At 36.9% G+C, this 144,179-nt stretch overlaps 6 protein-coding genes across 9 annotated transcripts; 3 read left to right on the plus strand and 3 right to left on the minus strand.

Moving 5' to 3' along the window:
* Positions 1 to 7,839: 7,839 nt before the first annotated feature.
* Positions 7,840 to 75,735, minus strand: LOC133311395 (uncharacterized). Of its 4 annotated transcripts, XM_061512438.1 has the most exons (27): positions 75,400 to 75,735; positions 75,075 to 75,256; positions 71,866 to 72,136; positions 71,704 to 71,771; positions 71,522 to 71,591; positions 71,071 to 71,436; positions 54,436 to 54,515; positions 54,267 to 54,318; positions 46,373 to 46,526; positions 46,138 to 46,225; positions 43,117 to 43,219; positions 42,946 to 43,036; positions 36,943 to 37,040; positions 36,230 to 36,409; positions 35,586 to 35,837; positions 20,160 to 20,255; positions 19,970 to 20,064; positions 19,803 to 19,866; positions 19,632 to 19,716; positions 19,434 to 19,507; positions 19,028 to 19,264; positions 18,852 to 18,925; positions 18,619 to 18,725; positions 11,677 to 11,795; positions 10,733 to 10,810; positions 8,376 to 8,578; positions 7,840 to 8,293 (listed from the first exon to the last, which is right to left on the minus strand). In XM_061512438.1, the coding sequence occupies exons 1-26, from the start codon at positions 75,658 to 75,660 to the stop codon at positions 8,378 to 8,380; spliced, it is 3,546 nt and encodes a 1,181-aa protein (XP_061368422.1). In that variant the 5' UTR covers positions 75,661 to 75,735; the 3' UTR covers positions 7,840 to 8,293; positions 8,376 to 8,377. The 4 variants fall into 4 exon arrangements, with proteins under 4 accessions (XP_061368422.1, XP_061368423.1, XP_061368421.1 ...); XM_061512439.1 differs by having other exon boundaries at positions 7,840 to 8,578; positions 43,110 to 43,219; positions 46,193 to 46,225; XM_061512437.1 differs by having other exon boundaries at positions 7,840 to 8,578.
* A 6,216-nt stretch (positions 75,736 to 81,951) lies between these two features.
* LOC133311391 (pentatricopeptide repeat-containing protein At5g56310) lies at positions 81,952 to 84,219 on the minus strand. The gene is made up of 2 exons (XM_061512434.1): positions 82,430 to 84,219; positions 81,952 to 82,259 (listed from the first exon to the last, which is right to left on the minus strand). The coding sequence occupies exon 1, from the start codon at positions 84,217 to 84,219 to the stop codon at positions 82,540 to 82,542; it is 1,680 nt and encodes a 559-aa protein (XP_061368418.1). The 3' UTR covers positions 81,952 to 82,259; positions 82,430 to 82,539.
* A 15,144-nt stretch (positions 84,220 to 99,363) lies between these two features.
* LOC133311392 (uncharacterized) lies at positions 99,364 to 99,910 on the plus strand. The gene is made up of 2 exons (XM_061512435.1): positions 99,364 to 99,612; positions 99,716 to 99,910. Exons 1-2 carry the CDS (start codon positions 99,364 to 99,366, stop codon positions 99,908 to 99,910), a joined length of 444 nt encoding a protein of 147 aa, XP_061368419.1.
* Positions 99,911 to 117,305: 17,395 nt separating this feature from the next.
* Positions 117,306 to 119,469, plus strand: LOC133311405 (uncharacterized). The gene is made up of 2 exons (XM_061512454.1): positions 117,306 to 117,596; positions 118,207 to 119,469. The coding sequence occupies exon 2, from the start codon at positions 118,268 to 118,270 to the stop codon at positions 119,276 to 119,278; it is 1,011 nt and encodes a 336-aa protein (XP_061368438.1). The 5' UTR covers positions 117,306 to 117,596; positions 118,207 to 118,267; the 3' UTR covers positions 119,279 to 119,469.
* Positions 119,470 to 121,891: 2,422 nt separating this feature from the next.
* Positions 121,892 to 130,219, plus strand: LOC133311407 (transcription elongation factor SPT4 homolog 1). Its single transcript, XM_061512456.1, has 6 exons — positions 121,892 to 122,099; positions 123,882 to 123,986; positions 124,075 to 124,166; positions 124,263 to 124,318; positions 125,371 to 125,432; positions 129,975 to 130,219. Exons 2-6 carry the CDS (start codon positions 123,897 to 123,899, stop codon positions 130,023 to 130,025), a joined length of 351 nt encoding a protein of 116 aa, XP_061368440.1. The 5' UTR covers positions 121,892 to 122,099; positions 123,882 to 123,896; the 3' UTR covers positions 130,026 to 130,219.
* Positions 130,220 to 139,800: 9,581 nt separating this feature from the next.
* LOC133311403 (small ribosomal subunit protein mS80 (rPPR6)) lies at positions 139,801 to 142,048 on the minus strand. Its single transcript, XM_061512452.1, has 2 exons — positions 140,296 to 142,048; positions 139,801 to 140,051 (listed from the first exon to the last, which is right to left on the minus strand). The coding sequence occupies exon 1, from the start codon at positions 142,032 to 142,034 to the stop codon at positions 140,349 to 140,351; it is 1,686 nt and encodes a 561-aa protein (XP_061368436.1). The 5' UTR covers positions 142,035 to 142,048; the 3' UTR covers positions 139,801 to 140,051; positions 140,296 to 140,348.
* Positions 142,049 to 144,179: the final 2,131 nt, after the last annotated feature.

Here is a 144,179-nt window from a genome sequence, read left to right on the forward strand (position 1 = left end):
CTGATTCACACCGGGTCACACTGGTTTATTTGCATGTCTAATCTATTACTCTACCCGAACCGGTCACATGATCAGTTTACCGATTTCTGGTTCGACCCAGCCGGTCTGGTCGGTTTATATAACATTGGTTGAACGCTAATGGTTTAAATTGTTAAACATCTTAGGTTTTGTGATAACAAAGCACAAGCATACTCAACAACCAAGCACAATCATAAGAACAACGCTAAAAGTTCCAAATGGTGTAAGAAGACTATATCAACATGCAAAAAGTAAGAAAGAAGTTAATGCTTCAAAGTCAACTCAAAAATCAAAGATTCATCAAAGAAGATATAAGGAGATCAAAACTTGAAGCACGAGGAATTGAAGATAAATCAGAAGCTCAATAAGCTAGAAATGTTGAATTAGGTATGGAAACATAGGGAATGAAGGTTATTCAACTCTCTCATCAAGTTATGCATACATAGTTCACTTAAACATGAATTTAAGGAACCTAAGTAGTGCAGCCATGTAAACTTGATTACACATACATTTCACTATGCTATACAAAAGCTAGACACATTCATTCATGTGTGAGAAATCGTTAGAAACCATAAAGAGTTAAGTTGGATTGAAAATTGAATTAATAGGCACTTCTGTTTTACATTTTGCTTGAGTAATAAATTACATTATCTAAGTAAATGATTTACCCGAGTAACCATATGTGACTTACCCGAGTAATTGTTGATGAACAATTTACTAGAGTAAACCTTCGAGATTTACCCGAGTAAATATGTAACAGAAAACTAAAATTTAACGGCCTGTTTGATTTCTGTTTTACGGAACAATTTTTAATTTTTTTTTTTAAAAAAAAGTTGTTTGGAATTGATTTTTTTGTGAAAATATACCTAAGAACAACATCAATTCTTTAGTTTTTAAAACAAAATTTAGAGAACATCTATTAGGTGCTTTTGTTTTGATTTTAATTTTATTCTGGAAACAACAAAAAGCATGGAGAACTACTTGTTTTCATGAATGACATGTTTATAATTATAAGTCAATCCCATAATACTAGAGTTTGACGATTGGAACATAAAAATACTTTTCCAACCCTTTGCTTTCCTGACCACCCATATTCCACTCTCATTAGTTGCAACGTGGCTAGCTGAACTACTTGTTTTTATTAATAGCATGTTTGCAATTATAAATCAATTCCTTAATACTAGAGTTTGACGATATGGAACATAAAAATACTTTTCTAACCCTTGGCTTTCTTGACCCCCCAGTCCGACTCAACGCGCCGAAGGAGAACTAAAGTCCGCTCATCATCATCCACAACCACCAGCCCAAAAGACAGATTACCCAAAATCCTTATCGCTTCAACCATGTGTGATTTGGCCCAGTACACTTTGGCCAGCCCATATTGTATTTGGTCTGATCATTGGCGCCATCTGTGGTATGAAGAGAATCCTACCAATTCCTGCACCAACTTCCACTTAGATACAATCAATGAAGAAAAAGGAAGGTAAAGCCTTAGCTGGTTAAAACTTCCTTCAAGCGCGATGAAGAAAAAGAAGGGTAAAGCATTAACTGGTTAAAACTTCCTTCAAGCATGATGAAGAAATATGAAGGTAAAGCCTTAACTGGTTAAAACTTCCTTCAAGCGCGATAAAGAAAATGGAAGGTACAGCCTTAACTGGTTAAAACTTCCTCAAGAAAAAGGAAGGTAAAATCTTAACTGGTTAAAACTTTCTCAAGAAAAAGGAGGGTAAAATCTTAACTGGTTAAAACTTCCTTCAAACACGATGAAGAAAAGGAAGGTAAAGCCGTAACTGGTTAAAACTTCCTTCAAGAAAAAGGAAGGTACAACCTTAGCTGGTTAAAACTTCCTCCAAAATAAAGGAAGGTAAAGCATTAACTGGTTCAAACTTCCTCCAAAATAAAAGAAGGTAAAGCCTTAACTTGTTAAAACTTCCTCTAAGGTAAACTGCGATGAAGAAATAAGGAAGCACGATGAAGATCAAGGAAGGTAAAACCTTAACTGGTTAAAACTTCTTCCAAAGAACGATGAAGATTCAAAGTGATAAAAACGGATCTAGAAAAAAAGAAGAGAAGAAGGACGAGGAGGGTAACAACCCTTAAAGGTTATAACTTTCTAGCGTTGCCAATGCAACAACCTCCTTTGATTATGGCGAAACGTCATACGACGATAAGGTACGACGAATTTACATTGTTTTAATTTGGTACTCCTTTAAGGATATTAAAGTTATTTTTGAAGATAAGTGCCTTGGTATACACCAAGATAGATCAACAATCATCCTACTTAAAGGTATATGCGTAGTGTGCAATCATAAAGAATCTTTTAGAAGAAAAATAAATCATATGTTCAGATCGTGACATAACAGCTCGCGGCATAGTGATAAAAATCTTAGAAAAGATAGCCATTGTTTAAAGATAAAAAAATGAAACATTCATGGGATAACCCATGTACAGACCAGATTCTGCAATAGTCAAAACAATGATTTTAGATTGTTTGGATGGAGATATCCTGAGGATCCTCATTTACAACCGCGAGGTCCCCACCTTCAATGGTTGGCCCTCGAGTCGATGGCTCTTGAGTGGTTGGCGCGGTTGTTTGGGGCGGAGTCTCTGTATCCATCGCGTTCACTCGATCCACTAGTACCTCTTCATCATTATCATTCAACGTCATTAGTTGGCCATCCTTCATGAAATGAAGATAATGGACGTTATCCAACTTCACCATGGGATTGAAGAGACACACTTGCTTCAGGATATTCAAGTAGGTCCCTTCGGCCTCCTTCTCAAATAAATCCTGAAACTTCTTTACCTCATTATTCAAATGAGTCTTCTCTTCCTCCCAAAAATCAGCACCGGCCTCGAGATCCATGACGCGCTTGGTTAGATTGGTCTTTTCCGTCTTCAATTCTTTATTATTTACTTTCAACTCCTTTAACTCCTTCGCCAACTTTTCCATATCATGTTCAGCCTTTTTCATCTTTTCTTCAAACTCAGCGCGCAAGATGGCCTTTTCACCCTTCAGGTCCACGATGCGTTCCTTCGGATAAGAAATCGCCCCTGCCACATAGAAAATGTTACGTCAAAAGGTCAAAACCAAGTTTTATACACACAAAATACATATGGTGATACTTACCAGGCACAAACATGATATACTGGTTGGCAACGCTATGCTTCCCAGATGTAGTCAGCCATTTGTCCATCGGAAACTCTTCAATTCGGGTGCATATCTCCCTTCCTTTCGCGTACAAATCCGCATCAAACCCCCAACCATCCACATAATAGATTAACTCAGGAAAACCCTCATCATTCCCTGCAGATTTTCTCTTCTGCCCCCGTGGTGATTTTACCACTTCTTTCTTTTTGGGGGAGGAGACGTGGGTAGCTGCTGATGGTCCAGGCGACTCAAAACGTGCATCATCACCCTAACTTGATTCGACACCAGCTAGAGAAGCAGTGATTGGTGGCACATTAGGATCAGAGGGGGTGGCATCTTCAGCAGCTCGCCTCGCCGCTATTGCTTGCAGTCTGGATAATGTGGCAGACATCGAACTATCTAAAAACCAAAGGACAAAAAGTGCGTGTTAGAAATGAATAGTTATATATAAAAGACTCTGATAGATAAAATTAAAACAATAGAAACAAACTTACCCAAACAAGCCCTGATATCATCATCAGTATATTCATTTAAAATAGTGTAAGTACTTAGGTAACCGGTATCAGAAGCCTCACGCGCGATATTGCATAAGATGGTCACAGTATGTTGCTCATAATCACTCAAATCATCAAAATTGTAGCTCAACTTTTGACTCTCTAATGGATGTTGTGTCCAATATAAAGGAATAACGGGGGAATTATCTTCTTTTTTCAAGAAAAATGCTTAGGAATCTTTTGCGGGTAGAATTTTGATGTAGTCTGGGGACCATTTGTGAACCTTCCTTTGATAGGAAGCACATAACTTAAATTTATCCTTTCCTCTGAAAGAGACCCAGCTAGAACGCGACCCCATAACACTAAACAGACATAAAAAAGACTATAGGGATTGAAATAGATTATAGGCATTACAAACCATCTCGTATACTTGTATGAACCCCAAGCGTTTGGAGATAATTGTGAGGGCGCCACATTAATATGCGCCAGCAACCTACAGACAATGGCTGAAAAAGGTAGACGAACTCCTAACGTAAAGAAGAAGTGGGCATACATCATCATGAAATGTCTGGAATATCCTTCAGCGCGCGCAAAACATACGCGTTCATTTAAAGGAACGACATCTACCTCCCACTTGTCGTCATGAGATTTCCCAGGGGTAACATGGATGGTTGCCTTCAATTGCGCCAATTCTTTTGAAGAGCTATATATTGAGGCAGTATCCAAAACGATGTCAGATACCCAGTTTAGAGATTCTTCATCCCGAATATTACGCTTGACCGGTCCTGTTGCTTCGGGATCAAGCTGTTATTTTTTCTCTGTGTCCGGGTTAAGCTTTTGCTTTTTCTTTGCATCACTAGCACCTCGTCATAATTTCTTTATTTTTAGGCGAGATAAAATCTGGTTTAGGAAAGGAGGAATTAGTAGAGGAAGAAGAGTCAGAAGAAGAAGAGACAGCAAATGCAGATTTAAAATTGTCAAAATTCCTTTTCTTATATGGGTACCCAGCTGGGTAAATAACATTTAAAGGCAAGGGGCTTGGAATCCTTTGGTAGGTCAATTCTGCACGATAGAAGGGGAAGTATCGCGCGATGAAATTGAAAGGGAAGAGTTAGAGTGTAAGGTATTAAAAGACTTACGATTACAATCAGATTTTGAGGTAGAATCGCTCGATATAAAAATAGGACTGGTCATTTTAAAAGGAACTTTTGGGAAAAGGGACGAACTTTGTTGCGACAAAGTTCTGGTTATCCCACACTTAGGTTCACGAGAGGAAGTACCTATTTCAAACCGTCGAATAGAAGACGTACAGTTATCGTTCAAAATCACTTTCTTCCAAGGGGTAGCATACTTACAAATAAGCCACGATTCCCAGGTTCTTAAAGACCTCGACCTAGGTAAGGACCTGGGTGGAGGACTGGAAGAGCCAGACCGTTCGGCTATCTGATAAAATTCACAAATTTACGATTATCAGACATACCCAAAGCTCGAATGCCAGAAAACACAAACAAACAAAGCAGAACACAAAGGATAAAAATCGAAGAAAGAACATACCTGAGATATATACTTCGAATGAACAAAGGGGGAATAGGACGTGTCGGCACCATAAGGGAAGATCATAAATTGAATTTAGAGGAAGAGAGGTTATCACAGCTACGGTGAGTGCTTCGAGTGATTTCCCTCCAAGTTAAGTAGCTCAGTACAAATATGAAAAGATACTGCAAGCAACCCAAAAGGTTAAAATGTGTTGAGTTAAACGGATAAAAAGGAGGAAACATGGAAGGAAGGTAAAATGTTTAAATCTTAAAACAGCCCACAATTGTCATTAAGCACCCACGTAATTACGGTGGCATTAAATGCATCTGACAGTTAAACATCTAATCAACCGTTTTTAAGCGGCTAAGTAATGATGATTTTCCGGCATGATTATTACGACATCGAGTGAACGCGCCAAAGAAACACATCGCGCATAAAAAATATCTATATCTCTCAGCTTTGCCACATACCAAAACTGCGAGCTAGGGGGCAACTGATCTGGATAAAATATGATAGGCCCATCAGAGGCTCAAATACATAGAACAAGGCCTAAACCCACAAGGCCCAAAGTGGGGCGGGATGGCTTACATCGCGCATAACAGGGCACGATGCCACCATCGCGCTTGTAACCGCCCTTTAACATAATTTCAGAGTTAAGGAAGCAAGCTCAGGAACTAATAAAGGTCCACCGCGCCTTTGAACAAGTAAAAGAAGACAACACCAGCTTGCCACCACTCTATTAAGGTAGCCTGACATCAAGAGATAAGGCTATTAAAGCACTATCAGAACCTGCAGCCTTTGAACAGCTCATCAGAGGCCATACCGCCTTCCTAAGGCGGCATCAGAACCACTATATAAACAGAGGGTACATGCTCAAGTATTATCATCTAATTCAGTAAGAATACACATACACATGCCATTGATATTGACTTGAGCGTCGGAGTGTCATTGCAGGTACCCCCAGCCTGAGTCAACGCGCTGAAGGAGAACTAGAGTCCGCTTATCATCATCCACAACCACCAGCCCAAAAGACAGATTACCCAAAAGCCTTCTCGCTTCAACCGTGTGTGATTTGGCTCAGTACACTTTGGCCAGCCCATATTGTATTTGGTTTGATCAATATTGATTTTCTATTTCTATTGGATTGAAAAGATGTTGTTCTTGATTTGTTTTGATTTGGATTTGTACTAGAAGTTATTTTTGGTGAAAGGAGAGATCCTATAGGTGTATTGTGTATAGGTTGAGAGAGTGACCAAGATTGGTCAATATTTTTGTAAAACTCCATTGTAGTACAGTTTCTCAATCACTGGTTGGAAGATCTCAATTTATTGAACGTGCGACAACTGTCTTGATGTAGCCCTTGTGTGGTTTGAGAGTGAACAAAGCTAAATCATAATGTTTGATCTTCTAATCCTTGAACTCTTTAATTTCAACATTTGATTTAGTCTTTGTTGCGTTTTAGACTTCGATTCTGTTTTGTTTTAAGGGTAGATAAGGTTTAAAATTCATTCTTGATAAATTCCGTTGATTTTATTTATTTCAAGTTAAGGGGTAAATGTTTATTGCAAAATAAGTTACCACAATTTACTCTCCTCTAGTGAGTTTAAGCAATTTATTATTAACATTGTCAACCCTAAATAATCATATTGAAGGAAAAGTTTGAGAAAAGATTTATTTTAAGAAAAAAACTCAACCCATGTTCTTATGTAATAGCACACATTTGGAGGTGTGAAAGAATAATGATTGCGATTATGTGTAAAATTCCATTTTATATTATAGTATGTAGAATTAAATTTCATTTATATATATATCAGAAAAACATTTGTGCAGTTACTGCAGATAAGTTATATGTATTTACTTCCAAAACGACGTCGTTTTGAGATTGAAAAATGAAAAAATTATAATTATAAAGACTATAATAACCCTGAAATAAATTAAAATTACAAAAACACCATGATTTCCACCCCAAAACGACGTCATATTGGACTTACTGCAAATGACTTATCTGCGGTGACTGCAAAAAAACAAACCCTATATATATAAGCCACATTCTTTTATGTCAGGTTCAATATCTAATCAGTAATTATTTATTCGGGTAACCAACATATTTATTTTGGGCTAAGGATTAAGCTTGTCCTCAGCTTATTAGTATGTCCAATATGTAACCAATGTCTATCCCAATTTTAGGTGATTTATTTTCTTGGATGTTCTAATATGAGGTATACAAGCTAATATTTGCTCACTATTTCGCAAAACATCTCACTATATTTAAAGCAAGGGAACAACATTAAAAATGCAAAAAGCAAGTGATATGTGACGGTAATTATAAATTCTAGCATTTTTTAGATATCTGCTTTAATGTATCTTATTTTCTTATTGTTTAGGAATGCTTATATATATATATATATATATATATATATATATATATATATATATATATATATACACACACACATGTATTAATGGATCTGACTCATTTAAAGTGAGAAATTTCACTTGATGGAAAAAAATAAAAAATAAAAAAACACTCTAACGAAAGCATAATTTGTTATGCATTAATTATTCAATAATGGTATCACCGTTTCATGTTCTCATAATTTAGTGAGGTTACTTTTTCCTCCAAAGTTAGAATTCACTTAGTAATGTTGCATTCACAAATAAAATTCCTCAAATTTTACACAACCTCATTCAACTATTCATTTCCCAACTTTTCTCTCAATTTTTTTTTTCTCAACATCCTAAAACTTTCATATCCCATGTGAAATTTCTATTTCCAGATTGCTCTAGCATTTCTGTAGGTTAACAGTATTGATTTTCATCATTACAGAAACTGAATGAGGTATAACAATAATAAATTTTCGAAAATCCGTTACTCTTCCACAAACCAGAAATATTAAGTCACAGTCCGATCCTCTTGTTTATAGTAAACCAATCTCTTCTACCATTGGTATAGTCAATCCACCCATAAATTGCTTTTTTAAATAAATATCTCCAGACTCGACACGATCTTTTGCGCATGGCTCCCGTGGCCTACATATATGAACCACTGTAATTTTACAACTCCACCTTCATAGACTTATCTTGATTGGTGGGCCTGTAAACAAATTGTATGGTAAAATATTGATTGGTAGGCCTGTAAACAAATTATATTAACCACTGTCATTTTACAACTCCACCTTCATAGATTGTTCATCAATTCCTCAAACTTCTGAGCGATTGCTTCCAGTTGATTTTCTTTGTACACTTCTATCAACGATTGCATTGCGCTGGATATCACCACTTTCTTTTGGTCTGCAATGGACTTATCTTGAACATCAAGCATGCCATCATCACAAGATGAGCATAGTCCCTTGAACCAATCTTCAAGGATCGATGCTTTCTTTACATAAATCAAATAGAAGGAAAATTCAGTCACGGGAAATTTCCATCAAAATGTAAAGATTATTTGAACAGACAAAATCCTATGATCTGCATGCAATTAGGCCAATCAAAATACAAACTGACATTGCAAATGCATGGCAGCACAGTAAAAACACAGCAAGGACAGGTGACAAAAAGCAGTTATCACTTTTTGTCCAGAATGCCACATGTACAAGACAAGACAAACTTTGGGATATACTACTTAACAAATTCTTTAATCTAGTTATTAAAACTGTTTGCGTGAATATTTAGATGAATAATACTGTACACAATTATCATTGATTACAAGGCAAAGAGACGTGTGTATAAACTGTTGTACAAAGTGTAGTATGAGAGTACATATTACAGCTGTAATATGCTAAGATCTATAGTACGCTGTATACAATAAAACTAAATAAAACACACGCACACACAACTACTATATCTACACCATCTCTTAGACCATAAAAATTAATAACCTACAAAGGGAAAATGATGGAAAACGAAAGAAAGAACAGAGATCTATTCTCTGAATATTCTGATTGATGCAACTGAAAAATATTTTAATTGTTAAAACTCAGATATTTATAGTAGTATCCGAAAGGCTATGACTAACTCTTCAAGACTATAACTAACTCTTTGACTTAGCAAGACTGTAACTAACTCTGCAAGAGTCTGACTGAGCATGAGTCCTAACTACCAACAGAAACTAGTAGAGAATAGCAAGGTTACTGTAAAGAACCAATTCAACCCAAAAGCTTAAGTTGTTGGATGAGGTTACATTAATAGTTTTATATATCTCAACACGCCCTCTCACACGAGAGCCTACTGGGCTTGAAGGGTGGACGATACACAGGCCCACCTACCTGTGCGAAGAAAGAAATTTCACTAGAAAGAAAGTGGGAGACGGTGAGGATCGAACTCGGTACACCGAAGCTCTGATACCATATAAAGAACCAATTCAACCCAAAAGTTTAAGCTGTTGGGTGAGGTTACATTAATAGTTTTATACATCTCAACAGTTACTAACAGAAATTATTAAGTACCAGCCTACAAATAGTGCACAATAATATTATATACATAATATTCTAATATTCCCCACTCAAATTCAAGGTCAAGACTTTGAGTTTGTCACATAAGCCACAAAATTTAAAGGCACAAAATCAAGAGGTAGAGAAGGCCTCGTTAAACATATGACCAACTGATCTTGAGCAGAGATGTGATGAACAATCAGACTCTTAGCTAGAACCTTTTCCTGAACAAAAAACAGCTCCAACTCCATATGTTTTGTTCAAGAGTGCAATTTAGGGTTATGTGAGAGAGAAACGGTGCTGTGGAGAACTGCAGTTGACAATAATATCATCAACATAAACAAGAACATTTAGGCAGTAAGAGGGAGTATTGCAACCTGCAAACCAGTGTCTTATCATTTTCCTCAAACCTAGGAGGCTGAATCATGTATACTTCCTCATCTAGCTAGAACCCCATTAAGAAATGCATTACTGGCATCCAACTGTTTAGAGACCATTTGTTAGAAATGGCAAGCAAGAGCACAATTCTGATTGTGATCAGCTTAACCATCGGGGAAGGGGTTTAGCAGTAGTTGGCTCCATCTGGGTTAGAAGGACAGAAGGAATGGTGGTTTTGGACCTGGTTTGCATAGGATGTGGTTTAGTAGTGGGACTCAAAGGAAGATGGTGGTAATGAAGGAGAGGATGGTGACTGTGGAGGTCTGGAGGAAGAAGTGGAAACTAAAGAAATGGAATAACTAGGATGTGATGAGTTGTTGGTGGCAAGGGAAGTGGAAGTAGATTGAAACCGCGAGGAATTAGAAAAACGAAATTGGTTGAATAGGACATCCTTTGATATAAAAGTCTACCATTAGGACAGAGCCATTTGTAACCTTCGTGACTAGAAGAGTACCCCAGAAACAAACAGCTGAGATCTGTATTCTACATTGGCTATATATTGTACACATCAAGAGATGGAATTATATTCTCCATTTCTCCATACTTTGATTATTAAGTATAACTGATTATCACTTTATTGTTGGTGGACGATAGCCATTGTGATAAAAAAAAATTCACTTTCCCGGATCATTGCCAATCTTTTTCATGCACAATAAAATACTTACCTTCGCTATAAAATCTTTCAAAAGTTGATCATTTGAGCTTGAGGTAAAGCGTAGAACATGTAACAATGTCAATGTAAGCTGCAAGAAGAAAATGAGGAATTCAGTTAGGCAACAACATTCAAAAGCAGACCAACAAAATAATGTCATAATTCCATCATTTAGTACCACAAAAAATTAGATAAAAATAAAGATAAGAATACCATGTAAGTTTGTTCAAAATTTAAACTTTGAATATAGTACCTTCAAGTTTTCAAAACAAAAGATAAGTCAAATATAGTAATATTTCATTTATCTGTTTCTTATGAAATTATAAGAGCTTAAATTATAAAACAAATCTTGATACGTTGAATATAAATAGTATGTATCCGCTATTACAAGTCATCACATTCCAAAATTTGTAGCAGAAGCCTCCTAAGAGCATATTTGGATCCTTTCTTTTTTAAGCTAGAAGCTATTTATAAGCTAAAGCTAAAAAAAAAACCTTAAAAAAAAGAGCTAAAAGTTGTTTGGTAATACATAAAAATTTTAGCTTAAAAATTACTTAAAAGCACATATTTCAAGAAAATTATCTCTCTCTATCTTTATAACTCTTCAATTAAAAAAAAATGCACACAATTCAAGAAAAGTAGATAAGAGCTTAAAAAAAATCTCCTCCTAGGAGCTTTTAGCTTTTTTCTTCATTATAAAAAAAAGAGTTTTTCATTGTAAGAGTTTTTCTCAAAACCTGTTTGACCTAACTTATGCTTATAAATAGCTTCTAGCTTAAAAAAAAAGATCCAAACAGGTACTAAATGTTGCCAGAAAACAAGATAATGTGAAAACAATATACCTAGATCTATAATGCTATATAGTTTAAATCACAGCACCCAGAATCTTATGTGTATTTCATTTAACCACTTCAAAATGATCAACTCCACTTGGCATTGATGAATATGAAGTATGACCTGTTTTTGTAATGAAACCCTATATTTGAAATTTGACGGCCCTGAGATTTGGTCCTGATCTATATTCTCCATTACATGCACAACACATTGCACAATGTCTGAGAAGGATCTACCATAACCTGTGAAAACATTAGAGAACATGTTATATTCAGATGAAGGCTTTAAATTAAAATTTTGTTTGAATGAAGGAAAAGTAATCAGAAGCCAATACAGTTTGAGCATAAGTAAAAGAAGTATGTAAAAATTAGGGTTTATGTATACTAGATTATATTTTATAAGGGCCCATTCAGTACACATTATAGGTAAGGCTAGATAGTATGTGATCTTATAGTAAAACGCCTTATTATATAATGCATGATGAATTTTTAATACTATGCAGTGTTTTTGTTAGGCACCAAGGACTATGCGTAGTATCAAATAGCATTTTATTAGTGTTGTTTAATAAAATGATTAGATTAATATCAATTTTTCCTAATTGATATCAATCACCAATACTATACTGTGTGTTATTCAAATCCATGTTATAAAAGGCCCAACGGGTGAATAAACAAAAAGAAAATTGCTTCCTTCCAAAAATTCTCTGATTTTCTTCTCTCTCAATCAATCTGCAATTCTGCCATCTACAAAATTACACTTTGTTTTGTGAGACATCGTATAAGATATTTTATTGTATAAGATAATATTATCCTAACTTTATTGATGCACTATATAACACTAGATATGACAAAAATTGACAATTTTTTTACAAAAATACCCTTTATTCGAAAATATACAATATTCATTTAAATTTGTTATATTATACTGATTTTTGGAGAAATGAGGGCAAGTCTTGGAGCAGCCGTGATCTGATGGTCACAGATTCGAGTATGAGAAACAGTCTCTTCGAAAAAATCCAAAGGCATGGCTGCGTACAATCAACCCTCATCCTTATCCTTGCAAGTTGGGGAGTCATGTGCTTCGAGGTTTGCCTTTTATATACTAATTTTTGGAGAAATAAATTATTCCTAAGGCTTGGGAAAAAAATTTACGACCACTAAGTAAATTAAGAAATAATTAAAAAAATTCAATTTATAGGAAATCCTTGTATTATTTAGGATAAATATCACATCCCTAATTCATAGGAATAAATTAGAATCAGCTTCAATATTTCCTTAGTTAGAATTGATTTTTTTTGATATTATTGATTTCCCATTTCACTTATAGGGCTATCTATATATATTGTAACCCCTTCTCATTAAGAAATATATCTCAATACACAATTTTTACATGGTATCAAGAGCTCATGCAATCCCGTAACTGTCCAAACAAAGTCACGTCAATATTGAAAATTAGGCAGAACACCATCATAGAAAGCATGTCCAGCCACTCTCAAGGCTGAAAGTCACCTCTGCGGAGCCCCAACCACCAAGGTGAGGCCACAAGTCATTGCAAAATCCATCGTATGGCCATCCCATCGGGTGCCGCCATCAAAATCATAGCCATGCACTGCCACATGCGCACTCCTCTTTGGGCGCATGAAGTCCATGTGGCCTCCTTCCGATGCTCCAATCAATGCGCCGCCAATTCATTTTTCTTGTCAGCTCCTCCTAGTCCTAATTCAGATATCAAAACTGAAAAAGCAGGTGCTTTATTTTCTTGGTCAAAAGGTCATATCTTCCTTCTCTTACAACTTCCTTTGATAGTTTTTCTACAACCAGTACCCAACCCAGCATGGCAACCAACAATGTGGCCCAAAAAGGTACTACCTTTCATGTTAATAGTAATAATCGTTGGATACTTGACTCTGGTGCCTTTCATCACAACCTTTGTTTCTATTATTTTCTTTGTCTCCATTTCTACGGCCACAAGTGAAACATTATCACATCCAACATGATGCCAAACTATGATTGATGAGATGTTTGCCTTACACTTTAATGGCACATGAGATCTTGTTCTTGCGCCTCCAGAAAAATTCATTGTTGGTTTCTGCTGGGTATTCTCAATTAAAGTTGGTCTTAATGGCACAATTGACTGATTGAAGGTTAGTTTGGTCGCCAAAGGTTACACTCATCTTAGGAAGTGATTTCAATGACACCTACTCTCCGATTGCTGTAATGGCCAATGTTCAGTTGTTTCTTGCCCTGGTTGTTGTTCGTCACTAGCCACTCCATCAATTAGACATCAAAAATACCTTTATACATGGTGATTTACAGGAGGAGATTTACATAGAGCAACTACCTCGCTTGGCTACTTAGGGGGAATTTGAGTTGGTATGCAAGCTCTACAAATCACTGTATGGCCTAAAATAGTCACCTCGGGCTTTTCAGCTCCTTTAGTTCAATTGTTCAAGGGGTAAGTCATTCTATTTTTTATTGGCATAATTCTCCTGACCATTGCATATATCTCCTTGTTTGTGTGGATGACATTGTCATTGTTGGCAGTGATCGAGTTGGTATTAAACAACTTAAACAACACTTATTCAAACTATTTCAAACTAAGGATCTTAGTAAGATCTTATATTTCTTAGGTATCCAAGTGGCACAATCTAGACATGGCATCTCTATTTCTCAGAGAGATTATGCCTTAGATATCTTGAAAGAAACTAGCATGTCAGTATAAAAGCCCAGTAATACACCAATGAACCCTAATGTCAAACTTCTACAAGGATAGGGAGAGGCATTAACAAACCCCGGTTGTTATTGGAAGCTGGTTGGGAACCTAAATTATCTCATAGTAACAAGACGAGATATTTCATTTGTCGCGAGCATAGTAAGCCAATTTCTTGACTCCTCATATGACTCTAAAAGGTATGATGTTAGGATATTTTGATATATTGAAGGAATATTATATAGAGGCTTATTATATAAGATAAGGGGATAGAGGTTTGTAGTTATACAGATGTTGATTGGACAGGCTCTCCCTAATATCTACTCTACTTCAAGCTACTATGTTCTTTTTAGGGGGGAAATAATTTCATGAAAAAGTAAGAAGCAAACTAAAGTGTCCAGATCAAAACTGCAGAAGCTGATTATCACAAAATGGGAATTGCAACTTCTGATAAAAGAATTTGTTAGAAAAATATAATATAAAACCATTAATGTGGCCTTCACCTAACAACTTACGCATTTGTAATAAAATAGTTCTTTATATGGTATCAAAGTCTCTGTCACCAAATGATCACGAGTTCAATACTCACCGCCCTCATTCTATTAATATATAATTAAATATTGTGGAGTTCGTGCATGGGCCTTTGTATTGCCCACCTTTCCCCAATGGGTTCTTGTGAGAGATAGCGTTTTACAGAAATATGATATATGTTAGAAAAATATAAAACCATTAACATAGCCTCACCCCACAGCTTAAGCTTTAGGTTGAATTGGTCCTTTACATGGTATCAGAGCCTCATGTCACAGGTCCGATCCTCACTCCCCTCTATTTAATTAATAATGAATTCAGTCTTGTGGAATTTCTTAGCACAAGTAGGTGAGCCTGTGCATTGTCCATCCTTCAAGCCCAGTGAGCTCTCGTGTGAGGGGGTGTGTCAGAGAAGTATAAAACCATTAAGGTAGCCTCACCCAACATCTTAAGCTTTTGGATTGAATTGGTTCTTTACAATATAAACCAGTAATGTGGCCTTCACTTAACAAGTTAAACTTTTCGGTTGAAATAGTTCTTTATAGAATTGAACATTTGTAAACCATGGTAAATGAGACTAATATGTGACAATATGTGATAATCAAGCCGCATTACCCACATCCTCAAACTCTCCACATATATAGCACTTCACTCTGGCCTTCGCGTCCGCCATTACCCCTGCCACCACAACCTCCTCTACCTCCACTGCATTCTCCTCTACCTGCATATTAGACTACTTGAGTAGAGCAATCACAAATGTCATTTATTTAGGTTCCTCAAGGATTACATAACTTGGGAAAAACAACAATCAAATTATACACCGGCTTGCTCAATAGAATTTGGGACCTAACTACCTCATATTCGTGATCAAGTCTGAAAAGCCAACTGAAGGCTATAAGTTTCTTCAGCTGGGTCAGCATCTCTTATACAGAACTACAGGCTAAGGGAGAGCTCAGCTCCTCAATATATTTCTTACACTTCACAAAGTAGTCCAACTTCCTCTTGTTTTGCTTTCATGGAAATATTTCCTGTATCAAAATATCAGACATCCCACGAATAAACTTCAGAAATATCTCATAAACCCTTCACTGTTTTGAAGTATGTGACAACCAATTGTGTGGGACTGATCAAGTCTGAAAAGCCAACTAAAGGCTATAAGTTTCTTCTGCTGGGTCAGCATCTCTTCTACAGAACTACAGGCCAAGGGAGAGGTCAGCTCCTCAATATATTTCTTACACTTTGCAAACTAGTCCAACTTCCTCTTGTTTTTCTTTCATCGAAATATTTCCAGTATAAAAAATTAGACTTCCCACGAATAAATTTCAGAAAAATCTCATAAATCCTTCACTGTTTTGAAGTGTGTGACCACCAGTTGTGTTCATTTATCAACAAAATTCACAAGGCCAGAATACATTATCCTCCACATTCCATGAGGCGGCTAACTTTGGTTCCTTTGGGCAAGTCTCTGTATCCTTTTCCTATCTGCCCAAACTAACTTCAACCAAATATTTCCACTTGAGATAGTTTTCACCATCCCCGTCAAGCTTAATATCAATCAATAAGCTTGCAGGAAGTGTAGTTGGAAAATTGAAGTTAACCACCAAAAACAGCACCAAAACAATTAGGCTTACCATAAACAGCATAAGCACAAACAGATTCACTAAAAAAACACCACCCAGTTACCAAGAGCAGACACAAAAATGACTGGCCTTTCCAAATTCCAGCAAGACACCCCTCTCTATCTCTGAAAAGAGAGCAATTTACTATGACACAGAACCCATGCCATATTGCCTCTACACCTACGGTTTCGTGATCTGGTCAAAATCCATATGGGTTTTCTAACCTAACCCTCTAATAGCCCTGGCCTTCCCTGAGGCAGCTGCTAAGGTCTCTCTCTCTTTTTCTTTTTTTACGGAAAATAGATTTCCTAGATGGTTGCCTACTGAAGTATGCTCATGATACCACGTAGAGAGAGGAGAGAAGAAAGAGAACAATTAATGGCATGATTTTTATAGCACAGCCTCCCCATGTATATATACTACTAAATTAAGAGTGTATTACAGTTGTAATAACCCAAGAAAAATAATATTAATAACATTAACAATAATAATAATAATAACAATAGTGTGTACCCTTATGTGTATAATTATATCATGCCAGACATGTTGGGTTTAGCATAAAGTGGTGTTATAAACATTGATATATTTGGTTGACACTGAATGTTAGTGATATTGGTTATCATTTAATTGGTAATATGAATAGTTATTTTCATTTAAATGTGACCGTTACAATATATTAATGATAATTAACGTAATTATAATGACCATTGATATTACCTACAGTTTCAAATTTCAATAATTGAAATAAGTATGATGATTTTATATTAAATTTGTTAAATGTAATCTTAATCCTTCGGGAATTTTAGGATGTTTTCATATATTATATGTAACCCTTACGGTATTTAAATTAAATTATTTTAACCTTTAGAAATTAATTGGATTAATTATTTGGACTTTGGCTTTACTCTAATAGATGTGAATATTTGAATTATGATTTGGAAAATTATGATATGATGATTGGATTTGGGTTTTACTCTGGTAGATATTGAAGATGAAAATTATGATATTCTTGGATAACGGATTTGAAAAATGCTATTCTTGAAAAATTGAATTTGAAAATTATACTCCTGATTAAATTCCTGATTAAATTGATGTGGAAATTATGAACACTATTCGAGGAAATTTTCCAATTATAAGAATTGTGACAAAATTGAATTTTATTGATTGTGTGTGATTGTAATAAATAATAGTGGGAAGATAGCTTTTGGGATGGTACTCCCGAAAGTGATGAACTCAACCTTTGGGCTTTATGCCTTCGATATTACATGATGTGACAATGATGTTTTCCGTTCTTCCCAAAGTGGTATCTGGCAACAGAGTTTCCCGGGGTACTAGTAGCAACTTTAGGAAAAGGTGTGCACACTAGGATTTGATATTTTAATATGGCCAATTTTGATTATACGTGGCTGGCAACAAGGTTTCCCGGGTCACTGGGTAGACAGGCAATAGGGTTTCCCGGGAATACCATAGTTCTCTTCCCACTAAATGAACTAAATAAATATTAATATAATTAATAATGAGTTGATACTTGATTTGAATTTTTGAGTTATATTACTTGATTTGATTATTATGAGTTATATTTTTTTTTTTTGTATATTGGATTGGGATTACCAATTTTGCTGACTGTTTGTGTTTGTATTTGTTTGGCTGCAATGATCCCTCTGGTGAAACAGTTTGCAAAGGATGGGGCTAGCTGTGGGCAGTGAGGATAACGACTTAGATATTTCTAGCTAAACTAGTCTTTGGTTTTATTTTAATGTAATAAATTTAGCCTTGCACTTGTCCATAGTACAAGTGCGGCGGTAACATTTCCCAAATTTGGTTAATTTAAATTTCAGTTATTTACGATTTTAGAAATTTTATATTATTAAAAACTATTAAGAATTTGGGGGTGTTACAACAGTGCAGTACAAAATACATCTGGACCCAGCGCACATTCCATCAGTAACTCCTAACAATAACTCTTGACAATTTTGTAAATCTACAAATCTGAAATTTTATTTCTCAGCAGAAACTTTAACTCTCGCCCCAACTTAAGTTCATTATAGATTCGTAACAGGTCAAATACCTTCCTCTTTTTTGTGAGAACTAATCAAATGCATTTCCCAAAAAGGTAACTTTGCAACTGAGAAGCATATTCACTTCTAAGGTGAAAGCAGAAAAAATATAATAAATGACTGATGGAAATTCATGATAAGAAAAATGTTACCTTGCACTGACACTGGCACAGACAATGCAGCTGCAGCTTGTATCCTGATCTTATAATTTGATGAATCACGCAACAGTTGCAGAAGAATACCAAACACAACTGGAGCCCTGCAAACAAACAATAAAGCATTCATAATAATCAGTAATTAATTATTCTAATTTATTCAACTTAAATTAGTTGACTATACATTCTAACAGATGTATTCTAACAAATGTTAATATTTTAACATGTACCAGTCCATGTCCTGCAGACTTAATGTCTCATTAAGGAATAGGTTGCCTACCGCATGACAAGCATTCCACTGGACCTATTAAACAGAGACTAAAGGTTTAAAAGAGATCAAGTGGATTAATAACAAGAAATCATACTTACTCTGAACAATCAAATTAAAACAATGTAAATATGCTACCTTAACATTCCCAGTAGTAATGCAAGAAATGAATGCCTGAACTATTCTCTCCAGCCTGTGAAAATCTTCCAGAGAATCTAATTGCCAATGCTGTTGAGACACCATTAGATTCTCACTAGAGATATAGGCCTCAGTCGTGCGGTCCAGGTAGTCTACTGACATGTCTTGAAATCTTGATGCTGAACATTTAAAGATTCTTGAAATATACCCAAGAGCCCTTACAGCATTAGATTTAACCTAGTAATGAGAAAAAGAAAGAATTGATAAAACAAGAATAAAAGGAAACTTCATTAAAAGGAATCAAATAATCAGTATGAGATTTACCTAATAATCCCATGTGAACAACAGGTGAAATGATAATTCATCAACACAGAAGATATGAATTATGAACATAAATCAAACCTACCTTGTCTCCGTCCTCAGTAAGACGCAAAGCACATTCACTCAATGATACAATCAACTGAGGGTTGGAGTTTGAACCTGCAACAAAAATTAAAATAAAAGAAAGGAAGAATATAAAGAGATTACCAAGAGGAGAAATTTGAAATATAGAATTGACACCAAATGGTTTACTATTCAGTCACGGTCTTCAAATTAAACTCACCCATATGCCTGAAGGGAAGAATGCTAACACAGTGACGAATAGCATCACATATATTTGCCAATGCCCATGAAGCTGTTATCCTCACCTGAAGTAAGAAAAACTCTGAATTCCTGCTTTAGTAGCAAAAAAATGTATGACGATGTATGGGGTTTAAACTCAAACTGATCTTACTGAGATTAGGGCATCACGAGTGTTAATCTCAACAGCATGGATGAACATGTCAAGTACCTCTGCACTACAGAGATTATAGAACTTTTTAGTTTTACCCTGATGAATCCGATACAAAAGATTTATATAAGATATCATAACATTCACACTACTACAAGTTCCAGTATAACCTTTGACACACTTGTGGAAAACAAGAAATGATACCAATTGCTCTACAAGCAGCAGACCTCACCGCAGGCCCGTCATCATGTTCAGCAGCATGGACCTACAAAATGTTTGCAAGAAAGAAAGCATATCCGTTAATTCAGCACAACACAGGAATTAGACATAGCATTGAGCATGCACTATATCAAAACTTACTAAAGACGACAAAATGAAGCCCTGCTTCTCCTTGGTGAAAGAGACGAACACAGAAGAAGTCATACCAGCAAAACATGTAACTGACGCAGCTCTCACCTTCCAGTAAAAACCGAAAAAGGTACACATGCATTAAAGACACATTAGTTATAAAATATTAAAATCATATATGATAATATTCTTCAAAAAGTTAGGAAAATAATAAATTGAAAAAAGGAAATGTGAGATATACAATATGGAGAATGCTAGAGAATATGAAAGAATATGCTATTGGGCAATGAGCTGGGCTTAATTTTGTGCATGCTTATAATACTTGCTTTACCTATAAACATAAATTTAATCACTTAGATTTGTGTCTAAAACTTGATGCACATTGTCCTGCCCACTTTCACCTCAATTTACATGTTATCAAGAGCTACATTCAAACGCAAGTCACCAGCAGCCAATGCTTTTGAAATCAAATCAGACATTGAATCGGTCAAGCCTCTAGGTCATGGTTCTATTGTTCTGTTAGAATATCTAGAAGATTTCGTATAATATTATGATTATAATTTAAAATAGTTTATCTATTGTATTATATTTCGTGATTTGTTGGGAATTATAATCAAATAGTTTATCTTAGATTATCTCTTGGGAATTGTTTCCCTATATTGAAAAGAAGTTTCTGTATATTGATTTTGAATAATTTACATGAGTGAGTATTTATACAAGAAAGAATCGCTAAGAATGACAAAGCGATGACTAAGCGATGACTAATCAATCCTAATCACAATCAATTCTAATCAATCACAATCAATCCTAATCAATCATAATCAATCCTAATTAATAGGAAATAAAAACGGAAACATGTTTGGATTCTGATTTTCTACACTCCCCCTCAAGTTGGGAGGTAAATATTGATCATTCCCAACTTGCCAATCAAGTCTTCGAATGCTGGACGGTGTAGGCCCTTGGTAAGGATATCTGCCGTTTGCTCTTTGGTTGGAACATATATCAAACGCACACTTCCATCATCTAATTTTTCTTTGATGAAGTGACGATCAACTTCCACGTGCTTTGTTCGATCATGATGCACAGGATTTTGAGCAATGCTAACAGCTGCCTTGTTGTCACAATATAGTTTTATTGGTAGGGAATATGAAATCTTCAACTCTTGAAGAAGTCTTCTCAACCAGATTCCTTCACAAACTCCATGAGATAAAGCTCGAAATTCTGCTTCAGCGCTACTTCTAGCAACCACTGTTTGCTTTTTGCTTCTCCAAGTAACAAGATTTCCCCACACATAGGTGCAATAGCCTGATGTAGATCTCCTGTCTACTGATGAGCCTGCCCAATCTGCATCAGTGTAGATTTCAATTGTCCTTTTATACCCCTTTTTAAAGAATAATCCTCTTCCTGGAGTATTCTTGAGGTATCTAAGCACCCTATAGACTGCACTAAGATGCTTCTCCTTGGGTGAGTGCATGAATTGACTAATCATACTCACCGCAAAGGCAATGTCAGGACGCGTATGAGATAAGTAGATTAGTTTACCAACCAATCGCTGATATTGTTCTTTATCCACCTCATTCCCATCTTCAATACCTAACTTGGTATTAGGTTCCACAGGTGTCTCAGCAGGTTTACACCCTAACATTCCTGTTTCCAACAAAAGATCTAGAACATATTTTTTTTGTGTTAGAGTGATGCCTGTTTTGCTCCTAGCAACTTCCATACCAAGGAAATATTTGAGAGTGCCAAGGTCTTTGAGTTCAAATTGAGCTGCTAGAAATTTCTTCAAGGTGTTCAATTCCTCAATATCATCACCTGTAAGAATTATATCATCTACGTATACAATAAGAATAGCAATTTTACCATCCTTAGAGTGTTTGTGGAAGAGAGTATGATCAGTCTGTGCTTGAATGAAGCCTCTTCTTTTGACTGCTTGTGTGAATTTGTCGAACCATTCTCTGGGAGACTGTTTCAATCCATATAGAGACTTTTTTAGTTTACACACTGATCCATTTCCCTTTTCAAAACCAGGTGGAGGATCCATATAGACTTCTTCATGTAAGTCACCATTTAGGAATGCATTCTTCACATCTAACTGTTGCAGAGGCCAATCTAGATTGGCAGCAAGAGATAAGAGAACTCGGATGGTATTGACTTTAGCAACCGGAGCAAAAGTCTCATGATAATCTATCCCATGAGTCTGAGTGAAACCCTTTGCAACCAATCTTGCCTTGTATCTGTTGATGCTATTATCTGCATTGAATTTTATTGTAAACACCCATTTGCATCCTACTGCCTGTTTTCCTTTGGGTAGGGTCACTATCTCCCAAGTTCCATTTCTTTTTAAAGCATTCATTTCTTCAAAGACAGCATCCCTCCATTTTTGATCATTGAGAGCCTCATGTGTATTTCTCGGTATCTTTGTACTATCCAACATAGTATTGAAAGCACGAAACCCTGGGGACAACTTTCCATATGAAATATGATTAGAAATAGGATGAGTAGTACAAGATCGAGTACCTTTTCTGAGAGCAATGGGCAAGTGTAGATCATTTTCACCATGACACTCAAGTATTGGGGTGTTGGAACTAGAACATGGTTCAGAATTCTGGCAGTGTAGAGGCTCTGGGTTATTCACACTTTGAGGAGGCTTTCGCCTGCTATAAACTTGTCCCCATTTTGAGGAGGCTCCTGATGGTGAGGATTCTGTAGCTCCCCCTGTTTCCAAAATTAGAGGTAATACCGTGGCACCAGTAGGTTCCCATGACTGATCTTCATCTACTCCTATCTCCCCCTGAAGAGAAGTCGAGGGGAAGAAATGGTCATTTTCAGAAAAAGTGACATCCATAGAGACAAAGACCTTACGAAGAGAGGGTGAATAACATTTATAGCCACGTTGAGTAGGAGAATAACCAATAAAGACACACTGGAGAGACTTAGGATCAAGCTTAGACCGTTGATGGGAGGGAATATGGACAAATGCAACGCAACCAAATAACTTGAGAGGTAAAGAGGAGACACCTCGGAAGGAAGGGAAGATACGAACAAGACTAGAAAGAGGAGACTGAAATTTCAGAATGCGAGATGGCATTCGATTTATCAGATACGAGGCAGTGAGAACTGCCTCTCCCCAAAGATATTTAGGAACACTCGTGGTAAACATAAGAGCCCGAGCAACTTCAAGGAGATGTCGGTTTTTTCTTTCCGCAACTCCGTTTTGTTGGGGTGTGTCAGGACACGAGCTTTGGTGAAGGATGCCATGTTGGGAAAGATATTCTCCAAGAATAAAGTTAAAATACTCTTTGCCATTATCTGTACGAAGAATTTGTATAGCAACTTGGAATTGGGTTTGAACCATGGCATGAAATTTTTTAAACACGGATGCAGCATCGGACTTATCCTTTAGAAGATACACCCAACAGACTCGAGAATGGTCATCAATGAAGGTAATGAACCATCGAGTACCTGAAATATTTTTAACACGGGCTGGACCCCATATGTCACTATGAATTAAGGAAAATGGGGAAGAGTCATGGTGAACTTTAGAAGGATAATGAGCACGAGTATGCTTGGCAAGTTGACAAATATCACAAGAAAACAAACTTGGACTTTTATGAATAAATAAGTTTGGCAACAACTTCTGAAGATAAATAAAATTTGGATGGCCTAGCCTACGATGCCACATCATAACATCATTACATGAATCAAAAGGAAACATAGAGTTTTTTTCTACGAAAACAGCTTCATGAGTCACATCCTCCTCAAAGTAGTAAAGTCCACCATCCTCTCTAGCACTGCCAATCATCCTCTCCGAGTCCTGTTCCTGAAAAACACAACCATGTGGAAAGAATTTAGCAAAGCAATGCAACTCAGAGGTGAGCTTGCTAATAGAAATGAGATTACAAGTCAGAGAAGGAACATAAAGAACTGATGTCAAAGTAATCAGCTCAGAAAGTTTAATGGTTCCGTGTCTTGCAATCTGGGAAAAACTGCCATCGGCGATCTTGACCCGAGAAGGTTCAGAATATGGAGTGTATGAACAAAACAAGCCAAGATTACCTGTCATATGATCAGAGGCTCCAGAATCAAGGATCCAATGATTTTGACTATCAACATGGAAAGTTGTACCTTGCTGGACCACATGACTAGTGGCCTTAGGAGGTTGAGTCAAAAGTCTCTGAAGTTGTTCAAACTTAGTCTTGCTAAGAAAGACACCATCAGAGTAAGAGGAAGAGTGTTTTGAGGAAGCCATGAATAGAAAGAGAAGGGTTGACCGTTGATGAAAAATCAAGTTTTGTAAATTTTTGATCTGACCTCTGGAACAGGAAGAGGAGAAGCCGGCGAGAAGATCTGTGCAAGTCGCGGCGGAAAAAGACGTTGGGAAGGCGGCGCGTGGAGCTCACGCGCCGGAAACTGGCCGCGCGTGTGACGGCGCGTGGCGGCGCGTGCGGCGGTTGACGGCGATGGGTCCAGCGGCGGTCGACTCGTCGAATCCTTCTGAGTCGAATGGTCACCTCACTTTCTTGATCGGAGGTCAGTAGACTAGGTTTCTGTGTTGGACAGATTCAAGGAGGTGTTTAGGAGGTGTTTGACGGTGATGGAAGTGTTTGGATGGTTATTTCAGATTTGAATTAGGGTAGGAACGAACCCGCTCTGATACCATATTGAAAAGAAGTTTCTGTATATTGATTTTGAATAATTTACATGAGTGAGTATTTATACAAGAAAGAATCACTAAGAATGACAAAGCGATGACTAAGCGATGACTAATCAATCCTAATCACAATCAATTCTAATCAATCACAATCAATCCTAATCAATCCTAATTAATAGGAAATAAAAACGGAAACATGTTTGGATTCTGATTTTCTACACCCTATTTTATTATATTTCATGATTTGTTTCCATATTTTAGGAGTCCCCGATTTAGTAAAAATAGGGATTACTATTTTGTCTTTCAAATCACTTCATATCATCTCATTATAGAATATTATTAAGTCTTTATTATTTTTTTCCCTTTGTACCTAACTCCCTATAATTTCGACATGCTATCAGAATAGTACCATCCTCGGTGACATGTCCCGTCAATATTCCAATGCCGAGTTCCCTAATATCTAGAGCTCTACTATCATTATCTGTCAACTTTTTTGGTGTTGTATGTCAGAGGTCTTCTATGTCGTGTCAGTGCCGGGACCTCGATTACATTTCATCTGTACAAGCTTTGAGCATCTAATTTGTATGCTCTAACTTGAGGGATGATACCAAATGATGCGAATCTTGCTAAGAACAACAAGACCCCTCAATGAATTAAGGAACCACTTGAATATAAAATAATATGTTGTGTATTGATCTAATTCAGAGAGTTACAATATATAGAGACTCTAATGGGCTTATATGAAAGGCTCAGACCTAATACAATCAGAATAATTACAGACTAATCATATCTAATCAATTCTAACACTCCCCCTGAAGCTGGTGCATATATATTGTGAGCACCAAGCTTGTTACAAATGTATTGAACCCGAGGACCTCTAAGAGCTTTAGTGAAGACATCTGCTAGTTGATCAGAGGAGTTGACGAAAGCAGTCTTGATTTCTCCTGATTGAATCTTTTCTCGAATGAAGTGACAATCAATCTCTATATGTTTGGTCCTCTCGTGAAAGACAGGATTAGAGGATATATGTAGCGCAGTTTGATTATCACAGATGAGTGTCATGGGTTGATTCTGTTCACAAAGATGAAGCTCCTGAATCAACTGTTTTAACCAGATTAACTCACAGGTAGTATTTGCCATTGCACGATACTCAGCTTCTGTACTAAACCGAGCAACTACAGGTTGTTTCTTGCTCTTCCACGAAATTAAGTTTCCTCCAAAGAAGACACAATAGCCGGAAGTAGAGCGCCTGTCCGAGGGTGATCCTGCCCAATCAGCATCTGAATAGCCACAAATTTCTGTATTTCCCTGATCTGAATACAACAAACCTTTTCCTGGTGCTCCTTTGATGTATCGGAGGTCCTCACCGCAACATCCCAATTTGAATCACAAGGGGAATCAAGGAACTGACTAGTCGTACTAACAGCGAAAGAAATATCTAGCCTAGTCACAGTAAGATAATTGAGCTTCCTAATTAGCCTTCGATTACGTCCAGGATCAGATAACGGCTCCCCCTGTCCGGGCAATAACTTGACATTAGGATCCATGGGTGTATCAACTGGTTTACTCCCCAACATATCAGTTTCTTCGAGGATATCCAAGACATACTTCCTTTGACAAATAGAAATGCCCTGTCTAGATTGCGCCACCTCAATTCCCAAGAAGTAACGCAGCTTCCCAAGGTCCTTTGTTTGAAATGCACTGAATAAATGCTGTTTTAACTGACGAATTCCGTCTTGATCATTTCCGGTGAGAATGATGTCGTCAACATAGATTAACAAATAGATGCACTTGTCAGGAGATGTAATCCTATAAAATACAGAATGATCAACTTTACTGCAGATTAAGCCAAACGCCTGAACGGCAGAACTGAAGCGACTGAACCATGCTCGAGGAGACTGTTTGAGACCATATAAGGATTTTCGAAGACGACACACTTTTCCAGACTCCCCCTGAGCAACAAAACCAGGTGGTTGCTCCATGTAAACTTCTTGCAAATCACCATGAAGAAAGGCATTTTTGATATCAAGTTGAAGGAGTGGCCAGTGACGAACAGCAGCAAGGGCAAGAAATAGGCAGACTGACGCCATCTTAGCGATCGGAGAGAATGTATCACCATAATCAAGGTCAAATATTTGAGTAAAACCCTTCGCAACTAGGCGTGCCTTGAGTCGATCAACATGACCATCAGGTCCAACTTTTACAGTAAACACCCAACGACAACCAACTATAGGCTTCTCTGGAGGAGCAAAAACAAGGTCCCAAGTGCCATTGGAATGAAGTGCAGTCATCTCATCAAGCATCGCTTGGCGCCACCCTGGATGGGAAAGTGCTTCACCTGTGGTCTTAGGAATAGAAATAGAAGAAAGACTAGAAACAAAGGTGAAATGAGGTGAAGAAAGACGGTCATAACTCAAAAAGGTATAAACAGGATAAGGGTTACGAGTAATACGTGTACCTTTTCTTTGAGCAATAGGAAGAGCCTCTGGTAAAGGATTCGGAGGGGAAGAATCAACTGCAGGGGGAAATGAGTCAGCAGGGGTCGAGTCGATAGGAGGCACAGTTTTACGACGCTGATAAGTGAGAAGTGGACGGTCCATAGGTATTGAAGCAAGAGGTTGCTTATCTGGAATAGAAGTACCTGCAGCTGACAAAGACAAGTCAAGAAAAGGGACAGGAAGAACATGATCAACCTGTGACAACTGAGATGGGATAGAATGAAAGGGTTGTTGATCAAGAAAAGTGACATCAGCGGAAACTAAGTAACGCTTAAGATCGGGAGTATAACAACGATAACCCTTTTGAAGACGAGAATAACCAAAAAAAATACATTTAAAAGCTTTGGATGTTAACTTGTCCTTACCAGGGGTGAGATCATGAACAAAACAGGTACAACCAAAGACATGTGGGGATAGAGGAAAGAGAGGAACATCTGGAAGCAAAAAGTGATAAGGAATGTCATTATCAAGCACAGAGGAAGGCATACGGTTGATGAGAAAAGAAGAGGCAAGGACTGCATCGGCCCAAAAGTGAAGAGGAACATGCATGTGAATAAGAAGAGTCCGTGCAGTCTCAACGAGGTGTCTATTCTTACGTTCAGCTACTCCATTTTGTTGTGGAGTGTGAGGACAAGTAGTTTGGTGTAAAGTACCTTGTTTGGCTAAGAAATTAGAAAAGTCCACAGAAACATATTCCTTAGCATTACCACTACGTAAAATACGAATAAAGGCACCAAATTGAGTATGAATTTCAGCAGAAAATTTTTGATAAATAGAAAACAACTCATAACGGTTTTTCATTAAATAGATCCAAGTACAACGAGAAAAATCATCAATAAAGGTAACAAAATACCGAAAACCTAAAACAGACACATTACGACTAGGACCCCAAATATCTGAATGAATAATTGAAAAAGGAGCATCAGCTCGTTTATTGACTCGATTAGCGAAGGAGGAGCGTATGTGTTTTCCTTGCTGACATGACTGACAATCTAAAGTATGAAGATCGGACAAAAGAGGAACCATCTTCTGTAACTTGGAAAGACTCGGATGCCCGAGGCGACTATGGATGAGTTGTGGAGATTCTGTGAGAGAACAAGCAACGAAAGGACTCGACACAACCAGGTAGAACAGACCTCGTGACTCACGACCCACTCCAATCGTCTTCCCCGTACCCGGGTCTTGCACAGAAACAGAATGATTTGAGAAAGTGACAATACAGTTAAGAGAGTTGATCAATTTACTAACAGATATTAAATTGTAAGGGATGTTAGAAATGTAATAGACAGATGTCAAGGTCAACGAGGAGGTTGGACAGATTTGTCCAATTCTATAAACAGGAGCCTTAGTGCCATCAGCAAGGGTAAAAGAAGGTAAGTTATCAGAATATGTAAGGGATGAAAAGAGTTCCGTATTACCACAAAGGTGATCAGTAGCACCTGAGTCAAATATCCAAGGGCCAAGTGATGCAGAATGAGAAACACAAGCAACGAGATTACCAGTTTCTGAAGCAGAGGCCTGAGACTGAGGAGAGACCTTTCTGAGAAGAGTCTGGAATGCTGCATAGTCTTCAGAGGAGAGAGAGACTGTACCATTTGAAGCAGAATCCGAGGTGAGGATACTTTGTGTAGCAACGTTCCTCATAATGACCAAGTTGCTGACAGTAATGACAACGAGGTCGTTGACCACGTCTGACTGGGCCTCCTGGGCCACGTCCTCCTGGGGCTCCTGGACCACGTCCTCCCGGGCCTCTACCACGACCACGTCCACCTCCAATGTTCCGGCGAAAGTCAGTACGGGAAACTAGAGCAGTAGAATCAACAGCAGAAGATGATGCAGGAGCAGATTTCTTATTCAGATTCAGAAGACGCTGATACGTCATTGAAAGATTAGGCTCCCCACTAGTCAAGATAGTATCTCGGACATTATCATATTCTTCGGGGAGGCCAGACAGTGTGGCAACCATAAAGAGACGTTCCACCTGTTTCCGATATGCAGTAGCATCAGTAGGGTAAGGCAACATATCCAAATATGCCTGCATCAAAGATCGACTCTTGCCAACATACGTTTCCATCTGAATGTCGGATGATTTGCTCAGTTCCATAAACTGAGAGATGATGAAATAAAGCTGCTGAACATCATTAGTGTAGAGGTTTTTTGCTTCTTGCCTCACTTCAGTGCAAGTTTGAAACGAATAGAAGATGTCCAAGACAACTGGATTAATAGATTGCCAGAGGATACTCAGAAGCTGGATGTCGATCTTTGCCCAATCAGACTTTTCCTCCTTAGGGACATCAGTAGACTTAGTCGTGAGGTGGCTCCCATGTCCTTGTCCAAAGAACCAAACTCGAACAGAGGTGGCCCAGTTCTTATAATTAACAGAACCCTTCAATTTTGAAGAGGTAATGGACCCAACATTGGTAGAGATGATATTGGGAGAATTTTTGACAGGAGGAGGTAGAGAATTGACCTCTGAATGATCAGAAGGATTTGCTGCCATAATATGAAATCAGAAAGATATTGTTAGAATATTAGATATGATATGATTAGATTTGATTAGATATGATTGGATTCTGTCTTATCCGTAAATAGTCTGACTGTATTAAGATTAGGTTTGGATTAGGTTTGGGCCTTACACTTAAGCCCATTAGGATCTCTATATATTGTAACTCCCTGACACAGATCAATACACAACGTATTCTTTTACATTTAACTTGGTATCAGAGCTTTTTCGCTCTGGGGATCCGCTTCCGCTAAAACCCTAAGCCCACTGCTTAGGTGTTCTCTTCTACTTTACCGTGCATTCTTCCGGCGAGTTTCTCTCTAAGCCGTGTGTCTCTCCGGCTTGTTTCTTCAACTGTCAGAACCACTTCCCGCCGCCAACAACCGCCGCTCGTCACTGTTCAGGCCACCGGAACCACTTCCGGCCGCCAACAACCGCCGCTCGTCACTGTTCCGGCCACCAGAGCACTGTTCCGGCGAGTTTCAGCCCAGACTACCTGCAATCAGGACCGTCTCATCCCGGCGACCAGTTCTGTGGTGGTCCGACCACCGTCGCGTCATCAACGCGCCTCCACGCGCCGTTCTTCTCCTCTGCGCGTGGTGCTCACGCGCCACCTTCAACCGGCGCGTGTGCACTGTTCCGGTGGATTTTTCCGGCCGTTCTTGGACAGAACTTCTCGCCTTCTTCTCCTCTTTCTGGATCTGTGCTTGGTTCTTTGTGGGTCTCACTTTAGACGCGTGGTTCTCCTTGATTGGATATCGTTTGCCTTCGTTTACGGCTTTTATATTCTGTTTTTAAATGGCAGCAGCGTCCACTGATCTCTCGGAGGATTCTACCTCTCTTGCTGCGAATATAGCTCAGTCAGACAATGCATCATTTGGTTCAGTTTCTCTCTCACTTGCGGACTATGCTGCACTCCAAACTCTTCTCAAGAAAGCTTCTCCTCAGTCTCAACCATATACTGGTAATCCCGTTGCTTGTGTTTCTCATTCTACATCACTTGGCACTTGGATATTTGACTCAGGTGCTACTGATCATCTCTGTGGTAATAAGGAACTTTTTACATCTCTTACTTATTCTGATCATTTACCTTCTTTTACCCTTGCGGATGGAACCAAAGCCCCAGTTCGTGGGATTGGACAAGCTCGTCCGACCTCTACCTTGGCCTTGACATCTGTTTATTACATTCCTGGCATCCCTTATAACTTAATTTCTATTAGTAAGTTGATCCATTCCCTCACTTGCACCATTACTTTCTCTAACCATTCTGTTTCTGTGCAGGATCCGGGTACGGGGGAAATGATTGGAGTGGGTCGTGAGTCACGGGGGCTTTACTATCTGGATGTGCCTCGTCCTTCAGTGGCACTCTCTCTCACAGAATCTCCACAACTTATCCACAGTCGCCTCGGTCATCCAAGTCTTTCGAAGTTGCAGAAAATGGTTCCTCTTTTATCCGGTCTTCAGTCTTTAGATTGTGTGTCATGTCAACAAGGGAAGCATACACGTTCCTCTTTTGCCAATCGAGTCAATAAACGAGCTGATGCCCCTTTTTCTCTTGTTCATTCAGATATCTGGGGTCCAAGTCGTACCTTGTCTGTTTTAGGTTTTCGGTATTTCGTTACCTTTGTTGATGATTTTTCCCGTTGCACTTGGGTCTATTTAATGAAAAATCGTTCTGAGTTATTTTCCATTTATAAAAAGTTTTATACTGAGATTCATACTCAATTTGGTGTTTCTATTCGTATTCTACGTAGTGATAATGCTAAGGAATATGTTTCTATTGATTTTTCTAATTTCTTGGCCACACAAGGTACTTTACATCAAACTACTTGTCCTCACACTCCACAACAAAATGGGGTGGCTGAACGTAAAAACAGACATCTCATTGAAACTGCACGTACCCTTCTTCTTCATATGCAGGTTCCCCTTCACTTCTGGGCAGATGCTGTACTCATCTCTTGTTTTCTCATCAATCGCATGCCCTCATCTGTGCTCAACAATGACATTCCTCATAACCTATTGCTTCCAGATGTTCCTCTTTATCCTCTAACTCCACATGTCTTTGGTTGTACTTGTTTTGTTCATAATCTCACTCCTGGTAAGGATAAGTTAACATCCAAAGCCTTTCAGTGTATCTTTCTTGGTTATTCTCGTCTTCAAAAGGGTTATCGTTGTTATTCTCCCGATCTTAAGCGTTACTTAGTTTCCGCTGATGTCACTTTTCTTGATCAACAACCCTTTAATTCTATTCCATCTCAGTTGTCACAGGTTGATCATGTTCTTCCTGTCCCTTTTCTTGACTTGTCTTTGCCAGCTGCAGGTGCTTCTATTCCAAATGAGCAACCTATTGCTTCTATACCTGAGGACCGTCCACTTCTCACCTATCAACGTCGCAAAACTATGCCTCCTGTCGACTCGACTCTTGCTGACTCATCGCCCACTGCTGTTGCTTCTTCCTCTCCGGATCCTTCACCAGAGGCTCTTCCCATTGCTCAAAGAAAAGGTACTCGTACTACTCGTAATCCTTATCCTCTTTATACTTTTTTGAGCTATGACCGTCTTTCTTCACCTCATTTCACCTTTGTTTCTAGTCTTTCTTCTATTTCTATTCCTAAGACCACAGGTGAAGCACTTTCCCATCCAGGGTGGCGCCAAGCGATGCTTGATGAGATGACTGCACTTCATTCCAATGGCACTTGGGACCTTGTTTCTGCTCCTCCACAGAAGTCTACAGTTGGTTGTCGCTGGGTGTTTACTGTGAAAGTTGGACCTGATGGCCATGTTGATCGACTCAAGGCCCGCCTAGTTGCAAAGGGTTTTACTCAAATATTCGGCCTTGATTATAGCGATACATTCTCTCCGGTCGCTAAGATGGCGTCCGTCCGCCTATTTCTTGCCCTTGCTGCTGTTCGTCACTGGCCACTCCTTCAACTTGACATAAAAAATGCCTTTCTTCATGGTGATTTACAAGAAGAAGTTTACATGGAGCAACCACCTGGTTTTGTTGCTCAGGGGGAGCCTGGGAAGGTGTGTCGTCTTCGAAAATCCTTATATGGTCTCAAGCAGTCTCCTCGAGCATGGTTCAGTCGCTTCAGTTCTGCTGTTCAGGAGTTTGGCCTAATTCGCAGTAAAGTTGACCACTCTGTGTTCTATAGGATCACATCTCCTGATAAGTGCATCTATTTGTTAGTCTATGTTGATGACATCATTCTCACCGGGAGTGATCAAGACGGAATCCATCAGTTAAAACAACATTTATTCAGTGCATTTCAAACAAAGGACCTTGGGAAGCTGCGTTACTTCTTGGGAATTGAGGTAGCACAATCTAGACAGGGCATTTCTATCTGTCAAAGGAAGTATGCCTTGGATATCCTAGAAGAGACTGGTATGTTGGCGTGTAAGCCAGTTGATACACCAATGGATCCTAATGTTAAGTTATTGCCCAGACAGGGGGAGCCGTTATCTGATCCTGGACGTTATCGAAGGCTGATTGGGAAGCTCAATTATCTTACTGTGACTAGGCCAGATATTTCTTTCGCTGTCAGTACGGCCAGTCAGTTCCTTGATTCCCCTTGTGATTCACATTGGGATGCTGCTGTGAGGATCCTCCGATACATCAAAGGAGCACCAGGAAAAGGTTTGTTGTATTCGGATCAGGGAAATACAGAAATTTGTGGTTACTCAGATGCCGATTGGGCAGGATCACCCTCGGACAGACGCTCTACTTCTGGTTATTGTGTCTTCTTCGGAGGAAACTTAATCTCATGGAAAAGCAAGAAACAACCTGTTGTTTCCCGATCTAGTGCAGAAGCTGAGTATCGTGCAATGGCAAATACTACCTGTGAGTTGATCTGGTTAAAGCAGTTGATTCAGGAGCTTCATCTTTGTGAACAGAAACAACCCATGACACTCATCTGTGATAATCAAGCTGCGCTACATATATCCTCTAATCCTGTTTTTCATGAGAGAACCAAACATATAGAGATTGATTGTCACTTCATTCGGGAAAAGATTCAGTCAGGAGAAATCAAGACAGCTTTTGTCAACTCATCTAATCAGCTAGCAGATGTTTTCACTAAAGCTCTTAGAGGTCCTCGGGTTGAATACATTTGTAACAAGCTTGGTGCTCATAATATATACGCACCAGCTTGAGGGGGAGTGTTAGAATATTAGATATGATATGATTAGATTTGATTAGATATGATTGGATTCTGTCTTATCCGTAAATAGTCTGACTGTATTCTGACTGTATTAAGATTAGGTTTGGATTAGGTTTGGGCCTTACACTTAAGCCCATTAGGATCTCTATATATTGTAACTCCCTGACACAGATCAATACACAACGTATTCTTTTACATTTAACTGATATAAACCGAATAAATAGAAACGAACCTGGTCACCGATCAAGAATAGGTGCGCGCAAAAAGTCAGACCCTCACCAAAACAATCACAGATCCAAAAAGGAGAGGAGAAGCCGAGCTTTTCTGTCCACGGAATAGTGCTCACGCGCCGGCATAGTGCTCACGCGCCTGCAGAAGATGGCGCGTGAAGCCCACGCGCAGAGGAGAGGGACGGCGAGTGAGGGGTGCGTTGGTGACCGGACCTCCACAGACTTGGTCGCCGGGAGGAGACGGTCCTGATCGCGTGAAGTTTGGTCGGAAAAGTCGCTGGAAAAAGTCTCTGGTGGCCTGAACAGTGATTCTGGTGGCGGGCGGTGGTTCCGGTGGTCGTCGGAGGTGCTGACGCGTTTGGAAAAATTACTCAAAGGCTGTTTACAACCCTAGATGGCTTGCCGGAAGGACGCACGACAAGAAAGAGGACTCCTAAGCAGTGGGCTTAGGTTTTAAAGCAATAACAAGGTTTCTAAGCGGAAGAGAGGGTCCCCAGAATGAAAGAGCTCTGGTACCAACTTGAATATAAAATAATATGTTGTGTATTGATCTAATTCAGAGAGTTACAATATATAGAGACTCTAATGGGCTTATATGAAAGGCCCAGACCTAATACAATCAGAATAATTACAGACTAATCATATCTAATCAATTCTAACAGAACCCAATATCATTCTACAATCATATTTGGAAAGGGGAACTGCAACCTGTTATTGATCTTGAGGTAAGAATCTTGGTGTTGACGAAGACACCGCAGATGGTGGTGGAAATCTGTTTGATAACTCCTCAAGTGCGTAGGAGGGAAAGAGTTTGACCAAGGAAAATTTCATCATTTCTAGGTAGAAACATTCATAGAGCATATCTTGAATTGGAGAAGAAGATTGAGCTCGTATTTCCATTAGTGTTTGTGGTGTCATCGACAATACAAAGATTCTTACCATCTCAAGTCAACCCCTCCTGTAATGTATGTTGTTACTAATCTCCCGGTCTGTCCAAACTTCAACAAATAATTCCATGTCTCGCCAGATTAAAGTATTTCCACTATGAATTGTGTCCAAGGTAGTCAAACTCGAGATCTAAACTAAGATCGAAGGGGATTGAAAGATCGTAAATCGGGAAATTCATACAGATCATAAGATCATATTTAAAATATAAATATATATATATATATATATATATATATATATATATATATATATATAAATCAACATAAAAAGGTTAACATTTAAGTCATTATTTCAAGTTAGTGAAGATGTCAAAAACAAAAACAAAAAATCAATAGATGTACAATATCTAAACCAGATCACTAATGACTGCAAGTTAGCAAATATGACTCGATTCTTAGAATTGAACATAATAAAACAATATTATTAGAGGAAAAAAAATTCTTACCATTGCAGAAGAGTGACATAAGATAAGAGGCATATGCTTCTCGATAGCCTCACACCATTGCTGAATTCCAGATTCACATGCTTCAGAGTTTACTTCATCATCATCTTTGCTCTCTAGCTCGTAAGATGGTGCAGATGACACTCTCTTCATCCTAATGCAATCAGATGCAAATGGAATATCCACAAATTTATCATCCGAAAGATCTTCCGTTCCTTGAAATCCGGACACTGCCCGAAGACACTCATCTAGAACCTTAGAATTTTTAAATAATTGCATCACTAACCAAAAAAGGCAGAAGTAATCATTGCATTGAAATGACATCACATATATTCGCAAACGTCTGAGTAAAAAGGCTATTTATAACAAGAAGAAAAAAGTCCGAATAAGGAATTTAATGCTTCTTTATGCTCATGATATGAAGAACATGGAAACACCAGTCTAAGTGACATGAGACATCATGTCACATGAACAATGAAATGGTGTATGAATAAAAAGTTTTAAACTAAATAAAAGTACAAGAAAAAAAATGGCCTATGCAAGCACAATGGAAGCAAGTTCGTTCTCGCACCAATGAATGAAAGATTTAGGGAAGATTTAGCATTTAAGAAGAATAAATGTAAAAAGAGGAACAGTAAAGTTGTTACCTTAATAGCAGAAATAAGAACTTTTTCGCTAATAAATGCAGGACTACCAACATGTTCACTTGACTGCCGTGAAGGAACTTCAGAGCATACAATACTAAGGAAGCCATACACAGTTCCAGAAACTTGTTCCCAACATGCAGTCACTATGATAGGGTAATTGTGGGATACAGCTTTAAGTGCCTGCAGAAGAGTAATCTGAAAAAATCAATAAACTACCATGACGCATCAACTTATTATTGAAAAATTAATAGATAAAACTTATCAATCAATAACTGTTATTTCGAAGTTTGAATGCAGCTATTAGAGTTAACTTACCATGACAAAATAACTAAGGCAAGTGACCAATTTAGCTTTCAGAATCAAGCATACTACAGTTGACATTTACCCTAACATTAATCTTCAATTTTGCAGTAAGCCATCAATTTACATTAACCTTTACCAGAAAAAACCATCGACTTATATAAAAATGATAACGGTTACAATATTTTAATACAATATTTTAATACAATATATCATCTTACAATTATAACACTTAACTTTGTCATATAGACAGATATCTGCCCAAAGTAAAGTCAAATAATGGAAAAGAAAATGACAGGCTCACAGCACAGACAATTCCATACACCACAGACACCATCCCCAGTTATAGTTGCTAACAAATAAATAACTCAGCAATCCATGCCAAAAATTTTAAAAATTTCAAACAAGATTACCTGAAGAGCCTCAAGGCAAATGGTTGGGCAACTCCATTGCACTGAATATTTAAATAACATAGAAAGAACACCTGACTTCTTTTCAGTCTCAGTATAACCTGAAGGAAAGCCAACAATGGCAGACGTGAAGCCAAATCAACGGATAGGAATAACCTTACTACAGAATATTAGAAGCCAAACCAGTAATATTTTTAGGCTAAACAAGAGAACCACACAAATCAGTCATCCTGATCAGTTAATGCACATTATCATTGACTGATCAATATCAAAAAGCAAATCAGAATTCTACAGGCAAAGCATAGGTTTAGATTCTTGTCATCAAAGCATGTACTATATAGAGTAGAGAAGACAGGCATAAGAATATAAATGCTATCTGGTTTGCAATATTTCTAATTACTGAATGAGGAGGAAACCACAGGAGATTGGATGAATTCTGTTAGAATATTAGATATGATATGATTAGATTTGATTAGATATGATTGGATTCTGTCTTATCCGTAAATAGTCTGACTGTATTCTGACTGTATTAGGATTAGGTTTGGATTAGGTTTGGGCCTTACACTTAAGCCCATTAGGATCTCTATATATTGTAACTCCCTGACACAGATCAATACACAACGTATTCTTTTACATTTAACTTGGTATCAGAGCTTTTTCGCTCTGGGGATCCGCTTCCGCTAAAACCCTAAGCCCACTGCTTAGGTGTTCTCTTCTACTTTACCGTGCATTCTTCCGGCGAGTTTCTCTCTAAGCCGTGTGTCTCTCCGGCTTGTTTCTTCAACTGTCAGAACCACTTCCCGCCGCCAACAACCGCCGCTCGTCACTGTTCAGGCCACCGGAACCACTTCCGGCCGCCAACAACCGCCGCTCGTCACTGTTCCGGCCACCAGAGCACTGTTCCGGCGAGTTTTCAGCCCAGACTACCTGCAATCAGGACCGTCTCATCCCGGCGACCAGTTCTGTGGTGGTCCGACCACCGTCGCGTCATCAACGCGCCTCCACGCGCCGTTCTTCTCCTCTGCGCGTGGTGCTCACACGCCACCTTCAACCGGCGCGTGTGCACTGTTCCGGTGGATTTTTCCGGCCGTTCTTGGACAGAACTTCTCGCCTTCTTCTCCTCTTTCTGGATCTGTGCTTGGTTCTTTGTGGGTCTCACTTTAGACGCGTGGTTCTCCTTGATTGGATATCGTTTGCCTTCGTTTACGGCTTTTATATTCTGTTTTTAAATGGCAGCAGCGTCCACTGATCTCTCGGAGGATTCTACCTCTCTTGCTGCGAATATAGCTCAGTCAAACAATGCATCATTTGGTTTAGTTTCTCTCTCACTTGCGGACTATGCTGCACTCCAAACTCTTCTCAAGAAAGCTTCTCCTCAGTCTCAACCATATACTGGTAATCCCGTTGCTTGTGTTTCTCATTCTACATCACTTGGCACTTGGATATTTGACTCAGGTGCTACCGATCATCTCTGTGGTAATAAGGAACTTTTTACATCTCTTACTTATTCTCATCATTTACCTTCTTTTACCCTTGCGGATGGAACCAAAGCCCCAGTTCGTGGGATTGGACAAGCTCGTCCGACCTCTACCTTGGCCTTGACATCTGTTTATTACATTCCTGGCATCCCTTATAACTTAATTTCTATTAGTAAGTTGATCCATTCCCTCACTTGCACCATTACTTTCTCTAACCATTCTGTTTCTGTGCAGGATCCGGGTACGGGGGAAATGATTGGAGTGGGTCGTGAGTCACGGGGGCTTTACTAATCTCACTCCTGGTAAGGATAAGTTAACATCCAAAGCCTTTCAGTGTATCTTTCTTGGTTATTCTCGTCTTCAAAAGGGTTATCGTTGTTATTCTCCCGATCTTAAGCGTTACTTAGTTTCCGCTGATGTCACTTTTCTTGATCAACAACCCTTTAATTCTATTCCATCTCAGTTGTCACAGGTTGATCATGTTCTTCCTGTCCCTTTTCTTGACTTGTTTTTGCCAGCTGCAGGTGCTTCTATTCCAAATGAGCAACCTATTGCTTCTATACCTGAGGACCGTCCACTTCTCACCTATCAACGTCGCAAAACTATGCCTCCTGTCGACTCGACTCTTGCTGACTCATCGCCCACTGCTGTTGCTTCTTCCTCTCCGGATCCTTCACCAGAGGCTCTTCCCATTGCTCAAAGAAAAGGTACTCGTACTACTCGTAATCCTTATCCTCTTTATACTTTTTTGAGCTATGACCGTCTTTCTTCACCTCATTTCACCTTTGTTTCTAGTCTTTCTTCTATTTCTATTCCTAAGACCACAGGTGAAGCACTTTCCCATCCAGGGTGGCGCCAAGCGATGCTTGATGAGATGACTGCACTTCATTCCAATGGCACTTGGGACCTTGTTTCTGCTCCTCCACAGAAGTCTACAGTTGGTTGTCGCTGGGTGTTTACTGTGAAAGTTGGACCTGATGGCCATGTTGATCGACTCAAGGCCCGCCTAGTTGCAAAGGGTTTTACTCAAATATTCGGCCTTGATTATAGCGATACATTCTCTCCGGTCGCTAAGATGGCGTCCGTCCGCCTATTTCTTGCCCTTGCTGCTGTTCGTCACTGGCCACTCCTTCAACTTGACATAAAAAATGCCTTTCTTCATGGTGATTTACAAGAAGAAGTTTACATGGAGCAACCACCTAGTTTTGTTGCTCAGGGGGAGCCTGGGAAGGTGTGTCGTCTTCGAAAATCCTTATATGGTCTCAAGCAGTCTCCTCGAGCATGGTTCAGTCGCTTCAGTTCTGCTGTTCAGGAGTTTGGCCTAATTCGCAGTAAAGTTGACCACTCTGTGTTCTATAGGATCACATCTCCTGATAAGTGCATCTATTTGTTAGTCTATGTTGATGACATCATTCTCACCGGGAGTGATCAAGACGGAATCCATCAGTTAAAACAACATTTATTCAGTGCATTTCAAACAAAGGACCTTGGGAAGCTGCGTTACTTCTTGGGAATTGAGGTAGCACAATCTAGACAGGGCATTTCTATCTGTCAAAGGAAGTATGCCTTGGATATCCTAGAAGAGACTGGTATGTTGGCGTGTAAGCCAGTTGATACACCAATGGATCCTAATGTTAAGTTATTGCCCAGACAGGGGGAGCCGTTATCTGATCCTGGACGTTATCGAAGGCTGATTGGGAAGCTCAATTATCTTACTGTGACTAGGCCAGATATTTCTTTCGCTGTCAGTACGGCCAGTCAGTTCCTTGATTCCCCTTGTGATTCACATTGGGATGCTGCTGTGAGGATCCTCCGATACATCAAAGGAGCACCAGGAAAAGGTTTGTTGTATTCGGATCAGGGAAATACAGAAATTTGTGGTTACTCAGATGCCGATTGGGCAGGATCACCCTCGGACAGACGCTCTACTTCTGGTTATTGTGTCTTCTTCGGAGGAAACTTAATCTCATGGAAAAGCAAGAAACAACCTGTTGTTTCCCGATCTAGTGCAGAAGCTGAGTATCGTGCAATGGCAAATACTACCTGTGAGTTGATCTGGTTAAAGCAGTTGATTCAGGAGCTTCATCTTTGTGAACAGAAACAACCCATGACACTCATCTGTGATAATCAAGCTGCGCTACATATATCCTCTAATCCTGTTTTTCATGAGAGGACCAAACATATAGAGATTGATTGTCACTTCATTCGGGAAAAGATTCAGTCAGGAGAAATCAAGACAGCTTTTGTCAACTCATCTAATCAGCTAGCAGATGTTTTCACTAAAGCTCTTAGAGGTCCTCGGGTTGAATACATTTGTAACAAGCTTGGTGCTCATAATATATACGCACCAGCTTGAGGGGGAGTGTTAGAATATTAGATATGATATGATTAGATTTGATTAGATATGATTGGATTCTGTCTTATCCGTAAATAGTCTGACTGTATTCTGACTGTATTAGGATTAGGTTTGGGCCTTACACTTAAGCCCATTAGGATCTCTATATATTGTAACTCCCTGACACAGATCAATACACAACGTATTCTTTTACATTTAACTAATTCCTAGTGTGTCAACTACACAATGGAGGGTTGATTTTTTAACCAAAAAGGGAGCAATATACAATAAACCTAGACAAGTATATACAATGATTGAAACCAGAAAATGAATTGGTCTATATCCTGAAAATGAACCTAGACAAGTATATCCATGGTAATGATCAAAATACTTATGTAAGGGCCTATACGTGACTAGGTTTCAGAATTTCACTGCAACTCCATTCAGAAGGAAGAGTTGTGATTTCATCAGCTCGAGTTTGAATCATTCACTGTGTTTTTTGTCAACATCTAACTCCATCACATTTTTCCTAATTCTTTCCAGTAGCCACCCAATACAAGATACTAGAGTTAGCATCACTTTGCAACCTCACCCAACTTATTCTAGATTTTTTCTTCCAACTATAATTGTTGAGATATATAAAACCATTAAAAAGCCTTCACCCACTAGCTTAAGCTTTAAGGTTGAATTGATTCTTTACATGGTATCAGAGCCTCATGTCCCGAGTTCGATTTTCGCCGCCCCCCACTTTCTTTCTAGTGGAATTTCTTTCTTTGCACAGATAGGTGGGCCTGTGCATTGTCCACTCTTCAAGCCCAGTGGGCTCTCTTATGAGGGGGCGTGTTGAGATATATAAAACCATTAATATAACCTCACCCATCAGCTTAAGCTTTTGGGTTGAATTGGTTCTTTACATGGTATCAGAGCCTCGGTGTACCGAGTTCGATCCTCATTGCCCCTCACTTTCTTTCTAGTGGAATTTCTTTCTTCACAGAGGTAGGTAGGACTGTGCATTGTCCACACTTCAAGCCCAATGGGCTCTCTTGTGAGGGGGCGTGTTGAGATATATAAAACTATTAAAAAGCCTTCACCCACCAGCTTAAGCTTTTGAGTTGAATTGGTTCTTTACAATAATCAGCTAGAAGAATTGTGTCAAAATCATTCTAAAGAGTAGGACTCTACAAAATATTCATGTGTGGACCCTTAATCCTCCTGACCTTAATATTCCAAATCTTCAACTTTCCCCTAACAGACAATTTTTGCATCAATTTAGGATGAAACATAGAATTGAGAGAAAACATGTCTATTGCTTAGAGAGTCCATCGAATTTCTACTATGATACTCATGGAACACATGGAGGATATAAGGGATAAGTTTAGAATCCTTGGGCAGGACGGATACATTAAGTACAACAAACTAATACACTAATACAATAGTTGACTAATACATTAACAGCTATTAAGTATTAACTAGAGTCATAACAATAGTTGACTAATACACTAACATCTGCTGCTATATATGCATAACCAATCTAGATCACTGGAGTGGAGTGGCTGGTTTGTATTAGGTTCTCTATACTGAGCACATGTCTCAGCTTTCAGTTTAACTGACAGCTACCAATATAGGTACAGTTAGAGGTAAAGTTATATTTAGCTAATAGTTATAATTTGGTCAAATACTAGCACCATTGGTACAAGCCCAAGCTTAGTAAGACTAATAACCGTAATGTTGGAACAACCTCCAAATAAAAGTTATAAAAACCCTTTACTACCTTCTTATGAGATTCCCTCACAATCCCTTAAACAACCCCCCCTTTCCCTCTTTCCCCTTCCTTCTCTTTTACTTCAAACTGACTTTCTAATCACCTTCCTTCTTTATCAATAAGGCACCAATCCAAGTAAACAATGCAGAAACAAATATCAGATCATATGCACTATAAGTCAGGTATGGAATTATGTATCTCTCTCCATCAAAATAAATAAAACACTCAAATGAAAATAAAAAATATACATAAAATCAAATATAAGACTTACGCAAAAAATAAAATAAGAATGAATGAATCTTCATAAAAAATAATTAACATTTAGAGGCATGAATTATGAAACAGTTGAGCTCAGATTTTAGACTATTTCTTTAATTTTAAGTGATAATTTAGTCAATCATTTTCGATATCAAGAGTGCTATAAAAGTTACCTGAAGAAACCTCCTCATGGAGCATCTTCCTTACTTGAGCAGAGGATGGTGAGGTACACAAAGCTAATGTCAAGCAACCAAGAGCAGCAGCCTGATAACACAGGTCAATGTCATACACACATATTACTGCCACAGAGGGACAACAGAACTTAGGACGATCATACAACTAACCAGCAGACTATTCTGGTCACTTCTGAACCAAAACCCTTCTTCAATCCTTGTCCTAAGAGATGTAACAACAGTAGGCAACAAATTTGGTGGCATTCTTGAATATCTGTCAAAACAGTAATTTAATGCACATCCTAAAATACTGAATACTGTTATCAAAAAAAAAAAAAAATACTGAATATTGAAAAACCTGTGTCAACAGCCAGGAAAGCCTCTTAACAAGAGCACATTCAAAATACAAAAGGAAATACATGAATAAATAAATTTGGAAATACTAAATATTATTTTTCTGAATGATATTATACATGGTGGAGGGTTAGACCCGTTGATAATCCTATGTTCCAGATGGTCTCTTTTTAGTCCTTTTCCTCTTTATCTCCCCCCTCTTCTTCCTTACCCCCTTCTTTTCCTTTATCTCTTTTCCCCTTTCCCATCTTCCCCATCTTCTTCTTCCTCTTCTTTTCTTATTTTATTTATTCATTTTATTTTTACACCGCTTTTATTTTTACTTATATATATATATTATTTTATTTATTATTATTTTTATCCCTTCATACCTTTCATTTGGGTTCATCTATCACCAACCCCAAATAATTTGGGATAAAGGTAGTGTTGATGTTGATATTATACATAAGTTCGGTCTATATTATTATATAGACCTGACTAAATAATTATGTGCCTAAAATAATGACTAAACTATGGAAACAAAATATTTACGATAATTACAATGATATACAGTGAATATTATGAAGTATAGAATAGTAAAAGATGTGGGACTATGTTAGGACACCACCTATCATCAAATTGTATACCAGGAAAAGTGCAGGAGATTTGAGTCATAGGAAGAGCAAGGAATGGGCGTGACTAGACTTTAGGTGGGAAAACTAGTTTTAAGAGAACGGGGATCCAAAAACAAGAAAAGGGATGAAGGGAGTTAAGAGTTGTAGGAAAGAATTAAGTAAAGAGAGAGTTGGGAAATAAAATCAATTGTAATGGTAAAGAACCATTTCAATCTAAAAGCATAAACTATTAAGGTACATTTATGGTTTAACATTTTATATTATATTTCTCTCACACGTCCCCACATACAATATCTCATTGGGCTTGAAAGATGGACAACGTAAGGGCCTACCTATTTATGCTACGAAACTCCATAATAATTAATTATTTACTAATAGAATGAAGGCCGTGAGAACCAAACTCGTGATCACTTGATCACAAAAGCTCTGATAGTTTGATACCAGTAGTTCAAATCTGAAGAAGTTGGACCCCCTACCATTTTTGGGTGTTTTAGTCAATGAACTATTAGATGAAATTAGGCACCTAGTCAAGGCTGCTCGTGATGATGTAGCACACAGGACTATCATGACTCTATGGAAGGCTAGGTTTCCAATTCATACAAGATTCTTCACATAGCCATATGATGGAGTTGCAAAAGAATAGCAAGATTCTAGTGGAAGTTACTATGCTTCTGGCATATACGGGTCACAACGTTTCAAGCAATGAGACCCCAGAGGAGGGAGTTCACGACCAAATCCTTACCTTGAAGAAAAAATGGAAGCTTTGGGAGGAGTATTGTTAGGCCTAAGGAGTACACTAGGAGGAAAGCTGGGGATAAGAGTCATGGGCAAGGCAACGAATGTGTTTAACTGGACTTTAGGCAGGAATACTAGTTGTAACATAATTGGAACCGGAAAACATAGGAAGGGATGAAGAGAGTTTAGGTAAGAAAGAATTAAATAGGAACAGAGAGAGAAGGAGAATTCAGACCTCTAGAACACTTATGTCCGATTTAGGTTATTCCCATTGTATTTTTTGGTTTACATGCCTTTGATATAGCTTAGATATCATATATATTAACATTTTCTTCTACAATTTTTTTTAAGTTCATATCGGTTTCTTACATATACATACTACTATAATATTCTCCCTCATGCGGTCAAATAAATACTATCATTTTCGTCTTGTTAGTGAAATCCTAAAACCTTTATGTAGGAAATGCTTTAGTTAACATATCTCCTAGTTATAGCTACAAAGGAACATATGTTGTGGTGATTAGGCCACTGTCAAGTTTCTCCTTTACGAAAACTCAACCTACCTCAATATGCTTAGTTACTAGAATATGAGCAAAGTTAATGTCAGCCTCCTCCTCCGCGTGTGGGCTTGTTGACCAAGCCTATTTACAAGGATTTATCCCCCCTATTCCTCTATCATTGCTTGCACTCGCTTTCGAGTGCTCTATTGTGACCGCCACAAAAAATGAGCTAGGTGCAAGGGCATTACCCGTTCTTTGGACAATGTTTCCTCCTCCAAGAAAACAACTTCCACCGCTAGGGTCCCAATATTGTAACCCATCATAACCACATGGTGTTCTCAACTCTTCCTATACGTCACATGCAAGATCCACGACTCAAAAGACATCCTTTCGGTCACATCATTGTACGCTATATTTTATTTTTGATTGTAGGCCAAGAAGTAATCCAGTAATTGTTCCTCGCTGACATTAACAGCTTGGGCTACTAAGGCCTCAAAATCTTTAATATCCTCCTCCATCATACCTTCCTATCAAAGCATCATACCAGTTGCTAAGTTGGCAAAACTATTGATGACTTGAGTTCTCAGTCCCACTAATACCTTCGATGTCAGTTATACTATCATATTCAACCTCATAAGGAATTTCAAATGAAACCGAATATTATTGGCTCCAAACATAATAGCATAGGAGTACCATGAAAAGCAATAACCTAGATAGTAAGACTCTCCTATTAATTTATAAGAGCACAAAAGAAAGAAAAAAGAAAAACTTTCCAATGCAATTAAAACTTATTAGAAACATTTTAAATAGGTTGTTAAGAAGTCCCACATCATTAAATTAGTCTTATGAAATTGTTATGTTCAGTCTATAAAATAGAATCTCTGTTGTGCTATTGGAACACACAGATTTAACTATTTGCCTCTTGTTTCCTTGTTATTAAACACAACCAAAACGACAGAAAAGATAGCACTGGAAGCAAAGAAACATACGGCGTAGATAATATCACAAGCCTGAAAATCTTGAACAACAATGCCAGCAATTTACCGTGAGCTTCATGTTGTATTAAGTAAAGAATACCTACATCAGAGAAAATGGACAAAAGTGTAAAATTTGAGCAAAATATAAATAATGAAGAGTCAATAATTAAAAAAAAATAGAAGCACAATAAGAGATGTTTCTAAACAACGACCTAATGCAATAAGATACTACAAATGTTTTAGATACCTCTATGAAGTTCCAACAAAATCTGCCCAAGGGAGCTTGAGAGTGCAGTAAAAGATCCAAATTTGCTAGATTCCTTATATTCTGCTACTTGTAAGAAAATGGAAGAAGGACCATCCAACATTGCCACTAGCGTCGATGCAGAAGCCATACGTACCTAGATAACATAAACAACCTTATTAAGTAACATAACAATGCCAACAATTTACTATGAGCTTCATGTTGTATTAAGTAAAGATAGTAGGGGGCTAAATGGAGATGCAAGAAAGGAATTAGAGAAAATGCCAAAGAGTTTATTAGAAGGGATCGTGGTAGGACATGTATGTTTTATTACAAAGGAAAAGCGACAAACCCTGATTAAAAATATCAAAATCACTCACAAAACAAGAAAATTAAAGATAGAACATTGCAAAACTTTGAGGGCATGCAAACCTACTTGACCAAAGGCCCCAAAGCTCACTTAATGATAGGATGTCTTCTCCCCTACCTTTCCCTCCCTTTTATCTTTGCTACCATTTGTTTCCACTTCCTTCCCAACTTGCCATGTAGGCAAGGTCGTTATAACCACAAATCCTTCTTTTGCCAGTTACTCATAATTCCCACATGGTCAAGCATTGGAGTGTCTAACAATACTCCCCCAAAAAAGATTCACGTTGTCGTCAAAGTGAAAGTTTGGAAAAATACAGCCACCAAAAAACCACCTGGGGTCCCACTGCCTGAAATATAAAGACCAACTTATGCATGAAGTGTAATAATTTCCATTGCAATCCCATTGGTCTTCATCGACTCCCACAACATAACTGGGAGAATATTTTGCTATAATTATCAGCAAATGTTAAAAGGATAAGAACAACGGAAAAACCATTCCAAATAAACATGCAAAGGAGTCACAAGTGTCCCAGACCTCGTGACCTAGAAGTTGCTCAAACCCTAAAACTTTTGGCTCATAATGAGAGGCTTCTAACATATGTAGTCCGATTATAAGCAACATTTTGGAGTTATTATCACGCAATTCCACAAGTTGTCAAATAACATAATGTTTCGGCAACAAACAAAATATCTTCACTGAAGACAAAAATTTAGTTGACCCTTTTAAGGACTTGCTTTGCTCCAATTCTAATGAAAAGTACATAACAAAAGTTTGATCATGACCATCTGAATATTTTAAGGATAGAGAAGGTATTCTCTAAATTCTGTGGATTGTAATCCCTTTTTTCCAATGTTCAATACGGCCTATCAACCTCATAGCAAGCCCAAAACTACTCAGAAGGCAAATGAGTATCTCTGCATTAGCTAATCCTTGCAGATATTGTAAGTTTGTAGCCACATTAATTTCAGGAATGATGCTGGATGGAATAATTAAATTTAAAACTAGATATCGTCCACTAGACAAAAACATTGGAGCTTTGGAGGATGATTGAAACAGTATGTAGTCCAAGTCCAAGGACATTATGTAAGCAAACTCATCCTCAAAGAGTGATATTAAATCTTGAGACCAATGAATCCATTCTAAGTAAGCTCTCCAAATTTACATGCATGTAAAGTCTAAGGTTGACAGCAATCACCTTACGCAAATCCTACCCATAAGCCTTAATCAAGTTCCATATTTCCAAAGTGCACCTCTACACAATCTCAACTGCTTGCTTCCAGCCTCCATGACCATAAAAAACACCCATAAAGGTGTTGAAGGATTAATACTTATCAAGCACTGGCCTTTAAGAATTTAATTTGTTGGATCCACTGCCACCACAAAATCGCATGAGTTAAACCTTCGACGACATAAAACGAAATCAAGCCATCATTATGTTTTCTTTGACTAGCCATGTATTTGAAACTCAAATACAGACATAGTTTATAGAAGTAAGTAAGAATAGAAGATTTTGGAACCATTAATGATCCCTATAATTCCAAAAAATGACTAGTTGGAGGACTAGATGTTATAGTTATAATTAGTTTAGACATAATCATGGCCTCACAAGCTCAATCTTTACACAAGAGATAGAGAGAGAAAAAAAACCAATGTCACTCAGTATTTTGGGTCTCACTAATTAGGTTAAAAAATTGATCCAAATTTTGTAATTCCACCCCATCATAACTCCCATCTCTTCCTGAGTATTAGCTATAGGGGTCCCGTCAGCCGTAGTACAAGTATCCGTGTTCAGTAAACTCATTAAACTCAACATCACTCATTAAACTCATGAGCTCTTCTCCTTTCGCATCACTCATTGTGAGCTCCTCTTTCTTCTAAACTCCTTCATTGCAAGAAACAGTGGAAGATTTCCATCTCCCATCACAATTTCCTTTTGGGTTTTCTTTCCCTTCTTGGTTTCAATCTCCTCTTCATCAGGCACTTATGTTTTCTCTCTTATCTCTAAAAGTTCTCCAATCATCTGCACTCCCCCTAGCGAACTCCTTAGTTTCCTCCTCTCCTTTTATGAACTCCAACTTCCCCAACACAAAATTACTCTACATCTTTATTTCTAAATTTAAAGGTTCTGGTTCTGCTTCCTCATCCCAAACACATAATTGTAGATTTGAAACATACTCATGTTAAAAACACTTGAGTTTTTAACATGAGTATGATAAAAACTATCCTAAGTTTCCTTAGGATTGCAAATCTCCCACCACTAGTACTAATTGTAGGCACATCCTTCTAGAGCTTTCACATCCAGCTGCAGCTTACCTTTATTCATTCCTTTCATGTCAAAGTGTGACTCGAGGCAAAATAGCCACCCATATGCATTATCTCCTCCAAACACTAGAATCTCTGTTTGTTTCTCCTAGTATTCCTTTCTTAAACTCTCAAGCATCTTCCACAGTTGTTCAAGAATTTGCTTCTCCATTCTTGATCCAAATACAAATAGCTCCTAGGATCATGTAAATAACCAATTCAACCCAAAAGCTCAAACTTGTAAGTGAAGGCTCAATCAATGGTTTTTTTATTATATTTCTTCTCTAACACACCCCCTCATACAAGAGCCCTATGGGCTTGAAGTGTAAATATTACAAAGACCCATTTTTTGGTTCTATCTTGTGCTTACCTAATTCCACTAGAAAGCGGGGGGCAGTGAGGATCGAACTCGGATCACGAGAGCTCTAATAAACTAATACCAATTGATAGGAACTAGGTGTTGTATTACGCAAGTATAAGGATAAACCCTAATTAAAAAAATCCAAATCACTCAAAACAAAGAAAAAAAAAGATAGAACACTAGAACTTTAAAGGTCCACAAATATTCCTTCCCAAAACTCACTCAATGACAGGATGTCCTCTCCCCTAATCTTTCGCTCCCTTTTATTTTTGCGTCTAACTGTTTCCCCTTCCTTTGCGCCCTTCTTGCATGCTACATAGGCAAGATTGCTACAACCCTAGTCCCTCTTGCAACCCTTACTCATAATTGCCACGTGGTCTAGCATAATAGTACCTAATAGATTGGAATGGCTGTAACAACATGAAGACTCGTCACATGTTGAGTGAAGAAGAAAATTCCAATACCATACTGTTGAATATCATAGATACAAGAGGAAATGATAGTAATCCTTGTTGTATTAAACTACACAACATTGGTGCTATTATATAGCAAACCAATTGAAGAATACAAAGAGACACACTCAATGTGGGACTTCTACACTATTAACACTCCCCCTCAAGCTGTAGCATATAGATCATATGCTACAAGCTTGATACATAAATAATACTCCCATTAGGAACCAAAAACAACAATGTTACATCAACGAAATGAAATGACTAAGTACAACAAATCAACTGGAAAGACCATCAGTCTGAAGAGCTGATAAAGAGACAGTGCTGGAATGGACATCAGAGCATAGATGGTGCCGAAATTATCATCAGCAAAGACAACTGAGCTGACCAGGACATCAGCATCAAGATCCCTCTCAGACATTTCATTTAACAGTTGGTGAGCAGCCGTGGTTTCCCCTTGACTATGCTACAAGCTTATTACAAGAAAGACCAAGTAACATAACATCAAAATAAATCTCCTAAATGAGAAACCAAAAATCAACAATGTGCTAAAAATGGCGTCGAAATGAACATCAACATGGAAGATGCCGGCATCAGCAACATGGACAGTGCTCCCCCTTAAGAGGAACTTCTAAACAGTGCCGGAATTATCATCGGCAAAGACAATTGTGCTGGAATGACCATCAGCAACATGGACAGTGCTCCCCCTTAAGAGGAACTTCTAAACAGTACCGGAATTATCATCGGCAAAGACAATTGTGCTGGAATGACCATCAGCAACATGGACACTGCTCCCCCTTAAGAGGAACTTCTAAACAGTGCCGGAATTATCATCGGCAAAGACAATTGTGCTGAAATGACCATCGGCAACATGGACGGTGTGGACAGTGCTCCCCCTCAAGATGGCCATCTTGGGAAGAAAGAAGATTAAAGAAAAACAAAGCTTCGCGGAATCGGAAAAGTCGCCGGAGAAGGCGGTGGGTCGTCAGAAAAGTCGTCGGAGACGGTGGTGGATCGCCGAAAAAGTCGCCGGAAAGTCATCGGAAAAGTCGCCGGAGACGGCTGTCAACGGTGGACGACGCGGTCAACGGTGGTCGGTCAACGACAACGGTGGTCAACCCAACAACTTCCCAAGGATCATTCTTTTCTGATGTGACAGATCAGTCTAAGCTGCAGTCACAGAGCATACTAAGAAAAACCCGAAAAAAAATAGCAACGGGAAACCCTCAAGGAGGGTGATATCTCTCTATAACCATATTGAAATTATGGAAAAATAGAACTAAGTTAAACGGATTAAGATTCCTCTTGTTAGGCTCTAGATACCATGTTAAGAACCTTGAGGTCACCACCCCAAAAGCTAGCTCAAGGGGTGGGAGTGCCCAAGGCCTTATAAAGGTCATATTAGTTGCCCATCCAATCAATGTGGGACTATATATCTCAACACGCCCCCTTACGCAAGAGCCCTTTAGGCTAGAAGCGTGGAAATTGCACAGGCCCATTTTTGGTTTACCTTTTGTGCTTTTTATTTTTATTTTTAATTCCACTTTTTTAAAGCGGGGGACGGTGAGGCTCAAAAGCTTGGGATACGGGTGAAAAAAAAATAAAAACAAAAAACAAAAAAATCCCAATGTAAAGAACCAATTCAACCCAAAAGCTTAAGCTGGTGGGTGAAGCTATATTAATGGTTTTATATATCTCAACACGCCCCCTCACACGAAAGCCCACTGAGCTTGAAGGGTGGACAATGCACAGGCTCACCTACCTGTGCGAAGAAAGAAATTCCACTTGAAAGAAAGTGGGGGGCGGTGATGATCGAACCCGGGACACGAGGCTCTGATACCATGTAAAGAACCAATTCAACCCAAAAGCTTAAGCTGGTGGGTGAAGCTACATTAATGGTTTTATATATCTCAACAAAAACCTTTTTCAATATGGTATCAGAGCTTGAATGACTAAAAGGTCACAAGTTCGATTCTCACGGCCCCCCACTTTAAAGTGGAATTAAGAATAAAAAAAAGCACAAAAGATAAACCAAAAATTGGGCCTGTGCAATATCCATGTTTCTAGCCCAAAAGGCTCTCGTGAGAGGGGGCGTGTTGAGATATATAGTCCCACATTGGTTGTATGAGCAACTAATGTGGAGTTTATAAGGCCTTGGGCACTCCCACTCTTTGAGCTAGCTTTTGGGGTGGTGTATCCCAAGATTCTTTACATGGTATCAAAAAGGTATATAGAGATATCACAATGCAACTTAGTGGATTCTCTTAAAGTGATTGGTCAAATGATTCTGACCCGAGTATGATTTGGATCAACCAATTTGGGTACAAGGTTAGGAGCTAAAACCTCGGGTTATAGAAAATGGAAATAATGACAAAGGTACAAATATTAATAACCAGAACCATTGTGATGGTATTCTAAATCTATGATCCAAGATGTTATTCTTTCCTTATCAGCATCCAAACCATGTAGAAAATATAGTATAATATCCTAATTATATTTTAAAATTGTTTAGAGTATCCTAGATGATCTCTTAGGAATAGTTTCCTTATTTCCTTATATTTTATTATTTGTTTTTTATTTTAGGAATTCCCTATTCAGTACAGATAGGGTTTATTAATTTCTCTTTTATATCACACCATAACACATAATATTCAATCTTTATTCTCTTTATCCTTTGTCCCTCTATCCCTAAATCCCTATAATTTCAACATAAAGGATTACATTTTTGTGCTATAGACGTACCAATACTTGGTCAAGCATTTTGCATCATTTGTTGAAGTAGTTTATGCAGTAGTTCCATCTGCCCCTTTCTAAAGGGTTCTGCTTTAGGATTAGCACTTATCTTGTCTGTTTCAAGTATATCTCGAGGTTGTATTGCCACAATGCCCCCTTCCACGAGACAATTTTGTATTTTCTGGTTTCCCATCAATGAACTAGCACGTAACCTATAGCCAATCTTCAAGCAGTGCTCACTCCAAGGTATATTTTTCTTCTGTTGGAAGTGAGGCTAATTGGACTGATTCTGTTTGGCTTCTTCGGCTAAGCTTTCTGAGCTTCCTGACATGATTATACTCCTCCTTTTTCCCTTCTTACCTTGAAAAATACAACTTGAACCTTAGGCGGTAGTTTGGTTCCAATATCCTCCCACGGACTTCATCAAGGTTCTTATATTCCAACTAAGAACTTGTAGATCATGTCTATTTCCACAAAGTTTTTGTATTGCTTCTTGTTTTCAAGGCACTTCCATTTGTTCTCTTTGTAAATTTCAAGTTGCTGCCAATATTGAGTACGGGTGTTGAAATATTCAATGACAGTGGAGTCAGCTTGCTGTAGGTCATGAAGCAGGCTCTTGATTCCAAAGATGGTAGAGGTGTTATCCACATTTGAATAAGTCCCCTTTGGTGCACCGCGGATCTCTTTGGCAGTGTTGTAATGCATGATGTTCTCTTCGATCTCGTTGGTCATTGTGTTCAGCATCCATGACATCAAAAGGCAATTCTCTATGTACAAAAAAAAAATAGAAAAAAAAAAAAGAGAGGCAATTCTCAAGGCTTCGTTTGTTTGGCATCACCAGTGATGTACTCTTCCTTTCCCTTTTTTGGAGAAATATCCAAACGAATCTGCCCCATTGGATGAAGTTTTGGTCATCTGTTTATGGCCAGTGATAGGGAGGACATGGCCTTTGATCATTTGCCATGGATGAAGCGACTATGATCGATGGTCCGATGCCATCAAGAAAATATTGTATTTTCCTTATATTGTTGATGACAAGATGGCGGTATGTATAGAATTAGGGTAAAAACTGTACCCCAATCTAGGCCTAAAAAATAGGACAAGTAGCTACACCTAGTTGTACATAAAAAAATTGTCTGCCATTGCTCTACGAAATCAGGAACAGATTTTGTTAAGAAATCAGGAACAAATTCTGCCACTGTTTCTGAAATCCAAGCTCAAAATAAGGAACTTGTCTATTGCTAAAAAACAGGGTAGAAAAGAAATCAGGAACTGATCACCAACAGAATGAATAACTCTCTTAATTGTTTACAGCATGAGTACATCCTTTTATATACATGTAACTGTCTCTAACAGTTACTTAACTAACAGACAATCAAACCTGACAACTGTTATAACAGCCTCAGAGCTGACTCTGCACAGATACACAAGTTAGAGATGCACAGTACACAATGGTATTATACAGTTGTATACTCTAATAATTCCTATTAGATAACTATAACAAGCCCCAATAACAACATAGAACATGTCTCAAACCTGTAAAATATCAAAAATAAAATAAAATTGTGACCCTTGAATTTAAAAGTAGAAAATTATGTTGGGCAAACACTGACACATAAGGTGAAATGCACAACAAAAAGTGAGGCAGCTATACATAAATATCAACAACAGAGTCATTACCTTCATGCAAGGATCAAATAGCAAGCATGTCATTAAAGTTGCATCACGCATCCTACAAATATGCAAAATAAACAATTATAATTAGAAGACAACAAAACAAAGCAAATGGAAAGAAAAATTACAGTCAAAGTTTGAATTCATAAACGCAGGAAGAATGCTCTGACCATACCTTGGTTGTAGCACATCACTAGTCGGTAAAAGCAGGGACCATTGCATAGAGAAAGATTTAGAATCAGCTTGACAAAGATCCTTCCCACCCCAACATATAACAAAAAACAAAAAACAAAAAACAAAAAACAAAAAAGTCAGAATCAACCACTTACAAGTTTGTCATAGATAATGATCATTAAGAAAAAAAAAAATGATGAGAATCTATCTCATCTTTTTGAAATCTTGGGGCAAGAAGGGTAACAAAAAAACGAAAGTTTGGAATCAGTTTTTTTTTCCCCATTGAAAATGTTTGGATACTAAACAACTATCTTGTATGCCCAAAAAAGCAAGACTTAGTATCGGCTTACAAATATCCTTCCCACCCTAACATATAAAAAAATTAAAAACTAAAAAAACAACTCAGAATCAATCACTACCACTGCCAAGTTGCCAATAAAGCTTTTTGTTTCAAGGGAAAAATAACATGATGAAAATCTATCCCATCTTTATGAATTCTTGGGGCAGTAAAGGGTAACAAACAATGCATGTTTGTGTTAGAGAATGTATGAGTAGCTAGTTAGTAGATTGTAACAAATATAAGAACTTTGACATGACTAACTCTGACATACTGTCAGTTAGTAACTGCTGCTGAATTCAGTAGAAACAGTTTTCTCCATCTGTTCAACCGAATGTAGGAGCCATTAAAATACTTGAAACTGTGAAGCAGTTTATATATCAGAAATATAAATCTCAGTTTTCAGAGCCAAGCTCTAAATTTCTCTCTGCTAGTTTTCATTCATTTTCGTATTGTTTCCTACATTTTCTTGTCTACGTTATCAAGAGCTTGATTCAGTCCAGTTATGACTTCCTCACCAAATCCCTTCCAAATTGGTGCTGTTACAAATTTGGTGCTGTCACACCTTGATTAACACGTGGTTTTTGTTCAACTGAATTAGAAAATTTTCTTGAATGGAAGCAGCACATGGAGGCTATGATTAAAGGTTATAGACTCCACAGATATTGGTCAATCCATAGATTCCTCAGCATTTTTTCACCGATGAAGATTGAGATCGTGACTGTGTCAATGATGAGTACCTTTGGTGGGAGCAGCAAGAACAGTTGCTCTTTTCGTGGCTTCTTGTGACTCTCTCTAAGACTCAATCTTTCCCCAGGTTGTTGGTTGTGTGCATTCCTGGCAGTTGTGGGATGAGATTCACATCTTCTTCAACTCTCAGACCCAGCGAATGAGCAGTAGTTTTGACCCAAGTTGCGCAATACCAAGAAAGGCTCTCAATCCATCTCGGTGTACCTTCTACACATCAAAGCCATTATTGTCTCCCTGATCTCAATTGACTATCTGCTATTTCCTCAAAAACATTTGGATGACATTTTGGAGGGACTCCCTGACGAGTACAATGCATTAGTCACCATCATCAACAGTAGGCTTGATTCGTACACAATGACTGAGATCAAATCACTGCTCCTAGCTCATGAAGCTAAAGTCAAGAGTCAAAAGCATATTCCTATCTTAGACGCACTCTATGTTAATTTGACACGCAAGCAGTCTAATGTTATCCTTAGGCACACAGCACTTCTGCATCTCAATCACCATCGGTGCAAGCCTAAGCACCCTTTCCCCCTAGTTCTGGTTCTGGAGGTTCATTTTCTATGTCTTATATCCACAACAATTTCAATGTGGTAATCCTTTCCTTTCATATGGGTTTCGATCTCGTCATGGTGCCATGTTGACAATGGAGACCATTCTGGCTGAGACAGATGTGGCGGCTACAGGAATTTCATTGAGTGTCAGCTTTGTCACAAATATGGACATGATGTCATGATTTGCTACCACCGGATCGATCTGGCTTTTACCTCTTTTCAGACTTCAGTCCCTATTCCTCACTATCAACCTCCACTGCCATATTCAGCCTACTCACCTCTACCGCAACTGCATCTCCATACCCTGCCTCACTTTGGCAGCATCTGCCTCAGGTGCGCCCGTGCCACTTCAGTGCCACTCAGGACCTACTGCCTTTGGTCAGTCAACACAGCTAGCCTACTCAGCTCCAGCAACACAACATTCACCTATGGCTTACCTCACACAACTCATGAGCCTTCCATTGATCAGAACTACAATGCTGAATCTGGAGTCACTAATCATGCCACAGCCAATCCGCAGCATTTGCTTCAGCACATTGATCTGGAGGCAATGATCAGATCCTTATGGGTAATGGCTAAGGTTTACCTGTTATTTCCATAGGTTCCTCGTCACTTTCCTCACCCACACTCTCACCTGTCCTTCTCACTCACCAATCTTCCGCTTGTTCTCCCCATCACTAAAAACCTAGTTAAGTGTTAGTGGGTTAGCTTGTGACAATTTTGTCTATTATTATGAGTTCAACTGTACTGACTGTTTTGTTAAATCCCCAGCAACTTAGGAAGTACTCTTGGAAGAAATACTTGTGATTGTTGGAATCGTTTCCCAAACCTCATGGTGTCTCCTAAGTCTGTGATGCAGTCAACCATAGGTGCTCACTCTCCAATCTGTTTGTCTGTCCTAGCTGCATCTAATATTCCTAATTCTTGTATTGTACCCACTGTAAACTCACATTGCACTGTAGTTGCATGTAGACCATTCACCTACACATTATGGCGCTTAGATTAGGTCACCACACCTCCACAGGCTTGTTGATGACTTGTGAATTCAATTGAGACATATGTCTCTGTTGAATATTATAGATACAAGAGGAAATAATAGTAATCCTTGTTGTATTAAACTACACAACATTGGTGCTATTATATAGCAAACCAATTGAAGAATACAAGAGACACACTCAATGTGGGACTTCTGCACTATTAACACCACTTGAATATAAAATAATAGAAGAATAATATGTTTTGTATTGATTTGTGTCAGAGAGTTACAATATATAGAGACCCTAATGGGCTTAAGTGAAAGGCCCAAACCTAATCCTAATACAGTCAGAATATTTACGGATAAGACGGAATCCAATCATATCTAATCATATCATATCTAATATTCTAACACTCCCCCTCAAGCTGGTGCTTATATATTATGAGCACCAAGCTTGTTACAAATGTATTCAACCCGAGGACCTCTAAGAGCTTTAGTGAAAACATCCGCTAGTTGATCAGAGGAGTTGACGAAAGCAGTCTTGATTTCTCCTGACTGAATCTTTTCTTGAATGAAGTGACAATCAATCTCTATATGTTTGGTCCTCTCATGAAAGACAAGATTAGAGGATATATGTAGCGCAGCTTGATTATCACAGATGAGTGTCATGGGTTGTTTCTGTTCACAAAGATGAAGCTCCTGAATCAACTGCTTTAACCAGACTAACTCACAGGTAGCATTTGCCATTGCACGATACTCAGCTTTTGCACTAGATCGAGCAACAACAGGTTGTTTCTTGCTCTTCCACGAAATTAAGTTTCCTCTAAAGAAGACACAATAGCCAGAAGTAGAGCGCCTGTCCGAGGGTGATCCTGCCCAATCAGCATCTGAATAACCAAAAATTTCTGTATTTCCCTGATCTGAATACAACAAACTTTTTCCTGGTGCTCCTTTGATGTATCGGAGGATCCTCACAGCAGCATCCCAATGTGAATCACAAGGGGAATCAAGAAACTGACTAGCCGTACTAACAGCGAAATAAATATCTGGCCTAGTCACAGTAAGATAGTTGAGCTTCCCAATTAGCCTCCGATAACGTCCAGGATCAGATAACGGCTCCCCCTGTCCGGGCAATAACTTGACATTAGGATCCATAGGTGTATCAACTGGTTTACTCCCCAACATACCAGTTTCTTCTAGGATATCCAGGGCATACTTCCTTTGACAAATAGAAATGCCCTGTCTAGATTGCGCCACCTCAATTCCCAAGAAGTAACGCAGCTTCCCAAGGTCCTTTGTTTGAAATGCACTAAACAAATGCTGTTTTAACTGACGAATTCCGTCTTGATCACTTCCGGTGAGAATGATGTCGTCAACATAGACTAACAAATAGATACACTTATCAGGAGATGTAATCCTATAAAACACAGAATGGTCAACTTTACTGCGGATTAAGCCAAACGCCTGAACAGCAAAACTGAAGCGACTGAACCATGCTCGAGGAGACTGCTTGAGACCATTTAAGGATTTCCGAAGATGACACCTTTCCAGACTCCCCCTGAGCAACAAAACCAGGTGGTTGCTCCATGTAAACTTCTTCTTGTAAATCACCATAAAGAAAGGCATTTTTGATGTCAAGTTGAAGGAGTGGCCAGTGACGAACAGCAGCAAGGGCAAGAAAGAGGCGGACTGACGCCATCTTAGCGACCGGAGAAAATGTATCGCTATAATCAAGGCCAAAGATTTGAGTAAAACCCTTGGCAACTAAACGTGCCTTGAGATGATCAATATGGCCATCAGGTCCAACTTTCACAGTAAAAAACCAGCGACAACCAACTATAGACTTCTCTGGAGGAGCAGAAATAAGGTCCCAAGTGCCATTGGAATGAAGTGCAGTCATCTCATCAAGCATTGCTTGGCGCCACCCTGGATGGGAAAGTGCTTCACATGTGGTCTTAGGAATAGAAATAGAAGAAAGACTAGAAACAAAGGTGAAATGAGGTGAAGAAAGACGGTCATAACTCAAAAAGGTATAAAGAGGATAAGGGTTACGAGTAGTACGTGTACATTTTCTTTGAGCAATGGGAAGAGTCTCTGATGAAGGATCCGGAGGGGAAGAAGCAACAGCATTGGGCGATGAGTCAGCAAGAGTCGAGTCGACAGGAGGCACAGTTTTGCGACGCTGATAGGTGAGAAGTGGACGGTCCTCAGGTATAGAAGCAATAGGTTGCTCATCTGGAATAGAAGCACCTGCAGCTGGCAAAGACAAGTCAAGAAAAGGGACAGGAAGTACATGATCAACCTGTGACATCTGAGATGGGATAGAATTAAAGGGTTGTTGATCAAGAAAAGTGACATCAGCGGAAACTAAGTAACGCTTAAGGTCGGGAGAATAACAACGATAACCCTTTTGAAGACGAGAATAACCAAGAAAGATACACTGAAAGGCTTTGGATGTTAACTTATCCTTACCAGGAGTGAGATCATGAACAAAACAAGTACAACCAAAGACATGTGGAGTTAGAGGATAAAGAGGAACATCTGGAAGCAATAGATTATGAGGAATGTCATTGTGGAGCACAGATGAAGGCATGCGATTGATGAGAAAACAAGAGATGAGTACAGCATCTGCCCAGAAGTGAAGGGGAACCTGCATATGAATAAGAAGGGTACGGGCAGTTTCAATGAGATGTCTGTTTTTACGTTCAGCCACCCCATTTTGTTGTGGAGTGTGAGGACAAGTAGTTTGATGTAAAGTACCTTGTGTGGCCAAGAAATTAGAAAAATCAATAGAAACATATTCCTTAGCATTATCACTACGTAGAATACGAATAGAAACACCAAATTGAGTATGGATCTCAGTAGAAAACTTTTTATAAATGGAAAATAGCTCGGAACGATTTTTCATTAAATAGGTCCAAGTGCAACGGGAAAAACCATCAATAAAGGTAACGAAATACCGAAAACCTAAGACAGACAAGGTACGACTTGGACCCCAGATATCTGAATGAACAAGAGAGAAAGGGGCATCAGCTCGTTTATTGACTCGACTGGCAAAAGAGGAGCGTGTATGCTTCCCTTGTTGACATGACACACAATCTAAAGACTGAAGACCGGACAAAAGAGGAACCATTTTCTGCAACTTTGAAAGACTTGGATGACCAAGGCGACTGTGGATAAGTTGTGGAGATTCTGTGAGAGAGCATGCTACTGAAGGACGAGGCACATCCAGATAATAAAGCCCTCGTGACTCACGACCCACTCCAATCATTTTCCCCGTACCCGGATCCTGCACAGAAACAGAATGGTTAGAGAAAGTAATGGTGCAAGTGAGGGAGTGGATCAACTTACTAATAGAAATTAAGTTATAAGGGATGCCAGGAATGTAATAGACAGATGTCAGGGCCAAGTTAGAGGTCGGACGAGCTTGTCCAATCCCACGAACTGGGGCTTTGGTTCCATCAGCAAGGGTAAAAGACGGTAAATGATCAGAATAAGTAAGAGATGTAAAGAGTTCCTTATTACCACATAGATGATCGGTAGCACCGGAGTCAAATATCCAAGTGCCAAGTGATGTAGAATGAGAAACACAAGCAACAGGATTACCAGTATAAGGCTGAGACTGAGGAGAAGCCTTCCTGAGAGGGGTTTGGAGTGCAGCATAGTCCGAACCTGAACCAAATGATGCATTGTCTGACTGAGCTATATTTGCAACAATAGAAGGAGAGTTAACCTCCGAGAGATCAGGAGATGCTGCTGCCATTTAAAGATAAAATATAAAAGCCGTAAACGAAGGCAAACGATATCCAATCAAGAAGAACCACGCCTCTAAGGTCAGACCCACAGAGAAACAATCACAGATCCAGAAAGGGGAGGAGAAGGCGAGCTTCTCTGTCCAAGACCGGCCGGAAAAAGTCGCCGGAATAGTGCTCACGCGCCGGCAGAAGGTGGCGCGTGAAGCCCACGCGCAGAGAAGACAGGCAGCAAGTGACGGCGCGTGGGAGATGCGTTGTTGACCGGACCACCACAGACCTGGTCGCCGGGAAGAGAGGGTCCTGATCGCGTGAAGTTTGGTCGGAAAAGTCGGCGGAAAAAGTCTCTGGTTGCCTGAACAGTGATTCTGACGGCGGGCGGCGGTTCCGGTGGCCGTCCGAGGTGCTGACGCGTTTGGAAAAATCACTCAGAGGCTGTTTACAGCCCTAGAAGGCTTGCCGGAAGGACGCACGGCAAGAAAGAGGACTCCTAAGCAGTGGGCTTAGGTTTTAAAGCAAAAAACAAGGTTTCTAAGCGGAAGCGAGGGTTCCCAGAACGAAAGAGCTCTGATACCAACTTGAATATAAAATAATAGAGGAATAATATGTTTTGTATTGATCTGTGTCAGAGAGTTACAATATATAGAGACCCTAATGGGCTTAAGTGAAAGGCCCAAACCTAATCCTAATACAGTCAGAGTACAGTCAGAATTTTTACGGATAAGACGGAATCCAATCATATCTAATCATATCTAATCATATCATATCTAATATTCTAACAACACTAAAACTCTTAACACTCCCCTCAAGCTGTAGCATATAGATCATATGCTACAAGCTTGATACATAAATAATACTCTCATTAGAAACCAAAAACAACAATGCTACATCAACGAAATGAAATGACTAAGTACAACAAATCAATTGGAATGACCATCAGTCTGAAGAGCTGATAAAGAGACAGTGCTGGAATGGACATCAGAGCATAGATGGTGCCAGAATTATCATCAGCAAAGACAACTGAGCTGACCAGGACATCAGCATCAAGATCCCTCTCAGACATTTTATTTAACAGTTGGTGAGCAGCCGTGGTTTCCCCTTGACTATGCTACAAGCTTATTACAAGAAAGACCAAGTAACATTACATCAAAATAAATCTCCTAAATGAGAAACCAAAAAACAACAATGTGCTAAAAATGGCGTCGAAATGAACATCAACATGTAAGATGCCGGAATGATCATCGGCAAAGACAATTGTGCTGGAATGACCATCAGCAACATGGACGGTGCTCCCCCTTATAAGGAACTTCTAAACAGTGCCGGAATTATCATCGACAAAGACAATTGTGCTGGAATGACCATCAGCAACATGGACAGTGCTCCCCCTTAAGAGGAACTTCTAAGCAGTACCGGAATTATCATCGGCAAAGACAATTGTGCTGGAATGACCATCAGCAACATGGACAGTGCTCCCCCTTAAGAGGAACTTCTAAACAGTGCCGGAATTATCATCGGCAAAGACAATTGTGCTGAAATGACCATCAGCAACATGGACGGTGTGGACAGTGCTCCCCCTCAAGATGGCCATCTTGGGAAGAAAGAAGATTAAAGAAAAAAAAAGCTTCGCGGAATCGGAAAAGTCGCCGGAGAAGGCGGTGGGTCGTCAGAAAAGTCGTCGGAGACGGTGGTGGATCGCCGAAAAAGTCGCCGGAAAGTCATCGAAAAAGTCATAGGAAAAGTCGCCGGAGACGGCTGTCAACGGTGGACGACGCGGTCAACGGTGGTCGGTCAACGACAACGGTGGTCAACCCAACAACTTCCAAAGGATCATTCTTTTCTGATGTGACAGATCAGTCTAAGCTGCAGTCACAGAGCATACTAAGAAAAACCCGAAAAAAAATAGCAACGGGAAACCCTCAAGGAGGGTGATATCTCTCTATAACCATATTGAAATTATGGAAAATAGAACTAAGTTAAACGGATTAAGATTCCTCTTGTTAGGCTCTAGATACCATGTTGAATATCATAGATACAAGAGGAAATGATAGTAATCCTTGTTGTATTAAACTACACAACATTGGTGCTATTATATAGCAAACCAATTGAAGAATACAAAGAGACACACTCAATGTGGGACTTCTACACTATTAACACTAACACTCTTAACAGTCTCCAATTGTTCAACCGACCTGCTAGTTTTCTTTCAGTTACCTACTGTTTCCTTCATTTTCTTGCCTATGTTGATATTTAGCATTTTGAAATCAGTTTCCTTAATGAAAATATTTGGAAACTTAAAGGGAAACAATTACCTAGTGCGCCCAAAAAATGATTCTAGCTGCTTTTATTGTTTTCTTCAATTTTAAAACTGATTGTTTTCTGACATCTTATGGAGTTTTGTTCCATTTATATAGAAGCAAGCTTTTACCATCTCTTGATTTACAATGAGTAATTTTGACATATATTAACATGGTTTGACAATATTGCCACTGAAATTTTCAACTTCACAAAGTAATACCCCCACAATATGGATTTGTATCTTGTAAGTTCAAAAAAAAAAACACAGATCTTTGCTTTTATCATGCTAACTGAAATGTTAGAATTTTGTGTTAACTTGTACTTGAACTGGATAAGATAATTAGTATATTAACTCAGTGTTTCATCACATCACAACCATCACAATTGTTCAGTGGCTCATTATTTAAGTGACATAACATGCTCCCATTCGCATATCACATACTATAAGTGTAGAACGTACTGCTTTATTGGTAACTATCACATGGAGAGGTATTCTAATGCGGATTGGAAAGGATGTCCCATACATCAAGCTATTGTAACTTTCCTTCGTGGAATTTTAAAGTAAGAAGCAAAATGCAATGGCAAGATCAATTAAGTAATTAAAATAACAAATTGTGGCACAAGTTACTTGTGAGCTATTATTTGATATTCTTTACTTGATGAGATAGGCTTCAAAGGCCCTCCACATATGAAGCTCTAGCAAGAGAATCAAGTTTCAATTCATATCACTCAAAATCCAGTATTTCATGAGAGGACAAACACATAGAAGCTAATTGTCGCTTTATTTGCGAAATATGCAACCAGGTCTTATTGCCACATTAGAACTAAAGAACAACTAGATAGTATTTTTAATAAGGTGGTTAATGGGGATACAAATTGATTGAGGGGGAGTCTTAAGAATTAAGAGGGTATTGTAGTCTTTAGTTATTTGTACTTATTAGAGTAGCTCTGTTTATAGTTAATAGTTAATTTCATTCTTCGTTTAGTGTGAATAAAGTCTGTCAATTTTTATCCCAGCCACTTGAGGAACATTGGAAAATTGTTAAACACATTTTGAGGTATCTCAATGGCACTTTATCCTATGGTCTGGTATTTCATCCACCTTCATCAAAGCACCCTCTCTCACTTGTGGCCTTTTGTGATGCTGATTGGGGTTCAGATACGAATGATAGAAGATCAACCTCTGGAGCTTGTGTGTTCTTAGGCTCCAATCTCATCTCCCGGTGGGCTAAGAAGCAGTCCCTAGTGGCACGTTCAAGTGCTGAAGCTGAGTATCGAAGCTTAGCCCATGCTGCAGCTGAAATTTTGTGGGTGCAATCTCTTTTGCAAGAGCTCCAAGTTCCAGTTAAAGTCCTTGTCATCTACTGTGATAATCAGAGCACAGTTGCTCTTGCTCATAATCCAGTTTTGCACTCTCGAACAAAATATATGGAGCTAGATGTCTTCTTTGTCAGGGGAAAAGTTCTGGCTAAGTCCCTCATTGTGCAGCATGTTCCATCTTCCCAACAGGTTGTTGACACCTTCACTAAGCCTCTTTCTGCTTCCAGATTTGCAGATCTCAGAGACAAGCTCAAGGTCTTGGATCATGCAATGCTGACCAAACCCCCTTCAGCTTGAAAGGGGGAATATTAGAGTAGCTCAGTTTATATCCTGTAAAATCAGTTACAACAAAGTAACTTACTTGTAACTAATTGTAACTGACTTAGTTTTCTGTTAGATTCGAACTCAGTGAGTTAACATTGTATAATTAATTAACTCTCTGAAGTTAGCTTAGTTCAGTAGGTCTATGATACATTTCCTCTACAGGTTTATAAAAGGAGCAAGACTAGAAAGGTTTGGGCTCCCAACAACCAATCCAGCCCAATGATAAACGACCAGGAAGGTAATTTCGTAACCAAAGAAGGCAAGCTTGTCCAAGTTCCCAATGCTGCCAATATTGCCCTTCAACAGATTACCCACGTGGACCAGGATGTGAGTGGGAGTTCGTTAGAAAAGGGCGTGAGAAATGGAAGATAAAATGGGGAGCAAGAGGTGAGGATGGACAGCTTGGAGAATGATGTTTATTGGGTCCCTTGTGGGAATTTGGGAGAGAATTTGGGAGAGAGTGGAGCCTCTCTATGTGCTCCACACTATCTGTTATTGATTTGTTATTTGGTTAGGATTAAACAGTAGCATTTTGTTTCCATTGTTTTGGATTACTGTATTGAGAGTATGAGAACTCTGATGAATGAAATTGCTCATTTGGTTTATTAAATACAAATCCAGTATTATTTTCTTCCTTCGTGCGTTAATTGGGTTCGGGAATCTATCGGAGCTCTGTGGAATGGTCTGGACGAGACAAATGGATCATCTCTTAGATTCGATTGAGGAAGGGCTGCGTAGGGGTTGTGCTAGGCATGAGGAATTATGCCTGAGATTCGATGCTAACGAAACGAGACATCAGGAGGTTTTGCTTCGTATGGAGGCCAGCGAAAGAGGAGTAGAAGAAATTCTCAGACGACTGGACGAGATGTCCAGGGATCGGAGGAGTCGTTCTAGAGACGGTGGTAGTAATTGCGAAGAACATGAAACCGTTCCTAATGGGGAAGGACATCGGAGAAGAGGGGAAACAAACCATCCGATTATTAGACGGTTGGAGGTCCCTTTATTTGCTGGTGATGATGCTTTTGGGTGGGTGAACAAAGTGGAGCGATATTTTACGGTGAATGGTGTGACGGAAGCAGAGAAGGTGCAGGCTGTGATGGTCGTTTTGGAAAGGGAAGCTCTTAACTGGTTTCACTGGTGGGAAGGGATGAACCCAAATGCACCGTGGCCACGTTTTAAGCGAGAGCTGCTCAGTCGCTTCCAGCCAGAAGTTTTAGACAACCCATACCAGGCTCTGTATAACCTGAAACAATAGGGAAGCATGACGGATTTTAGAACGGAGTTTGAGAAGGTAGTTGGAGTGCTGCGTTTTCAAGATGAAGACCTACTTAAGGGAGCTTGGCTTAACGATGTGCGTAGCAGTATCAGGGAGGAATTGCTGATGATTCCAATGTTGAGTTTGGCTGACATGGTGAAATACTCCATGAAAATTGAGAAGAGAAACTTAGCGTGGGAGGACGAAGGGGCAGGACCCTTGGGAAGAGGCTGGACTTTGAATGCTGGGCGTTCCCAAATGGGCCTGAGGGGCAGTACTGGCCCAAATGACCTTCGAAAAGGGGGCCCAAATTCGTTTGCCCAAACAGGTTCCAGTAAGAGTGCTCAGTTTGGCCCCAACGCCTCTTCTAATGCGAATAGCCCTAATTCCCCTTCTACGATGATGGAGAACACCAAAGCAGGTACACCGTCAAGGGGTTCCAGCTCAAACTCGGTGAACCACGCGTCATCTAGCCACTTCAGCCAAGGTCGACGGCTGTCTCAAGCAGAATGGCGTGATCGACACCAAAAGGGACTTTGTTTCAAATGTGAGGAACGATGGAAGCCAGGTCACAGGTGCTCAGTCCCTCAGCTTCATCTTCTTCTGGTTGACGATGATGATGAAGACGTTGTCTACGATGACAAACCGCAAGAAAAACCGGAGGATAGTGTAGCGGTGGAGAGGAAGGATGAAGGGACAGGGGAAAAGGAACTCCAACTTTCCCTGAATTGCCTCTTAGGGCTCACTTCAAACCAAAGTTTGAAAGCATGGGGGGAGATTTCAGGAAGGAAGGTGATTGTCATGGTGGATTGCGGGGCTTCAAGCAATTTTGTGAGCAAGGATCTGGTGGATCAGCTCAAGTTACCCGTGACTGTGACTTCTGTTTATAATGTTATGGTTGGGGATGGGCACAAGGTCAGTTGTCAGGCGGTGTGCAAGGCTGTCGAGCTTAAGGTGCAATCAGCCCAAATTAAACAGGATCTCTACCTGTTCGAATTAGGAGGGGCAGACGTGGTGCTTGGTTTGGATTGGTTGATGCAACTGGGAGAAATAAGGGCCAATTTCAAGGAATTAACATTTCGGTTCGCACAAGGCAATTCGGAAGTTACCATTAAGGGGGATAGTTCTTTGTCACGATCAGAGGCCTCATTTAAATCCATGGTCAAAGCTTTGCATGATCATGGGGAAGGGTATTTCATTAGCTCTGAAGTCAGTGTTCGGCCAGAAGTGGGGTACGGTTGGGAAGGCTTGGAGAAGCTAATCAGGGAGTTTCAAGACTTGTTTCAAGCTACAGGTTCATTGCCTCCAAAAAGGGTGTGTGACCATGCTATCCATTTGCAGCCACGGAGTCCAGTGCCCAATCTCAGACCCTTCAGGTACCCTCATTACCAGAAAGGAGAAATTGAAGATTTAGTTGCTGAATTGTTGTCTTTTGGTTGGATACGTCACAGTACTAGCCCGTATTCGAGTCCTGTTATTTTAGTGAGGAAGAAGGATGGAAGTTAGCGGGTGTGTGTAGACTACAGGGCCTTGAATAAATTCACTGTACCAGATAAATTTCCCATACCAGTAGTAGAAGAGTTACTGGACGAATTGGGTGGGTCACAGGTGTTCTCTAAGCTGGACCTGAAATCTGGTTACCACCAGATACGAATGAGGGAGGAGGACATACCAAAAACAGCATTTCGCACACACGAGGGGCACTGAATATTTAGTCATGCCGTTTGGTTTGACTAATGCCCCTTCAACCTTCCAAGCCCTCATGAATGAGATCCTGAGGGGGTTCTTGCGAAAATTTGTCCTGGTCTTTCTGGATGACATATTGGTCTACAGCAAAACCCGAGATGAGCATGAGGAGCACCTTCGGGCAGTATTTCAGGTTCTGAGGCAGAATCAACTAGTGGTCAATAAAAAGAAATGCTCGTTTGGCAGCACGCATGTGGAGTATCTGGGGCATATCATTTCAGCTGTGGGTATTCGGGCGGATACGGAAAAACTGAGAGCGATGATGGAGTGGCCAGCACCTAAAAATATTAAAGGCTTGAGGGGGTTCTTAGGTTTAACTGGCTATTATCGACGGTTTGTTCAAGATTATGGCAAACTAGCGAAGCCATTGACTGACCTGTTGAAAAAGGATTGCTTTAGGTGGAGTGCTGAAGCTGAGGAGACCTTTCAGTTGTTGAAGCACAAGATGACCTATGTTCCCGTGTTGGCTTTACCAGATTTTAAGCAACCATTTATAGTCAGTACAGATGCATCTGAAAAAGGGGTTGGGGCAGTCTTGATGCAAAATAATAGACCTTTGGCTTACTGCAGTCAAGGGTTTTCACCTCGCGCAATGCATAAATCGGTCTACGAAAAGGAGTTAATGGCGATTGTGTTTGCTATACAAAAGTGGAAACATTACCTCATGGGCAGGCACTTTATTGTCAAAACCGATCAAAAAAGTCTGAAGCATCTATTGGACCAGCGAGCTTTAGGTGAAGATCAGCAAAAATGGTTGTGCAAATTGATTGGGTTTGACTTTGAGATTGTATACCAACCTGGTAAGGAGAATCTTGTAGTGGACGTTCTTTCTCGCCAAATGCAGTTTGCTAGCTTATCCCAATTACAGTGGCCGGACCTGGAGATTTTGGACCGCGAGGTTCAACAAGACAGCAAGCTAAGGGCAGTGATGCAGGACTTGCTGCTGAAACCGAATGCTCATGATGGCTTTTAACTGATTGGAGGACGTTTATATTACAAGGATCGGTTGGTTCTCCCTAGTAACTCTTCGTTTATTGTTCCTCTCTTAGAGGAGTTCCACAACTCGGGTGTCGGTGGACATTCGGGTTTCTTGAGAACCTACAAAAGATTAATGAGGTTAGTATACTGGGAGGGCATGAAGAAATGCATCCACGAGTTTGTAGCAGCATGTGGGGTGTGTCAACAAAGCAAATCTCAAAATGTCTCTCCGGCTGGTTTATTACAGCCTTTGCCAATCCCCACCAAGGTGTGGGCTGATATCTCTATGGATTTTATAGGAGGGCTGCCTAAGGCGTTCGGCGTGGACACAATCTTTGTGGTGGTCGACCGCTTCTCTAAATATGCACACTTTTTAACCCTCAAACATCTGTTTTCAGCAAAGGAAGTAGCAGACGTGTTCATCAAAGAGGTGGTAAGGTTACATGGTTTTCCTATTACAATTGTTTCTGACAGGGATCGTTTATTTATGAGCTCGTTTTGGTCTGAAATTTTTAAATGTGCTGGTACCAAATTACATTACACTACGGCTTATCATCCTCAAGCCAATGGTCAAACGGAAGTGGTTAATCGGTGCTTGGAGGTTTATCTCCGTTGTATATGCGGTCCCAAACCACGGCAGTGGCCTAAATGGATCCCTTGGGCGGAGTATTGGTACAATACAACCTATAAGGGGTCCACGGGTTTCACTCCCTTCAAGGTGCTCTATGGCATGGATCCCCCTACCTTGCTGAATGCTCAGCCTTTTGGTTCTGCCATTGATGAGGTGTCTCAGCTGTTGCTAGAACGGGATACACTGCTGAAGGAGTTGCATCACAATCTGACTTAGGCTCAAAATCGAATGGTGCAACAGGCCAATAAAGAAAGACGTGACCTGCAGTTTGCTGTGGGAGATTCTGTGTATCTGAAATTGCAACCATACCGGTTGAAATCTATTGCTAAGCGGTTAAATGAGAAACTGAGTCCTAGATTCTATGGTCTTTTCAAGGTCATCCAACGCATTAGGCAGGTGGCTTATAAGTTGCAGTTGCCTCCTGATTGCAGGGTTCACCCTGTTTTTCACATCTCCTTACTTAAACCAGCAACTATGGATGTACCCAACGTTCAACTTCTTCCTGCTTGTTTGTCTGAAGATTGGGAGTTAAGGGTGGAACCCGAGGAGGTGTTACAATGGCGACGTGCTTCGGGTGGTTCCGTAGAGGTTTTAATTAAATGGCAGCATCTCCCCGCGTTTGAGAATACTTGGGAAGATTATTCAGTCATCCAACGTCAATTTCCCCATTTCCACCTTGAGGATAAGGTGCTTTTATTGGGGGGAAAGTATTGATACATTTCCTCTACAGGTTTACAAAAGGAGCAAGACTAGAAAGGTTTGGGCTCCCAACAACCAATCCAGCCCAATGATAAACGACCAGGAGGGTAATTCCGTAACCAAAGAAGGCAAGCTTGTCCAAGTTCCCAATGTTGCCAATATTGCCCTTCAACAGATTACCCACGTGGACCAAGATGTGAGTGGGAGTTCGTTAGAAAAGGGCGTGAGAAATGGAAGATAAAATGGGGAGCAAGAGGTGAGGATGGACAGCTTGGAGAATGATGTTTATTGGGTCCCTTGTGGGAATTTGGGAGAGAATTTGGGAGAGAGTGGAGCCTCTCTATGTGCTCCACACTATCTGTTATTGATTTGTTATTTGGTTAGGATTAAACAGTAGCATTTTGTTTCCATTGTTTTGGATTACTGTATTGAGAGTATGAGAACTCTGATGAATGAAATTGCTCATTTGGTTTATTAAATACAAATCCAGTATTATTTTCTTCATTCGTGCGTTAATTGGGTTCGGGAATCTATCAGTCTATAAATAGACCCCTCTGTAATTCTCTCTAAATTGTGGTTATCATTTTCACAATTCTGAAACTCATATCATTTCAGATTCGCTAATTCTCTCTTCCCTTTCTTTACATTCTTCGTTTAGTACTACACTAAACTATGACTATATTAATTGTGTATAAATTTACATGCATACACCCAATTGATGTAAGGCTTCCAAAACTATCTAATTAAACCAAAGCAATGGGATGATGGGGGAGTTAAGGGGGAAAAGGCAGATATAACTTATAATAGTAGGCAAATTGGTCATAAATTTGTTCTAGTTTCTTCAAAACTATGTTATCACTAATTTTTTAATCTCCATCCTAGCCTTTTGACCACTAAGAATCTTGACAAATTTTTAAATTTGAATTTTGGTCAAACTTAACATTAACTTCAACCTTAAGGATTTAAGTTCTCATGAAAGTACAATAGAAAAGTGAAAGGACAACAGTTTTGGAATTTACCTGTATACAGATTATGGAAGCTATTCTAACCCTAGAGTTCGGCGCTTTAGCACTCTCTTTGGCTGATCCATCTCCATCGCTAAAATCTGAATCTGAAGATGAAACATTGACAGTAGAAGATTCATTATCTGAGGTATATTGGGAATGCCTAGCCCTATTGTGCTTCACATTTGAGCAGTCTCTTTTGCGCAAGTGTGGAGGCCTATATGCGCTATGATCTGACTTGTTCAGCTGTTCACAGCTTGCATTAGGGCTCACATTATTAAGCTCCTTCTTCTCATGACCAAAAACCAGAAAAGTATTTGGTGTTCTACCAGAAATGCCATAAATTAAGAACATTCGCAGAACAGCAACAAAAACTGACAGCTAGAGAAAGAACCCAAGTGTCACAATGGTTATGGGTAAAACATTAATTTATTCTTTGTATAAATATGAAAATGTCTTAACTTACATGATCAGAAACAGAACATTTAGAATTTATGAGGATCAGATGCAGACAGCCCAGAAAAGATTCATAAAACCTACAGAAAAGACGCGTGAGTGACTTGTAAGGAATGACATATGGCCAAAGCATGAAAATCTTAAAGAGTTTCATCAATGCCTTCCATTCATATCTCCCACCACACAGATTACCTAGACATAATATTATCTTCGACAACTGGAGTTTTTAATACCAAGACATCCATTGTTTTTCTGACCACCTATTTCAGAACAGAGCAGTTAAAAATTTTGCTTCAATTAATATACAAGTTTTACACACACACACACACACAAAAAGGCAGAAGTATTATATACCTCAACCATTGATCTCCAGATATCAACTGGGAAGGATGACCCACTTCTTGAGATTACTTCACTGAGCATCCCAAAAGCTACTGTCTGTAATTCGCTTGAACTGCTTTTGGGGGATAGTCTCATATTAATTTCAGTAGGTTTTTCTATACATATTGAATGAGGCATCAAACATGAAACACCATGAGAGCTAATAATAACATCAAGTAGAAATTTAACCAGTATGGTATCTTCAGACTGCAACCATCTTCGATGAGATAAAGTAATAATACACCTGGACAGGGAGCAGATTTTGTACAGTGTAAATTAAAAGTATCATCTACCAAACCATAAGTTGAAAGATATTAACAGCAAAACTCAATTTGGTAGAACAACATTAACCCTTTTCAAGCAAGAGTTCAATAATATTACTGCATAAACAGTATTCGTCTATTCATATTTAAAAACATAAAATGACCACACTTCAAAATGCAAAAATACATATACACCAGAAACTTTAAAAAATCCAAAATAAAAAAGCATATTCAAATTATTCAAAAATATAATAATTGATAAACTATCAGACTGAAAAACTTTAAGAAAATAAAAACCATTAGAAAAGGTCAAGAGCTTTTTTTTTTGTAGTCTCGCAGAAGGTGTCTGTGGTCGGTTCCTGATCTTTAGAAACAAACCAAATCTTCTGATTCTGTACCCTATGTACACCTAGGCGTGGTTATTAGTTCCTATGTTTTAGGGATTTACCATCTGTAATTTTGGTTACCATTTACCAAGAGATTCCTCTCTTAATTTTTAGGCATATATTAGTGTACAGCCTCTTCCATAATTCCCTATTAATGATGCCATTTTGTAATCAACAGAGTAAGGAAAACACAATATTTTCTTTTTAGTGTTTACACACCCTTCAGATGAGGGGCTAATCCCTCTCAAGTGTCTAATGGCATAAGTCATAGTCACAAGGTCCTTCCAGTGGAGGATTTGATCCCCTAAACTACAAGCAAAGTCTGCCCACACAGTAGCTCAGGTTGCCAACACACATTGTGGTTATAAGAAGCAAATAGCAATTAACAACATCCTTTCAGAATAAATAAAAGAAATAAAGCATAATGACTACAGCTCAGAATTTCAATCTCATATATACTACTAAAGTAACAACAAAAATTACAACTATCATTTTAAAATAATGGAATATATAATCATAACATTATATATAATAGAAAAGCAACAACAAAGTATTATTTCAAGATAATGGAATACATGTTGTCATTGTCCCATATCTTTTACTATTCCTTAGTGCATAATATTTCACTGCATATCATTGTAATTATTGTAAATATTCTGTTTTCACAGATTAATCATTATTTTAGGCAAGTAACTATTTAGTTAAGTCTATATAATAGACTGAACCAATGTACAGTATTATTCAGAAGAAATATTATTCAATACTTTTCCATTCAACTTGATATCAAAGATATGGAATCAACTATGAGAAGACATTTACCCTTGTGGCAAAGATTAAGAATTTTACTCTCTGGCTGCACATCATGGGTGGGAATTGCAACAATTTGATGTTGAAAATGCTTTTCCTCATGGAAACTTGGAGGAGAAATTTTAAATGGAGATTCCACCCGGATATGATTCTCTAAATGGAGAAAATATGATATATTAGTTAAAGAAGGCCTTATATAGACTATATCAATTTCCCCATGGATGGTTAGGAAGATTCACAAAGGCAATAGTGCCCTTGGGATAGAGGCAGATTTAGGGTGATCAGACTATTTACTTCAAGCATGTTGAGGAAGGTAAACCCCTTGTCTTACTTGTGTATGTTGATGACATTATTATATCAGATAATGATTCGGTTGAGAAACAACGTCTAAAGGAAAAACTAGCAGTTCAAACTTTACATGAATGATCTTGGAAGACTCAACTACTTACTTAGGATTGAATTTGTTTACTCTAAACAAGGTATTTTTATTTCTCAAAGGAAGTATGTCCTTGACCTTCTTAGGGAAACCGGGAAGCTAAGTTACAAGGCCGGTGGCATTCCCATTGAGCAGAACCAAAGAATGGGAAATGAAATAATGAAGACAGTCCCAAAGCTCATAAAGCTCAATATCAGAGGTTAGTTGGTGAGCTGATATACTAGGCACATACGAAATCCAATCTAGCATATGCTATGAGTGTCGTTAGTCAGTTCATGCATGACCTGAGAGTAAGACACCCAGAGGCAATGGAGAGGATATTATAGTATCGTAAAGCAACACCTTGCAGAGTATTATTATTCAAGAAGGATGGAAATTTGTCCATGAAAGTATGTGAAGATGCTAACTATGCAGAATCAGTTATTGATAGGAGATCAACTTTTCTGCTGTATGTTCTTGAGAGGAAACCAAGTTACATGGAGGAGTAAGAAGCAAAATGTTGTTGTCCATTCAAGCGCAAAGGTTGAGTTTCAAGCTATGGCACATGGACTTTATCAGCTACTATAGATGAAGAATGAAACTCCTATGAAATTGCTTCTGACAACAAATCCACCATTTGCATTGCACATAGTTCAGTTCAACATGACAGAACTAAACATATTGAGATAGACCGGCATTTCATAAAGGAGAATCTCGATAGTGGCCTGATTACCACAACAAACGTTCCTTCAGGGATGCGCCAAAGTGTGAAACTCCTTTGGCTTTAAGACAACAAAACCCCATTAGCATTGCTTATAATCTGGTTTAGCATGATGGAACTTAACATATTGAGATAGATCAGCATTTCATAAAGGAGAAACTCGATATTGACCTGATCACCACAATATACGCTCCTTCAGGAATGCAGCTAGCAAATGTGTTAACTAAAGGAAATCCTATGGAGAGGTTTCAGTATCTTATTGGCAAGCTCAAAATGATAGATGTCTACTCCCCAGGGAAAGTGTTGTCATAGTCCCACATTGTTTACTATCTTTTACCGCATAATATTCACTGTATATCATTGTAATTATTGTAAACATTTTGTTTCCATAGATTACTCATTACTTTAGGCAAATAATTACTTAATTATGCCTATATAATAGACTGAACCAATTTAGGCAAAGAATTATATGGTTAAGTCTATATAAAAGCATTAATACAGCAATAACAACCCAAAAAAATACATTGTTATGTGAACTGCCTAGGCAAGATTGCATTAAGTGTCAATTCTTTTCAGGAGCAAAAAAGAACCTGATAGCCTTTAAGCATTCAATAGCAGGAATTATTGTAGCAATACTGCAAATTCCAGTTAACTCGTCACCAGTAGCAACTTTTCCAAGTAAGAGATCCAGCATCTTCCGGAAACAATTAAGAACACTATCGAAAGAGGAGAATTTTATATCGAAAGAGACGCGACGACATATATCATGGACCTGTAAGAACACAAGAAGCAAAATCACATCTAAAATCATTCAAAAAAACAAAAACAAAACAAAACAAAAACATTTGCTACTAATAAGTACACATTAAAGTAGAGAAATTAAAACAAGGAAAACCAGAAACAAAAAAAAATTACCAAGCGTGATGTCTGTGTATAGATATGAGTACAATCTTCTTCATCTGAAGAAGTCGCAGCAACCAATTCCATCATGAACAAAATGTCAGACAAAACCTCATGAGAAGGAAGTTCAGTAGCGGCACACACCAAATTATAGGATTGGGAGAAAATGAGATTATCGAGCATTTGTGAGGTAGAAATACGAGGCGGTGTCGTTAGGGTTTCATCCCTCAGCGTCAAAAGTGCAGTCCTCCACAACCTAACCCCCGTTCCCGCCATGAGAAAAAATAACGATCACTAAACGGCGCTTTTTATTTTCTTCTCATCATTCATGCCTTCTATGGAAATCGATTCAGAAAACACTATAGAGCCTTTGCAGTTCGAAATTCGAAGAGATCGAAATACATAAAAGTGTTTAATAGAAGGAATGTGTTTACAACTGTATCTTAGTTGGGTCACTTACCCGGACGGTAGTTCACATTTCACAACTACCCTGGTGGATCTGGACAAACTTGAGGAGTAAGAAGGTAAATTAGACTTGGATAAAATGATATTGCCCTTTATTTTATGTATAACTATGAAGAATTAATGCTATATTAATCAAAATTAAACAAGGTATAAACTTATAAAATAATTAAGTTACGGGAGAGATTATAGTTACTACCTTTTTTTTTACTATTTGTTACTATCAAATCTTAACCGTTGATTTCCGCCAATCTAAGGGTTATAATTTATTATAATTAATAATTAATTAATAAATGTGACCTAAAAAATTATAACCGTTAGATTGGCGGAAATCAACGATTAAGATTTGGTAGTAACAAGTAGTAAGAAAAAGAAGTACTAAGTATAACATTTCGCTTAAGTTATACATGTATGCAAAACATATAATTATTTTATGGGAGGTTATATTTACTATATTTTTTTATTATCTTTTATTATCAATTTTGTTATTATTGGATATAAATTAAATAAGAGTCGTTGATTTAATTTTGATTAATGATTTAAAATTGATATTATAAATGGAAATAACATCTGTCATTTTAAAAGATATAAGCTTATATCTTTTTAGATCCTAACCGTTGATTTTTGTCCATCAACGGTTATAATTTATTGGATTAAACTTAATGGGCCAAATTATTATAAATTATTAATTAATAGTAAATTTGACTCATTCAGTTTGACCTAATATATTATAAAACGGAAATCAACGGTTACGACTAAAATGATATAAGTTTATATATCTTTTAAAAGGATAGATGTTTTTTCCATTAAAAAATAAAAAAAAATTAATAAGTATATACATATTAGTACTGTTTGAAGAAGATAAAAAAATTATAATAATAATTTAATTTAAAATACATCTCAGCATGGAATTAGATGGATAAATGGACAAACCTCCTTAAACCTAGCAAAAAAGAAAAAAAAAATGAGAGACATTTGTAGAGAAGACACGTGTACCGTGAGAATACAGAGGAAGAAAATGAGACACATGTATTTTTATTATCGAGCATATATGTTTAAACTCATAGTGGTAAGTGGTAACTATCAAGCATTAGCGATTTTTCGTGTACGAGGCCAATAAGGAAAAGAAATCTTTCTCAAAGAGAATCTGAGTATTCGTCATGTTCAATTCAAGATTGCTCGATTTGAGAGGGTTGGGGATATTTAATCGGAGATTGGTAATTGTATCTTGGATAAATAGATAACTTTGAAAGGTAGCTCAGTTGACAACTGAAAGTTTGCTTGAGTCAGGGATTCAAATCATGTTTCAAACAAATTCTTGAAAAATCTTTAGAAACCAGAAAATGTGTTTTTCTCTTCGAATGGAAGATTAATCTGATCCTTTCTCCGGTAGCGAAGCTTAATGCACCTGTTGTTTCAATGAGGGGCTAGCCTATAGAATCGTACTCCGAGGACAAAGTGACCGGATGCATCCGTTGTTCCAACGAAGAACTAGTCTAAAGAACCATATCCCGAAGACAATATATTTACAGAGACTATGAAAAAAACATTGAAGTGGTATTAAATTACTATCTATCAATAGTGATGGGTATTGTCAAAGATGTGAGATGAATGGATAATTAAAAGAGTAGGGAGCAAAATGTATGTATCAATGGAATTAACCTTTTATTTATATGAAAAAAATATTTTTTTTAAAGAATATAGAATTATGTTATTTAAAGTGAGGGAAAGGTATAAATTAATTTTTTTATTTAAAAATTAAATTAAAAAATCACTTATTTTCTTCTATCATGGTTTTTATTATTTGTATCTTTCTCTTATTTAAAATGATATAACTTTATATCCTTTAAATAAACAAATATCAAACCCTATTTATGTATGGGATATAGAATTTTGATAGGAGTAAAACTTTTGAGAAATATGATAAGTGGTTTTACAACATCTGTCCCTCAACTATGTTGTTATTATCGCTTCTTCACCTCCGGTGCACTTCGAACTTCAAATTGTCACATTGTCATGGTGTCCTTTTTTATGTTTTAGATTTTTTATTTTTTATTTTGCCTTTTTTATATGAATAAGAAATTAACTATCTATAATTCACTTAAAATTTAAAGAAAAGAATAGAAAAAGTCCATCCTTCTAAGTTCTAACCCTTGATACAAGAGAAAAAGGAGTAGCGGAAGTGCCTCGACGACGGTTAATTCAAATATTGATATTATCCTTTATGTCTATGAAATAATGAATATATACTTTAATGTTTTTTTTTTCTAACTAAAGATACATAATTTGAGTTGTAATTTGATCATAAACAATTTTAATGATTTAAATGAGATTAGTTCCACATTTAAATGGTATAAGAATATCTTGTTAGGTAATAGAGTCTTACATAGTTAAAATAAAGTCGAGAGAAATAGAAATTTCAAAATATCATTAACCACGCCCAGTGGTTAGGTAAATATAAATTCAATAAGAGTTTTTTCATAATTGTAACGGTGACTAATTAATTAATTACTAAATTTGAATTAAATACTTTCCTCCATTATTATGATGATTTATTTAATGAAGGACAATAAATACTTATTAAGCTAAGGGCATGTTTGGTGTATAGTATAGGATAAGACCTGAGGGCCTGTTTGGTGTGACGTATAAGGCATGATACATCATTTTGATGTATTAAGGAGTTCTGTTGTATAAACTTATAACATACGATGATCACACCAAACAACTGAAAATATTATAACGTATAGTATAAGCTTATACTATCAAGCCTTATACATCACACCAAACAAGCCCTAACTATATGAATTACGGTCCCAAAAAGTTTGGAAAGCTCTGATTTATCTAAGCTATTGGCCTCTATTTTGCTCTAAGCCCCTAACGGAATGGATAGAAGATAACACTAAAAAGGTAATTGTTGGTTCTAATAATAGAGACTGGTCTCTCCTTTTTGGTATTTGTTGCTGGGTTTTATGAGAGAGAGAAATGAATATGTCTTCAAGGGGGGTTCAGCCTAATACTCAAAGAAGCATTCATAGCATTCTTTGTCATTGTGAGCACTGTTGTCAAAAACTAGTGTAAAAACGTAAAACTTATGTTTTTACGTTTTTACTAGAGTGGTGCGTGTTAAAACGTAAGTAAAAACTGCTCTCGGTAAAAACTGGTAAAAACGCCGTGTAAAAAAGTAAAAACGGTAAAAATTTACATTTTTACCATTTTTACTTAAAATTAAAAAAAAAATTACAAAAAAAGGAATTAAAAAAACCCAATCTTCGTTTTCCCCAAATCATATGCACAATATCTTGATATCTTTTTGTTTGAAAATATGTCTTTTATAATTATGTCTTATAGAACTGCAATTCTATTATAAGTTATGCTATGAGAATCGTTTTGTGTTTTTGAATCATTGTGTGCTTTGAAAGAAGTGGAATTATATCATGATGAGTGATGATCCAAAATCTGCAGAGTGTATGAAGCACTTAGAGCAGATTGATTATCCATTACTTGTTAGTTATCATTGTTTATAATTTTGATACTTGGTTATCAAAAAAAAAAAAATTAGATAGATAAGTGGCTCAACACACATGTTCATTATGTGAGATTTTTTTACATGCATATATATATAATTTTGTATCTTGATCTTAAGTAGTAGAAAGTAGAAACTTTACGTTTCGTGTCGTTTCTACGTTTTATGTTTCGTGTCGTTTCTACGTTTTATGTTTCGTGTCGTTTCTACGTTTTACGTTTCTACCACCCCTTTCTGTTTCTACGTAAAAATTTGAGTTTGACAACATTGATTATGAGAGCTACATAACAACAAAAAAATTCTTTGACAGCAAGGGGTCTAATTCAGCAAACTAGGCAAGTGTAGATGGTAAAATGGAATCCCCTTACTTCTGGATGGCTGAAGCTAAATGTGGATGGAGCAAGCTTTATGGGAGGACTGAATTCCGATTGTGGTGGGGTGATTAGAGATTGTAAAGGAGATTAGGTCTTGAGTTTTTCAAAAAACCTTGGACAAGGCCACTCCTTTAGAGCAGAGCTATGGAGCTTTCTAATAGATCTGAAACTAGCTAGGGAGGGGGGGTTTTAGAAACATTATTTTGGAAGGAGATTCTTCTCAAGTGTTGGAATTCATAGAACAAGATGGAATAAGTGATCACCTGTTAGCTCCTATTAGAATAAAAGTGAGAGAATTTCTTGGTCGCAATTGGAACTTGCAGCTAAATCACACTCTTAGGGAGGGTGACATGGTGGCTGATTGGATGACTCACCAAGCTTTATATGTTAAGAGAAATATCCTTATAAATCCTTCACCTCTGAAAGATTGTATTGATCTGGTAGCTAAAGACAGAATGGGTATTGAGAGACCCAGAATAGCTAGTTAGTTTTCTGTCTTCTCTTGTAGTTTTCCAAAAAAAAAACTATATGAATTATCTTTATCTCAATTCCACAAGTCCAGAAGTCAACATGTACAACTACATCAATTCACGTGACATACAAGATTTACTTGAAAAACTCAATTGGAAAAAATAACGAGAAAGAGTATTAAAAAAATTTACTAAATGAAAAAAATTACTATTTCTCTTTAAAATACAAGAGGGGATAATATCATTTTTCTTATATAAGAAGAATATATCTCCCTCAAAAAGACATTGAGTTATTTGTGTCTCAGTTTTATGATGTTTAGAATGAGTTTTTTTTTCTCCTTTTCAAAAATAGAAAAAAAAGGATTGAGAGAAAATAAAAAAAAACAAACAAAAATATAAATAGAAGAAATATTTTCTTTTTTGATAAAGGACCCAAATAAAATTGTAATCTGGAAGTATATTAAAAAAAATCCGTTCAGAACAGAAGAGAAGGCCTATATTTATAGGTAAAAAAAATTTGTTACTCATACTCTAAACTTACGTTTCCGCATTGCCACAACTTCTTGTACAATTTGATAGCACAACAGTTTCATTTTCCGCCACCGAAAAGTGACTTTTATATGTCATTGCTTACGTCATATATAAGCTAGAGACAAAAATTGGTTTGTACACATAAATTTATGAAAATAATATTTCTTGCATATATATAAAAATTGTGAGGTTTGTATTTTTTTCTGTCTTTTTTTACATGAATTCACATAAACTTTACATATTTTTATGTATATATAAAAATTAAAATTATATTTTAAAATATATGAAACATTAATCCCTAAATTTATTTAAGTTTTTAGAGTGCCTTACACTGCAGTAAAAGTTGAAAAGTGGCATGCTAAATGTTAGAGTGCCTTAAAGTGTATAGATAATTCATGCCACTTGTGAAGTTTTTAGAGTGCCTTACACTGCAGTAAAAGTTTTTAGAGTACAAGAAGTTGATGCATGAATTAAGTAATCCTTTAAAACTTGATGCAAAACAATTTAGAGGGTGTTGGATATGAGGAATTTTTTTTGAGATTTCCGGAAAAGTGGCACTGATAATTTTATTTATTTATGTTTGGTATAAGGTTTTTAAAAAAATTCTGAATCTGATTTTTTCAGAATTTTGTTTTGTATATAAATATTTTTTTTTCAAAATACCATACAAAAATACTATCAAATGGGTGATATTCTTGAATCCCAGGTGTTGGAAAATTTTCACATTTTTTTTGGCAAAATTCTGATAATATTTTGACCTATTAAACAACTTTTGGATAACATTATCGGAAAAATGACTTTCTCATCATATTTTTAGAAATCATGATTCCTCCGCACAAAAAAAAAAAGTTATCTATCAAAGGCTGCTAAGTTAACTTAAGCGAGACCAAGTAGCCTATGACAAATAAATGAATAAACTAGAAAATCTGAAATTCACTGTGAACATACAATAAATGAATCGGAATGATTTATCACGACAGTAGACGTGAAATAAAAGAGAACAAGGGGGATAATAATAGGTGATCAGAAGAGTCGTATATCTGATATATCAGGATAGCTGAGAGGAGCAAATTTTCACAATTACATCTTGCATGTGTAGTTAGAAATTTAGAATTACTTAAAGGTCACATAATAATTGTAATTTGTAACACTTCAGAAAGAATATTAGAATGAAGTTTTCATTGCAATAAAGAGAAAAAAAGGGGGAAAGAAGGTTGGAAAACTAGATTATTAGAAGGCGATACACTTATATTTGATAATTGATAAATGCAGTCAGAGGAGATTCGAGTATCAGAATGAAATAGCTAGTTCCAAGGGTTTCAAAATTAGTCAGCCAGCCATGTAGACTTCACACTCTTGTACGCTTCTGGTCTGTTGTACTGGTGTCCTGCCTCGGCCTCCTTTCATGGCACTTCGGTTTACCAACGTGAAAAAGAACTACTTGCCTGAGTAAAACATGGCATCGACAGAAGTTGTTTCACAGTGATGCTTGAAAGGGATATGTTTTCAGTTGTACTGAAGGAAAACAATAAACACAGCTTTAGGGTCCGTTTGAATTACTTAAAAACAAAGTTCTGGATAGGAAAAAACTCTTCGTCCAAAGTTTGATGTTAAAAATAATCATGGAAAAGGACAAAGCTAAGGATGAAGTACTAAAATATTTGTCAAAGGAAGTTGTGTTGTACCTCAGCTAATTGTGTTGTCCTGTTCTCTTATGCTGTTCCTCAGGTCCATCAAGCGCAACCTTATAAAAGGAATCCGGATATATACAATAATCTGCATCAGTCATCAACATCTAGTGTCCTCTACATGCCCTATTCAAATTAACCACCTTCAGTTGTCTATTTATGCTATGCAGGACATCACATATGCCAACAAAGTACACGTTTGATTTGTCACCAGCAATGAATTCATATACCCTGTTGTTCATTTCAATAAAACTGACACCAGGTACCTTTTCCACACCTTTGTCCCGCATAACCTTCCTTACCATCCGAGCTTCACTCCACCTACCAAGAGCAGCAAAGGTATTGGACAAGAGTGAATAATTCCCACAATGGTGAGGCTCCAACACTATGAGATGACGCAAAGCTTCTGCTGCTAGCTCAGCATCACCACATCTAGTTGAAGCAGCAAGAAGGGATCCCCATATAGCTGCATTTGCTTCAAAGGGCATCATCCTAACTAGTTCTTTTGCTTCTTGAAGATAGCCACCACGACCAAGCAAATCAATCATGCAGCCGTAGTGCTCAATCTTTGGTTCAATCCCATATTTGGACCTCATAGAGGCGAAATAATCGCGTCCCACCTCAACCAAACCAACATGGCTACAAGCCGAAAGAATAGCGATAAAGGTGACTTCATTCGGCTTGACTCGAGCCTTCTCCATGCAAGAAAATACATGAAGTGCCTCCTTTCCTAAACCATGTAAAGCAAATCCAGCAATCATTGTTGACCATGTTATAACCGTTTTATGCTTCATATTCTCAAACACATGGAGTGCTTTACTTATGTTCCCTGATTTAGCATACATATCTATGAGCGAGTTATAAAGAGGAACAATCTTACGCAACCTATGCTTCTCAATGTAGTTATGAATCCATTCCCCTAACTGAAAAGCACCCAAATCAGCACAAGCAGAGAGAACAGCCAAAATTGCAATTTCATCTGGCTGCACATTCTGTAACTGCATTCTGCGGAAGAGCATGATAGCTTCATTGGGATTATGACTCTGTGTGTAACCTGAAATAAGTGCAGTCCATGAAACAACATCTTTCTCCCTCTCAGGCATAAAATCAAACAAGTTGCGTGCATTAGCCATATCACCCACTTTAGCATAACCTGCAATCATGGCATTCCAGAGTGGGACATGTTTCAAAGCAACACCATCGAAGAGGTTCCGAGCAAAAGAAACGTTCCCACAAGAAGAATACATCTGAACGAGGGAAGTGGCCACGCTGTGATGTGATTCCAAGCCAGCAACAATAGCTTGGGAATGAATCTGCTTGCCAACGACGACGTTTGATGAGGAAACAACGGCCTTCAAAACGAAAGGGAAAGAGTAAGAGTCGGGTCGCAAACCAAGCATGCGAATGGTGTTGAATAGAGAAATGGCACGTGTGGAATTTGCAGAGGATAGAGCCCAGATGGTTGTGTTGTAGAGAAAGATACTGGGTCGGTGATTGTAGATGAAAACAGAATAAGCATAAGAGGAAAACCCTAAAGAAGAAGAAGTGTATATGAATCGGGAGAGTAAGATGTCATCTTGATCCAAACCTCTTGTAAACATGAAGCATTGGGTTTGTTGAATATGGTTCAAGTTGGAGCAATGACAAAGTAGCTGTTGTATGTGTGCGCGTGCGTGTTCTAATGGTGGAAGCGAGGAGGAGGAGAAGAAGAAGAAGAAGGAAGAGGGACTCCATGTCCATTGCGATCGTCTTACATCATGCAGCTTTCGAATCAATGCCAGATTCATAGATTAAGATGACGACAATTTATATAATATATGCTTATGTGTGCGTGCTTTATGTATCAAATATACAAATAGATGAAAGTGCATATACAATGTACTATGTTCATGAAAACACGAAGCTTAGAGAAGACAGTGATCCTTCTGTTTCTGCTGTAATTTATAACTATTTGAAATAAATACGGCATTACTAGATTCTTCTGTTGATTTGAGTAAAAATAGAGTAGAATATCTGAAACCAGTTGACTGTTGTTGTTGTGTTATAAATACGGCTCACTTCCTAGTGTTTTTTTGCATCCCATAAAAAAAATGTAATTTATTTAAAAAATAAATAAGTTCAGAAGTCAATTATAAGAAATACATTTCTTAGAGCTTGTTTAGATTTTTTTTTATGCTAGGAATTACTTCTACGCTAAAGTTAAAAGCTGTTTGTTAATTATATAAAAAATTTAGCTTAAAAGTTATTAAAAGCACATGTTTCAAGAAAAATTTCTCTATCTTTATAATTTTTTATTTAAAAAAAAGTACACAATTTAAGAAAAATTGATAAGAACTTAAATTTTTTTTTGACTTTTAACCTTTTTTTTCATTATAAAAAAAAGAACTTTTCTAAGAGATTTTCTCAAAATCTGTTTGGTCTGGCTTCTGCTTGTAAATAGCTTCTAACTTAATTTTTTTTTTTCCAAAAAGCACTTATTCTTGTCGTTCAATAAATTATAAAAAAAATTTAAAAGTTGTTTAATAAGTAATTAACTTTTCAACATTAAAAAACCAATATATTTTGGTAAATAAATTTATGGGTTTAATTTTATGCAGCGGCGTCAGGGAATGTATATCTGCCGCAGAAACATTCTTTTAAAAAAAAAAAAAAAAAACAGTATCCATTAATTTAAAGAAGAAGAAGTTAGCACACAGTGTATTCACGAGAATACACTGTATGCAATAGAAACCTATTTCTACAATAAAAGCGAAAATAATTTTCTCATAAATTTAACGTGCTCACAACTTATCTGCGTCGAGGTCACTCTTAATTTTGCACCATTCTTATAATTAAAATCCATCTCACACCAAAGTAATAAATTCTATATTTTAATGCATCTAAAAGGATAAAAGGGTTTAGAATTTAGGGAAATTAAGGGAAGTGGCTTGGTGGGTTCACTTGGACAGTTGGCATTTGTTCAGCTTATATAGTTAAATTATGAGTTGGCATTTGCCTGAGAATCACACAAAGTGGCTCGAGCTTGACGGGCCAAACATTGGTGCATTAAGAGCAGATCCGCATATTAAGTGTTGTTGATTTTTGTTTGTTTGTTGAACGTCAGGAGGATTTGAATTCAAAATCAATGATTGAGTTTAAACAAGCCATTATCAGTTTATTGACCTAATTGGTGGTTAGGGCAATGTTATTAAATCAATTCAATTTACATCATACAATTTTTGTTTTGTTTTTCAAGAAAAAAAAAACCCTTCAAATGACATCACATTTGATGAAATAAAATAAAAAACACAATTCAAGAGACAAGAATAAAAGGACGGAATTTAGAGATTGAAAGCCAAGCTCCTCTAACAGCAGAAACACAAAAGCAGGTTCGTCCGTCCCCCTCTGTCCTTGTATTGTGGTTCACTTCCTCTACCAAGTAGCTGTTATACAGTGAGCGAATAATTACCGAGAGATATGAATTCGTGCAACGAAATGCTATAATTAAATTTGCAATTAAAGTGCAATAAAAATAAGGAACGAACTCATATGATATATGAACGAGATGTCACTATGTAGATGAATCCAAGCCAACAGATGTTGTCTCCTTAAGACAATTTGTTCCCTCTATTGATGCCGAAGGTTGATGAACAATTATCTCCCGGAGAGAGAACCGATTGCGTCTCAAGAATGATGGCATTATCAATCAAGAGCCCAAACGAAGACAACTGAACGTCTGAGAAAATCACACTTTATGGTATGGATGCACAATACATAGAAAACAACTTTTAAACTTAACTAGAATTCTGACTCTATATATTTATAGAAACGTAAGGTCGCGATTCAAAAGGTACTTTTTCATCGACGAAACAACACATATGTTCGACACGAGAAGACACATCTGTTCGACATGAAAAGACATATTAGTTCGACATGAAAAGACACATCCGTTCGACGACAAAAAGACACATCCATTCGACGACAAAAAGACACACATTTTCATATCAAACTTCCTATTCATAACCCATGAGATTTAGACCCAAAAATCCAACAATACCCCACATGGATAAGAAGTCAATTCATCGTGAATAAATGCATATGAACGTGAATGCAAAATGTAAATTCCTCAACGAGAAACAATTGCATCGAGATAGGTAGAGTTACCTTTGATCTCTAATGAAACCTATCGGATATACTCGGTCAATCGGTGGTCTGGGCGACTTGAACCGTCAACCTATTGTGTACACCTAGACAATAGGAGTCACACAATTGCTTCTCGAACATTGTTGGTCCTTTGTTGTGCCCATTTTGGCCTTGGGACACCTGTCTGGTTCTATGAGTGTTCTAAAGAATCGACCTTTATAAATTCTCATAGAAGCGGCCCTCACTTCACACTCACATAGGTGATTCCTTGTGATGTCACTCAACATATATTATCTGAACACATCAGATTAAGAAACCATTAAAAGCATAAATGCTTACCCTCATATACACTGTTTGTAATAGGAATGAGTATGAGCTTAGAAACTCCACAGTGTTAACAGTCGATCATCACTTAGTTGTCTCTTTGAACCTAGTTCGTGGGATCTCCGCTCATCAAGGTAGAGTTACCGCAATAATCAACAATTGATAGGCCTTAAACCCATTCCTTTCGATAAATTTCCCTTTACTCTCTAGTCAAACCTTTAGTTAACGAATCCGTAATAATACCACTAAAGAGTAATTGCCTCACGGGATCATGACTCTAATATACAATTCGAGACTTACCATCATACATAACTTTCCTTGCCCTTCCGATCACTGCCTGACTGTAACAATGTATGCACATTGTAGGCACTGGCTTCGGCCAGTTCGAAATATCCTCAAGGAAGCTTCATAGCCACTCGACTATCCCATCGACTCTATCCGAGGCAATAAATTTTACTTCATGGTCGATCTTGTAATACATGTTTGCTTGGATGATTTCCAAGATACAACACCCCCTCCATGTGTGTACACATACCCACTTGTGGACTTGGTGTCAATGATTCAATTTACATCATAATCGATATATACTTTTATTATGTACATATCCAATGAACACATAGTCCATTGTTTTTGGTCCGATCTTAACCCTTTTGGTTTTGAAATCACGACCTTAGTCAAGTACCCTCACACTTTAAGATAATTCAAAGTAGACTTCCTACCTTTCCATATTTCATAGGGAATATTCTTTGTTTTTTTTATGGGGCTCTCTAATGATTATATAATTTGTCATTAATATAATTTTCCCCTACAAGCCAGACGTCAACAACATCATTTCATTTAATATCCGGTTCTTTCTCTCAGTAATCCCATTGGATTGCAGTGCGCAATCATTTGGCGTATAATACCACACTCCAAACAAAACTCTTTGAAGGGTCATCATAATCTCCCCCTCAATTGCTCCTTAAGCATTTAATTTTCTTACTAAACATTATTTGGCTATAACACATATACCAAATAATAAATTCCAATTTAACCATAAAATAATACACAATCATCACATATAGTGCCTGTTTGGATCCTCTTATTTTTAAGCTGGAAGCTACTTATAAGCATAAGCTAGGCCAAACAGGTTTTGAGAAAAGCTCTTATAACGAAAAACTCTTTTTTTTTATAATGAAGAAAAAAGCTGAAAACTAAAAGCTCCTAGAAGGAGCTTTTTTTTAAGCTCTTATCTATTTTTCTTGAATTGTGTGTTTTTTTTAAAAATGAAGAGTGATAAAGAAAATGAGAGAGATAATTTTCTTGAAATATGTGCTTTTAATTAATTTTTAAGCTAAAATTTTTATGTAATTTTCAAACAGTTTTTAGCTTTTTTTTTAAGTTCTTTTTTTTAGCTTTAACTTATAAGTAGCTTCTAGCTTAAAAATAAGAGAATCCAAACAGGCTCAGTACCAAATGCATACCAACAAACAGATGTATATGTTATTAAATATCATCAACATCATGAAATTTGACGTAGCATGAATATAGGGATATACCGATTAATCTAAATATGAAACCAGCATTTCTTAGAGTTCCGGTATGCCTCGGGTTGCAGTTCCCATACAATATGTTCGAATTTTATTCAAGAGAGAAGCAACCCTCATCAGGCCACACGAGTATGCTTCGAGTTACAGTGCCCATGCATGCACTATGTTCGAATCTTATTCAAGAATGAAGCAACCCTTATCAGTTCACACATGGCAATTGCCATCCATAATTCAAGAAACTCAACATTTAAATGACAAAATTAATTCACTGCATATGACGGGACGTGATTATGTATGCAGAATTGCAGACTTTGGATCACAATTCATGAACTCACAATTCATTATACGAAAACCGAAAAGGAATAAATACTATGAGTGATATATGAATATGAATGCAATATCGTAACAGTGCACACATAAGGATTTGTTTTCTCTGACAATATTTAAACTCAGAAACATATTATCCAAAAAAATAATTATACCGATCGAAACAGAGACGGTTTATTCAACAAACACAATTTCAGAAACACAGAAATGGAAAAGTGCACACAACACAAACCAGAAAATGTCGTAACAGTAGAAAAAGTTCCAACTTCTTATATAAGAAGCACGACAACCGAGAAGCAAATTAATCTAAACATACAATTTAGATATGGAGTTGAAATATACATAGACAATTTGCAACAGCAAAAGCAAATCACCAAAAGTAACAGTGAATTGAATTCAAAGAATATATTGAAATCCAATATTGATGCACGGTTACCGAAAAGTGATATACTTCTCCAAATCAATATGAAAACCGACAACATTACAGCGATCTGTGTATAAAACTTGAGGGTACAGTGTTGCAAATTTCAAATGCTATTCAAAAGTAATATGCATGGACACAGAAATCGAGACAAGTAATATATCTCAGAACCAAAAAAAGAAAACTTGTATCCAAACTATAAAATGAAAAGCAATTAATCAGATTCTTCAAACACAAAAGCTGAGGAAATGAGATGTAAATCCAAAACTTTCGTGAGAACTATGTAAAGGCACGTCAATCGAGATGAAATTGTTAAAAAAAAATGTCTATACCAAAGGAAAACAGTGTCGGTTCAACACAAAAACTGTTATTCAAGTATCAGGAAAATCCTACATTATTAATGAAAAATCTATACTTGAACACGCAAGATGCCAATTTTGGTATGTATTTAAAATCAATGGAAACAATCTAACTACGAAAACAAAAAACCATGGCAACTTTCGTAACTAGATGCAAATTAAATGCATTACTTCCAATATTCAAACACAGACGAATATTCAAGAAAAATTGATACTAATAAAAACAAAAAACATATATTAATATTTATAAAATATCAAAATGATGTTAGTATTTGGGTGTCCTAGAGACAATCTTATGATTAAATAAGGACAGAGATGTAGACCTTTTTAATATTGTCGCAAATAAATAAAAGCACTCTTTATCTTGTTTCATAATTATGTCTCGATATTAATATTAATATATTATGAATAACTTGATAAACCCCGTGGAATAAAATAGGTATCTCTTGAGTATCTGTGATGAGATCACAATCATGAGGATTCAAGAATACCGGATGTTCATTCCTAATTTTATGTTCCTAGTCTAGACATACTGAGAGTGGGGTCAGTAATCTCGAGTAAGACTAACACGACTTATCTATTTGTATATGGATACAAGGTATAGACCTCATGTGCTACAGATATGGAGATGTCTTAGCTAAAGTCGTGGGTGGACCTATAAGGGTATAGCTCGCACTGAACGGACCCACAAAGAGACTCTATGAGGAACTCTCACAGAGAGTATCATTAGAGTAGTCTCTTTATATTTGGGTATGTCTTTCCTAAGACCAGAAGTTATTACCTAGACTGTGTTCTAGAAGGCATGCTTTGATTGTGCACCTCGTCTGCCTGAAACATGGAGACTCATAGGTATACTGTTGGGCTTGTCCTGAAAGAACACAGGGCTAGGGTGATAAGCTGAAGGAATTCGTCAAATCTCTGTGAGAGATTAGGTTATCTGTAAACCGGAGAAATCGGGATGACATTTACAGGGACTCGGGAATCTATGCATAGTAAAAGAGATCATGAGATGATCTGCCTTTAGAGTCTGTAAATTGAAGATTCCCTAATTTCGAATAAAGCTTACCCTAAACCGCAGGGGTTGATACGCTTCCTTACCCTAAGTTTTATGGGAAGGTAACCGAGACGAAAGGAAATATGTACGGCAACCAAATATGTTTAATAGGATGATCAAATCATTAATCTAACTAGTTCTGGGGCAACAAAGCATTGCTAGTGCTCTGTGTTGTCATTAGATGGGTTGAGGGCTTATTGGGCCCAAGCCCATTTATGTCAGTGGCTAAGTTAGACCTAATGGGTCACACACAAACACCTAATTGTCTAGATGCTCTAGCATTAAAGGTATTGGGCCTAATAATAGTTATTAGCCCAAGAAGTTGTTTGGAACTCCACCTAAAGGGGTGGAGGGCGCATGGTTCATTGTAATGGGCTTGGATAGTCCAAGACATTACTAATTAATTTAATTAGTTAAATTAATTATCAAACATTTAAATTTTGAATTTTGGAATTCGAAATTTGAATTTTGAAATTTTGAATTTTTAATTTGAAATTTGAAATTTGAATTTTGGATTTTGAATTCGAATTTTGAAATTTGAATTTTAAAATTTGAAAATTTGAATTTTGAGTTTGAATGTTTGAACATTTGAATTTGAATATTTGAATGTTTGAATTCAAATATTTAAATTTGAATTTGAATTGCCTATGAAAGGTTGTTTCATAACAAAAGGATAAGATGAGATCCTGTTGGAACAAATCACTAGTATCATGAGAGAATCTTTTGGACAAGATCCAAGGCCATATATGGCGCTGATTTGGGTTGTAGGTGAGCAAGATTTGCTCATCAAAATCAGCTCCAGAAGATTCAGTCAGTTGGGAGAAAATCTGAGTGAGTTGATTCAAATTTGAATGCAACTACTCAGATGTATCTGGTCACCTTTTTGGGCTATATGGGGCGTACCATATAGCTGATCTTATGAAGATTTCTGATCAGAATTTTGAATAGGTTTTGAACCAATTCTCAAGAGAATATTCTAGGAGCCTGTTAGCAATTTTTGAAATAAAACAGCTCCACTTCTCTCTCTCCTATCTAGCGCCTAATGATCAGATTTTTAGGAGAAAAATCTGATTGGTATTTTATTTTAAATACTCTCCTCTTATGTGCCTAAGTTTTTTAGTTGTTCCTCCAAGGGTTTTTCTGAAAAGCCTAGCCTATTCTCTCCTTTCTCTTGCGCCACTTGTGAAGCTTTCACTTTGAGAGCTTCACTCTTTCAAACACTTTCACCTAGCCTCCATCTTCACACATAGAGCGCCTAGCAAGCCTCTTTGTGGTGATCATCCGGTGGCTTCACAAGAAGGAGTTCTTGCACCTAGACGAGTGGGTGGTGTGGATCAACATTAGAGGGTCTGAACCCTTCAGACCTGCCTTGATCATCTGGTGATTTCACGAACAAGGTAACATCATGCTTTCCTAAAGCATGATCTTGATGTGCATGTATATTCCGCAAAGAAAAATTTTGTTTTTCCCTCTTGCATGCATCGGCCTTCAAGGCCATTTCGAACTTTCAAGTGGTATCAGAGCCCGATTGTTTTACCATCGACGGGTGATGGTACCTTGTTTGTGATCATATTTTTCACGGTTAAAATCTCTTTAAAGATTAAAGATTCAATTTTTTATGAATGGTTTCTAATTTACAATACTTTAAACGGTTAAAGTTTTCGTTTTTATGAACATGTTATTTCGAATGCCATGTTCATGCATCCATTCATATTCATGGTTGTCTTTTTCTTTATAAATGTTTTAAAAGGAAGCACCTTTTTGAAGGGTGGAGTTCGACCATGAAAGGTGTTTTGAACACCTTGATTGTTTTCTTATTTTTTCTCCATGAATTGTTTCATGAGCATGCAATTAAATTTTTCGAAAATTAATCTCATATACATGAGTATATGGTTCGGCCATTAAGTGTTGATGGCTATATGCATGATTTAATTTTGTGTTCTTTGAGAAAAAGTCAACAAAATTAGAATTATATTAATTGTTATATAATTCGGCCAATTGAAAAATTAAGAAAAGTTTTAAATTTTAAATATGTTTTGATAATTAATTGTTAAATATCAAGACATACGTGAAAAATATATATTATGTGATAATATTTTGTACTTGTGAGTTGTCTAACATTTCAAGTGCAAAAGAGGAAGGGGATGGTTATGGTGCCCGGAATTTAAAATTTCAAATTTAAATTAATGTGTAATTTTGGGCACTTTTAAAAGAGATGTAATTTGAATTTCAAATTTTGTAATTTAAATTTTGTATTTTAAATTTTGTCCCTCCAAGATGTTTTGGAGTTTCTTTAATTGTAATTAGAGAAATTAGGCTAGTGGCGTATAGACGACAAGAAGCCGAGGCTTGAGAAGCAAGATGGACAAAGGAGCGAGCACCATGACTATCTCAAAATAAAACTGTTTTATTTGAATGTATGTTATTATACGACTAGTATGCATGAGATAGAGTATCGCGATATGTATGCTTTATGGCTTATGACGTCTAGTATGCATGAGTTGGACTAAATCGCGTTTGTATGATTATTATGCAAGTCCATTTGCGACTAGTTTAAACCGTTAGATGTATGACATAGGTTACGACTAGCATGATAATATATTAATGCGTTTGATGAGACTTAATAAACCCTTAATAAAATGAACCCTTAAAAGGAATAAAATTATTAAGCGCATGATTACCTCCCACCACCAATATTACTCAAACCTCCTCTAAATAGCGGTGCTCTACAACCCAGTTGGGACCCACTGTTTCGTTGAGTAAGAGTAGTATTAGAAGTGTAAGACACTTGGGGTGCTGGTTAGTGCTTAACTGAGACATAAGCTGCAGGCCTAGCCGGGCTTATGTGCTTAGGGTAATAGTGCTAGGTTGGTTGCATGAGATGCACCACTAAGTGACAAGGAGTTGTCAACCTAATGTTAAGAAAGGGTATGAGATACCATTGATAAAGATCAATCCATTATTTAAATTAATCTTGCGGTCTCAGACGGAGGTTAAAATAAATAATCGCATTCTTAATCCCACTAAGGTAAATTCTAAAAGTAGAATAACCCTAAGTCAAAAAGAAGGGTCATTGACTTAGATAAAATAGTGGGAGGAGCAAATTAATAAAAGTCTTTAATAATTTGTTTTTACTACATGTCCAAATATTTTTATCTTTACATTTTTCAGTTAATTAGTATGACTACTACTCTGTCACTGCGCTCCATACTTGATACGAACAAGCTGACCGGTCCAAATTTTATGGACTGGTATCGGAACCTAAGAATTGTTCTAAGGGCCGAAAAGATTGCTTACGTCCTAGATGCTGAATTACCCGTAGCTCCTAGGGAAGGGGAAGATGGGTTCGCGGAATTTGATTTCGAGGCCCACAAACAGCACATGGATGACAATGTGTTGGCTGTCTGCATCATGTTGGCATCCATGTCGCCTGAACTGCAAAAGCAGCATGAGCATATGGATGCTCCCTCTATTGTCTTACATCTAAAGGAGTTGTATGACATTAAAGGCAGGCATGAGAGGTATGAGGCCTCAAGAGAATTGTTCTCTTGCAGGATGTCTGAGAGCATGTCTGTTGGCAGTCATGTTCTTAAGATGATCGGTCTGATTGAGAAGCTAGGGAATCTAGGCTTTATCATGGATGCCGAACTAAGTAATGACTTAGTGCTCACCTCACTTCCACCTTCCTTTAGTCAATTCATCATGAATTACCACATGCATGGGATGCAAGTGAGCTTGCCTGAGTTGTTAAGTATGTTAACAACTGCTGAAGTGTCTATCAAGAAGGATAAGACACAAGCTCTTCTGATTGGTGGGCCTAGCAAGGCCAAGGGTAAGGGTAAAGGGCCTGCTAAAGGTGACTCCCTTAAGCCCAAAGGAAAATCCAAGAAGAAGAAGGGCAACAAGAAGGGTAAGAAAGCATCCAAGGACAAAGGCGATGCTGAGTGCTTCCATTGTGGCAAGAAAGGCCATTGGAAGAGGAACTGTCCAGACTACCTGAAGAGTGTGAAGGACAAGAAGCATGGTGATGCTTTTACCTCAGGTATTTTCATGATTGAGATAAATTATTCATGTGCTAATCCTACTTCATGGGTATTGGATACCAGTTGTGGTTCTCACATCTGCAATATGTTGCAGGTACTTAGGAGCCCAAGGAGATTGGAGAGGAACGAGGTGGACCTCCGCGTTGGTAATGGAGCAAGAGTTGCTGCTCATTCTATTGGAGAAGCCGACCTCATTTTGCCTACGGCCCTTTTTCTGCATTTGAATAAATGTCTTTATGTTCCAAGTATTTCTAGAAACATTATTTCAATTTCTTGTTTAGAACAAGATGGATTTATTTTCACTATTAAGAATGGTACATTTTCTATCATTATGAATGATATTGTTTATGGTACTGCTACCTTAATAAATGGATTGTATGTTCTAGAAATGGGAACTGAAGTGCTCAAAATAGATGTGAAACGACCTAGGATGGATAATCAATCATATCTTTGGCACTGCAGACTAGGGCACATAAATGAAACAAGATTGTCTAGGATGCATGCAAATGGATACCTAGATTCCTTGGATTTGGAATCCTATGGACAATGTGAATCTTGTCTAGCTGGGAAAATGACTTGTCACAAGCCCCAGGGGCTAGAAAGTCATAAGGCTAGTGAGTTATTAGAACTCATTCACACTGATGTTTGTGGGCCAATGTCTATAGAGGTTAGAGGAGGATACTCCTATTTCATTACCTTTACTGATGACAAATCAAGGTTTGGGTACGTGTACCTAATGAGATATAAATCCGAAGCCTTTGAAAAGTTTAAGGAGTTTAGGAATGAAGTAGAGAAACAACGTGGCAAGATGATTAAGACATTACGATCAGATCATGGTGGTGAATATCTGAGCCATGAGTTTCAGGATTATCTGAGAGAAAATGGAATTCTCTCGCAGTTTACTGCACCTTACACACCACACCAAAATGGTGTCTCCGAAAGGAGAAACAGGACCTTGTTAGACATGGTCAGGTCTATGATGAGTGAGACTCAACTTCCAAAAACGTTTTGGGGATATGCCCTTGACACAGCGGCATACCTTCTAAATAGGGTACCGTCTAAATCTGTTCAGACCACACCATATGAGATATGGAATGGTAAGAGACCCAACCTGAGTTACCTCAGGGTATGGGGATCGCCAGCTTATGTCAAAGCGTTGGCATCAGACAAGTTTAGTGCTAAGAGTACTAAATGTCTATTTGTGGGGTATCCCAAAGGTACTAAGGGATACTACTTTTACTCCATGGAAGAACACAAAGTGTTTGTGTCAAAGAATGCTGAGTTCCTTGAGAAGGATTTGATCTCTCAAGGAGCCAGTGGGAGTAAGATTGATCTTGAAGAAGTTCAAGAACCACATGAACAGATTGAGGAACCCAAGTCTGCTCCGCAGGCGACGTTCTCCAATGGAGAAGTAAACGCACAACTCCGTAGGTCAACGAGGGGCATCCATCCACCTGAGAGGTATAGGTTTGTGATTGAGAATCAACAAACAGTTGAGGATAATGAACCGAGTAACTACGAGGAGGCAGTCAAGGATGTTGACTCTTCCAGTTGTGTTCTTTGAGAAAAAGTCAACAAAATTAGAATTATATTAATTGTTATATAATTCGGCCAATTGAAAAATTAAGAAAAGTTTTAAATTTTAAATATGTTTTGATAATTAATTGTTAAATATCAAGACATACGTGAAAAATATATATTATGTGATAATATTTTGTACTTGTGAGTTGTCTAACATTTCAAGTGCAAAAGAGGAAGGGGATGGTTATGGTGCCCGGAATTTGAAATTTCAAATTTAAATTAATGTGTAACTTTGGGCTCTTTTAAAAAAGATGTAATTTGAATTTCAAATTTTGTATTTTAAATTTTATCCCTCCAAGATGTTTTGGAGTTTCTTTAATTGTAATTAGAGAAATTAGGCTAGTGGCGTATAGATGACAAGAAGCCGAGGCTTGAGAAGTAAGATGGACAAAGGAGCGAGCACCATGACTATCTCAAAATAAAACTGTTTTATTTGCATGTATGTTATTATACGACTAGTATGCATGAGATAGAGTATCGCGATATGTATGCTTTATGGCTTATGACGTCTAGTATGCATGAGTTGGACTAAATCGCGTTTGTATGATTATTATGCAAGTCCATTTGCGACTAGTTTAAACCGTTAGATGTATGACATAGGTTACGACTAGCATGATAATATATTAATGCGTTTGATGAGACTTAATAAACCCTTAATAAAATGAACCCTTAAAAGGAATAAAATTATTAAGCGCATGATTACCTCCCACCACCAATATTACTCAAACCTCATCTAAATAGTGGTGCTCTACAATCCAGTTGGGACCCACTGTTTCGTTGAGTAAGAGTAGTATTAGAAGTGTAAGACACTTGGGGTGCTGGTTAGTGCTTAACTGAGACATAAGCTGCAGGCCCAGTCGGGCTTATGTGCTTAGGGTAATAGTGCTAGGTTGGTTGCATGAGATGCACCACTAAGTGACAAGGAGTTGTCAACCTAATGTTAAGAAAGGGTATGAGATACCATTGATAAAGATCAATCAATTATTTAAGGCGGGGATCATATGGTAAGTGTATCTTAACTACAATGCTTTTAATATTTTCTAAAAAAAATCCATTTCACTGTTTGCATGATCTTAATCTATTTACAACTTAAATTCATCATTTTTATTACAAGTCCAATTCTCAAAATCAATTGCTACTCAAATCGAATTTGTCTAACTTAAAGAGAATAATTATTGTGATAGTTGGTGACACAATCTCTGTGGGAATGATACTGTACTTTCACTCTATTACTTGTACGATTCGGTATACTTGCCGAGTTGCACCAAGTTTTTGGCGCCGTTGCCGGGGATTGTGATTGCCAATATTATAAATAATTATTGATCTTTAAGATTGGATATTATTTTTATTTTATTTATTTTTCTTTTCTGGTGCTACTAATCTTGTTTGCTGAGTTGTATGCGAGGTACAGTTGACCCTGAAGACTTGCTTTACGATCCTAAACTTGAAAGAACTGCAAGGAAACTCTGGAAGCTTGCTAAGTAGTGGAGGTGGGCAGAAGTTGCAGGTTCCCCATTAAGAGCAGAACCAGAAATGGCAGACGAAAATCAACCACAAGAGCGATTGCTGGATATTATTCTGACACCAGTCTTCAATAGGCCAAATTCAAGCATAGTCAGACCAGCCATTGTTGCTAATAATCTTGAGCTGAAGCCAGCTTTAATTTCTTTGGTGAGAGAAGCTCAATTTTTTGGAGAGGAATTTGAAGATCCAAATGAATTTATTGACAGATTCGTCATGATTTATGACACTACAAAACACAATAATGTGTCAAATGATGCTATAAGATTGCGCTTAGTCCCTTTTGTTGTTAAGGGAAAAGCACTCAGGTGGATGGAAGGACAGCTGGCTAATAGTATTCCTACTTGGGAAGATTTATCAGCTAAATTCTTTGTTGAATTCTTTTATATGGAGAAGTACAACCAGCTGGTAAACGAAATCACAAATTTTCGTCAGCAGGAGGGAGAAACACTTTGTGCCACTTGGAACAGATTTCAAGAGTTAGTCCGAAAATATCCTCACTATGAGATGACTAATGATCAGAATGTTTCTATTTTCTTTAATGGGCTGACTCCTGAAACAAGGCTGGTTATAAATGGTGCAGCTGTGAGGCACTGTAAGATCAAAGTCAGCTACTCAGACTATTGAGTTAATTAAGATGTTGGCCAGGAATGAGAATGAGAGTGTTGCTTCTCAGCCTAAAAGAGGGTTGATTCAACTGGAAAGCAATGATGCAGTGCTTGCGGAACAGAAGCTCTTATCAAAGAAATTTGATAGCCTCAATGAAAAGTTTGAGAAACTTCAAGTGTCCAAAGTGCAATCAACTTCTGTGGTTTGTGAATATTGTGGAGAAGGTCATGAATCAAATGAATGCACTACACTTATGAGTTCTTATCCTCTTCAGATGCAAGTAAATAGAGTGTGGTATGATATGAAGCCTCAACAAAACTTTCAAAGGAATCAAAATTTTGCTTCAGGCAACAATTTTCAAAGGAGGGTTCAAGTACTGGTCTTGATTTTAAATCTAATAATTTTTTGCAGCCTCCTCCTATTCCATCTAAAGAGCTTTCGGAGTTAGAGAAAGCCATGTTGCAACTTTCTCAAAATACTAATTAGCTTTCAAAGACCACAAATGATCATATTTTGGCCACTGATGCTTTTATTAATGAGACTAGAGATCATCACAAGAATCAAGATGCTTCAATCAGAAATTTGGAAATTCAAATTGGTCAATTGTCAAAGCAAGTTTCTGAAAGAATTCCTGGTACTTTTCCTAGTGATACTGTTATAAATCCTAGGGAGCATTGCAAAGCTATTGTTACAAGAAGTGGTAAAGTGATTTCACCTCTTGAAAAGCCAAAACTAGATCCTGTGGAGGATGAGAAGAAGCTTAATGAAGTAGTTGAGCCTGAAAAAGTTGTTGAGATACCTGAAAAAGTTGTTAAGCCAGTTGAAAAAGAGCAAGAAAAGGCAAAAGAGCAGCCAAATGTTGTTGAGAAGAAGCAGGAGCTTAGTCCTGATTATGTTAGAGCTATGACACCTTATCTTGAGAGGTTCAAGCAAGATACTCAGAAGAAATAGTATGGAAGGTTTCTTGATATTTTCAAAAAGTTGCATATAAATATCCCTTTTGCTGAAGCCTTGACTAGCATGCCAAATTATGCCAAGTTCATGAAAGATCTATTGTCAAGGAAACATAAGCTGCAAGAATGCCAGACTATTGCACTTACTGAAGAGTGCAGTGCTATTATACAGAAAAAGTTTCCTCATAAGCTTCGTGATCCAGGGAGTTTTAATATTCCTATTGCCATTGGTAACACAAATGTTGGCAAAGCTTTATGCGATCTTAGGGCAAGCATCAATCTTATGCCTCTTTCTGTGTGTAAGTCTTTGGGAATTTCTGAATTGAAGCCTACTACGGTCTCTCTTCAACTTGCTGATAGATCTTTGAGAAGGCCTAGTGGTATTATTGAAGATGCTCTGGTTAAAGTTGATAAATTTATCTTTCCTGCTGATTTCATAGTGCTGGATATGGAGAGGGGAGAGTGATATACCTCTTCTCTTAGGTAAACCCTTCTTGGCTACAACTAGAGCCATAATTGATGTTGAACAAGGAAAGCTTGAATTGAGGTTGAACGATGAAATAATCACTATTAATGTTTTTGATGCTATGAAGAAATGTTATGATAAGAGTGATTGCTTCATGCTAGATGTTTAAGATGAGATGGTTGTGCAAGAAGAAGAAAAATCTGTTACCCAAGAGCTTATTGAGGAATTAGAAGTCTGGGACATTGTTCCCTTTCAAGAGGAGAAGGGAGTGACTTTTGAGGTGCTTGAAAAGAAAGAATCTGATAAAGAGGTTGGAGTACCAAAGGTAGAGTTGAAGGAGTTTCCTGAAACTCTCAAGTATATCTTCTTGGGAGATGACGAGACTTACCCTATTATCATCAATAAAGGGTTATCTTCTGATCAAGAAAGAAAGCTGCTACAAGTACTTAAGGAGCACAAGACTGCTTTAGGGTGGTCTATTTCTGATCTGAAAGGTATAAGTCCTTCTTTTTCTACTCACAAGATTCTTATGGAGGATAATGTTAAACCAGTAAGACAACCTCAAAGGAGACTTAATCCTATGATGAAGGAGGTTGTCAGAAAAGAAGTGGTGAAGCTCCTAGATGCTGGCATGATTTATCCAATTTCTGATACTGCTTGGGTGAGTCCAGTGCAAACAGTTCCTAAGAAGGGAGGTGTGATTGTGGTCCAGAATGATAACAATGAGCTAATTTTCACTAGAACTGTAACTGGTTGGAGAATATGTGTGGACTACAGAAGATTGAATGCTGCCACCAGAAAAGATCATTTCCCACTTCCCTTTGTTGACCAGATGTTGGAGAGATTGGCTGGTCATTCATATTACTGTTTCTTGGATGGCTACTCTGGCTATAATCAAATTCTAGTAGCACCTGAGGATCAAGAGAAATCAGCTTTCACAGTATTTTCTTACAGAAGGATGCCATTTGGTCTCTGCAATGCACCTGCGATCTTTCAAAGGTGTTTGCTTTTTATCTTCTCTGACATGGTAGAAAAGCATCTTGAGGTATTTATGGATGATTTTTCAGTTTTTGGTTCCTATTTTAATTTATGTCTGGAAAATTTGTCTAAGGTGCTGAAAAGATGCAAGAGACGAATCTTGTTTTGAATTGGGAGTAGTGCCACTTTATGGTACAAGAGGGGATTATTTTGGGCCACAAGATCTCTAAAAATGGGATTGAGGTTGATAAGGCCAAATTGATGCTAATTGAAAAACTTCCCCCTCCCATTAATGTAAATGATGTTAGAAGTTTCCTAGGACATGCAGGTTTTTATAGGAGATTTATCAAAGACTTCTCCAAGATAGCTATAATAACCCTAATTAAATGACTTTTAAATTAGAGGGTTATGATGAGGACCTTATGGTCATAAATAGAATGAGAATAAAATTCTAAGAATTTGGATACCCATATTGAGGGTATTCCAGTCAGGTGAATTTTCATCTGCTGTTTTTGATTGCTGACGCAGTAATAGACTGTAGAATAGCTCCAGTACAGTGAATGTAAGTTAGAGAGATATCCTAATGATATGAATAACATAAATATGTAAGCATAAGATTTGATGAAGCTTGATACCCATAGGGGGTATTCTGAATAGTTGAGTTTTCAGCTGTTGTTTTTGACTGCTGACGCAGTAACAGTATGTAGAATAGCTCCAATCTAGCAAATTTGAGTTAGAGAGCTATTCTAAAGATATAAACATCATGAATGAGGTTAGTATATGAAATAGTGAAGATTGATACCCATATTGGGGTATTTTTGAAATGTCACTTTTACCGGATATTTTGTACTGCTATAGCAGCAACCGGTAGAATCCCAGAATGGGAAAAAGATGAAATAATGGAATTAAAGCCCAATATATGCCTAACAAGTCATAATTATGAAATCCGGGTATAGTTAGAAACACCGGTAAAGCATACAGTGCAATTAAACTGCGGTAAGTAGATTTGTGATCTACTAATTGAATTTTTTTTAAGTTAGGAACATGATAATTATACAAATTTAATATTAATTACTTAAAGTTAGAGTCTTTGGGGTTTTCGGGTAGAAATTTGATAATCGTTCAGAGAAAATTACTCCCACTAAATGACAGAAAGTCACTTAATGACATGACAAAAACCCTAAAAACATAATGAGACCCTTCCCCTCATTCTAATCAGCAGCCCAAACACTTCTCTCTACCTTGGAGTTTTTAAATTTTCTCATCCTTCTCTCTAGAATTTTATCACCAAAACTCCCTCAAATCACTAAACACTCTTCACCAAAGTTGTTCCTCTCATAATCCTCTTCAAGAACATACCATTTTTATTCTTGGAAACTAAATTTTCGTGGAGAATAGCCCTCCATACAACCATGATTTTGAGTATGCTCAATCCAGGTGATGGTGTTTTGAGTTCTCTTTGAAGAACACCACTTTGATGCTTATTCCCTTGAGTTCTATTGTAAGCTCCTTACATTTTCTTTTTGAAAAACCCTACCTTTACTCTTTTAAATTCATGTTCTTGGTTCTAAATCCTTGAATATTTCATGAAGGTGTGTTCTTGGTAAAAAAGAAGAATTCTTGGCAAGTAAAGGTTGGAGGTGAACTAAAGGAGCCATCTTGGAGAAGAAAAGGCTTGAATCCATGGAAAAGATAACTCCATACCCTTCTTCCTCCCACTTTCCATTTCGGCCATAATGATTATATGTTGATAATGATGTTGTAAATTATTAAAAATGGGATCTTGATGGTTAAATGTGTTGGTGGAAGTCTAAAACTCAAGAAACATGAAGACTTGTAAGAAAAAGTGTCACCTTTGGCTTGTGTGTGAGTTGTTCTTGATGTGGATGAGCTAAGAATCCTAAAAACTCCATGATTTGATTTTGTCCTCTTCATTAATATTAGGGTTTAATGGTTAAAATTAACAAAGATGACACCTTTGGGGACTAAAGACATAAATGACTTAATTAAACCATGAAAGTGTGTTAAAAAGACAAGTAAAAACCTTAATCTTATGACTATGCAATTCAGCCATATAGATATATATTAGGGTTTGATGTCTTAAAATGATTCTAAGACTTAATTAGGACACTAATGGAGGGACCAAGTGAGGTGGATTAAACATAATTGATTAATTAAATCTTAAACACTAAAAGTTGAACTAATTAGGGTTTAGGACCACTAATAATGTGGAATTGCATAAGGGATAAAAATAAATGAAAAATCCTAAATTTATGTTCACTTAGGGGGTTTCTAATTAAACCTAATTAGGATTGGCTAATTAAACACACTTTGGTTAAATGATCAGTTTTAAGGCTAACTTTGGGAGAGCATATATCCCTCCACAGAGGTCCAATAGATATGTACCATACATAACTTTGAAACTTGAGATGTCAGCTATGTGGTGTCAAAAGTTGGTACCATTTGAAGATGTGTAGCATTCTATAGGTCCGATTGAGTGGAGACTGCTCAGGGAGGCCATGTGCAGGGGTTGTACATGGTTGCAACTTCCACGAATTATTTCTCCCTCAATTCTTACTCAAATTAGGCTTATAATATGTCGAATTAAAGCTAAAGGTGTCTAGTTTGAATAAATCTTTGGTACTACTGTTGTACCAAAGATTCAGTTCATCTCACCAATGAGAATATTACATGTCACTTAAAATTCTTTTTTTTTTCTGTCAATTTTTTTCTCTCTCCTCTAATGTGTAATGTTCTTATTGATAGGATGCACTGAATCTTGGTACACCAGTAGTACCAAATATTTATTCGTCTAGTTTTCTACATAAAAATTTGAGAGCAATTGGTTCAGTAGATTTTCCAGAATCGCAGAAATGTTAAAGTATGTTTAGGGCTCTGTTCGGAGTTGGCAAACAGTTTTGTTTGTCCAACTTCAAATGGTGATAACCGGAGCTAGGAAACTCCAAATGAGGCATGTGATACCTTGTTGGAAATTTGATTGAGTCTAGATTAATATACTAAAAAATGAGATTTTATAACAAGTGAGTTGCGCTCAGTGACTAGAAAATAGAAGCATATACATTTATGGAAAACTGTAAAAGTGATATTTAAGCTAAGTGGGCTTATGGGAACCCTTAGTAACTTATTATAATCATATATATGGCTTGGATGAGTTGAAAATAATCTAAGTTACCTAAGTGAGCCTTGCATGTGATTCTAAGTTATGTAAGTGATTGAAAATTGAGTTTGCTTGTAATAATGCACTAAAATACATAATTATGTAATAATTGGTCTAGACTTGTAATGGGCATATTATTGGCATGTAAGAATGAAATGTGAAATCATTAAGTGATTGAGTATTAATGATGTAAACGATTCCTGGTCTAGGTTTGCCTAGAGGACTTGGCACTTGAGGATTTATTGGAGCATACGTGTTTTACTGTTGGAGTTGGGCTTGTGATAAGCTCAGTGAGGTAAGCTCCTAGTTCTGGTTGCTCCCCTCTCTTGTGGCCCCACTATGATGGTGGGCATTATGGTTGTATTGTATGAAAGTACGTGGTATGATGTATATGTGCATTCATTCACATTCATATAGATGTTATACGATTCTTGATGTTATGATGATGCACTAATGTTATATGTTATGAGGATCTTGGCCAGTGGTCATGGTATGTAGGTTGCCTATGACTTGATTCTGGGAGCTATTTCATACTGAGGTTGTGTTGACTGTCTATGGCTTGACCCTGGAGTCACACATGTGTTACCATCTATGGCTTTGACCCCGGGGTTACACAAGGATGATATGATGATGCTATGTTTATGTTGTATGCTTGTATTATATACTTTATTTCTGACTTGTCATGCAGGAAGTGGGCTCAGGGGATTAGAGGAACCTCTATGAACCTTGAGCTTACTGAGATGTTGTTATCTCACCCCGTTTGGGGACATCATTTCAGGTACCCAGAGTAGTAGGGATGCTTCTAGGGGCAAGGTCCCCGCATTGGAGTAGTTGATGATGAGCTGATTATTTTATGTTTAGACTTTATGATGGCATGTAGATTTATTAACATGCCTAATTATCCTATGTGGAGATTTATGTCATGTATTTGTTTATGCTCAGGATTGTATACTGAGAGCCATGGATTATTTACTGATGTTTTTATATTTTAGAATTAATATAGACTTGATGTATGCATTCAGTTAATTTGAGCATGGAGCCTTATTATTTGTATTGACCCGAGAGGGGATCGCAGTCTGTGTGGGACTTGCAAGCTGTCTGTTTAGATTATTATATTTATCAGGTCAACTATAAGTGTGGAACCATGTTCCCAGTATCCGAAATACAGCCGTTATGCTGTCCGTGAGACTCCATCAGGAATGACACTTGATGTTACATCCGGATGGTCAATGGCCACTAATACTGGCTAATGGGATTAATGAGTAGATGTATATTTTAGATTTACGCCTTCGCAGTATTTCAAGTGAAAGTTTTTAGAAATGTTTTCAGAAAATGTTTTGGAAAAATTTTATTCGTATTTTTATGAGACGTTTTATTAATCTTTAAATAAAATCTTCAGCTGTGTACGCTATAATATCATGATGTTAACAACCGGAGTACTACAGGGTGTTACATTTATGCTAAGCCACTAAGCCAACTCTTGGTGAAGGATTATGAGTTCATCTTTGATGAAGCATGCCTAAAAGCTTTTAACTTGTTGAAATATAAGCTCACTACAACTCCCGTTCTTACAGCTCCTTATTGGAGTCTTCCTTTTGAGCTGATGTGTGATGCCAGTGCTTATGCTATTGGCGCAGTCCTTGGTCAGCGTAAGGATAAATTGTTGTATGTGATTTATTATGCTAGTAAAGTTTTGAATAAGGCACAGGTTAACTATGCCATAACTAAAAAGGTGATGCTAGCAAGAGTATATGCATTTGACAAATTTAGGCCTTATCTGTTAGGTTCTAAACTTATTGTTTTTACTGACCATTATGCTATTAAGTTTTTGTTGACTAAGCAGGATGCCAAGCCACGTTTTCTACGATGGCTGCTCATTTTTCAAGAGTTTGACTTAGAGATCAAGGACAAATCTGGAGTTGAAAATAAAGTGGCTGATCATTTGTCAAGAATTCATGAAAAAGATTTGCAAGATGGGCCTGACCAAGAAATCAATGATTCTTTTCTTGATGAGCAAGTGATGGCAATTTTCTTGCCCCCATGGTTTGCTGATATTGCCAACTACAAGGTGGTCAATGAGATGCCTTCTAATTTAACCAAGCAGCAGAAAAAGTTCCTTCATGATGTCAGAAGATACCATTGGGATGACCTATTCTTGTATTTCCAATGTGCTGATGGCATCGTCCGAAGGTGTGTTCCTGAGTTCGAGGCTCCTAAGATATTGTGGCATTGCCATACATCTGATTATGGCGGACATTTTGGGGGTAATAGGACAACTCAGAAGGTTTTGCAAAGTGGGTTTTATTGGCCTACACTCTTCAAGGATGCCATAGATTTTGTTGAAAAATGTGACAAGTGCCAAAGAGTGGGTAACATATCCTGTAGAGATGATATGCCTCTTAATAACATTTTGGAGGTTGAGCTCTTTGATGTCTGGGGGATTGATTTCATGGGGCCATTCCCTTCTTCTTATTCAAACCAATACATCCTGGTGGCTATGGATTTTGTTTCTAAGTGGGTTGAGGTTGTTGTTCTTCCTACTAATGATGCCAAGAGGGTTGTGAATTTTCTAAGGAAGAATATTTTCACCAGATTTTGGGTTCCAAGAGCAATTATCAGTGATGGAGGGACTCATTTTTGTAATAAGCAGTTTGACAACTTGCTTGCTAAGTATGGAGTTACTCATAAGGTGGCTACACCATACCATCCTCAGACTAGTGAGCAGGTTGAAGTGTCAAATAGAGAGCTGAACAGGATACTTGAGAAGACTATAGGCAATTCTCTGAAGGATTGGGTGAAGAAGCTTGATGATGCTCTTTGGGCATACATAACTGCTTTTAAGACTCCCATTGGTATGTCCCCTTACCAGCTGGTTTATGGTAAGCCTCGCCACCTTCCTGTTGAATTAGAGCATAAAACTTTGTGGGCTACAAGGTTTCTGAACTTTGAACCATCAAAAGTTTCTGAAAAGATGTTGCTTCAATTGAATGAGCATAATGAGTTTAGGATGTCTGCATATGATAGTGCAAGGATTTACAAGGAAAAGACCAAGAAATGGCATGATAGTAAGCTCAGCTTTAAAGAGTTTGAGCTAGGTCAACATGTTTTATTGTACAATTCTCGTTTGAAATTATTTCCTGGTAAGCTCAAGTCTCGTTGGTCTGGTCCTTTTGTGGTGAAGAATGTGTTTCCATATGGCACAGTTGAAATATCACCTTTGGATGATGATAAACCTTTCAAGGTCAATGGATCCAGACTCAAACCATATCATGGAGGGCCAGTGAAAAGAGACATTGTTACTCTTTCTCTTATTTCAAGTAATACTTAAATGGCAATCGTCAGGCTCAGGACGTTAAACGGATCCAGACTCAAACCATATCATGGAGGGCCAGTGAAAAGAGACATTGTTACTCTTTCTCTTATTTCAAGTAATACTTAAATGGCAATCGTCAGGCTCGGGACGTTAAACAAGCGCTTATTGGGAGGCAACCCAATTTTTAATTTATATTTCATGTTCATTCAAAAAAAAATTACTGGCGCGAGACGCGCCAGTATGGCGCGGTTGTAGCGCCACAAGTCTGTGAAACCCGAGAATTGGCGCGGGTGTCGCGCCAGTATGGCGCGACCCGCGCCACAGAAAACCAGGAGAGCAAATTCGCATGACCCGCGCGAAAGACGCGCCAGTTATATTTGGGTCGCACGGTTCTCCTCTCATTTTTCCTCCCTCACTCAGCAGTTATCCCACTTCTCCCAATTTTTTTACTTTCCTCCCTCACTCACCAATTATATTTCCCCCACTCCCTTCCACCGTTCCCCATTCTAAGCGAAGGGCACACAACGCCATTTTTCTTTTCTTTCTTCTTGCTTCACCACCATGGCTGGCGATCGAGTAACAAGATTTAATTTAATTTTCTCTCTATTTCTTTAATAGATTTATATGCCTTGATGTTTTTAAGTAGGATGAGACATTATTTGGTGCTTTTGTCTATGTAAATGTGGGACTGGTGTGTCTATGGTTTTATGACTGACTCTGATAGTTTCATTGTACTGTCTATGTTGATGCTTTCTGTTTCTATCTTGTACTCGTTACATTGGATTTCAAAGCAATATATTTCTGAAATTATTTTTTGGGCAGAAGTACATTGTTCCATTTAAATGGAGTTGAGCTGTTATGGGCATATGATTTTTTTTTTTAGGATTGTAATGATTCTATGATTTTGTTCAACTGCTGATGATGTGCTGGTTCTTGAGGTCTTTGGCTATATTGATTGTCTGGCTTGAGATGCTAACTTGTATAGAATTGTGTTGATACCCTGTTCTCTGATTTTGAACCCAACTGTTGGTTTGTTCTGTTTTATTCTTGAGATAAAGTTGGAATTAAATCTGGGAATGGTGCCTTGTTAAATATTTCTGATTTGAGTACCTGAGGTCTAATTTTTTTTGTCATATTATGTGCATTGGGAAACTCTTTTGGTTTTCAGGGCAAACAAGATCTTAAAAATAAGAAAAAGGCTGGAGGTACAAGAGCCAAGAGTTCTACTTCATTTGATGATTTCTGGTTTGTATCTTTGAAGGCCCAAGAAAGGTATTTTGATAAATATGAGGGAAAGAGCTTCATCTGGGAAAGGAATATTCATTTGAGCATGCCTGAGGATAATCCTATCATAAGAAGAAGGCAATGGGAAGTTCTGGTAACTTATGTTGAGCCTTCTTTCAGTGCAATTATTAAAGAATTTTATGCTAATGCTAATCTGGCTATTGAGAGATTTCTGCAGACAAATTATGATCAAAATGCTGGTCCTTGTGAGTATGTTGATCTGTTTAATAGGATGATGCCTACAGCTAGACGACTATTGTATAGAGAGGAGATGCCTATGCTTGCTGATATGATTAGGAGAGGGATCATTACTCCCTATTCCAAATGGAAGCTTAAGTCTGCTAATGTTCCTGACAAGCTACATATGAAAGAGTTGACTGGTGAGTGTAGGTTTTGGCATCAGTTTGTGAACTCTAACGTCCTTCCCTCTTCTAATCTCACTGATGTTAATATGAAGCGGGCTCCACTCTTGTATATTCTGACCGGGTTGGAGAGGTTAGATATATCAGCTGTTTTGTCTGGTCATATTTGCCACATGGTACAGGGTAGCAAGAAAGAGCAACTCCTAGCACATGCTTCTTTGATATCTCATTTGTGTGTCCATGCGGGTTTGGAGATCCCTGACGAAGAGGAGTTAGATGTTGCTCCTGATGCTCTTATGCACTTCACTACTTATGCCAATATTTGTTCTAAGTCTGACCATGAGCTAGTTGTCAAGTCTGGCACTATAAGACTTAATGTTCCTGCATCTCCTAGAGCATCCCGAGTACCTCTTCCACATTGTGCTCCTGAGGTTCCAACCGTTGTTGCTTCTTCTGCATCTTCTACTAGGGGGCTCCACCACATGAGCTGGTCTATGAGGATTCACCTAGTTATCTACGCCTGCAGGCACAGATGGAGCACACATCTATTCATGATAATTACCAGACCAGTCTTTTGGAGAGATTAGCCGCGGCTGGGGGTATTGACTTTGGTTCATTCAGGCCATAATTTCCTTATGTGCCCCAACTCCTTATTATTAAGTTCCACCAGCTACTGATGCACCTATGTATCCACCTCTGGTTCGTCCTGACTCACCTGCTCCTGTTCCTCCACACCTGTTTCTCTATTCGGAGTCTGTTCATCCATTTGCTGAGTCTTCTCATGCTGCTAAGGGAGACGATATGGAGGACTGATGACATCTATTTGCTGCTGGAGATTTTTATTTCTAGTTTTATTTTTTATTGTTACTTTTATCTTTTGGTTCTTTTGCTGTTATGACCAGTAGGTTGATGTTAGGGTCACTCAGACTATTTTGGGTTGTGTATTTCCCCTACACTTTGGTATTGTGCTGATTATTCTTCATGTTATATGCTGTTTGTTCCATTGTGCAGACATTGTGATAATCTTTGGGTTTAGTTATTGTTGGGGACAACAATTTTCTAAATCTGGGAATGGATGCATCGTGTGTGCACGATAGCTGAGGAAGTGGAACTGCAATATATCAGGGGAGATATTCTAACTCGTTGTTTTTATTTTTTTTTAGCTGGTTTGTTTGTGTTTTCTTTTAATTTCAAAAATCCAAAAAAATTGAAAAATTTAAAAAAAAAATTGGAAAATATGTTTCTGAAGTGAGTCTCAGGTTTAGATGTGCTTTCTCAGTTAACTGGATTGATTGAACTTTAGGAAGCATGTCTAATATGATATTTCTGGCATGACACCGCATGGGCATGATCTGAATTCATGATTGTTCGTTTGTCTAATTTGATGTTGTGAATTTCTGATGATGCTTGATACTAAGTTTGATAAGTCTAGGTTGATACCATAGCCTGTGAAGTTTGAGCTTAAATGGTAATTTTTATTCTTGAGAGGCCTCAATGTGGTAGCACTCTAGAACTTGGTTTGTTTCTCTATGATGCATACATTGGTTGAGATGATTAAGGCAATTTATTCTTGTTAGCCTCAGACCGGATAGCCATCTGTATAAATTTTTCCATTGCTAGCCCCTTGAGCCTAAGCCTATTTTGTTGATTGAATTTGCTTAATGATTGCTTAGCCTATATCCGTACTGACTTACCTTGATTGAGATTGAATTGCTGATTTAATTTTTTTTATCTTTAAAAAAATAAAAAAAAATTCTAAGGTAAGCTCCACTAAGGTTAAGTGATTGGGAAATTATCCTTAAAATAATAATAATAATAATAATAATTTTAGCATTGTGAATAAAGGTGGTTGAAAGGAATTGACTTCCTGAAATTCTGTGGGAATGTTAGTGGAGCAAAACTTTTGAGTTGAAGTTGTTTTAATTGTAATATAATCAGTTTTCAATCTCATTGTTGTTTTAAGCTACTGTCTATATAATTCCTACCCTTAAGCCAGGCCAAGTTACAACATGTGAAAGTCCTTTTGATCAATTGGTGTATATGTCTGAGTTCTTCATTTTTAAGAACCTTGAGAATATAATCAAGCTTATGGTAGTGATATGGCTGTGATGGTATGTGTGCTTATGATACCCCAAACACTTGAGTGTTCAGTGAATGTTATATCTTTGTTAAGGGTATTCAAGTTAGACTTTATAATTTTGATAAGTTGATGGCATTGTTGGGAGTTCAAAATGTTGGTCAGTCATGCATAACATAATGGTTCTTGAGATTGCTTGTGTGCTATTTTGCTGGATAACTTGGTTGTTTCCTTGGTTGAGTCTTGTTGTTGCTGGGGACAACAATGTATAAATATGGGAATCATTTGATTTGCAATAGGCATATACCATTTTCAAAGTTAAAAAGAATAAAGAATTGATAACAAATAAGCTATTTTTGTATATATTTAGCTTTAATTGTTGATTATTCTATTTCAGTTATAGCTTACATATTTTTATCGCTATACAGGTTAAAATATGAAGAAAACAAAAACTTGAAGAAAAAAAGAATCCGTGCGACTCGCGCGGATGTATTAGGTTAGAATATCTCCCCTGATATATTTCAGCGAAACCCCGCGCGAATTTCAGTTATTGCTATTTTCCCCCCTCATTTGATAAAAAAAAATGCTAGGATAGCATATGGGGAGATGAAAGAGACAACGTAATGAAGGTGATAAACACCTGTAGGACAAGAAGTAATGCACAAGCTTTGGAAAGTGCAAACTATGGAGAAACTAGCGGAAGTTCAACATATACAGGGCAAACAACTCAAAATTGAAAAAGCATGCTACCGAACAAATGCCAAATGCAGGCACCTCAACACAGAGGCAATAAAAGATAGAAGATAAGTGAAATACCTGACGAAAGAAGTGAAATGGCAGGCGATGGAGAAATACGTTTAACGCTGACACTCTAAGAAATGCACAGGCACAATGCTCAGAAGGGAAACGAAAGCACGTAATGTGCGATTGACACTTATATAGGCATGGCAAGTGATCCTGAGGTTTGCGAATGGCAAATGTCAGGGTCACTAAGTTCTTTGCACGAGTAAGTAATAACTGCAACAATCGTGGGATGAAACTGCAATCATCATGGGAGGCAACCATAGCACGCAGAAAGCCAAGGGGCAGGGTCATTACCGCCAATCCACTCCAAAAGCAATGATTAGACAACTGAAATGATGCTGCAATAAATGCGCACGACACACGAAAATGGCATAGAACGGTTGCGGCACGCTAAAGCACGTGGGCTGTAGCACATGGAAGAATGAAATAAGTACAACTCATACACCAACAGATAAGACAGTATATATACATATGTAACCATTAACTGGGTTAGACACCTGACGCATGGGGGCAACCCGCCAGTTGAACCATGACTACTAAAGCGCATCTGTTACCCGGTCACCATGCAAACTATCCTGTCGGGTTCATGCAAACCCGTTGCCTAAGTAACCAAAGGCATACAATCGTATTCCATTTAGGGTATGATGCTTGGCGGCAACCCGCCAGTTTGATTCCAACAACTTAAGCACATCCCTAACCCGGAGTACGAACGCGGTTGATGCTCAACCTGTCGATATAATGAATGAAGAAAAACCGTCTTTGGCATAAGCCACAATTCGGAATAAGCACAAATGCTGACATGGAGGGACAACTCGCCAGTTGAACCCCAATTGCCTGAGACTACCCCCAATCCAAAAAAAAGGATATGAGCAATATCTCGTCGGGTTTATGCTCAGCCTGTCGAGATAAAGGGCAAGAGATACCTCACATGGAAATAACTCGAAAAAACGAGAAACTTTGCAAAAGTTTGAAAGTCGCAAAGAATGTGAACACGTTTAGGAACCTAAACCCAAAGAAACATGCACATAAGTTCACCCCGGCAACCAGGATATCCAGGTAGCCTGGCTGAGGGGCAACTGTTATGGACCCATATAAGGGGCCCATTAAGTGATAGGCCCAATAAGGGGAAATCCAAGATCTGAATCAATTATAATCATGGATAGATATCCATCAAGGATACTAATCCTGATACGACAGCATAGCAAGCAGGCCTGAGCCCTTACCAGAGGCACCAAAGGCTTATCCATGTTACCCACAGGTAACCTCTATAAATACAAGGTAAACCCTAAAGGTACGTTACACTCTCTCTCTTACTGTTATGCTGTCACTGTGCGCACACACACCCTATTAGCTAACGCCGTTATAGTATTCTGTGCACAGTGATCTGCTTGACTCAATGGTATCTCCTTTATAGATACCTTGGAGAGGGCACTAGATCAAAGATAAACGTACCAGCCTATTCGGCTGGGCATCTCTGTCCCATGGACATAACAAACTCAAAACGACGTCGTTAGATACCTTATCAACATTCACTGTAAAAATATTAAATCATTCTTTTATATAATATATTATCTCATACACATATGTGTGAGCTATAAAGCACAGATATGTGCTTTATTCTGAAAAATGTATGTTGGACATGTTTCGGACGTTGACACATTCTGACATGCGCTCAATTTTTTGTGACACACAATCAACACTCTGACATATTCCGACATGCGTCCGACATGTAATTAACACTTTCAGACACGCGGTCAACGTTCGTGCAGATCCGAAATTGATTTTATTTTATCTTTTTAACGAAACTTAAAAAATTAATTTATAAATTAAATATTTTCTATTATGGAATTTGACATGAAATATTAATAAGGTATGAAAAATTATTTTTGATTTGAATATTTGATTGATTATATGATTTATTATGAGTTGCTATATGTATTAAATGTAAACTCTATTATATATATTAAAAATATCATTTAATATCAAAATATGTCTTAACATGTTAAAATCTAACATTTTTTAGAATTAATATGTCGGAGTGTGATATGATGTCGTGTCCATGTTGATGTCAGTGCAACGTAGTGTGGGAGCATGTCACACCTGAGAGTATGTGAAGAGAAGAGAGAAAAAGAAAATATGAATCCTAAATATTTTTATGTGTATAAAAGATAAAAAAATATTTTTTATAATATGAGATACAATAAATCCTTTATATACTGAGTAGGTAGGGTGGTTGCTTGTGTTTTTGTTGTACCATCTTTGGGAAGGGTTTAAAATCTTAATCCTGGATCTGCCCTGAAGAGAATTGGCTCCCATAAAGGATACATATGGTTTATAATAAAAATATCTTCTATATATATATATATATATATATATATATATATATATATATATATATATATATATATATATATATACGATTCATTTTTTTGCAATGAATGCAGATAAGTTATTTGTATTGAGCCCAAAATAATGTCATTTTATAGCAAAAATCAAGGTATTTTTGTCATTGCAATTTATTTCAAGATTATAACAGTCTTTATCATTATAATTTTTTAATCTTTTAACTAAAATTAATATCATTTTGAGAGTAAATATAAATAACTTATTTCATTATATGCATTCACTATATAAATATCAAATATATATATATATATAAGTATTTCTCTAGTCACTGCAGATAAAGTTATCATTAGTGAGTTCAAAACAACGTCGTTTTGGGATTGTAAAATTACAAAAATTATAATGATAAAGACTAATATAATCCCGCTTTCAATCAACGTTATTTTCAAGGTAAAAAAAGTGGCAAAACTTTATATTTAATATTTTTTTAATATCCTTATGGTAGTTAAAATCTCAATTTAAATCTGCGATTTTACGATTGTACTAATTTTTTTAATCAAAACGATTTCATTAAAACTTCAAACGCTTTTACGATTTTCTTTACGTTAGGATTTTACGTTTTACGATTTTTTATTCTCTTTCCGATTTTAGGTAAAATCCCAATTTTAACTACTAGAGTCCACTTAAATAATCTCATCAGATCATCTTGTTCTTGGAGCTAAAACCCCTAGAGCTAACTCTTCGTCGAAATAGAAGTGAATTGGACCAATGTCATCCGAAAAAGGATAAGCTAATTGATAAGTCTATGCAATGTGACTTAGAACATATGGTTGTTGATATGAAAAGGTGGTAAAAAGAATGCTTTTTGGGTAAAAATTAACTCCAATTACAATGAGTTGAAAAGTTATGGAGCAAAAAGTTAATGGGTTATTTTTTTTATGTTTTAGGTCCAAAAAGAGAAATAAAATAAATGGGCTGGTGTTAACCCAACAAAGCCCAATTAAGTATCAGAAAGAAAAGAGGGGGAGAAAGAAAAGGTGGGCAGCGTTGAAAAATTTGGAAAACACACCGAAGCAGTCGAACCCTAGCCCCTATCACCATTCGAACTGTCATCTCAAGCCACTCATAAAGCTGTGCCATTGACCTTCCAGCTCGTTTTTTCGCTAGCCATTGAACCACATAAGCCTTTTCTTGTAGTGGTTCACTTGACCATTGTTCTAGAAGCCTGACCCTAACCGAATAGTGACTTGAGGTTGTTACAATCGGGTAGTGAGATTCTTTTTGTTGGAGCGATTGAGGAGAGCGTGGAGCAAGGAGTGCTCGTGTGACTCGCAGTAAGAAGCGCGTGTGGAGATATTTGGAAAAGGGCGCAAAGCCCATGCATGCGAAGGAGATCGAGTATAAGAAGCGCGAACATTTTTTAGGGGACTCTCTCTCTCAGATCCTCTTCTGCATCATCTTCTTATTTTGTTATTTTTCTGCATTATGGACTTGTAGTATTTTTGGATTTTTTTAGTTCTTCGTTGTATTATGTAATGTGAGTACAATGTTGAGGCTATTTTGTTAAATAGGACTCGTACTGTAATTTAAAAATTTTGCACATTTTTATTATCTTTGTAGTTTCTTTCATTTCTGTTAATTAGCTCAATCTTTATGGATTTGAGCTAAACTTTTTTAAGGTTTGGGTGTTTGAGACCCCAACTACAGTGACTGATGTTAATTACATATATGATATTAATGTTTACTTTTTGTAGTTCAACTCTGCATATATATTTGAATGCATTTTCTATTTCGGTCGAATGAATTATGTGTGTGTTAGGAGAAGTGTATTGGGGAAATATTATTCTATGGAAACTGAATTGTATTCATGGACTCAAATAAGGGATTATTTGAGGGAGTAATTCAGGAGTGAATTTTACTCTTCCATGTGGTTATAAGGACATGAACTTCAAGCTCTAAATTCCACCAGCTTAGGGATAAGTTGTGTAGGAACAAAGGGAAAAAGATTTTTAAGGGATTAAAAATCTACATTAGTCTGCCAACGAAAAAATAATTGTTAAAGAATTTTACTAAGTAATTACACATCATGATCTGTAGGGAAAGAATCATACCCAACCCATTTTTCTAATTAAAATTCTTAAAATCTTGTCCATTTTGATTTTTCTTCATTCACTTAAGTTCTTCATAATTCTTGCAAAATATAATCAAATAGAAAATACTAAGGGGCTGTTTGGTTGAAGGATTTTGTTGAGAATGATAGATAAATATGAAGTGGAATTATAAGATTACTATGTTTGGTTAAAGGATTTTCAAAATTTGGCTATGTAAATCATAATGCTATGAAACTGATTTGCGTATCTATTTCTATGGAAAAAGCATGCGAAAGTTTTCCTATGGTAGTGTGGTATTGTTGAAAAGCTTGCTATTTGCTCACCCTTCCAACTGTTAAAAGAAAAGCATACCCTCACCCTTCCAACTGCTATTTGCTCACCCTTCCATTTGTGTCGTTTTGTTACTTTATATATCTATGTATGTATATATCTGTTGTACGTGAAATAATTGGAAAGGGAAAGTGCAAAAAATAAAAATAAAAATTGGAATAGAGACACTGATGAATCAACGAATGTGTTCGAGACAAGATAGATTTCCCACAAATATCAATTTTTTACAAACAGGGTTATTTTCGTAATATCAACTTGTTTTTCCATCTATATTTTACCTACAACCAAACATAGATTTCATAAAAGTTATCTAATTTTTCCGGTAAATTTTTTTCCAACTAAACAACTTTTTTTTACATTTTCGTACTTATCTCACTCTTCAACCATTTTTCTATGTATAACTTTTTCCTATTATTCATAAAATTTCTCCAAAACCAAACGCCCCCTAAAAAAATAATTTTCTTTTTTGGAGGTTAAAAAAAATAAAAAAATAAAAAATAAAATAAAAAAAATAAAAAAATAATAATAATTTCCTCAACTTATTTTTTACCTTCTATTTGGTGCATTGAGCAACTGACTTCAATTTGAAATTAGAACCCTTCAAGTGAATAGTAATCTTTAGTTCATCTCAATTTTGTTTAACCAATTTAATTTTAATTTCTCTTTAGAACTTAGTTTTGAGCGATTGCAATTTTTATTTTGTACTTTTTCGCCAAATGAAAATGATATTGGGAGCTTAAATACACCGTATATTACTTGGCCGCGTATACCTGCGCATTGCTTGCGTACTCTTTATCAAGGCGCTTCAGGAGAAGGCGGTTTGCCTATGAATTCGAAGAAATTTAAGAATTTTCTTTCACGAAAGTTTGAACCTGATAAAATCAAACCTTGTTCACTCAATTGCATTGCAACCCTTCGGATTTAATATTTACTTTGGTTATTACTTCTCAGTATCATTGAATATATAATTTCTTCTGCGTTTCGTATAGGTTGAATATTTAACACCGATTTAGGGCTTTCAACAGAGCTGCAGCTCGTGGTTCTGCTCCCCTTTCGCAGTTACGGTTTCATCACGGTTAGTATCGCTTTGGCAAAGCTTTTGTTTCTTCTAGTCTCGTCAAGTTTTGATTTCTGTTTAGGCATTTTGGGGTTTCTTTGTTTACTTAATTATAGTTATTTGTGGCTTTGATTTTTTCTCTTTAGTGTTTAGTAATAAACTAAGAATGATAGAGAAATGAGGATGGTGTATGAGTTGAGTTGTTCTGGTTAGAGATTTGTGCTTTTGCTTCTTTGGTGTAAATGCTGAGAATTGGTGTGCCAGCATCACTTATCAAGTGCATCGTCATCTTGCTGAGTCATTATCACTGTGTCTTGCCCCTCCTAATCTAATTATGTGCAATATACCTATTAACGTATTTGTAAAATTTTTGCACTTGCTTATTTTCTTTGCCATATTTTACAATGCAATAGAGCATTAGATTGGTTTGGTGAGTTCATTTTATTTGCATAGACACCTGTTACTAGTATACCCAGAGAACAAATAAATGATCCATATATATTTTCCTTGCATAATTATAGCAGCTTTGAAGCTCTATTGGTAATATAGACTACATTTTTAATGTTCGTAGTTATTGCTAGTGATAGTTGGCCTGCATTAATCATGTGCATTTGCTATTGAATGCCAGATAGTTGAAGAAAAGGAATTTTAGCCGGTTTTGTTTGAGAGAGGAACCACTGTTTACAGAAATGAAAGAGGAAGAGGTGAACCGATGTCAGATCCAGGAATGGTACCCAAAGTTCAAATCTGTATCCATCAGGACCATAATTCATCAACTTCCTGAATCTTTCATTCAGTACCTTCTTGATGACTCCGGCCCCTTCCTATTACCTGTTTCTGTCTTAAATGAAGATGCATTGCCCAATAGAATTCATAATCCTGATGAGGAAGAAGATTTTCAGGTGTCAGAGGGATCCAGCGACGAAGCAGAAGAACCTTCTCCTCCGCCTTCTTTTCCAGAACTCGAATTGAAAATTAAGGAATCCATTGAGTCCCTAGGGGGTACAGTCTTCCCCAAGTTGAATTGGAGTGCCCCAAAAGATTCAGCTTGGATAAGCACTGCCGGTACCCTCCAGTGCACTACTTTTAGTGAGATCGCGCTCTTGTTCCGAGCATCTGACTCATTGGTCCACGACTTGTGCCATGCTTATGATTCCTGCCATGACAAATCTTCTTCCAGACCCCACAATTTCTTTCTTGCCCTCCGGAAATGGTATCCATCCCTTCAGCCAGACATGGAATTCCGGTGTTTTGTACGAGATCAGAAACTAGTTGGAATCTCTCAGCGGGAGGTTACCACCTTTTATCCTGCTCTGCTTGAAAAGAAGAATGGTCTCCTATTGCCCCTGATACAGGGATTTTTCAACAATTATGTGAGAGCTAGATTTGAGTCAGAGAACTACACATTTGATGTTTACATTACAAAGGATGAGAAAGTTAAGGTTGTGGATTTCAACCCTTGGGGTGCCTTTACATTGCCGTTGTTGTTTACATGGGATGAATTAGAGTATATCTATAGTCAAGGAGATGATTTTGAGTTTAGAATTGTGGAAGATCGTTGTGCTGTTAGGCCAGGCCTTAAAACAGCTGTTCCATATGATTACTTGGATACCAGCCCTGGAAGTGGTTGGGATCAGTTTCTAAGGAATGCAGATGAAGAGTTGCAAAGACAAACCAGGTCTACAGAAGCTGGTGCATGACGATTGGATGTTGTTTCTCATTTGAGTAGTTTTCATTTTCTTTCTTTTTTTTAATTTTATTTTGAGTTTTTTGACAAAGAAGGTGAACTTATGTTTGAAAAAGGTAACCCTATTGAGGGTGTATTTTTTTTTTTAAATTTAAGTTTTATGTAAAATGTTAAATTGAATAAAAGAAATTTCAAAAAAGTAATACGGTAAAAAGTGAATATGAAGACTTAAGGAGAATATGAAGTGTATCTTTTAAATCAAATGACTTCCCCTTCTAAATACTGTTACCTACCTTAAAAGTATTTTGGGGGAAAACAAATATATCCACGTGTTGGCTTTTTTGGTCCGAAGAAATGATGTTAATGCAAGTTTGTATTTTAGTCGTGTTCTCATTTTTGCATGTTTCTTTCGCTACAACCTCTGTTCCGGAAGCTCCCCATTTGCAAATGGCTTGGTAACGTCCAAGTGCATAAATTTTTTAGATCAATCTCACGTATTTTTCGTTCTATGATTTACATATTCATTTAGTAATGAAAGTCTGTTTACATGATTTTGCAAATGCAGGATAAAATTCGAAGTTTGCAAGGACTTTAATTGGACTATAGAATTTCTTCATTAGTGAGGATTTAGTAGATATTCACCAATCTTTTTCAAGAAATCAAATCGCAAAGACATGGAGTGTTTTGAATAGAAGTCTGTGCAGTGTTGACTCTTCTCTGGCACTTCTAAAACACAAATTACATGTACAACTTAACATTTTTTTCTTCTCACTAAAATATGTTAAATTAGAAATTTAATGAAAATATTTTGGTAAATGTCAGGGAATAATATAGATCACATGCTTGGCATATGCATATAATCCAAACCAAATGTAGTCAGGTGTCCATTGGTGCAAAATTGTTTAACAGATGCAAACCATAACTATTTTCTTTGTGGGGAAAAATAAGATGTCCTCCTTAGCAGAGATGCAAATAAGATACAAAAAAAGCAAAGAAAATAAGTATCAAATGGTCACCAATTGCATTACATTGAAATCAGTGGAAGATAGAAAATAAGGATTTCTTCTCTTTATGTTGAAACTGACATATCAAGAATTCAATCATCAAACAAAATATTAACTAATGTCAGCAACACATGAAAAGCTTTACTTCTTGTGTTTTTCCTTCTTTTATTTTCTGCCCCTACTACTAACAAGCAATTTGTATACAGTAATCACTTTATTTTTCACAATGCTCTATTTGGATGAAGGCCTTGCTTACGATTCAATGTTACATAATTCATAATACAGTGTTAATTTATATATCACAAGTTAAAAACTGGAATGATGGTAAATGTATACAAATGAATAAATAATCTGAACAACAATTAATAATGCTCAGAAACAATGAGTGTCATACGATGGAAGAGGTTAACTTATCTACTATCGCCAGTATGTACTTGAAACTCAGCAAAATTGGGTTCTGTACCGTTGGAATCGACAAGTCCAATATGTTCCCTTTTGAGATGAATGTCACTGTATGATGGGTTGCACCGCTAGCACAAATAAAGACCAAGCTAGACAACACTGTTCCAAGTATGACTCCTAATATCCAATATGGGAGGGGGGTAATGTGAACGGTTCTGGGCTTATAAACTATCAGGGTAACTATACATAACATGCCCTTCTCTGGCTTTGAGGGCTGTATTTACAGGGGGTGAGATACTTGTTTGGGGTGAGTTGGTGGTAGGAGTCAATTCTAGGAACGCCAGACCTGGCTAACGCTGCTGCGGTGACAGTGGTGCAGTCATTATGCCAATAATTGTAGCATCGGGTGCTGCAGCTGCAAAGAGGGAATTACCACTTATGGCACCTGGGGTGGTATCTTGCAGGGTTGGTATCCCTAAATGAGACATTTTGATGTCTCACCTTGGGGAGGTAGTCGCCGAGGGCACAAGGAAAAAAGGGGTGACTTGGTGGTAAGGGAGATTTGGGCTAAAGCTCCCAGATATGGCCCCTCCATAACAGGTTCAATTGTGCCTCTATCCACCATTCACAATCTATGGGTCAAACTGAAAGTTACATGAAAAAGTTTAAAGGATCAAAATTTGTTGGACTTGACAAGTTTACTTTTTAAATAAAAAATATATTATTTAATAATTTCTAACCAACAAATATTTGAGTGATGGTCTCATTCATACTCATTAAACTTCCAATATTGTAGGTCATGGCGTTTAATGTTACTCTCGGGGACAAATTTTTTCGTATTAAAATTTTACGTAATTATATTATGTAAAATTTTTGTTTTTATATACATTTATAAATTTTAATAAAATTCCACTAATTTAATATTTATACAATAAATATACATTTTTTGGTAGGAGAGATTATATGTAGTAACTTTTTTTTCTTATTACTAAACTTTAACCGTTAATTTTTATTAATTTAACGTTTATAATTTATAAGAAAATATTTAACATAATTATAAATGTAACCTAATAAATTATAACTATTAAATTAACAGAAAAATAACTGTTAAAATTTGATAATAAGAGTTTTTAATGAAAATTCACTTTTTCAATTTTTTTCTTTTAAATATAAAATTTTAACATGATAAAATGATCTGAAGTTTATTAACTTTGATCTCACTTTGCCAATTTCTTCTTTTAACACACAAACCCTAATTCCGTATTTTTCAATTTTCGTCAGTCACTCATCCCAAATTTTTCATTTTCCAATTTTCTTCTTAACACACCAACTTTAATCCGAAGCTCCTTGCATCTGGGTCTGGGTTTGCTGCTGCTGGATTGCCAAAGAAGAAGAGCAAGAATTCTACCCCATCATCATCGAGCACTGGTATCTTATCTATCTCACTTTCTTTCTTCAGTGTTTCTTCTTTGTTTCAAAACATGATGTGTTTTTCATCGAACTAAATGAAGAAATGAGAGGAAAATGTCAATGGGTAATTTGCTTTACATGTAATCATAATGTTCTGCTAATTTTATGCTGCCCATTTCATGATCGTATGATGTCTATTAGAGTTTGGTTTCCCTTATAAGTTATGTTGTCTAAAGATTCATTTTTGGGAAAAAATGAATTTTGGGTTTTAAATTTATGCTACTATGTTATTTTCCATGAAGCTAACCCTTAAATTTAATTTATTTATTTTTTCAAAACTTTTCAACATAAGTTTTGAAATTTATATTTTTGCTTTAATTAGATACTCTGAAAAAGTGAAAACTTAACTGGTAGGTGGTTCAACTGTATTAGAGTAATATACTGGGTCACTATAATACTATTTAGTCTTGTTAAGAGGGGCAGTGTTTCTGTAATGCAACCTCAGAATAGCTTGTTGCATCCTGTAATTCAGTTGTGCTTATGTGGCATTCAGTTAGTGCAGTTAGAGTATCCAACTAAGTCAGTTAGGTTCAGCTTTTAGAGCAAGCTTTGACATTTTCTATATACAATTTCACATCATTATATAGAGAAGCAGAGTTGCAACTGGTAACATTCACTTTCAGAGAAAATACAGAATACAGTTTTCTTTCCCTTTCTTTCATTTTCTTGCTCTTCCTTTCATTTTCTCACCCTCTCTTTTAAACTGGAGTTACTAATGGGTTCCCAGCAAATTTTGGATTCTTAAGTGAGCAAATGTGCTGCCATTTCCCATGTACTCTGGTTAAACCGCGGAACCAGACCTGTTCTCAATCCGGATCAATTATTTTATGTGGCAGTTTTAAGCTACAAGCCTACATCGCTTTTTATTGTATGCCTTTGTCTGTTAATGTTAACAAACCAGTATGGAAGAACGCAGTTGATTATTTTTTCTTCTAAGGAACAGAATAACTAGAAATAATAAGAGAAAAAGAATGAAACCTAAATGAAATATGGAATATCAATGAACTTTTACGAGTCAGTGTCTAGAAGTGTATATAGATTAGAATCGAATGAAACTGATGTCCTAAGAAAAAGAAAAGGAAAAAGAAAATCTAGTAAATCAAGTCAAAATAACAAAGACTCATTGGAAACAATTTTAACTATGTACAAGATAACAAAAACATTTGAACTCTGATTCTTCAAAAAGGTTTTGTTATAAAAATAGCTTTCTCAATTACAATATAAATAATGGTAATCTGTTATAAAAATTTGATTTGGAACTAAACTAGAATATATCTTTCCAACTTGCACCTACTTCAATAAGGTTCACCTACTTTTCTATGATGCAAATTGTAGGCTAAATTACTTTTCTTTTTCTTTTTTCCTTTTCTTTTTCTTCTTTTTTTCAGTGTTGTATGCAAAAGAGGTAATGTATGAGATTTGATTTTTTGTTTGCAATGGTCATTGGACTTGTTGCATTCTGTATTAGGTCACTTCATTTGTGTTGTTATTGGATTGAAATAATGATATGGCTTAGTATCGGCTGTAAAGATTTATTATCATTTCCTGATAATGGATGTGGTGTGTGATTGTTATATTATGTAATGGTAGTTTAGTTTATTCACACTGTGAGTGTGCTAAGCGTTGGCAACACATTGTGATTCTGTTACAACCAAATAGGTTAGAGTATTAAATAGTTAGTTTGGCATTTAGAGACTGCATCTCCAACTGCTTCTAAGTTCTAACCATCAGTTCAAACAGTGTGAGCTGACAAAAATGGCAAGTGTGCCTGCACAAATTCCTACCAGCTTTGGCCATGAGTTGAGGGCTTGTCTTCGTTGCCGCCTTGTCAAAACCTATGATCAGGTCTTATTGCCGGTTTATGTTTGTTTCTCAACATTCTTTGCCGTTTCTTATTATTTTTTTTCTTATAATTTCTGTTTTCCTTACACAGTTCAGAGAGTCAGGTTGTGAGAACTGCCAATTCTTTAAGATGGAAGAAGATCATGAGCGTGTTGTTGATTGCACTACCCCCAATTTTAATGGGTTTGTCTATGTCAATTCTTTTTCATCAAAACCCTCTTCACCTTTGTATTTGTCCATGCTCATTTTGTTTTCTTCTTCCATTTGATTTTGCCACAGGGTCATTTCAGTTATGGATCCAACTCGGAGTTGGGCTGCTCGTTGGTTGCGCATTGGTTTGTTCATTTATCTCCTTTTACAATCTCATTATAATTTTCCCTTGCCTTGGCTGTTGTTTTTGTTTCCTTTACAATATTCTGATGACTGTATTACTTTGGAATGTGAAATATCATTATGGTATTTTTTTAAGGTTCTCTTTCTTCTTCACTTTGTTCCCTTTCAACTGCAAAGAGCCATCTAGTTTCTATAATTAAACTTTTAAAAATCATTCCCCATGAAACCCCGACTTGCAATGGTAGGATTTATAATAATTAAAACTCAAAGACATGATTTAAGATTTTAAGGATTTAAGTAACACTTCCTCAAAAGAATCTCTTAAAAGCTCTTAATATTAATTTCAAATTTCTTTTTGACATTGACAAAAAGCTGTGTAAAAGATAAGAACAAGTGGACATTTTAACTGCCCTTGCGTATCTCTTCGAAAAATTTAAATTTCTAATCTTCCATGTAGATGGTATTTCTTACTTGTAGCAGTCCACCAAGACCTGGAAAGATAATTTGGAAACTCATGAAGTTGGTTAGTAAATTTGAATAAAATGAAATATAATGCTGGAAATCAATATGAATGTTGTCCTCCACATTGTTGTTTGCTTGCCACTACCTTGTTGCATATTTATATATGATGCACTGGATCAAGATAACAAGTAAAAGCATTTTGGCTCTTGCTAACAAGGAATTGAAAGAAAAGGAATCAGAGGTTGTATTTTGCTTTTCTGGATTTCTATTTTGCTATCCTGTTTTTCCTTCTGTTCTGGAGCATATCGTAGTGCAACTTTTTTATATATTCTTCTTTCTTTCTTGAATAAATTTTTCTCTGTTACGGAAAATCAGAAAAAAAAAGTTGCATAGAGTTTAGTTCATGCACTTTTTTGATCATTTTAGTATATTTCACTGCAAGGAATTAGCCAAATTACATGCCAAGAGAAGTGACAACTATTTGAAAAGAGAAAAAGAAAAAGATAATTTTTTGTAGGTTGAATTTCTTTCTAGATTAAAATCCTGTATTGCAGTTGAGGTTTGGGCATTTATGTTCTCGAATATGTTGCAGGAAAATTTGTTCCCGGTGTTTACACTCTTGCTGTCTCTGAGGCTCTTCCAGAAGAGATGCAGGTTTGTATTTTTCTATTAGTGTGATATAGATTTCAGAATATATCACTTTTGTTATTAAAGAGTGATTTTGTTTTTGTTAATGCATAGTTATCTCTTTTCTAGTACAGGATTTGACAAATAATTATTTGGTCAATGCATCCAAGAATTAATTATTATTGTAATGATTATTGATTTGGGATAGGAATCAAAGTAGAATCAAACAAGAATTAAGAATAAAATCATATGAACTGTATTAGAATTGGATATCAGTGTTAGGGTGATTATAAGCAAAAATGAAAGAATCGGATAACCCAGCTCTGATCTCTCCCAAGACTACCCAACAATCGAGCTACACCTCACATTCCTTTTTATCCACTCTTATCCTTCTTCTGTCTCCAAAGCTATGTAGCACCGATACGACACGCGACACGTGACACAATACAACACGACACTCCGACACGTCAATCCTAAAATGTTATGGATTTCGACACGTTGGGACACGTTTTAATATTAAATAATATTTTTAATTTATATAGTGTATATTTCATTTAATATTTAATAATTTAACAAAAAAATGAAACTAAATTAATAATACCCATCAACACGTTATAAAGATGGAAGCTTTAATAAAAAAAATAAGAACTGGGATGAGAGAGATATAATATCATATAGAGAGATCAAATCATATTAGAGAGAGAGATCAAATCATATTAGAGAGAGAGATCAGAGACAAGGAGATACAACAAGAGCGTGATAGGAATTGACAACAATAATGTTGAGGTGATCTCTTATCTACTTAAGGGGAAAAAAGACAAAAAAATAAAATTGATATGATCAGGTGGAAGCTTTATTAATATATTTTAATTTTTTAAAAAAAAAATTACGAAAATGCCATTTGACCGTGTCGGACACGGTCAAATTCGCGTGTCGGAATGATCAACGTGTCGGAAAAAGTTGACCGCGTGTCCGACTCTTGTTGTTTGACGAAACCCTCCACTTCAATTGGTATTTTTTCACGAAAAGCAAACATGAGATAATAAATCCAGTCTTTCGCTAAGATTTCGAATAGCTGTCCCGAATTCAAGTTGATTATGTTTCGCCTCTTCCGTGTCGGAGCGTGTCGCCGTGTCGGAGCGTGTCGAACACGACTTTCCCTGTTTTTACAAGTGTCCGTGCTTCCTTGCTCCAAAGTTGTTAGCAACAGCTTTTCCTACCAAGTGTGAGTTCACATGCCCCTGGTTTGTGAAGAGCCTAATTCTCTGTGGCCCTCCTAGCGTACACCCTAATGATGGGTGGGTTCCTACCAATACTCTCCTCCAAAGCCTTCACCTTGTTCTCAAGATGAAAAGTGGGGAATTGCTCATGGATGGCAAAAAAGAGCTCCCATGTGTCCTCAAAGTCTGGGAGATTTTTTCATTTAATTAACACTTCAAGATGGCCTACATTACTAGTTCGGTAATTGAGGACATCTTCTGGTTGGATTAGGAGCTCCCATTCATCTTAAGGGCTGAGGTTCAACTGTAGCAAATGTAGCCTTCTTCAATAGGGCTACATGAAAAACAGGATGAATCTTGCCTGCTCTCTGGTAACTCAAGCTAAGCTTCCCCTCTCTTTTCTAAGACATTATAAGGCCTATAGAACTTGAGGCTAAGTTTCTCATTTATCCTTTTAACTAAAGGTTTCAGTCTATAGGGTTGTGGTTTCAAATAGATCGAATCCCCTGGCTCAAATATCACTTCCCTCCTATGTTGATCTGCTTGAACCTTCATCTGGTTTTGAGCCCAAGAAGGTTGGTGCTGTGATAGGCATGTGTTAGGTTCCATTTGCAAGGTATGGGACTTGGAGTCCCACATTAGTTGTATGGTCAACTAATGTGGGGTTTATAAGGCCTTGGGCACTCCCATCCTTTTAGCTAGCTTTTGGGGTAGTGCATCCCAAGGTCTCATCAAATGGTATCAGAGCATCCATCATGTGGAGTGTGCGTAGCGGCACGCACTAGGGAAGCGTGGTGGAATGTTGGGTTCCATTTGCAAGGTATGGGACTTGGAGTCTCACATGGTTGTATGGGCAACTAGTGTGGGGTTCATAAGGCCTTGGGCACTCCCACTCTTTGAGCTAGCTTTTGGGGTGGTGCATCCCAAGGTCTCATCAGTATCAAACCAAAACAAGGAATTCCTGGATTAAACAAAGGAAATTTGTATTGATATGGAAGCTTGTCTTCATACAACACTTAGAAAATAAATTACAAGAGACTGTAAAGGAAACTGAGAACAACAGAAAGTGACATAAGACTACAAGTAAATCTAGAGCACTTAGACAGGCTCTAGTCTCTCCCAATCCCAACCCAAGTCCAAAGTCCCAGATACCTTCATACTTCACACTTTACCTACTTATCCCTCATTTCTCCCACCAATTTACTAACTCAATTCTGTTTAATCAATTCTGGAATATTCCTTGCTAACAACTTCCTTGCTGTCTCAGTCAGCATAAGCCTCCAATCTCTTGTATTTCTTGCTTGAATACACTTTGTAAGGAGCACCATGTATCAACATTTCCCCTCATTTTGAGCACCTTATCCTCAAGGTTAAAGGTAGGGAATTGCTTGTTAATGGTTGTAAACTTCCTCCCACATATTTTCAAAGGAAGAAAGATGCTTCCATTTTATCAAAACCTCCAATGGACCTAGGGAAAGTTGTCGCCATTGTATTAACTCCTTTAATTCTGCGTGTAACTTCCATTCATCTGTCAACATTGGTGGCAATGGTTTTGTTAAAGTTGGTACCACAATAGCCTTTTTAAAAGAGTTGTATGAGATACGGGGTTGAATTTTGCTTGATGCTGGAAGATCCAATCTATAAGCAGCACTGTCAATCTTCTCAATTATTTTATAGGGACCATAGTAGTGGGGACTAAGTTCCTCATTGAAGCATCTTGCTAAGGATTTAAGCCTATAAGGCTATAACCTCAAGTACACCAAGTCACCTACCTCAAAATTGACATCCCTTCTATGCTTGATAGCCTGTGCCTTCATACGATCTTGTGCCTGAAGTAAATTCTTTTTGAGTCATTAATGATGGCATCCCTCTCCAGCATCCATCTGCTGACTTCATCTACTAGGAGCGGGACTGTTCTGCTCTAATTAGTGAAGGACGATCACACCCACAGAGTGCCCTAAATGGAGTCATACCGGTTAAGTCCTTGTAGGAGGTATTATTATATTATATCAAAATTCTACCCAATTTAACCATTTGGGTCAATGCTTAGGCTTGGGACTACGGAAACATCTCAAATAGGATTCAAGGCATCTATTCACTACTTTTATTTGCCCATTGGACTGTGGGTGATAAGTTGTGCTATATTTTGGATGGGTCCGAGAACACTTGAATAATTCTGCCTGGAATGTGCTCATGAATACCCAGTTACTGTGGATTGAGGGAACCCATGTAATTTGAAAACCTCCTTCACAAAAACTTCCGCAACCTCTTTGGCAGAATATGGGTGGGATAAGAAGTTTGCATACTTTGTGAGTCTATCAATGGTAACCAATATGGCGCCCATCCCAAAAGCCTTGGGAAGACCCCCTACAAAATCCATGTATATGTCTTCTCATACCTTTGATGGAATTGGTAAGAGCTGTAATAATCCCCGAAGAGATAAACTTTGAACCTTATTCTGTTGACAAATGTGGCAGGCAGCATCATATGCTAAATATCTTTTTGTCATGCCTGCTAAGTACACCACCCCTTCAATCCTCTTAATGGTCCTAAAGAAACCTTAGTGCCCATCTAGAGAGTCATGAAACTCCTTGTTACGCATTGGAATAGGCCCGTCATTTGGAGAGTGTATTCCCCGTAGGAATATGAAGATACTCCTACAAGGGTGGATGCATCGAAACCGCCACCATAGTGCTAGCGGGGGCAACAATGGTGAGGGAAATCATTATGAAGGTGATGGGTCGAATGCAAGCACAGTGGTCCCCATCAACTTTGAGGTCTACTTTTGTTGTTATTCCCCTTTTCTCATTGAGAAATTTAATGTCTCCACTTTTATTGTATCTTCAATCATATCTTGCTCGATTTTCCTCTTAAAATCATAGTTTAACTCCTGGTTTTTTATGGACGTCCTCCTACGACTTCCCTTTTACCTGGTTAGACGTAAAATCCATGGCGGTTTAATTTGTTTAGGTGTTGTTGAAAATTTTAATCTTGAAACCGAAATTACTGCATGGGAAACCCTGAATTCACAGATTGGGTTATGTACAATACAGTTGCCTTGGTACTTTGAATAAATGCTTAAGTGGTTATAATTTTTGGCAACTACAATGAGGTTATTTGTGGAATGAATTGTTGGTTCCGTAATGAAGTGTCAATTTGTTAGTCTTAGCACTGCTTGTATTAGACAAACGATGTCAAAAGATACACAGGTTCGTTCAAGCAGCCCAATACCCATGAGACTCGTGTGGTTGTTTTTGCCTTCTTTTTTGTCATCATATTTTGCGCTGAATTAATGTTGTATGGTAAATTTTTTTTGTTTATTTATTTGATTTGTTATGTCCATTTGCAGGCTATATGTGAAGACGAGCGTGTGCAATATGTCCCTCCCAAACGTTTGTGAAACACCTAAACATGGGTTTTGTGTCATCTTTAACGTAATCGGAATTGTGTGTCTCTGTTAATGTATATTTTTAGTGCTGGTTGTGTTCTAATGCATGCTCAAAATGACTTGTTAAAAACTTCTAGCTCTGATGAAGAAATAAACAGATGACATGTTAGTGTGTACTAAGACTCTGTTTGGATCCTTTTTTTTAAGGTAAAAATTACTTTTAAGCTAAAGTTAAAAATAAGAGTTTTAAAAATAAAGTTACAAGTTGTTTGATGATTATATAAATTTTTTAGTTAAAAAGTTACTTAAAAGCTGTTCATTTAAAAAAAAAAGTATACATTTAAAAAAAAAAAAACTGATATAACTTAAAAAAGCTTTTTTTAGGAGCTTTTGGCTCTCTTTTTTCATTATATAAAAAAGCTCTTTTTAGAACTTGCTTGATATTTATTTTTTTAAGTTAAAAGTTATTTTCAAGCTAAAATTAAAAAAAGAGAGCTTCGAAAATAAAATTATAAGTTAATTTGATGATTATATAAAATGTTTAGCTTTAAAGCTATTTAAAAGTTGTTTATTTAAAAAAACACACATTTAAAAAAAGTTAATACAATTAAAAAAATTATTTAGGAGCTTGACTTTTGTTTTTTTTTTATTATAATTTTTTTTATTCTAAGAGTTTTATTTATAAGGGGAAGAGAAGTTAATTTTTTTTTTAAAAATCTGGCTTAGTTTTTACATAAGTTTAAGGGGTTTATATTTGTCATTTAACATGACATAACAAATTTTTTTATACACAACATTTTGTGGGATTTATACTTTTGAAAAAAAAAAAAATTTATGGCAGACAAAACGAATTTTTATAACATTATACAATTATTTTTTTTACAACATAACTCTTATAAAACCCTAAGTTTAAAAGCATTATGGTATGGTTTTTTCTCTGGCCAATGTTATCTACATGCATAAGGTCAACATCTGGCACTTGCAAGTAGATAATGGTCTTTTAAGAAGTAAACACGTGCAACTTTGGGGTTTTCGTGTTGCTCGTCCTCATATTTTAGTCCAAATATGGTTCTCTTCTCATTTTTTTCTGCCTTCGTTGAAAAAATCATTATTTATTGCCTGAGTCAACGTGATAATATTGTTCATAGTTTGGTCACAAGAAAAAATTAACATCCAATAAATGAGTTTTATCTATATTATGCTTTTAGCTTGTAGTTAACTTCAAAATGAGTGAAACGAAATAACAGATAATAATAACATAATAAATGACTTCATATCATTTGAAATAATGTAGTACAGGTTAATAACATCAAATAAAGTAATATAACAACGTACCAATATTATTATTCTCAACCAAAAAGTCCGGCACAGTTTATAAATAGCTAGCTCCTTTAAGTATGTTGATAGGGATTCGATTCTTGACCATATGTATAGAAAATACTTTGTTGGTAAAGGTAGTATCTATGATCGCGTGATTTCTCCGCTTCAAGAGAATTAGTCCTTGGCTTTCGGCTGAGGGATATCCTTAGAGCAATTTTCAAAAAAAAATTATTATTATTCTCATAATGATGACTTACATTTTTAATGGCAATGGGAAGGGAAAATGTCAAAATTTGTTGGTTTATGAATAGAATGGTAAGAAGTAATGTTATAAAAACCTGGCATGATCATTAACTCAATCATAGTATGGGGTTATTGATTTAAAAATTGACTTATTAAACCGCTTAAATTATGATAAGTCTCAATTTTAAATTTCACAAGATCATTACACAAGGATAGAATATACGGTTTGTTGCTTAGCAATCAACGTGTCTAACATAGCCTCAAATTTGTGTTTACTTGGTTCATGCCCTGACATAACAAATTATTGTGTTTTTTAGCATCTGAGTTTACATATAATAACTATAAATAGATATAAAGAATCTTAAATAATTGTGTTAATCAAATATTTCTTTAGTGTCATACTTTGGACTCTGTTATTAAATTGTTATCAATATATTGGATGCAGAAGACATGATATGCATGTGGTGGTTGCTATTCAAGTTGTAGAATCCCCATTAAGACTATGATGCCAGAGTGCGATCAAATATTAAACACAAGCCTTGTTGTATTCAAAAGCAGGTTAAGAACCAAGTCCAAGCTTCCTTAATTTTTAAAAATTAGGAATTAGACAAGGGAAGTGAAACAATGAACAGACACCAGCAAGTATCAGGAAATTCCTGCATCCTAGCTATGCATACACAAGGCTCACCCTTAAATATTAGGTTGTTTGAAAACTATTAACAACCAAACAAAAGACTTGTAACAAAATGTCATTAAATTTTGAACATCGATTCGAGAACACTAAATCATTGGTTCAACAAGTAATTAGTTGAACCGTTTGAACAACTATATTTAAAATATGCAATAAATATAATGAAAAATATTATTACAAGCATATAATTGTGACTTAATGTTATATGTATTCTTTATCACACACAACATTGAATAGAATGTTAAAGGTACTAAAGATTATGCTCTACACTACTCTGGTTATTCTTTAATTGTGGATAGATATTCTGATACGTCATGGTGTTCAAAAATCAGCAATAGTAAGTTCACCAGTGGATATGTATTCACTTTGGGTGGAGCTATTATTGCTTAAAAATCCAAAAGATAGACTTGTAGTGCATTGTCGTCTATGGAATCAAAACTTTTTGCTTTAGCCTTAGCCGGCAAAGAGGCAAAGTGGATAAAGAATCTGATTATGGATATTTCTTTGACTCGGCTAAAGATTAATTCTTTAAGCCTATTTTGTGATAATCAAGTAGTTGTCCAAGTTGTTAAAAATGCTCTCTTCAATTCAAAGAGAAGACATATAAGATTGAGACATGCGTTGTTGAATTATATGAGAAAACAAGGAGTTATCACTTTGATCGATGTGAGAACGAAGGATAACTTGGTTGATGCTCTCACAAAAGATATGCCTAAAGATCGATTATTCAAAGCAGTGGGGAAAATGGGGTTAAAGACTATATAAACAAGTCTTAATTACCATTTACTTACCTTTTAATTGTGTGTTTTGAATTATCGAATCTTTCTTGTTGGCCAAAATGATAAGCACTATTTATATGTTTCATCGATGTTCATGGTTGCTGATTAATTTGAAAAGGGTAAGTTCTCTCATTCCAAACTTGATGAAGATAACTTGAACCTGATTCAAAGATTCTACCTGGGAAACTTGTGTTATTCCAAACTTGATGATACAATCCAACCAGGTTGGGCCATCCTTTTGGTTAAATGATCTCATTCTAAACTTGATGCTAGATTATTTGACTTTGAGGAATCAGTAATTGTGACATTCCAAATTGAAACATTGAAATAGTAGTTTGCATAAGAAGCATGTGGGTCTTGTTCTTAATTGAAACTTCACATCACATGACTAGGTTATTGTAAGTGACTTAACTATTGGTCCTGTTCATTGAAACTAGACAATGGTTATTCTCTTACAAATAAACTTAAGTTGATGACTCTTTGCAAAATAAATTGTTTAGGCCGTGTTCATAATTTATGAAATTGGCTTGATGCTTATGAACATGATATTGCAATGCTTTTTGACATCAATATATGTTCTTTTTTGCCTGATGATATGATGCTAAGTTCTTTTAGTAGAACTAGACATCTTTGATAGATTATTCAACCGATTGAATTCATAATAATTTGAAATTCATATTTGATATTTTACAAAGGATGGCAGAGATGGAGGAGAGCTTAATGAGAGGGATCTTGACTAAGATCACCTCCTTGATGAATGAATATATCATTTAGAGTATGTGGGGACTTGACAGTTCACCCGCTATTGCCCATTTTGATAGAGTCCATTTATTTGAGACTTACATTTTGTTATCTTTATTTTATGAACATTGTTGATTGTGAACTGATTTTGAGACTTATTTTGGATGTTGGGAATTGGATGAGTTTAGATTGAATCTAAAACTCTAAATATTTATTTTAGTATGTTGGTCTCAGAACAGATTCATGATAATGATGATTTATTTATTTAGATTGAAAATGACGATTTAGTTTAACATTTTAATGTTAAAAACTCTTTGATTGATCCGAGTTAATTGTTTTGGACTGGATATAAATGATTCACATTTGTTTAAACATTACATTGATCACTCTATTAGATTGTGCTATATGGTGAACATAGGAGAATATTGTTGGATATATTAATAATATAATCAACAATAGTATGTTCACATATAAGCCCAATAGATGAAAGCATGGTTATTTGGGTCCATATAGGTTGGAGCCCAATAGCTTGCATTATCTCTAGAATTTTCTAAACTGGAGGTAACATTGTTGAGCATTCCAAACTTGGTGTCTTTTGGTGTAATACTTCAAGCACATCTAAACCCTTCTCTCTCAAACTCATTACCTCCAACATGGTTGTCATTTTATTTTGAGCATTTCACATAATGTTATTGAGCTTACACTAAATCTTCTTTGAGATTAAATAAGTTTTAATATAAAGTTTGAATTATTCCATTTGAGCCATGTTTAGACATGTTGACGATTTTAATTAGATAAATAATAAATTAGCCATCTTTGCCTTCAAATCACGAAATCTTATTGTGTAACTTAGGTAGAGTAGTATCAGAATTTTATTTGTCCTACTAACTAACAGTGCCACAATTCAATTAAAAACTAGGGAGCTGCCTTGCAGAATTCTCGTACCTTTCGCTTTTGCAGAATTCTCGTACCTTTCGCTTTTGCATGTGAGGCGAAGAGATTCTATGGTAGTTTATTTTAGTGTATGGGAAGGGAGATGAAGTAAGTAGTATAGGGTCTGTGTGAGTGTGTAGAATAACGATGACCCACAAGAGACGCTTTTGCAGTCCATTTAACAGCGAGAGATTGTTTGAATGAGACCTTTTTGTTAGCACCATCATTATTGTGTAATCAAGGATATTTTGGAATCTTATATACAAGTGAAGGTGGCATTGGATATATATATTTGAAATGTTTTCAAATTTCGAGCTTCCCAAACCTATTTCTTGGTGTTGTTGTCTTCAATTTAAACATTTAAACATGTTAGTTGTATTTTAATGCCGAAGAGAATCTTCAAGACAAGTAGAAGGTATTGATGACGAGTTTGCAGTCACAGTGGCGCTAAAAACTGAACGGAAAGGGTAATGTCAAAAGGTTGAACTGTAGAGAAGGGAAAAAAAAAGTCAGAATGTGTATCGTGTTTTTTTGGTTGAGGACTTAAAAGGGACCCACAACATCATTTTTTGTCTTACGTGAGATGTGACTCACTCAGTTAACATGGAATAAATCTTTAGTACGACTGCTGTATCAAGATTCAGTGCATCTCATCAATGAGAGCAATACACATCATAGGAGAGAAAAAAAATTTGACAGAAAAAAAATAAAATAAGCTTACATGTAATATTTTTGTTGGTGGGATGCACTGAATCTTTGATACAGCAGTAGTACCAAAAATTTATTCGTTAATATGACATCTCAGATGTTACTAACGTTGTGGATGATTCACTCACGGAAGAACTAATCGGAGTCCACTTTGTCTTTTTTAAGAATTTTGGGACTAATTTTTTTTAATAAAAGTTTAAAGTGGATCATTTTTTATTGTTTGAGACTAGGGGTGTAAATGGGCCAGGCTAGGCTGAGCTTTGATTTTTGTAAAAAAATATTCAGTCTATCTAGCCTATTGGCCTACTATTAAAAGCTTTGTTTATAGGTCAGGTCTGACCTATTTTAAAAATTAGAAAGCCTGATATGGCCTACAGGCCTTGTAGGCCTCCCAATGCAGATACTGAGCAAAAAAAATATTTGTATAGAGCAAAAAAAGTTTCATTCGTGCATGCACTAATACTTCTCATAAGAAATAGAAAATGACAAACAAGAAAGAGTCAACATAATATCTCATCTCTATAATGTATATCAAAGGGGAATTAGAGTCAAAGAAATGGGAAAAATAAAAAAGAAATACAATTACTTGGTCAACCAAAGACGAAACTTAAAGACGAGAGTGAGAAGTCACTTAGAAGCGGCGGTGCACAAAAGAAATTAGGGTTGATACTTTGCCACCTAGAATAAATATTTTATTTTGTTTTAAAAAATTAAATAGGTCAGCCTACAAGGCTTTAAGTCAGGCTGGACAAAACTTGCCTATGGCCTATTGTTAAAAATATTTTTTTGTAAGCCTAAATCTACTCTACTTTTCAGAAAGACTAGGCTAGGCCAGGCTGTAGGTCAAGTCAGGTCAGTCTGATCCATTTACACCCTATTTGAGACCCAAAAGAAGCTTTACTCTACTTTAAAAATAAGGACAAAATGATAATTTAATTTTACAACGAGGGCAATATAGTCCGTCAGCCAAAAAGTTATATTCCCTTTTTTTTTTCTTTTTTTCTTTATCTCCTTATTCTCACTATTGTACCAGCAAAATACTTTTTGACACTACTTTTTTTCAACATAATAATTATATGACATTTGCATTTGTCATTTAACATGACATAATAAATTTTTCTACACACAACATTTTATAGGGTCCACACTTTTTGAAGAGAAAAAAAAAACTACGACACGCAAAATAAATCTCTATAACAATACACAATCACTTTTCCTACAATATAACTCTTATAAAACTTACTTATAAACCCCACGATAAAACCTATGTTTCATTGAGCTCCACTTAAAGTCATTACTTTTTTTTCTTTTTTTACACATCTGTCAAATTTATTTTTATATTTGTCGTATTAAAATTTGTGTTTGAAAAATGAGTTTCCTAAAATATTTCTTTTCATGTGTTTAGTTTCATTTTATGAACTTCCTTTTTTAAAAAAAAATCATCTAATATTGAGAAATACTATATTAATATCACCACGGGTGTGCATTTATTTATTGAAAATTATTTCAAAGAATTTTTTTAAATGTTAAATATGCTTTTAATTTCTTCAATTTTAATTCATTATTCAGTTTTTAAAGTTTAAAGGTAGTTCGTTAATAATGTTTTAAAAAAATTAATATTAAAAAATAAAATATATTCAGTATTTATTAAAGTATTATTAAAATTTTGTAAGGAGAATATATAATTATTAAATTTTTTTAAAAAAAAAAAAGGATATTTGGCAAAAGAAGCAGCAAATGAGTGCACATGCATCGGTATTTATTATCCAATATTGGGAGTTTTGCACTTCTTGCAAGGACTTCGGTGACAACACTATTTTTTTTATAGGAAAAAATATATGTCATTTTAAAAGATGTAAAGTTGTGTCATTTTAAGAAAGAGATAAAAACAGGAGGAGAGAGATTTGACAAAAAAAAATGAATGTGTAAATTCCACCTCTTTGTGAGAGTGAAAGGATATAAATTGTGTCATTTAAAAAAATAAATATTTTTTCCTTTTTTATATTATAGAAAAATCTTACTTCAAAATGGCACTTATATGAGTAAAAACAAATAAATAAATAATGACTTATGTGGAGCTCAATGGAACACAAGTTTTATTGTTGACAAAAATATTTTTTTGCCAGTACAATAGAAAAGCAAGGAAATAAAGACAAACAAAAAAGGGAAAAAAAACCTTTCTCCAAATAAAATATTGGGGTTTGCATTCATCATTTAACATGACCACAAAAATTTTTCTACACACACAATATTTTGTAGGACCGGCATGTTTTGAAGAAAGAAAAAAAACTACGACACGCAAAACGAATCTCTATAACATAACACAATCATTTTTCCTACAACATAACTTTTATAAAACCCTAAAATATTTCCTGTCAGTGTATCCAATTTCTCTCTCTTAAGTTCCCCTTTTGTGCAAGACATGTTTGGACATACCACATGGCGCAAGTAACTGATTCTTGTACCTCTAATGTGCATTACTCTGTCCCGCATGTATGTGCGGAACTTAGGAAAATAATTTTAAAAATACATTAATTTTATAATTATTTTTTGAAAAAGCATCAGTATGGTCGTTTAGCCAAACCAATTTAGGTCGAATCAATTCAAGTTGAATCAAAACCAACTGGGCTACCCAATCCAACTCAAATCAAACACATGATTACCCCAAATAATGAGGTTATTTGACTTGAAATTTGTAAACATACATACAAATTCACATTAAGAAGCCAACTTGGGACCTACTTACATATGTTGGCCTTAAAAAAATCATGTTTACTTGTTTAGATAGTTCACACACTTGTTCGTAAGCCAAAACATAATTATGGTTCAACATGAATTAGCTTCAAAACAAGATTAAATAATCACATACAACTGCATCTTATTGAGTATCAAAACGTACATATTACCCATCATGGAAGTATCTATTTGGGCTCAAAACAATGCATATTTCTCACAGCCTCACAGGACAATCCCCTTTTTAGTTCAAAACAGTTTATTCATTGCCTAGCATTGCAGTACTAGATTAAGTGCTTTAAATTCGATCTTTCAAATACTCTCATTTCACAAATTAACAAAGTAAAAACACAAATCATATTCGTAGCTCGAGTGAAAACAGAATTTCTTTCTCTAGGCCAAAGAACATATTCATACCTATAGAAAATTAAAAATAAAATAGAATGAAATCATTCAGTTTTAAATTTTAATGTGAAGAAAACACAGTACCAAGTGTTTTAAATATATTCCTCAGATGAGGATCTATCATAACAGATTCAGTATGAATATAAGAAAAGACGAGCAATTTCTATTCCAAACTAGAACCATAAACACATTTAAAGTCTCCCTACAAGTCTTCACATCATGTCTTGTTCTTATATACAGAAAACCACCTTGCCAAGGAAAGATATACTAGTTCCTCTATGTAAAACTTCCCCTATAGTATCGAGTACAATTTCTAGGTTCTCATATAAATTTAATGCTTAAAATTAATTTAAGATGAACTGAATTCAATGTGATTTAGAGTAAACTCAACAAGTAGGGCCTAATGGAGTTTGCTTCAAAAATGAAACTATCAGAAATCTTTCATGAATTCAAATAAAATCTGTTATCAAATTCAAATGGAAACTGATAAAAAAAATAAAACCTACACATTTATTAGTCTTGCATCTTAGGCTTCTAGCAAAAAAGATGGTTCTCAAATCCAACTAGTTTAGTTCAAGATATAGTCAAAATAATGTGCGCTGTCATACAGCAAAATTATGCAGAAATGGTCCTATCGTTCAAAACAAACTGGCATTGATTGAGCAAGAACAGAAATCTGAACATTTCCATGATAAAAGCCTTGGATTTTAGCTTTGAGATGCACTGAAATTCCAAGCATTATAGCTCAAATTATGGTACAAAAAGTAAGAACTGCCAGCATGTGTGACAAGCATGCGAAAATTCAGAATGAGAAAGATTTAAATCCAGAGCATGACCCAGTTCAACAAACAACACAGAATTCCATGTCTTTATTTGACTAAACATCCAAAGACATCAAAATTGAGAGGATTTGCTATCTCCTATATGCAAACAAACTGGACAGCTTCAATGCAATTTGAGTTTTCTCTTTGTTCTTCTTTTATCATTTCATTATTTTAGTTATACTCCATAAAGCAGGAAGTTGTTAATGGAAGGAGTAAAAGCCCAAATCTGTGTTCCTACTCCCTTTCTCCTTCAGCTTCAAGTCACAAGAAGTATATAGACGAATTAAAATCAAAGCAATAAAGCAAACAACTTAGGAAAGGTGCCAGTTCATGGTAGAGAAGTAACACTATAGTTATACAACATGGATTGCTACATCATATATAAGGCAACAACTAAAAGTTGTCAATGAAACATTAAGTAACTAAGTACTATTATAATCATGTTCCTTATTAGCAATCAAAGACTACAAAATTAAGAATAAAAAATTGATCCAGATGGCACCTACACATTGAAAGAGAATCCTACCAAAAACAGCAAATATAATTTGTAAAAGACACTAAAATTCAATTTGTAAACAGCACCTCTATTTCTTCTTCTTGGTGTGTCTGTGTGTGGCGGTCTGAAGGCACAGATACTAATTCTTATCCAACCCAACCCAACCTCCATGAGAAAGAAAAAAGAAATCACCATATTATCAGAAATTAAGACACTAAATGTTAATGACATCATTATGGAAAAGGAAGAATCTGAAACATAGCCAACTTAACTCAATATCATCAAAAAAAGGCTGGTCAAAAACATTAAACAAACGAACAATCAGTTCTGAAATTTTCTCCTCTCGATTATTTGTGCATTAAGATAGTAACCTACAATTAAAATGGTGTGCTAATCAGAAAAGACTTACAAATAGCAGGCCTCTCACATTAATGTCACACCACCTCAAAGAGCCAACAAAATTTAGGCCACTGAACTAATGCTTTCAGCCTCCACAACTTCATTTTCCACCTCCTTGACAGCTCTAATCAGGGCCCTGGTAATACCCTTGAGATGTAAACCATTCTCTTTCATTTCCTCTTGCAGCTTTTCTGCCTTTTCCCAATCCAAAGCCTTCAAGCAGAGAGACTGGATCAACTTCTCGTATTCATCAACACTAGGACAGACACCAAAATCCTTCATTTCAATCAACAATTCCAAAGCCTTATCAAACTGTTCTAATTTGCAGTATCCACGAATTAGAGTGTGATACATTACAGGACTTAACTTAACATGCTTCTTTTTAGCTTCCCCCAAGATCTTCCTAGCCTCTTCCATCTCACCACCATTTGAATAACCACTAGCAAGAACAGTATAAGTGTACACATCTGGTTTCAAACCTCTACTTTCCAGTAGTTTTACCATCTCCAAAGCTTGTCCCATTTCCCCAACTTTGCAGTAGGCCGTAATAACAAAATTGAAAACAGCATTTCCTGGAGGTGGACCATCAGCAATCATTTTTAAGATCAACTCTTTGGCCGCATCAACATCTTTAATCCTACACAAGGCTCGAACAACAGCCGAAAACGACTTTATTGCATGTTTCCTCCTCTCCCCAGGGATATCATTCAACATCTCAAAAGCTAATTGCACATTCTCATTTTCTTGACAGAGTTTAGCAATCAAAAAGTTCATAGAAGACATAGGTGGACGCTTCCCTTTCTCTATTGCTGCCATATACACTGCATGAGCTTCTTTAGCCTTTTTCCCTTTACAAAACCAACATAACATGTTACCAACTTTCTCACCATCAGGCAAACTCTGTGCATCAAGCATCTTTTGACACACAGTCCAAGCCCAATCAAACGCTGATCGCCTACAAAGAGCCTCAATTGTAAAATAATACGTGTCTTCATTTGGCACACAATGAAAAACCTCAAATTTATCAAATGCCTCCAATGCAGCTTTTCCTTTTCCCAATTTTGAGAATGAAATTATCAATTCATTGAGAATCCTCACATTGATCACCCCATTCTCCTCTTTCTCACCAATATCCTTAACCAAGTCCCAAAGAATGTAAATTTGTTTCTTCTTCAAACCACTGCATATTACAAAAACAAGAGATTCCACAACAGGGGTTGTGACCTTAAATGATTTCTCATTGCAGGCCCAGTTGAAAAACCTTATGAGATTCTCACCCAAAACAAATGGGGTTTCAATTATTTTGATTAGAAGATCTTGATGTAGAGTCAAATCCATGTCATCAAGACATGACTCTAACGACCCATCAGCACTAGTCTTAAGAAGACTCAGAACGTTCTCCAACTTGTTCACGTCAATCTCATACATTTCTTCTTCTTCTTCTACTACTTTTTCTTCTTCTTCTTCTTCTACTACTTTTTCTTCTTCTTCTGCAATAGCCTCGTGAACAACACCACCATCATTTTCTGAAGAATCAACCGAGAGCGAGAGCGAGGCCTCATTGGAGAAGAAGCGAGGGGTTTTGTGAAAATATGCAAATTGAGGGAAAACCCTCGAAGAGGAAGAGGAAAGAGAAGTTGATTTGGATGAGGGTTTCAGAAAGTTAGGGTTTGAGAGAGCGACCTGAAAACGTGACGACGCAGTGACGGTGTTCCGAGAAGCATGTCTTGCAAGTATCGACCTCCACATCGTGACGTGACGGCGGCGGCGATGTAGGATGTTTATTCTGATGAATGGTTATTGTTAAATAGGTTAGATCCCTTCTTAAGACAAAATTGCAAAATGATCCAAAAAGAAAGAGATGTATTTGCAGAATTGTCCTGGCCACATATTTTTTTTTGCTTTATTACACAGAACACCTTGCTCAAGTCAAGTGGATAGTACACTGGGTTGTTTTTGGAAGGGTTTATTAAAAAAAAATGATTTATTATTCTTGTATAGTAGAAGATAATTTTATTCTTTATATATAAAAATATATGAGACTCATACTTTCTTTTTTTCTTTTTTTTCTCTTTATATGATCTCACATAGATCTCACATATTTTTATATATGTGTAGAAGAATAGTATTTTCGGTGCACTCATTGTAAGTGCACCTTCCATTCAAAAATGACCCATGGATAAAAAAATAAAAAAAAATCTTTCTCTACTCCATGCAATTTACATTTCTCTCCACTTTTCATTGGCAGATCGCACTGAATGAATGATGCAATGGATGTATCTTAAAAAATTCAGTGTAAAAAATAGATTTATCTCTTCCAATGTGAGAAACATCAAATACAATTTTTTTTTTTTTTAGTAGATTCCAATTCTGTGTTTTGTATTGTATAATTATGTAGATTTTGTCTAATTTTGAGTTTTTTATTGCTACAAAGTTTTCATATAAATATGTTCTTTTTTAATAGTTTGGATTTTGATTGTTGATGCTCATTAACCATTTTGACAAGCCCTAAGGTTCCCTCCCTCACCAAACCTTTCCTTTATGGGAAGGCAAGAATGATTAGAGGGTAGAACTTCCTCACAACTCTAGAGGTGGGATGGGAGAGGTGATCACTGTAGTTATTTTGATTTGGAATTTTACAATGTGGTGAACTTCGTCATTTTGTTTGTGAAAGCTATGTATAAAACAGTCCACCTCCATTTTGCAAAACCCCAAGTTATGGGTGAGGGCGAGATTGTTTTCCTATATTTTTTTTATCTTATCAGCAATATTATTTACATCTTTATTTTCCGTGTGTTTCTTTAATGATTGTGCAGTGAAAATTGTTTATTTGATCCACTTGTTTTTATAACAATAATATGGCTAGGAATTTATTTAATTTCATTAGTAATAATTACAAGTAGTAAAACTTTGAAAATATATGTTATTTGCTGTAATTTTATACTTGAGTTTCACTGTTATCAAGTATATGTACATTATATCTTCCTTTTGTACTTCAATTCAATTCTTATTGAAGTACACCTGAAATTTGAGGCTGAAAAATAAAATAAAGTGAAAGCCTTCATGTTGGAATAGAAGATTCTATATGTTGTTATGATTTGTTGTGATATGTTGTAACCTGTAGTTTGTTAGGATATGTATAACTGAGTCCTATTGTAATTAGGTGTAGTTACTTATCTTTAGGAAGTTGTTTTACTATTTGGTAACAGACTGTTTGGTAACAGCCGTAACAGCCTATTTTATTTAAGATACATTGATGTACAGTTTTAAATCAATGGAAATACTATCAATTGATACCATTTATCATGGTATCAGAGCGATCCCTTGTTAAAAAAAAAAAACTTCCGCAACGTGTAGACTTTGAAAACAGTGAGCAGGAGATAGCTTCTGTTGAAGATGGCCAATGAAAACAGCAGCAGGTTGAAGCCATCAGACCCTGGATCACCATTCTATCTGACTGGATCAGATAGCCCAGGGATTCTTTTAACAACCGTTATGCTGAGAGGAGAAGCCAACTACGAGAATTGGGAAAAGTTTGTTGAACGTCCTCCATGCATTCACTGCGGGAAAACTAATCATGAAGCCTCTCGATGTTGGCAAGCATTTGGCTATCCTGGACGTGGTGGTAGCAGAGGACGAGGACCTGGACGAGGACGTGGACGTTTCGGTGGTGATAGGAGCAGTAACCCACAAGGAGGATTCCATGCAAAGCCATTTGGTGCACACGCAGCTCAAACGGAGGAACCACTAGAGCAAGCAAATGCATTCGCCGTTCTGACACCTGACGTGGTGACACAATTGTTATCATTGGTTGACAACCCGCAACGCTCAAAGGACAAATTAAATCGTAAAGATTCCCATTGTCACTGGCTTATAGATAGTGGTGCATCACGC

The sequence above is a fragment of the Gastrolobium bilobum genome, unplaced genomic scaffold, assembly GCF_033153095.1.
Source record: "Gastrolobium bilobum isolate Gb01-03AN ecotype WA unplaced genomic scaffold, APGP_CSIRO_Gbil_v1 utg6009, whole genome shotgun sequence".
Lineage (NCBI taxonomy): Eukaryota > Viridiplantae > Streptophyta > Magnoliopsida > Fabales > Fabaceae > Gastrolobium > Gastrolobium bilobum.

What these genes read in the sequence shown, in the direction of transcription:
- LOC133311392 (XM_061512435.1), top strand. Translation starts at nt 99,364, where the DNA reads ATGAAAGATCTATTGTCAAGGAAACATAAGCTGCAAGAATGCCAGACT. An exon ending in CTGAATTGAAGCCTACTACG is followed by an intron (nt 99,613 to 99,715) that starts GTCTCTCTTCAA and finishes CTGATTTCATAG; the next exon opens with TGCTGGATATGGAGAGGGGA.
- LOC133311403 (XM_061512452.1), bottom strand. Translation starts at nt 142,034, where the DNA reads ATGTGGAGGTCGATACTTGCAAGACATGCTTCTCGGAACACCGTCACT.
- LOC133311407 (XM_061512456.1), top strand. Translation starts at nt 123,897, where the DNA reads ATGGCAAGTGTGCCTGCACAAATTCCTACCAGCTTTGGCCATGAGTTG. An exon ending in TGCTCGTTGGTTGCGCATTG is followed by an intron (nt 124,319 to 125,370) that starts GTTTGTTCATTT and finishes AATATGTTGCAG; the next exon opens with GAAAATTTGTTCCCGGTGTT. An exon ending in CTCTTCCAGAAGAGATGCAG is followed by an intron (nt 125,433 to 129,974) that starts GTTTGTATTTTT and finishes GTCCATTTGCAG; the next exon opens with GCTATATGTGAAGACGAGCG.
- LOC133311391 (XM_061512434.1), bottom strand. Translation starts at nt 84,219, where the DNA reads ATGAATCTGGCATTGATTCGAAAGCTGCATGATGTAAGACGATCGCAA.
- LOC133311395 (XM_061512438.1), bottom strand. Translation starts at nt 75,660, where the DNA reads ATGGCGGGAACGGGGGTTAGGTTGTGGAGGACTGCACTTTTGACGCTG. An exon ending in TATTTGATCCTTGCATGAAG is followed by an intron (nt 46,527 to 54,266) that starts GTAATGACTCTG and finishes TATGTTATCTAG; the next exon opens with GTACGTATGGCTTCTGCATC. An exon ending in TTTGCCTTGAGGCTCTTCAG is followed by an intron (nt 36,410 to 36,942) that starts GTAATCTTGTTT and finishes ACTCTTCTGCAG; the next exon opens with GCACTTAAAGCTGTATCCCA.
- LOC133311405 (XM_061512454.1), top strand. Translation starts at nt 118,268, where the DNA reads ATGAAAGAGGAAGAGGTGAACCGATGTCAGATCCAGGAATGGTACCCA.